The following is a 141,578-nucleotide window of genomic DNA, read 5'->3' as shown; positions in this document are numbered from 1 at the left end:
CATTCTGGTGCCCTCCCCTGCATCTGGCAATCAGAGACAGCCTGCCTCTAAAACCAAGAGCTTCCACATACCTGCTATGACTTGTAACCCTTGGCAGTGGGCATGGTGATCTCCCCATCATCCCTGCCCCCAACTGGCTTTTTGGCTATAACTTTTGATAGAGTAGAGACATTTCAATGCAGTTTGTTTCATTGCATTCTGCATGGAATTGTGCATCGAATGTAAAGAATACCATGTACTCTTTATGTTGTTTGTTGGCAACCTTCAGCCTCGAATGACTATGGTATCGCACTCTGAATGGTGGTTCTGGTACAGTGCATAGTGTGGCGGAAAAGGCTGATTTGGGAGTGACAATCCCTTCCACACTGGGAGCAAGTGCATAAGAACATAAGAATAGCCCCACTGGATCAGGCCATAGGCCCATCTAGTCCAGCTTCCTGTATCTCATTGTGGCCCACCAAATGCCCCAAGGAGCACAACCAGATAACAAGAGACCTGCATCCTGGTGCCCTCTTTGTCTGTTCTAACTCTCCCAACACTCAATTTTAGTGGATGTCCCCTGGTTCTGGTATTATGTGAAAGTGTAAAGAGCAGCTGTCTATCCACTCTGTCCATCCCCTGCATAATTTTGTATGTCTCAATCATGTCCCCACCTTAGGCACCTCTTTTCTAGCTGAAGAGGCCCAAATGCCGTAGCCTTTCCTCATAAGGAAGGTGCCCCAGCCCCGTAATCAGCCTAGTCGCTCTCTTTTGCACCTTTTCCATTTCCACTATGTCTTTTTTGAGATGCGGCAACCAGAACTGGACACAATACTCCAGGTGTGGCCTTACCCATCGATTTGTACAACAGCATTAAAATATTAGCCATTTTGTTCTCAATACCTTTCCTAATGATCCCAAGCATAGAATTGCCTTCTTCACTGATGCCGCACATTGGGTCGACACTTTTATCGACCTGTCCACCACCACCCTAAGATCTCTCTCCTGATCTGTCACACACAGCTCAGAACCCATCAGCCTATATCTAAAGTTTTGATTTTTTGCCCCAATGTGCATGACTTTACACTTACTGACATTGAAGCGCATCTGCCATTTTGTTGACCATTCTGCCAGTCTGGAGAGATCCTTCTGGAGCTCCTCACAATCACTTCTGCTCTTCCCCACTCGGAAAAGTTTGGTGTCGTCTGCAAACTTAGCCACCTCACTGCTCACCCCTGTCTCCAGGTCATTTATGAAGAGGTTGAAAAGCACCGGTCCAGGACAGATCCTTGGGGCACACTGCTTTTCACTTCTCTCCATTATGAAAATTGCCCATTGACACCCACTCTCTCTTTCCTGGCCTTAAACCAGTTCTCAATCATGAGAGGACCTGTCCTCTAATACCCTGACCGTGGAGTTTTTTCAGTAGCCTTTGGTGAGGGACCGTGTCGAACGCCTTCTGAAAGTCCAGATATATAATGTCCATGGGTTCTCCCACATCCACATGCCTGTTGACCTTTTCAAAGAATTCTATAAGGTTTGTGAGGCAAGACTACCCTTACAGAAGCCATGCTGATTCTCCCTCAGCAAGGCCTGTTCATCTATATGTTTTGAGATCCTATCTTTGATGAGGCATTCCACCATCTTACCCGTATATATGTTCTCCTTGGCTATGGGCCTTCCTTCTTTGGCTTTTTGCCTCAGTCTGTTGTGCAAGTGTCACTTCAAACTGGAAAGACCATTCTACACAGCCTGCCTCCAAGCCGGCCGCTCAGAGGCCAGAGTTTCCAACCTGTTGAGGTCAATTCCTAAGGCCTTCAGATCCCTCTTGCAGATTGTCCTTGTATCGCAACTGCAGTCTACCCGTAGGGCGCTTTCCCTGCACAAGTTCTCCATAGAGGAGGTTCTTTGTGATCCGACCATCACCCATTCTCACGACATGACCAAGCCAACACAGTTGTCTATGTTTGAGCATTGCATACATGCTAGGGATTCTAGCTTTTTCCAGGACTGTGTTTATTTGGAACTTTGTCCTGCCAGGTGATGCCGAGGATGCTTCGGAGGCAGTGCATGTGGAAAGCGTTCAGTTTCCTCTCCTGTTGTGAGCAAAGAGTCCATGACTCACTGCAGTACAGAAGTGTACTCAGGACGCAAGCTCTGTAGACCTGGATCTTGGTATGTTCCATCAGCTTCTTGTTGGAACAGACTCTCTTTGTGAGTCTGGACAAAGTGGTAGCTGCTTTACCGATGTGTTTGTTTAGCTTGGTATCGAGAGAAAGTGTGTCGGAGATAGTTGAGCCAAGGTACACAAAGTCATGGACAACCTCCAGTTCATGCGAAGAGATTGCAATGCAGGGAGGTGAGTCCACATCCTGATAGATGCATTCTGTTGCAGTTCCAAAGGCCTGCTTCAGCAGCACAGCGAAGAAAATCCCAAACAAGGTTGGCACAAGTACACAGCCTTGCTTCAGAAAGACCTTCAGTGCAAAGACAAACCACTGTTCACATCAAATCCTACACAGGAGGCAAAAGCCAGACTAATGCCAGGTACACACAAATCATTTCAGTCCGAGCAAGTGCCTCAAACTACATGAAGTGGAGACATGTTTGTGTGAACCATCTGCAAGCTTCACATTGTTGGCCTGGATAGCATTGTACTCTGAAGTCACCTGCAACAGGCAGGTGCCATAGAAAGATGCACATGTGTCACCCTGCTGCAGCTCCTGCAGGGCCGACAGGATGTTTCTGGAGTGGGTGGTGGTGGCACAGCCCACATTGGCAGGGCTGTCAGCCACCTTGTGCCGGAGGTCTGTGGTCTGCTACAGGGTTGGACTGAACCTCAGCGCCACCCCTGAGAGGGCAGGTCTAACTGTGCTGCTGGCCAGCTTCACAGGACACGCTGCTGGGAGCAGCAGCCTACAGGAGGACTGAAGAGGGGTGCGAAGTTGCAGCCTTCTCCTCAATCTGAAAGAGCAGCCGGCCCCATGAGTGGCCACCCTGGACCCCAGCTGGAGCCCGCCCGTAAGAGCCCCAGAGCCTCTGCTCCTCACGCTCCGGGGCAGGGCAAATGGGATCCTACTCTTACCAGCAGACCCCAGGAAACACTGTGGGACAACCTGTAGCAGTGCAGTGGTGCCAACTCGAAGGGCCCCGAGCCCTGGCTCCAGCCCCAGCCCAGGAGAAATCCCTCATCACTTACCTGAGGCCACTGCAGTGGTGGAGACTGCCATACCACCAGACTGTCATCGACCAGCTGAAGGCCAGGATACTGTCACATCTGGAGAGAAAAGCAGCAGGAACTCATGTTAGATGGTTGTAACCATGACCTGTGATGTAATAGCAAGGTAATGTAATGTAAAGGTAATTTACATGTAATTACAGGTAATGTACAGGTAATGTAATGTATTACATATTGTAATGTACATCTGCAAGAGGGATCTGAAGGCCTTAGGGTTGGACCTCAACAAGTAGGAAACCCTGGCCTCTGAGCGGCCCGCTTGGAGGCAGGCTGTGCAGCATGGCCTTTCCCAGTTTGAAGAGACACTTGGCCAACAGACTGAGGCAAAGAGGCAAAGAAGGAAGGCCCATTGCCAGGGAGACAGGCCAGGGACAGACTGCACTTGCTCCCGGTGTGGAAGGGATTGTCACTCCCGGATTGGCCTTTTCAGCCACACTAGACGCTGTGCCAGAACCACCTTTCAGAGCACAATACCATAGTCTTTCGAGACTGAAGGTTGCCAATACAATTACATACCCATATTGTAATTACATACACATTTTACCATGTGATGTAATAGCAATTTAATGAAAGTCAAGTGCTTACGCCAGTGGTTTCCAAACTCTCAGAAATCTTGGGCCTATCTAAGTGTCTGCGGGTGTAAAGCAGGTAGTGGCAACACAATTGCACCGCTGCAGCGGACAAAGGGTCTTTTTTTACTGACCACTGCCTATATCAACCTCTGGGGGGAGGGGTGGTGTGGGGAGCCTGCAGTCCCCTCTTCGGGGCTCCCTGTGCCTCAGAAAAGCTAAAAGTAGTGATTGTAACCCACTTTCCGTTGCACCACTGCCACCCCCCTTAAGGGGGCAGAGACACAGCTTCCCTGTTTGGGGCATCCTAGTGCCCCAGTCTGAGGACCCCTAGCTCACACGATTAAACCACTTTGGCAGAAGTACAAGTGAGTCCGTGCATGTTCCTGGGGCATGGGGGGGGGCAAAGCCAACAGATCCCTTCCATTCCCTTGGAGGCCCTGTTGCCACCCATGGAGATCACCACATGGCACGGGCTTCCTCCGGGCAGGGTAGCCAGACACAAGGGAGGACAGCATGCCTGTTCCTTTAACCACTGTATAGCAGAGGGAGTTTTGATAGCTGCAGCATTTTAAACCCTTTCATGTTGAGCTGCATGTGCCAAGATTCCCTCCTCTATACCATGGCTAAAGGCAGTGGTGGGATTCAGCAGGTTCTCACCTATTCTACAGAACCCCTACCTAATCCAGCTGTTGGTTCTAAGAAACATTTGCTGGCCAGGGAGCTCGCGCCTTGAAATGTCAGGGCTAACCCTCCTGGGGGCATTGGTTGTGTGGGGCCAACCCGTCCCGGGGGAAATGGGGTCGCTCCCAGCGGGTGCCGAGGCTGCTGTGGCTGAAAGGGCGAGCCAGACGCGGCCAACTGGAGTCTCCCGCGACACGGCTGCCGCTCACCAGCCCTTGCGAGCTCGCTTTCACAACTCCTGAGAAAGGGTGCGAATGGCCGGCACGCCCGCAGATGCAGCCTGCTGACGAGGGCGAGAGAAGCAGCCCAGCTGCCCGCCCCGCGCCTCCCCTCCCCGGCCAAGCTGGCCAACTGGCAAGTAGACTGTTCCTGCACCTGGAGGCTCCTTGGGCTCAGCTCTCCCGGTGGGTCGGGGGCGCAGGCGGACTGAAGAGGAGGGCGCCGGAGCAGCTACCACCCAAAGAGCCCCTGCCGCCCCCCGAGGGCGAGCTCCCCCCACACACGTCCATGGACACACAATGGAACTTACCTCTGGGTAGGCACTGAGCACAATTCTAACCAGGTCTACTCAGAAGTAACTCCTATTTTGTTCAATGGGGCTTACTCTCAGGAAAGTGTGGTTAGGATTGCAGCCACTGTCAATCAGGAAGGAAGCATCTCATCTTCGTCTCTGAGTTTGCCACACTTTCCTTGGAGTAAGCCCCATTGAATACAGTGGGACTTACCTCTGAGTAGACACTTTCAATCAGAAGGCAAAGAAGGAAGCATCTCATCCTAGTCACTGAGGCTGTGATCCTATCCACACTTTCCTGGGAGTAAATTCCTTGGCTATAATGACTTACTCCTGAGTAGACATGCATAGGATTGTGCTTAAAGGCTGCAGTCCTAGCTACACTCTCCTGCGAGTAAGCCACTTTGGCTATAATGACTTAGTCCTGAGTAGACATGCATAGGATTGTGCTCAAAGGCTGCAGTCCTAGCCACACTTTCCTGCGAGTAAGCCCCTTTGGCTATAATGAGACTCTGTAATGAGTAGACATGCATAGGCTTGGGCTCTCACGCTGCAGTAAGCTCTGTTGACTATAATGGGACTTACTTCTGAGTAGAGGGGCATAGGGATTGTGTCCTTACTTCCCACAAGCACAGGACTGCACCATGGGGTTGGTTTTCATCCTTGGGGTTTGGGAATGCAGTTTTGTGCCTGGGATCTTTTCATTGCAATACAAAGTGTTGTATAATACACTATCAGACACATAGAGGCAATGCTCCCACAACTGAAATTCCTCAGGTTAAAAAAAGGCAGGAATGTGGCACAAAACATTACTTCATTAAGGGTACAATCCTATGCAGGTCTTCTCAGAAGTAAGTCCTATTGTGTTCAATAGTCTTACTCCCAGGAAAGTGTGGATAGGATTGCAGCCTTTGAGCAGAATCCTATGCATATCTACTCAGAAGTAAATCTCATTATAGCCAATGGGGCTTATTCCCAGGAAAGTGGAAGTAGGATTGCAGCCTTAGGGCACAATCCTATGCATGTCTACTCAGAAGTAAGTCCTATTGTGCTCAGTGAGGCTTTCTTCTAGCACCTGTGCAGTCACAATGCAGCCCTGAGGTAAGGGAACAAATGTTCCCTGCCCCCCACCACAGGATGCAGTGCATGCGCTATTGGTACAGCTGCACTGGAAAATTGGATAGGATTGGGTCCTAAGTCCTCTTAACTGTAACTTTCCAGCACCTAGTCCTGGAGGTCTCCTTGTGACAAGGGAATGTTTGTTCCCTTACCTGGAGACTGCAATGTGGCTGCATTGGCTCTGGAAAGTTGGATAGCACTTAGGCTGCAATCCTACTCACACCTGGGAAGCAAGCCCAATTGACTATATCACTATATAATGTTATAATGTGTAGGCTTGCATAGGCTTGGGCTGCTATTCCCAGGTAAGTGTGCTGAGGATGGTACAGTTAGCATTGCTCCTTCTCTAGCAGAAAAGTTCCTTGAGGTTATTCTCCACCCCCACCCCCACCCCCGTGAAATGGCAGGCTGACTAGAAATTGAAGATTTTTTGAACAAGTTTGCAAATTGGGTTTAGGTCTTATCACCTAATGAAGAAGCACTGGGAAGAACTTGTGATCAGGGTGAACCTCAAAACCTGCAAGGCTTGTTACATGTGCTGTTAATTTTCATTTTTAGGCTGGGTTGTGGGTGCTTGGGCACCTACACAGCTGCAACACTTTCGAAGGACTGTGGTGGGGAGGTTCTGCCTCACCTGCCTCCCCACCCACTGCAGGCCCCTGCTTTGTACTACCTGGTCAGTAGCAGCCCTCAAACTTGTGGGAGAACATAAGAACATAAGAACAGCCCCACTGGATCAGGTCATAGGCCCATCTAGTCCAGCTTCCTGTACCTCACAGCGGCCCACCAAATGCCCCAGGGAGCACACCAGATGAATTGCCACTAGAGTAGACCAAAGTGATGGGTATCTGCTGTTGCCTGTCGGAAAGCAACCTAGAAGAACAGTCCCCTCATAGTACTTTTTTGCTCATTAGTGAAACTGTCCTTCAAGGCTGCCATTCTCTCTCAAACCCTGGAAGTCAGCAACTCCCCTTGAACTTGTTGGGCTTCTGAGTAGACGTGCATTGGATTGCAGAGTTGGAAGTTGGAGGGGGAAGTTTTAGAGTTCACTGGAATTCTTTTTGGGGCTGGGTGGTAAAAGCAATAGAGCAGCATTTCTCAACCAGTAGTACTCATACCACCAGTGGTACTTGAGGTGGTGCCCAGTGGTACTCATAGCAGGACCCCCCCAGACCTCCACTGTCTGGCAGTGAGACCAGCAATACAATGCAACAAACAATGGTAGGAGGCTCAGTTCTGCTTTCCTTGCACTCAAAAAAGCCCTCCCATCTACCCTGGGAGCCCAATCCTATGCATGTCTACTCAGAAGTAAGTTCCATTATAGTCAATGGGACTTACTACCAGGAAAAAGTGGATAGGATTGTAGCCTGAGCCTCTTACTGTGGTTTGTTGCATCATGTCTGGCCTCTTAGTATGGAAATAACTGGTGATAAAAGTCATTCCAGTTACTTCCAGTTGTACTTCCCAGAGGTGGGCCATGCAAAATGGCGAGAGGCAGATGCTGAGGAATGCTGTAATAGAACAAAAAAGAAGGGGAGATGTAAAGATGTTACTATGCTGTTGTTGCTTTAGGTTGATGATGAGGTGTCAGACTATGTGCTCAGTGCTCTTTTGCTGAAATTTCCCTATTACGTAACCTTATATCATGTGATTTGAGACTTAATAAAAAGCTGGGTCAGGAGCTGGGAGACTTCACTTCACTTCTCCCTTGATTTCATTCTTGCTCCTGCTTCCAGCACTTTCAACCTCTCTGAAACCTGTGTCTGTTGTCTAATTCTTGCCATGGCTTCTCTGCCACACCAAGCAGCTAACTCAGGCTGCTCCTCAAGTAGCACCAAAATGCTACAGTGGGGGAAACATCTGGTTTGATACAGTTCTTTGTTAAAGAAACAAAACATCAAGTCATTCAGTTCCATTGTATTATACATCAAAAAGCTCTTTGTGCCAGGGAAAGCAGCAAAAAATTTTATGATGTCCTCAAAGATGTCACAAAAATGGTGAATTACATCATGGCTCATGCTCTGAATTTTCAACAGTTTCAAGCACTTCTTGAGGAGGTTCAGGCACAATATAATTGTTTACTTATGTACAATAATGTCCGGTGGCTGAGCAGAGGACGAGTCCTGGAGAGATTTGTAGCCTGCTTGGTTGAAATTAGGCTGTTTATGAATGAAAAAGGGCAGGAATATCCACAGCTCACTGATATGGCCTGGCTTACCAACCTCATGTTCTTTACAGATTTTACACTACACTTCAATGTGCTGAACAAACAACTACAAGGTGTAGGGAAAACAGCAGAAAGGATGTTTTGTGATATCAAAACATTTGAGAGAAAACTGCAGGTTTTTGAAAGAGACCTTGAAAGTGGGCAGCTGAAATATTTTCCAAATCTAAAAATGCATTTAGAAAATTCTACAACATTTGCAGACAATCCTACAAGCCATCAGGAAATCTACAAGGAATTTTCTAGCATTGTAGCAGCTGCAAAGGTGAATTTTAGTAACAGATTTTTACAGTTCCATAAGTTGGAGACAACCCTGTGTTTTCTTACTTCTCCAGATAAAGCTAAATTTGAAGAACTTGATCTTTCCTGCTTATACTGGTTAGATTTAGGAAATCTGGAAATGGAGTTATTGGAATTTCAAGAAAGCTCTATCTGGAAAAATAAATTCTATGACCTGCGTGAAACACTTGAGAAGATAGAAGGGATGACAAAGGACAGCACCGTTAGTTCTGAAAATGAAATCCTTAAAGTGTGGAATTCTCTGCCAAATAATTTTAAGTCAATGAAAGCACTTGGGATTGCTTTCCTTACTTTGTTTGGATCATCTTATGCTTGTGAGCAGCTGTTTTCAGCTTTGAATTATATCAAATCTGACACCAGAAACAGACTAACAGATGACCTGAGTGCTGCATGTGTTGCTCTCAAACTTACAAAGTATGAGCCAAGGTTAGACAAATTATCAGCATGCATACAACAGCAAAAATCACATTAATGGTTCAAAAACAGGCCAAATGCAAACTGTTACCTTTCAATAAAAAGTTGTTTGTATCATTGAAAGCTCTGTTATTGTGTTTTTCTTTTAAGACAAAAGATGTTAATGTACGAGTTGTTTTTTCTAAACTAAAACCTCAGTATTCAGGTTAAATTGCAGTGTTGGATAAATAAGTGGGTTTTGGGTTGCAGTTTGGGCACTCAGTCTCTAAAAGGTTCGCCATCACTGTTATAGGTACTCTATCTTCCATTGCATTCTGGGCCACATGACGTTTAAGATGACAGAAACTCCTATTACTGGTGAAAAGATCCAGTTCTGCTTCATTTTTCTGAAAGAGCTCCTACTTGTCTCTGGAATTTAATGGATAAAAGTTTCTTCTCTAAGCTTGGGGACAAACTTGCATGGGGGGGAGATAGCATTGATGTGAATCAGTAAATTCTTTGCTAGATAATCTTTCTCCATCTCCACCAATTAGATCTGAGAGATCCAAGCGAGGTTATAGCTATGAATGGGATCATTTTCCTTTAACTTAGAGGAGGCAGCTAATTGGCTTAAGTGAGATAGCTTTCAAGGCAGTCCTAAAAGGGAGATCTCAGTGGGGCTTTTTTTCTGGATAATGCATCTGGGATCCCAACTGGAGAAAAACCTAGCAGGTGTTCGGCTTCCAGGAAAGGGTCGTGTCTCAGCAGTGGACTTTTCCCAATTAGTATTCTTTCCTCTAGGGTGAAAGAGGGTTAGCATCTATGCATTAGGCAAGGACAGGAGCTTTGGTGTATTATTTCCCCCCTCGAGGTAGCTGGCAGCATATCTGATAGAGGCATAGAGGTGTGAATGGCCCCAAGATATCAGTTGGATGAAAGTCAGAAAATTAAGGCCTGTTTGGATGGGGCAACCTAACTGTAAATCAGATGCTAGAGAGCTGGTGTCCACCTACTCTTGGCTGCACTGGCTGTGGGACACTGTGCCTGGTGAAAGAGCAACAACTCTGCACAGACTATGAAATAAATTAGTTTCATTAGTTAGACTTTGTTATTTTTTGCTGCCTTAAAAATGCTTGTATCCAGATGGACCCACCCTCAAGTTAGTGGTCTGCTACTATTCTCTCAATGTTTTGCCCCCAAGACCACCAGGCTATCCTCCCTGAGAAGCAGAAGAGAAAGGCCCCCTGTTGGTGTCTCAGCACAACATACACAAGAGGGCAAAGATGGACTTGGATGAGCACAGGATCTCAGAGCCCCAAGGAAGCGTTATCGGCTCCAGAGAATATTCAAGAGCAGACAAGGGAGACTGAGGCTTCAGTCCCAGTGTTGCGTTGCTCTGTACGAGAGCGGACACAACCTAGATATTTGGAGGACTATGTGTGTTGATTCTAAACAACCCTTGGGGGGGAGGGGTATTATGTATGTGAGTATTATCACCTGTGGGGAAAGCTACAGGTCATATGTGATTGGCTGTCCAATCAAGAGGGATGTAGGCTTGTTGAAGTTGTATATATATATGGGGTAATTGTGTATGTGGGAGTGTGATTTTAACTCATTTGGAGTAGGAATAAACTATGATGGAATTTTTATTCAAGTCTACTGATGCGGGAGACCCACTAAATAATGAGTTCCAAGAGGAAGGGGGTGGGCGGCGGCGACGGAGCTGCAGGGTGCGAGGCTTCGAGGCAGGGCAGGGCAGGGCAGGGCAGGGCAGGGCAGTCCTGCACCTTCTGCTTGGCAGCCTCCCGGCAGGCAGAGGCTTCTTGCCAGGCTGCGCTGCGGGAGAAGCGGGCGGCTGGAGACGGGTCCTTCGTGCACCAGGCCGCGTCCAGTGCCACTTCCCCGATGGCGGGCCAGGCGCGGGCGCCTCCTTCCTCAACAGGGAGTTCTGGAGTGGGCAGGAGTTTGGCGCCTACGAGGCCGTCACCTGGGCGAGCCCTACGCGCGCCAGTGGAACAACCTTCATGCAGCGGGCACGCACCACCCGGGACTGGTTCTGCCGGCACAACTACGGCATCCACGTGCCCTTTGCCGCCGCCAGGTCTGGGGCGGCGGGGGAGACGCGCGCGGGCCCCTCTTTCCCTCCCTGGGCAGCCGGAGGGGCAGGACGCGCCCTGGCTGGGAGGAGCCATGTCCTCCCCCCGCCCCGCACATGGACCCTCCCCCTCAGAACAGCTGCCCTTGCAGAGCAGGCCACGGGGGAGGGGCGAGCCTGGGGGTGCACCCTCCCCCCTTCCCTGAGGGTATCCATAGTGTGACCCGTAACCCCCAGAAGGGGGATTGTCCCCTCTTCTCCAGAATGGAGGCTGGGGTGCCCTCCTGAGGGTGGGGGCCGCCTGCATGTCCCGTGAAGCCTCGCCACAGTCCCTCTGCCCACCTTCTCCAGATCCATAACCTTCAGGGGAGTCCCTGGAGCTACCTGCATGGAAGGCACGCCCCTGACTTGCGCCCCAGAGGCACATAGCCACCTGTGACAGGTGTGTGACACATACTTGTGACATCCTGCACAGAACACTGGACAGCCCCCACCCTGCTGCTGGGGTTCTGCAGGAAGTGATCAGAGTTCCAACTGGGAGGCAGTTTAGTACTCAGGTCCCTTGGAAGGGGATCTTTTCATGGGAGGGGCAAAACACAAGTGCATAAGGGGAGCCCTGCTGGATCAGGCCCAGGGCCCACCTTGTCCAGCTTCCTGTATCTCGCAGTGGCCCACCAGATGCCTCAACAAGAGACCTGCATCCTGGTGCCGTCCCCTGCATCTGGCACACTGAGGCAGCCTACTCTACACCCAGGAGGTTGCACGCACCAGTAGTAGGAAGTACATATCTTATGTCAAACTAACTTTGACAGCTGGTCCTGCCCCTTTTTACCAGAAATCCTGCCCCCTAAGGGGATTCAAGTGACCCCTTAAACAACTCTCCCACTGCCCCCCACCACTGGGGAGGGTTTTTGGGGCACCCCGACATTTGGTTTGGCGGGAAAAGGAGCCCGCCAATAAAGTGTGGGAAAGGGGGTTCATGTGACCCCTCAAACAACTTGCCCCGTTCCCCTCGACCCCTCGACTGGATTCAGTAGTTTATTCGAGACATGCTGCACAGGGTTATGAAGAAACCCCCCCTCCCAAAAAAATAAGAGATTTCAAACAATTTGCACTGGCCACTTGTAAAGTGTAAAGGCACACAGCCCACATTGAATAAGAGAGGCCTCTGCTGACAGCCCACACACACACACACACACAGAGGGACAAGTTTCACAGAGTCATACAGACATGCTGGCTGGCATATTAGAAGAAAACCAGTTCAGGCCAAGAACACTGTGGAGCATGAGCCACTCTGTCCCTGAATAAATGCAGCAAAATTCAAATCTAACAGTCACACAGCACCTGCAGTACTGAAAATGGTACAATCATACAAAATTGTGCAGCCAGTGATATAGGTGTAAGATTTTCTCAGACCAAGAATGCCCCAGAGCACATGCAGAGTGGAAAATACAAACCTTGAATAAAAGCAGTCTATTAAGATTCTGACATACAGATAGAGAGAAGCAATATTTAATTCTATCAGATTCACATACATGCCCCACACATACAAATTCCAAGGCAAAGGAGAGAGAGAGCGCAATATGCTTACCAAAAGAAAGAAGGCTGCGGTTCTTTTGGAAGCTGTACTGACACACAATAAGGTGTCCCCTTTTATAGGAAAAATCTCTGTACCCCTCACACCTGGACACTCCATTTAGTTTTTTCTTCCCAGGCCCATACAATAAACAAAAATGTTGGTAAGTTAGTATGTTTTTATTTTCACACCATAACTCTTAAAAGAAGTCACGGGTGTTGGATGTTATACACGTGAAAAACAGACCCCAAATTCTGATTCCCATGTCAAAGTTTGAAAAATTTCCAAGTTATTGGAATGCAATAGTCCTGGATTAACCCGTTTTTGACCTGTGTCTGGTTTTTGCACATGCAAAATCCAGATACAGATTCTGTTCTCATGTCAAAGATTGATATATTTCCAAACTATCAGAATGTTTTTTTACACGTGAAAAACAGACCCCAAATTCTGATTCCCATGTCAAAGATTGATATATTTCCAAGTTATTGGAATACAATAGTCCTGGATTAACCCCAGCTTTGACCTGTGTCTGGTTTTTGCACGTGTAAAAATCCAGACACAGAATCTGATTCCCTGTCTCATGGAATATAAAATAGCTGAAATTGTTTTCCCATATAGAAATGTGTCTGATCAGCTTCTGATTTTCAGTCCTTTTTTTGGTGTAACCCCTATGTGAGCAGGTTCTATTCTCCCATGCCCCCCAGGCCCATGTCTTCTAAATTCATTTGAATTAATCCCCCTGTAAGCAACAGAACAGTCAAAAGTTCATATAAAGAATATAATTTTTATTCCTAAACATGCACATTTTAATAAGCAAACCCTCTCTCACCCCCATGTCTTCTCTCTACTAAAATTCCATTGAAAGCATCATTTCCCTAGTCATGCAAGATCTGCAATTTATTCCTAAACATACACATTTTTAATAAGCATTCTCTCTCTACTTTTTTTTCCTAGTCATGCAAGATCCATATATTAATATTCCATTCCACTCCATTATTATTCCATTAATATTACATCAGATAAAACCAAAAAGATTTCACTTTGACCACTCTTTCAACAGAAAAAAGAAAAACACGATCTTGCGGTTGAAGCAATTTAGCGGCTATTTTATGGGGTTCAGATTCAAATTTATATACATGATCCAGTAATGACATAACATATTCAGGAAATTCCTGCTTCATCTTGAGACAACCTAATGAAAATGCAATACAGATACACGTGTGCAGCAGACTTCTAATATCCAATTTCTTCATAACCCTGCGCAGCATGTCTCGAATAAACTCCTGAGTCCAGTCCAAGCAAACGTGGGCGTCCTGGTTTGGGGCCTTCGTTCGACATCCCTCACAGGACGCTTCGAGAAATTTTGATACACAATACTTCACAATGGTGAACAAACTTGCCCTCAGCAAACTTTTCGTGATTCTTTGTCGTGTTTGTGATGTCAGATTTTTGTTCTGTCTGTCCAGCAGGAGAACCCCTAAAATGTTCCGTAACGTTTTGAAAGCATCTTGCTTCACATCCTTCTTTGGAATAGCCTACAAAAAAAACAGAAATAAGTATTTTTTTGCTTTTACATTTCAGGCAACACACTCACGTATGCACTCAAGCACAATGATTTACCTCTGCTTCAGTTTCTCTAGGTACAGGTGGTTCTTCCATTGCAAATTGGTAAACCAGGTTCAAAGATGGAAACGGTAACACGTCATCCTCCTCATCCTCCTCATCATCCTCATAGCGCCTACATTTTTGCTTCTTCTTCATAGGTGCCTGCGGTAGGCTTTGAGAATCAGTGGGTCTGTCTGGGGTCTCCGGTTCATCGCAGCTCTCCATCTTGAGCAGTTTGCGAATGTAGTTTTGAGAATCCACGGGTCTGACCGGGGTCTCCCCCCACTCAGAAGGCGGCACGTTCTCCTTCTCTTCTTCAGGGCTCTCCATCTTGACCACCATCATAATGTGATTTTTACTCTCCTCCCTGGCAGGGGATTCGCACTCCAACTGGGGAGCCTCCATCTCAGAAGGCGAAGCAGGTGAGCTTTTCAGAGGGGAGGCCATGGCAGAAACAGCAGCAACAGCAAAGGCTGAATGGGTTTCTCCCTCCCCCCAAAGGCCCTGGGCCTTAAATACAAGGACATGTCCGGACCTGTTCCCACTCCCCCCTTTTTTCCCATTGGCTCCACATGGTGGTCCGAGAGCTATGAAACCTGTGCCTATTGGTCGGCGGCGATGGGGCGAGTTGTTTGAGTGAACCCCTTTCCCACACTTTATTGGCGGGCTCCTTTTCCCGCCAAAGCAAATGTCGGGGTGCTACAAAACCCTTCCCTAGCGGTTGAGGGAAACGGGAAAGTTGTTTGAGGGGTCACATGAACCCCCTTTCCCACACTTTATTGGCGGGCTCCTTTTCCCGCCAAACCAAATGTCAGGGTGCTACAAAAACCCTCTCTAGTGGTCGTGGGGAACGGGAAGAGTTGTTTGAGGGGTCAAAGGAACCCCCTTTCCCACACTTTATTGGCGGGCTCCTTTTCCCGTCAAAACAAATGTCGGGGAGCCCCAAAAACCCTCCCCAGTGGTGGGGGGCAGTGGGAGGGTTGTTTGAGGGGTCACTTGAACCCCCTTAGGGGGTGGGATTTCTGGTAAAAATGTCAAAGTTAGTTTGACATAAAGTATGTACTTCCTACTCGCACCCTTCAGAGGCTTGTAACCTCTGGTGGACTTTCTTCCAGAAATCTGTCCAATCCCCTTTTAAGGGCACCTAATCCAGATGCCATCGCCACATCCTATGGCATTCCACAGTGGGGGGGGGCAGTCACAGAGGCCTCCTCAAGATAAGGGAACATTTGTTCTCTTACTGATTGCAGCTGCCTCAGTTTTGGAAAGCTGGACAGGACTGGGCCCCACTTGATCAAAGAGAAAGGAAACTCCTCAATCCCAGCCTGAAAGCAGGGATATCATATCAGAGAAGCTTTTACACACTCTTACGAGTCTCCTTTCTGTAATCTCTACTCCCCAGTTGAACCCTCCGGGCTCTGACCCCCTCCCACCTTCCCTGTCTTCTGCTCCAGTGAAGCCCCAACTGCAGATCACCCCCATGGACTCAGAGCCCTCCTCCAACCACACTCTGCTGGTCTGCACCGCGGGCAGCTTCTTCCCCACCAAGATTGACATCAGGTGGCTGCAGAACAGGCAGGAGGAGGACGAGAGCAGAGTGGTGTCCACGGAGCTGATCCGGAACAGGGACTGGACCTTCTCCATCCAGGTGATGCTGGAAGCACAGCCGGAACGTGGAGACGTCTACACCTGTCGGGTGGAGCACGCCAGCCTCCTAGACCCCACCAGCATCCAGTGGGGTGAGAAACATGAGCAGTGAAGTTGCACATCACGTGTCCTGGCCATTCTTCCTCAGCCCACAGAGATAGGCCCTGGCCCAAGGGCGCATCCCTGCGACGAGGATGCTCTGAGTGGGGGAGGGGGGTGGAGAGGCTGGTTCCTGGCCTGCCCCCTCTGAGTCGAGGCCCCTTCTCTTTCTGCAGAGCCGCAGTCGGAGGCCACCCGGAGCAAGATGTGGATGGGGGTCATGGGGCACGCTGGGCCTGGGGGTCACTGGGCCTGGTCTTTGTGGTGCCCGGAATGGCTATGTACCTGAAGAAGAAGAAAGGTGATGGTGGCTGGGGGGGGAGAGTATGTGCTACTGGGGCAGGAGGCAGACCTGGTGGGGATTCCCCTCCTCCTCTCTCTAGTTGGAGTCCTCTGTTCCTATCCCTCCCTGTGGCTCAGGCTGGAGTGGTGACCAGAACTGGTCCGGGCTTGGAAGAAAATGTAGCAGGGCTGATAGTCTTTCCTGGCACCAAACGGACCCCCTGCCTGACCTCCCATTTCCTGACTAGCTGCCCCCCCCATTTCCCTGATGTCTCTTCCTGTCCATGAAATGACATTCCTGGTGCACTTGGGAGACTGCTGTGCTCCCTCCCAGAAGTTGAGGCAAGATGAGGGACAGCTTGCTGCTGATTTCCCCCTTGCAACACCAAGCATCTTTCTGTGCTCTTTGCCTGAGATTCTATCCTGGGTAGTGTTTCTCAACATTTGTCCGCCATATCACTTCACATGGTCCACCTATTCAAAGTACCACCTGGCGATGACATTATCTCCAGTTCCTCCTGTATTGGGAGACCAGATGTGACATGACAAACACCTGTAAGAGGCTCAAGGTGGACGGGAAGGCCTTTTTGAGAGCAGAAAAGCAGGCTTTGGAGCTCTGCCCATTGAGCTGAACCACCTACCGCCATTTCTTGTGTCAAGGTCCTAGTCTTGCTGCTGGGTGGCAGGTGTGCAAGGATCCCGTGAGTGCCACCAGACACCACCTCAAGTACCACTTGAGAAACACTAGTCCAGGACCTTCTCCAGTCCCAAGGCTGGTGAGTCTTGAGGTGCAGTGCAGACGCGTGTGGCCTCTGGGAACCAAGTGCCTCGGGAACTAAGTGCCAGGTAAGGCACGAGAGTTTAGCATCTGGGCGAGGAGAAGGCAAGGAGACCTCTGAGTTTTGGAGAAGGAGAGGAGGAGGAGAAGGAGCAGGAGGAGGAGGTAAGTGTACTCATTCTAACGCTTTGTCTTTCTAACTCCCTGTCTTTTAACCTTACCTTTGGTTGGCAACCTTCAGTCTCGAAAGACTATGGTATAAGCCTACAGCACCTGGTATTCCCAGGCGGTCTCCCATCCAAGTACTAACCAGGCCTGACCCTGCTTAGCTTCCAAGATCAGACAAGATCAGACATGTGCAGGGTAACAGTTGAAGGCAACCTTAAATCAAAATTGAAAGTTAGCACCTAAGGGAGGTACATAGGTCTACTCGTGAGTAAGAGCAGAGTCCTACTTGTGAGTAAGAGCAGAGTCCTACTCATGAGTAGGAGCCCAAGGGTCAGGCATTTAAATCAAAGTTGAAAGCTAGCTGCACCTAAGGTAGCACCTAATCGAAGGAAGGGAGGAGGATAAAGTGGAAAGCAGGTTTTTCTACTTGTTAAAATTAACCTATACTTAACCCAGGTTAAATTTAATCTAAGTTAGAACATAACCTAAACAGGTCAGTAAATTGGGACACAGTATCTAGAGAGCAATAAATAATTAAACAAACCCAAATAAAAACTAGCTTGAGGTTACAAAAACAGTCCAGCCTAAGAGAACAGAACTAGGAGGGAAAGAACCTAGGAAGGGCCAATTCCCAACCTATTAAGAGCCCAATTAGGCTAATCCAAGCAGTCCATTCAGGAGCCTGCAGAGTAGGTCACGCCAATTAGCAGCCATTTGCCTTCCTGAGCTTTTGTAAACTCACCTGGGAAGCCCAGCCCCCTTTCAATCAGGAAGGAAGGAGGGGGGAGGAGCCATCCAGGAGTATAAAGCTAGGCGGGCCATCGCATGAGGCTCTCTGCAGATGCGTGTGGCCTCTGGAACTAAGTGCCAGGTAAGGCACGTGAGTTTAGCATCTGGGCGAGTTCAGCAGCAGGGCGAGGAGGCCAGGGCCCCATACACTGCCCTTCCTCTTCCCTTGAGAAAAGGGCTGCTATCCAGTGTATGGTTTTTAAAAGGACCCCTAAATAAAACAACAACAACAACAACAACAACAACAAAGCTATGCAGTCAGACAGCCAGCAGCAGGGTGGGGGCTATCCAGTGTTCTGCATCGAGTGCCACATGTATGATTATATGCCTCTGGGGCATAAGTCATGGGTGTGTCCTCGGTGCAAGGAGCTCCAGGGTCTCAGGGAACGCGTCCGCTCCCTTGAAGCCTTGGTGGCCGACCTGGAGAAGCGCAGGCAGCCAGAGGAGGACCGTGGGGAGACTTCTGGGGACGATCAGGCTTCATCCCAACCTCAGGCGTGCAGCTCCTCGGCTGCCCGGGTGGGAAGTCTCGGGACTGGAGGACGTCATCCTGGAGAGGAGGGAAACAATCCCCTAGGGGGGATCCCTTCTCCAGGGGATGGGCCCATATCTGAGCGCACTCGGGATACTCCTCGGCGGGAGGGGGAGGCTTCTTATAGTGGGGGATTCGATTATTAGAAACATAGAGAGGGGGGTTTGCGACAGATGTGAGGACCGCATGGTGACTTGCCTGCCTGGTGCGAAGGTTGCGGACATCACTTCTCATCTAGACAGGCTAGTAGACAGTGCTGGGGGAGAGGTAGTGGCTGTGGTGCATGTCGGCACCAACGACGTGGGCAAGTGTAGCTGGGAGGTCCTGGAGGCCAAATTTAGGCTTTTAGGCAGGAAGCTGAAAGCCAGGACCTCAAAGGTAGCGTTCTCTGAAGTGCTACCTGTTCCATGCGCAGGGCCAGCTAGGCAGGCGGAGATCAGGGGTCTCAATGCGTGGATGAGACGGTGGTGTAGGAAGGAGGGGATTAGATTCATTAGGCACTGGGGAACATTTTGGGACAAGCGGGGCCTGTACAAGAGGGACAGGCTCCATTTGAACCAGAATGGAACCAGACTGCTGGCGCATAACATTAAAAAGGTGGCAGAGCAGCTTTTAAACTGATCCCTGGGGGAAGGCCGACAGGAGCCGAGGGGCATCCAGTTCGGGACTCCTCATCCCTATGGGATGAGGATGGGGAGGTTAGAGAACAACAAGACAAAGGCAGGGTAGGAGAAGAAATTGGGAAAGGTAGGGTGATGGGATGTGATAGACGGTTTGGCACAATGAGAGGATGCGGGGACAAAGGAGCAAATAAGCAGCCCATCCTGGGGCATTCCGTGTATAAATGCTTTTATGCGAATGCCCGAAGTCTACGAGCAAAGGTGGGAGAACTGGAATGTCTGGTGACAAGGGAAAATATTGACATAGTGGGCATAACGGAAACCTGGTGGAATGCGGAGAATCAGTGGGATACCGCAATCCCAGGCTATAAACTCTACAGGAGGGACAGGCAGGGGCATATTGGAGGTGGGGTGGCCCTTTATGTTAAGGAAGGGATAGAATCCAGCAAAGTAGAGATTGAAGGTGGGTCCGACTCCACCGTAGAATCTCTGTGGGTTAAATTACCAGGCTTGTGCAGCGATGTAATACTGGGGGCGTGCTATCGTCCTCCAGACCAGAAATCTGATGTGGACCTTGAAATGAGGAAACAGATCAGGGAGGTGACAAGGAGGGACAGGGTTGTAATCATGGGGGACTTCAATTATCCTCATATTGACTGGTTCAATTTGTGTTCTGGTCATGATAAGGAAACCGGATTTCTTGACGTGCTAAATGACTGTGGCTTAGATCAGCTAGTCACGGAGCCCACCAGAGGACAGGTGACTCTGGATTTAATATTGTGCGGTACGCAGGACCTGGTTAGAGATGTAAACGTTACTGAGCCATTGGGGAACAGTGATCATGCTGCGATCCGTTTTGACGTGCACGTTGGGGGAAGAATACCAGGCAAATCTCTAACAAAAACCCTTGACTTCCGACGGGCGGACTTCCCTCAAATGAGGAGGCTGGTTAGAAGGAGGCTAAAAGGGAGGGTAAAAAGAGTCCAATCTCTCCATAGTGCATGGAGGCTGCTTAATAATAATAATAATATAATATACAGTATTTATATACCGCCTTTCTTGGTCTTTTATTCAAGACTTTATTCAAGGCGGTTTACACAGGCAGGCTTATTAAATCCACGCAGGGATTTTTACAAATTGAAAGAAGGTTCTCTCTTTCAAGAACCACCACATTCAAGGTGTTACGCTCCGATCTGGTTTGACATTCTGGCCTCCATCCTCCCACGCTCCGAGCAGATGGAACAGCTCAGCTGCAGCTTGCCAGCTGCTTCAAGGTCGCACGGTGCCGGTGGCCTCGAACTGGCGACCTTGTGGATGTTAATCTTCAGGCAAATGGAGGCTCTACCCTCTAGACCAGACCTCCTGCCCCCTTTTTGCTTAAAACAAAAGTAATAGAGGCCCAGCAGAGGTGTATACCGCAAAGAAAGAAGGGTTCCACTAAATCCAGGAGGGTGCCCGCATGGCTAACCAGCCAAGTTAGAGAGGCTGTGAAGGGCAAGGAAGCTTCCTTCCGTAAATGGAAGTCTTGCCCTCATGAGGAGAATAAAAAGGAACATAAACTGTGGCAAAAGAAATGTAAGAAGGTGATATGGGAGGCCAAGAGAGACTATGAGGAACACATGGCCAGCAACATTAAGGGGAATAATAAAAGCTTCTTCAAATATGTTAGAAGCAGGAAACCCGCCAGAGAAGCGGTTGGCCCTCTGGATGGTGAGGGAGGGAAAGGGGAGATAAAAGGAGACTTAGAGATGGCAGAGAAATTAAATGAGTTCTTTGCATCTGTCTTCACGGCAGAAGACCTTGGGCAGATACCGCTGCCCGAACGGCCCCTCCTAACCGAGGAGTTAAGTCAGATAGAGGTTAAAAGAGAAGATGTTTCAGACCTCATTGATAAATTAAAGATCAATAAGTCACCGGGCCCTGATGGCATCCACCCAAGGGTTATTAAGGAATTGAAGAATGAAGTTGCAGATCTCTTGACTAAGGTATGCAACTTGTCCCTCAAAACGGCCACTGTGCCAGAAGATTGGAGGATAGCAAATGTCACGCCTATTTTTAAAAAGGGAAAGAGGGGGGACCTGGGAAACTATTGGACGATCAGCCTAACATCCATACTGGGTAAGATGGTGGAATGCCTCATCAAAGATAGGATCTCAAAACACATAGACGAACAGGCCTTGCTGAGGGAGAGTCAGCATGGCTTCTGTAAGGGTAAGTCTTGCCTCACGAACCTTATAGAATTCTTTGAAAAGGTCAACAGGCATGTGGATGCGGAAGAACCCGTGAACATTATATATCTGGACTTTCAGAAGGCGTTTGACACGGTCCCTCACCAAAGGCTACTGAAAAAACTCCACAATCAGGGAATTAGAGGACAGGTCCTCTCGTGGATTGAGAACTGGTTGGAGGCCAGGAAGCAGAGAGTGGGTGTCAATGGGCAATTTTCACAATGGAGAGAGGTGAAAAGCGGTGTGCCCCAAGGATCTGTCCTGGGACCGGTGCTTTTCAACCTCTTAATAAATGACCTGGAGACAGGGTTGAGCAGTGAAGTGGCTAAGTTTGCAGAAGACACCAAACTTTTCCAAGTGGTAAAGACCAGAAGTGATTGTGAGGAGCTCCAGAAGGATCTCTCCAGACTGGCAGAATGGGCAGCAAAATGGCAGATGCGCTTCAATGTCAGTAAGTGTAAAGTCATGCACATTGGGGCAAAAAATCAAAACTTTAGATATAGGCTGATGGGTTCTGAGCTGTCTGTGACAGATCAGGAGAGAGATCTTGGGGTGGTGGTGGACAGGTCGATGAAAGTGTCAACCCAATGTGCGGCAGCAGTGAAGAAGGCCAATTCTATGCTTGGGATCATTAGGAAGGGTATTGAGAACAAAACGGCTAGTATTATAATGCCGTTGTACAAATCTATGGTAAGGCCACACCTGGAGTATTGCGTCCAGTTCTGGTCGCCGCATCTCAAAAAAGACATAGTGGAAATGGAAAAGGTGCAAAAGAGAGCGACTAAGATGATTACGGGGCTGGGGCACCTTCCTTATGAGGAAAGGCTATGGCATTTGGGCCTCTTCGGCCTAGAAAAGAGACGCTTGAGGGGGGACATGATTGAGACATACAAAATTATGCAGGGAATGGACAGAGTGGATAGGGAGATGCTCTTTACACTCTCACATAATACCAGAACCAGGGGACATCCACTAAAATTGAGTGTTGGGCGGGTTAGGACAGACAAAAGAAAATATTTCTTTACTCAGCGTGTGGTCGGTCTGTGGAACTCCTTGCCACAGGATGTGGTGCTGGCGTCTAGCCTAGACGCCTTTAAAAGGGGATTGGACAAGTTTCTGGAGGAAAAATCCATTATGGGGTACAAGCCATGATGTGTATGCGCAACCTCCTGATTTTAGGAATGGGTTAAGTCAGAATGCCAGATGTAGGGGAGGGCACCAGGATGAGGTCTCTTGTTATCTGGTGTGCTCCCTGGGGCATTTGGTGGGCCGCTTTGAGATACAGGAAGCTGGACTAGATGGGCCTATGGCCTGGTCCAGTGGGGCTGTTCTTATGTTCTTATGTTCTTATATGCAGTCATTGTATCTGCAACATGTGTACTTTTTGTCCAAACTTCATTGACAGCTGAGTTTGAACACCTGGTGTGCAGGTGGTAGAAGGATATCTACAGTATTTTAAAAGGCTCACTGAGATGCCATCAGCACAGGGACAGTATTCGAAACTACCACAAGGTTTCCAAACTGCCTTGAGAATTGGAAGTGATGTTTTCACCTCTGCAGGTCATACTGAAGCCTGCAGAGGCAGCAGGTGGACACGCACTGCCTCTCTGGGCTTCAGAAAGCCATCTTTCTTTCTTTCTTTCTTTCTTTCTTTCTTTCTTTCTTTCTTTCTTTCTTTCTTTCTTTCTTTCTTTCTTTCTTTCTTTCTTTCGCTCAGGTCCCATTTGGAGGGCTCAAGGGGTGAACATAATGGATTAGATTATCCACGATATTCAGCATCAGCTTGGTTCTGAGAACGGACCCCCCTCGGATACCAAGGCCCCCCTGTATTTATTCCTCATATTTACTCCCCTCCCCAGAATGAATGCACTGTGATTTCAGGACTGAAGCTTCCTGTGGAGCAAACAATGTGTGTCTGTTTGATTTTAGACACAACAATCTCAGTTATGGTATTTTGATCTATTAGCTGGGGGGGGGGAGCAGGTCCGGGCTGACCTTGGGGGCTCCTAATTCAGTTGATCCCTTTTCTCTCTTTTTCAGGGACTGCCCCTGCAGGTAACCTTTTTCTCTCCTCCCCCTGCAGGTAACCTTTTTCTCTCCTCTCCCTGTTCCACCCCCTTCCACTTCCCACTTCTGGTCCCTTGTGGAGTTTTCTCTCCCTGGCCGCAGGAGGAGCTGCTGCTTTCCCTACCTCTGCTTTAAGGAAGAGAAGCAGTCCTGGGGGGGCTTCTGGCTGTCCCCACCACTTACCCTCCTGGTGCTCTTTGCACCATCTCCAAGTGTCACCCCTAAGCTGGGACAGCAGGAACCTTTGACCTTCTCTGCTTTCCCTCATCAAGGTTTTTTCTCCCTCTGCAGCTCTCATCAGTTAAACTGACTCGGCTTCATTGGGGTCCCGTCTGGGAATCATTTTTGTCTCGCTAGTGATTCATCTTTGAATATTTGAAGAGAACTATTCTCTTCTCCAGGCTGAACATACCAAGTCCTCTCAGTCTTTCCCTGTGGGGCTTGTCCTCCAGTCCTCTGATCATCCTTGCCGCCCTCCTCTGAACTTGCTCCAGTTTGGCTGCATCTCTCTTAAAGGGAGGTGCTCAGAATTGGACACAGGACTCCAGGTGAGTATACCTGGCTACTCCTCCCAGCTTGGTGTCATCTGCAGATTTGATGAGGCCCCCTTGTATCCCTTCATCCAAGTAATTGATGTTAAAGAGAACTGGGCCCAAGACAAAGCCCACTCAAGACCGTCTTCCAGGTTGCCAAGGAGCCATTGCCGGACTCCCTTTGTGTATGGCCTACACACTCATTGTCAGGGTTGGGAACTTGAGTCAGTGATTCGGACTCGAGTCGCAAAAATGTGTGATTTATCTGACTCAGTAACTCATGAGTCACATGCGTGGAAGACTGAAAAAGGCATGAGTCAGGGCCCCCCTGCCTTGGCACTCATCCATGCAATGGCGTAGCTGGAGGGGGGCAGAGCACTCAGGCTGGCAGCGAGGTGGGCAAGCGGCCCCTACCTTTGGAGCCATTCCCAGTGGGAGGAGCAAAGTGGAGCCTTCCCTTGCTCGCCTCGCTGCCACCGAGTGCCCCACTCCCTCCAGCTACACCACAGCATCCACGCCTGCTGACTCAAGTCTGCCTGTATCTAGGGGTGCTTGCAGACTGTTTTTGAAGTTTGAAAAACCTTATGGGGCCAGCATTCCAATCAGGCGCGCAGCAGGGAGTTCCAGCCATGAGGCAGGGAAGGGTTGATGCTTCCTTTCCCAGCCACGTTGGGGGGGGGAGAGGCAGGAGCAGGCTTTTTGCAGTCTCTGATAGGAAGGAAGAAACCGCTTATCACTGGAAAAAAGATGGGTGATCTCATGTTGTATTTGGCTGAGGGAGGGCAGGAAGAGGAGCCAAGGACATTCTTGCCTTATGATTGGCTGCAGAAGCCCAGGGAGGAGGAGAAAGGCAACAAGGACTGAGGTATGACAAGGGACGCCAAGGGAGGGGGAACAAAGCAACAGCAGTCAAGGCAGAAGATGGGTGGCTACATCACAAATGCAAGTGTCGGTCCAGAGGGAAGGGAAGGGATTGGGTGAAGGTGTGCCACACTCCACAGGAGAAACAACCTGATTTCAAAGAGCTGCATGATCTCGGCTTTGCTCAGCAGTCTCTATCCTTTGAGCCCTGTCTCTTCGCCCCCCCTCCCCACACCCCACCCCTCCCCTGCTGCTTTCCCCACTGTTTTGCCTGCCTGCACCCGCTCCTGTCTCTTGCACCCGGCTCAAGGAAAGGCAATGCACTGGGGGCACTGCAGGGGAAAGCAAAGAGAGGATCTGGCACCCCCAGCACCTCCTCCTTCTTCCCCCACCCACGTGCAGCCTTACAGCTCATTGATGGCAACGTGTGTTCGAAGACGCCCTCAACCAGGGCTTGCCTCGGCCATTGCTCTGTGTTGGGTTTTGGCCAGGAAAAAGCAGAGGAGATGAAACAGAAAGTGAAGGACCTGCAGTTCAGAAACAGAATCCACCTCTATCAGCTGACACTTGAGACGTGCCTGGGAAACAGAACTGATTTTATTTGACCCCAGCAAGGGGAAGGCGCAGAAAAAGCCTCTCCTGGCTGACAAATGAGACAGTGGGATGTTTCGACCTTCCCACCCACTGCCTGCCTCATCCGTTCTTCCACAGCATTCCAGCTTGTAGACTTGGGTGTAGCCACAGCAGGTGGAGATGCACCCCTCGGGCCGCATCAGATGGGGTGGTGGGACAGAGCAGAAGCAGTTTGGTTGCCTGTGTCTAAAAAAAGACACTTTCCTCTCCAGTCTCTGTTGTGTCCCTGCCGTCCTGTTCACTCGCATTGCAGGATCGAGCAGGGCCTCCCCATGGGTCTTCTTTCTTCACGCATTCCCCTGTTTGCTGCCCTCTGCAAAGGGGGGAGGAAGAGCAGAAACGCTTCCTTAAGCATTAAGCAGTCAGACAGAGGTGGCCCAAGACGTGCTGGTGTCTGAAGCTGAATGTTTAACCAGTTTTCCCCTGTGGCCTCCCCCATTTTTTGGAAACCAGAGTTCTGATGATGTGTTGCCCTTTTGTGCTGCTCCAAAATCCATCACCTGGGCTGGAGCAGTTTATCTTGCCCAGTGGCAGGACCAGGTCTTCACTGAGTTTGCCAGGGACACGCGACCCAGAGGAGCACCTGGTACTTGTGGGCAACAATGATGCTGGTCGTGGGGGTTTGAGGCGCAGGTGCATCCAGGTTGGACAGCAAATGGGTGTGTTTTTTTGAAAGATGTTAACCACTGTACTATTTCCTCCAAACCAAAACTGGTGATTTGAGCTCTGTATGGACTCTGAGCACCCTTGGGTGGGGAGTTTGGTCCCCCATCCCCTCTGAGTTTCACAGCTCCTGCTTCTGAAGAAATGAGACCCAGTACTGCAGTACATGCAGCACCCCACCCCACCCCCTCACCCCCCGAGTTCGGTCCCAGGGCCTTGTCACTGTCAGGAGCAACAGACATCACTAACATTTTCACCCAGTCAGGTGAAGCTGCCTTCCCATTTTCCGTGACTGTGGTTCCTCTTATGCCCTCCCATGCAAGTCATGATAGCAACTCAATGTCTGGTGGAAGGTCTTTCAGAGAAGGGATGAACTGGAGCCTGATGGACTCCGTTCTTTTTGCTTTGCAATGTGTGTGTCCTGTGGGATAGGAAGGCTAAGAAATGTGTGTGTGTTTTGCATCCCATGATTTCTCTCTAGGCAGAAAAATGCATTTTTACAAAGCAGATCATTCCACCATTTTTCTAGTCAAGGGGGAGAAAACAGGCTGGAGACAGGCGTGAGTGCTGGGCACAGAAAGAGAGTTGGCGCTCTCTGCTCATACCTTACCTGTACTGCAGGGGGCGCTGTACTCAGCCACTGCACTTTCATCTGGTGGAGAAAGAAGGGAAGGGTAGTCAGGGCAGTGGAGTCTGGTGTCTCCCCCCGCCTGCCCCCCTCACTGCCTGCTGCCCCCGAAATGCTCCGTGGCCTTTCTGCAGGATTTGCTTGAGCACCTTCAGTGCAAAACAGCCCTGCAGTGCTGGAGCCCCTTCTCACCTGTTTCGTAGTAGTCGTAGACTTTCACCAGGGCAGGCTTCAGGCCCTGAACTGGCACGTCCAGCTCCACCGTGAAAGAGAAGCTCTGGGTCACGTTGCTCACCTGTGGGGAAAGCAGGGCTCACGTGAGATCTGTTGAACCGGCCAATGGAGGCAGCCATGTGCCCAGCTGAGAGTTAAGTCCTCTGAAGCAAGAAGCCACTGAGCAGGGCTGGAGGGAGTTTGGTTGCTGGGAGAGATGGACACAGCCTCCCCAGGGGGTGCCCCCACTTTGCAAGGGGAGGATGGGGGCTTGGCTTCTTCCTTCCACAGAAGGTCTCAGTGGTCTCCATGAGCACCAGTAGCTTCCCCACAAAAGCGTATGGGCCTCACACACTCGGTTCCAGTTCCAGAACTTCAGGAGACCCACATCACTGCCACCAAGAAGGAGCCCTTGTCCCCCCTCCCAGCCAGTCCCCACTTCTCACTCACCTGCTCCAAATACAGCAGGACGTGGCTGAAGTTCACTTCTGTCCTCTTGACCTGATTATGCCCTTCCAGCTGGGGGGGGGGAGGCAAAAGGGAGGGAGCTTGGTTATGATGGAGCAGTGATACCCTCAGGCCCCTGTTCTGGTCATTGTTTGAAACAATGACTTTCTACAAAGTCCGGAGAAAGGAGTGGATGATGGGAGGGTCAGCATCTCTCAGCCACGCCAGCCAAGTGGAGCCTCTCTGTGCAGAGGTGGTCTATCTCTACACATGAGGGGGCAGCTGTCCCTTGCAGGTCCTGCTTGTGAAGTTCTCACACAGGCCCCTGACTGGCTGCTTTGGAGGCAGAACTGATGGACCTGAAGGGGCAGTCCTGGAAGCCTCCCTGGAGCAGGCTGTGCACACACAGGGGCTGGTTACCTTCCGCACTGACGTCTTCACTGGGACAAACCCTGAAAGCATCTTGATGTCCACGATGGCCATGTTGGAGACCGGGTGCTGGCCAGTGTAGCTGAGAGACCCCAAGAGAAAGGAATCCACGTCACCTCCCTGAACTCTGCACCAATGGCCACCCCACAACACACCAGGCTGTGAACCTGCTTTTAAGTCCTATGTGGGGCAATTTGGGAGACCCTGTTCCATAGGGAGGGGTTGTAGAGCAAGGGCAGCACCCCTGCAAAAGGTCTAAGGACACCCATCTTTCCTTCCAAGGCTCACTCTGGCTTGTGCATCAAAACCCCAGTTCAAAGCACTGCATGGATTTCCATGGGACCTGCACAAGTCCCAACCCTGGTGGGGGTGGGCCAGCTCTCCTGGCAGGAAGGCCCCCCCTTGCAGCCCCCACATTCAGGAGGTCACACAGTTCCCCACCCCACTTTGGCCTGTGATAGGATTACCTGACATTTATGGCGACGTCAAAGGTTGTGTGGGCCTTGGCTCCAGTGCAGGTCTCAGGAACCGTACGCACATCCAGCGCAAAATGAGTGTCGTCTTCGTGAGGCTGGATGTTGTATCTCAGGGTGGTCTGGAAAGGAAATGGCGTGCTGAGCTGGGCACCTCTCTCTGGGAATGGGACTGCACTAGTGGAGACCCGCCTGTGCTGCCCACAGGGTGCCATGGGGGCCGAGCAACTGGCTTGCCCACTGCAGGGCAGCTGGAATCCAGACCCTGTGGATACTGGTGGCAGGATAACCAGACGGACTCAGACAATGGCGCCACTGGGTTGTGCGAGAGGCCAGCGTGTCATCCCTATGATGGATCTCCTCCTGTGCAGTGGTTGGGCAATTCCCTGGGCAGTGGGCGTGGTGATGTGCCATTGCCCTGCCCCCACTGAACTGTTTTCGCTATAACTTTTGATAGGATAGAGATATTTCAACGTGGTTTGTGTCATTGTATTCTGCATGAACTCACACGTCGAATGACGTATAACACGATAGTATTATTCAAAAATACCAAGATTTTAAAAGTGTGGGCCAGTAGTGGTGTCACAGCCCACCCACGCATATCACCCAGAGTGCACTGCACCCCCCCATCCCCTAGTGATGCCACTGGACCCAGACAGACTCACAGTCGACTGACAGGAGCTCATTGCCTGTCCCCACTCCCACTTTCTTCCTCTGCTCCTGCTCCTCTGGGCAGGAGGTCTGGTCTAGAGGGTAGAGCCTCCATTTGCCTGAAGATTAACATCCACAAGGTCGCCAGTTCGAGGCCACCGGCACCGTGCGACCTTGAAGCAGCTGACAAGCTGCAGCTGAGCTGTTCCATCTGCTCGGAGCGTGGGAGGATGGAGGCCAGAATGTTAAACCAGATCGGAGTGTAACAGCTCGAATGTGGTGGTTCTTGAAAGAGAGAACCTTCTTTCAATTTGTAAAAATCCCTGCGTGGATTTAATAAGCCTGCCTATGTAAACCGCCTTGAATAAAGTCTTGAATAAAGACCAAGAAAGGCGGTATATAAATACTGTATATTATTATTATTATTATTATTATTATGCTGACAGACCTCTCCTGTCCTTCCTTGGCACTTGGTTCCAGAGGCACTGATGACCAAGAAGCCATGCATGCTTCGTGCAGAGGGCAAAGAGCCACCTCACAGTTCCACCAGTGATGAGTTCAAAAGTGAGACTAAAAGATGCCTCTGTGTTTGAGGAGCTGCACCCTAGAGAGAGGCTTCCTCCTCCCCCCTTTTCTAAATGCCAAGGGTCATGCCCTGTCACAGCCCTCCTTTTACCCCCCAAGATCTCCACTGGGAAGCAGGCAGAGCCCACCTCTCTGGCATCTTTCCTTTCCCAGGTGCCCTGGCCAGACTCACCTGCAGGTAGACACAGCCGGCACCTGTCACCTCTGGGCTGTAGTCACCTGGCACAGCGGGAAGAGCCTGGCACTGAAGCAGCAAGCGGTTGGTGCTGTCCACCTGGAACTGCCGCAGGACGTTGCCTCCAGACCAGAGGGACACTGTGGCCTCTGCCGTGCTCGGGCGGTAGGTGAGGCTGCTGTACAAGGCGAGGCCCTGGAGCGCCACCACGGTGTCCTGCGGCAGAGACCAGGGTGAGGAGGGGTCTTTCCCAGCACCTGCTTCTCCTCTGCTGACAGGCCTCTCCTGGTGGTGGGGAGGGAGCCAGGCGTGTTCCCTCCTAGAAGCCACATCAACACATGGCACCCTCCCCACAACCCAAGCGACCTGACGCCCATCAATGTGGTCCATGACTGACACCTGCCCTGGTTTGCAGAGAGGACTGGGCCCAGCCAGCAGCCTCTTGTGGGACAGGCCCGGGCCCTGCTGCCTTATCCTCACCAGCAGGTGTGATGACAGACACAGGAGAGCCACAGAAAAACATGTCTGCTGCCTTACATGGGGTGAGGGTGAGGGAATCTTTCAGAGGGTTCTCGCTGACCCTGAACCCCCCTTTCCACTTCTGCCCCAAGAATACATACCCCAATGGTACCCCTGGCAGTGTGATGGGATCAAATCTCTTGCCTGCCCCAACTGCTCCTGGGCACTCCACCCCAGAGGTTGTCCACCCCAGAGGTTGCCCTCCACAACCTGCTTGCTTTGCAGGTGCTACACCCCCTCCGGGGTGAGGGTGGTCTCCAGTGCAGGATAGGGGCCAAAAGCAGCTCAGCCAGAGGGAAGGGGAAAACTTTCCCCCTTACCTCTGGGAAAGGTGCCCTTTCCCCTATGGGTCTCCTCAAACTTGATCTGCACAAGTTTGAGGAGAGCATAGCGGCTTGAAGCTGCTCTGTTCTCCCTGGGAACGGGGGTTGGGATCTGGCATAACTGCCGGATTTCAGCCCCACCTCCTGCTCCCCGCCTGCCCCTGGAGCCGCCCACCCTCCCCCTACCCAGGAATGCCTCCCTCCCGCCTCCTCCCCGCTCCCCCTGCCTACCTCAGAGCCTTGCTTCGGCCCAGCTGGGCCAACACAAGGCTCGGTGCCTCTGTCAGCGTGGAGGCTTGTTCCAGCTTCTGCAGGCCGGCGTGTCTCTGTGCCGGCCTAGCCGACTCCCAAGGAGGTGCAAACGTGCCTAATTGTACATTTGCGACCCTCCTGGGCCGGTGCAAGTGACTTGCGCTGGCCCAGGCCCGAGTTGGGATTGCACCCTGAGTGCTTTGTACTTGAGCAGTGCCACCTGCCGGGAGTCACCAGACGCTGCCCCAAATTTGGCCAAGCCATGCTTTGTGTCTGTCCAGGCTTTTCCACGCAGCCTGCTTGTACTTTTCGGTAAAAAGAAAGTGGGGAGCAAGAAGGGATGCCCAGGCAACAGCCACAAGGAGCCACTCCCTGCCTTCTCCTTCCAAAACCACAACATTCCTCCTGCTGGTTCCTGAAGGACCTTACCTGAGTGGAGGCAAATCCACCTGTGGGGTTTTGCTGCTGGCTAAGCCACATGACGATGCCAGATGCAACATTCAGCTCCTCCTGGGATGGTGCTGGCTGTCTGGAGAGGAGAGCAAGGAGCATGTAGGCGGTCAACTCCACCTCTGCAGAAGGGGCCCGAGGCCGGTAGAGGGGCCGGTGGGTCGCCTCCTCTTGCTTCTTGGACCGCAGCCAGTGGATGGAGCCGTCCTCTGCGGAGACAGAAGACGGGGTCAGCGTTTGGACCCAGGGACCAGGCTTCAAGAGGCTCTTTCTCAAGCTCACATCGCGACAACAACAGAGACCACTTTCTGCCTTCACTATGTTTGTCTGCATTCTTCCCCGCGATCAACCATCCACTTTAACATACATAGTGCAAGAGAGGCTCAAGGCCATATTATTACTAACAAATAGAATAATTGAATGTTCGAGTTGGAATGGGCCCTACAGACCATTTAGTCCAACCCCCTGCTCAGTGCAGGCAGGCATGGAATGGGACTGGGCTCTCATCCTCCCATGACCATTTTGAAGCTCTCCGCACTATTCACAAGCACCATTTTGAAGGTCTCCGCTGCATTCCGAGGGTCTCTGGGGCTGGCAGTTTCGCTATCCCTCCCCCAACCCCACTGCTCCCATAGGATCAATGACTCCCCATCTGCAGATTCGGAATCCGCTGGGCTTTCCAGGAACCCAACCCCTACTTGAAAGGAGAACTGACTGTACCTGGGCAGGTACAGCACCAAGAGCCAAAGGGGTGGAAGCGGCTGAATCTCCGCCCACCTCACCTTGTTTCACAGCTTCTGCCAACAGGGTGCGCAGGAGCTCTTCTCGCTTGTCCTCCTTCCCTGCCAGGGAAAAGGCATATGCCAGCAAGGCCCGGCTGTAAACATCGGTGTCTTTGGCCTGTGCCGCCGTTTCCAAGCAGAACAAACCATTGCGGACCACTGAGTTCTGGGGAGAGAAGAAAGCAGAGGCTCAGGAAAGGTCCGGGTGGCAGTTCTGGAAAAGCTGGCCAGGCCATGGTGGCCGGCATGGATGGTGTCTTCATGCACCCCTGACATGAGGCCAGGTGGACACCTCCAGCCCTTCCATGAGGTCACCTGGTGCAGGCTGCATCAGAGGCAGGTGGAAAGGGGCTCGAGGTTTGAGGGGGCAATGGACTTGGGGTGCCTTTCGCCCCATGTCTGCCACTGCTGCGGATGCCAGCCACAATGACCTGCTTCTTGCTTGCTCAACTGAGAAGCAGATCAACTCATTTCATTCAAATTGCAAAAGAGCAGAGGATCGTAGGAGAATTTCTGATGGCTTCTCTCTCTGACAAACCGACACAGGCTGGCCCCCATCCTGCAGATCTGGCATTCACGGGTCCAGTTATCTGCCGTTCTCTTGGGGATCCTGTGCCCATTACCTTCGTTGAGCTTTACTGACCCTGCCGCCAAGCAAGCATGTCTTCCTTTTACTGAACGCTAAAACAGGAGCGTGAAAGGCAGGCAGGCAGCCTGCACTCCAGGGAGACACGCAGCAAGCAGAACACTTCCTGCTTCCGGTTAACGTCTCTCTGTTCTGCACGCAGGCTGCCTGCCTGCCTGCCTTTCACCTTCCCCACCAGGGCAGAAATCCACTTGCCAACGGATGCACCACGGATTCTGGCACAAGGCCGTGCCGATATATAGTTGCTTTAGCTCCAGAGCAGCCAAAATCACCCAGTAGCGGAACACGATTGACAACTTTGTGAGACAAGGAAACCAGAAGGACATTCCGCTTTGCTTCCTTAGGGAAGACGCACCCTAATTAATTTGCAAAATGTTTTAGCTGATGGGAACTGAATCTGGGCTGGCAGCTGCTCTGCTGATGTCCCCCCACCGCACCCCAGGTGGTCTGTTTTTTGTCCAGCTCCTTGAGCAATATTCCCAGGCCTGCCCCCCAGCTCCCCCTGAATGCTGCCATGGTGGACAGGGAGGGCAGAGAAGGGAACTTACAGAGAGGGGCAGATTGTCCTCCAGCAAAGCAATGGTGATGTAGGCGGAGAGAGTGAGCTCGTCATCAATTCCACCCTGCGGGAGAAACAAAATCAGAGGCAATGAGTGCATCACAGGCCAGGGAGGTTTTTTGCTGTTCCCTGGAGCTCCAGGAAAGGTTCTGCGTTTTCCATCAACCTCATCTTTTCAGGGCTTGCTTTTTCCTGGGTAACAGGAGCTCCCACCCACATTGGTCTACTTCAGCGATCAGCATGTAGATGGACCTCCCTGCCTGACCTTTGGGCAAATGGCTCTTGGAGCACCATGGAAATGCAGATGCCTCCCCACTGCTGGGGCCCACCATGTGTGGGGAGCAGCCAAAATGCCTTGGGCTGCGCTCATGGCACTGAGCGAAGCAGAGACCTCAAGGACCTTCTGCTGGGGAAGGGATTGTGACGACAGACGGATGGGAATCTCTTTCTTCACCAGAGCATGAATTGACCAGGTCAATATGAGGATAGTTGAAGCCCCCCATGATTACAACCCTGTCTGTCCTCATCACCTCCCTGATCTGCTTCATTTCAAGGTCTCCTTCAGGTTTCTGGTCTGGAGGACGATAGCACGCCCCCACTATTGCATCGCTCCTCAAGCCTGTTCATTTAACCCACAGAGATTCTACGGTGGAGTCGGACCCTCCTTGAGTCTCTACTTTGCTGGATTCTATCCCTTCCTTAATGTAAACGGCCACCCCACCTCCAACACGCCCTTGCCTGTCCCTCCTGTAGAGTTTATAGCCCGGGATTGCGGTATCCCACTGATTCTCCGCATTCCACCAGGTTTCCATTATGCCCACTATGTCAATGTTTTCCCTAGTCACCAGACATTCCAGTTCTCCCATCTTTGCTCAGAGACTTCGGGCATTTGCATAAAAGTTGCGAAATTGCATATTCGCTCCTTTGTCCCTGCATCCTCTCACTGTGCAAAACTGTCTATCACATCCTATCACGCTACCATTCCCAATTTCCTCTCCTACTCTGCCTTTGTCTTGTTGTTCTCTAACCTCCCCATCCTCGTCCCATAGGGATGAGGAGTCCCAAACCAGATGCCCCTCGGCTCCTGTCAGCCTTCCCCCAGGGATCAGTTTAAAAGCTGCTCTGCCACCTTTTTAATGTTATGCGCCAGCAGTCTGCTTCCATTCTGGTTCAAGTGAAGCCCGTCTCTCTTATACAGCCCCCACTTGTCCCAAAACCTTCCCCAGTGCCTAATGAATCTAAACCCCTCCACTCTACACCACTGTCTCATCCATGCATTGAGACCCCTGATCTCCGCCTGCCTAGCTGGCCCTGCGCGTGGAACAGGTAGCACTTCTGAGAACGCTACCTTTGGGGTCCTCCATAAGAAGGACACCACTGAGCAATACTGCTGTGGCTGATTGAGACGCTTGTCTGTGGAGACAATTTCTTTCTCTTTTTCTTCCTTTCTTCCTTTTCATGCATAGCTCACCCCATCCTGAAGTCTCAGAGCAGACAGGAAAAGCAACAGTCCACAAAACAGGGTCTGATCATTATGCCCTGACATTTCCAAGCTACACCAGAGCCCCAACCAACACTTCCAGAAAGCTCTCCATGCTCATTCTTCTCTTTCTGGTGATTTGGCTGCGGTGATCTTTGGCCTCCCTCCCTCTGCCCTGCCTTTCTTCCCTCCCTACCTTCATGGCATTGTGCAGGAGAGTTCCAGTGCCTTGGAAACAGCCATTCTCCTTCTGCCTGCTGGCCAGCGCAGTCCGGGCCTCTGTGATGTGGTTCTCGGACACAAAGATGTAGCGTGCTATCCCTTGAAAGGTCTTGAGCACAAAAGCCGTCAGCCTGCAAGACCCACATTAGAACATCACCCCTGTCTCACCAGCTCTTCTGCTTCCTAAGCCAGAGCCCCTTAAATCAAGACAGGGAGTGGTCACTGCCATAGAAGGAGAAGCTCTCTGCATCTGAAAGAAACATGCACTGCACGACTGGGTCCCTCAGGGGGTGGTGGGCAAAATTTGCACCCCCCAACCTAGAGCTTTTCTTCTCCCACAGGAATAAAAGACTTTCACTTCCATGGAAGGTCATCCCTGGGTCTACTTGGGGATGGGGGCCAATCTGGCCTCTTATTACTAGTGATGACCCCAGGCAGCCTCTGCAAGGAATGCAAGCCCAGATCTCAGCCCCAGAACACTGGCTAGCCTTGGCCATCTCACCAGCTATTCCCTGGCTCACTCCTCCCCAGTCGGTCTTCTCCAAAGGCGCTGTAGGAGCCGTCAGCATGCTTGTAGTTCAGTTGCCGCTGGTACCCTGAAAAGAGAGGGGGCTGCATGGCTGTGTCATTTTTGACACGTCACTCCCTCCCCATCCCTTAGATGTCATCCTAGCATGTCTAGGTAGGGTGAAAAAGAAGCTGTGGTATGATGTGTCCTCAGTCCATCAGTAAATGCAGAATCACCTGCACGAACTCCTTCTGCATTTGGAAAGGGTCGCCAGCCAACTCCAAGTAAAGCCCATTAACTTCAATGGGACTAGCAGTAGAGAGGTATGTATAATAAAGTGTGTGTTTAATAAGGCGGCCCAAGTGAAACCCAAGCCGCAGGCTGGTGTCTTCATTGGGGGAGGGTGAGAGGGGAAATAAAATGCCAGATGCAAGATGCAGATGCCTTGTGGTCTTCTGTGCTCCCTGGAGCATCTGGCGGGCCGCTGTGAGATACAGGAAGCTGGACTAGATGGGTCCTGGGTTTGATCCAGCAGGGCTCTTCTTCTGTGCTTCTTCTGGCCCAGGTCTTTGCATTGTCATGAGAGATGCAGAACTGCTTCTTATGTTCCCCTTTCTTGTAGCATTTAATCGGGGACTCCCCACACACGATCCTGGCATCTCCACTGCTCGCCAGCTGCTGACGTGAGCAGGCAGGTGTCCCATGTGTTGTGTTGCTTTAGATGTTGCGGAGAAGGGAGCACCAAGGGACACAGAGTGATGGCAGGCACGTCTAGCACGGAAATAGCCCTCTGCCCCACAAGGAGACAAGCAGCCACACCTGTTCACCTGGGCTGCCCCTCTTTTGTTGTGTTCCCACAGATATCACTCAATTAACAAATGACTTCAGGTGATCAGTCATTCGGCTTTTTGTTAGCGATTCCTTTTCTCATCTTGCCCTTTGTCCAAGGTGCTCAGGATGGAAGGTATACTGGTCACCTCCCTGTATCCTCACAAGAGCCCTATGAGGTAGGATCAGGTGGAGGAAGGACATCTCACTGAGACTGCCTGGCAAACTTCCTGGCTGAGTGGAGGTTCAAAGCTGGGTCTCTCCAGCTGCGGTCAGCCCCCCCCCTCATTTCAATCCGCCTCAAAAGCCACACCTTTTCTTGAGGAAAATAAACAACCAGCTCTTCAATTGGCAGGCGCTCCCTGCTGGAAGGTAAGGTGTGTTCCCTGCGTTCATTTTCCACACCAACACAGGCTCCAGAAATGAGAAAGTGTGCCCTGATTGGGCAGCCCCAGTGATTATGATGTCGTTCCCCCCCCCAACCAGCCCAGGAATTTGTGGCCTCATCTGCTGATGGTGCCAACCCAAGCATGCAGCCCCCTCACCAGGTGGGGGGGGGCGCTGGGGGGCTCTGTCCTTCCACCCCAAAGCAAACCAAGCATGGTTTCTCAAGCCTACTCACCTGTCGTTAAGTACCCAATGGCCCTGGACCGGACCTCCTCGCTCAGCTGCCCGGTCTTATTCAGGTAGTTGAGGATGTAGATGTTGGGGGCAAGGAGGGCCATGTTCTGCTCCCCACAGCCATAGGGCAGCTGGAGGAGCTGGTGCAAGTTCTTTATGGCTGAGCCCAGGAGGTCACCTAGGAAGGGGGAGGAAGAAGAGGGCAGGGCAGAAAAATGCGGGTATCAGCATTGTTACCCTGCACATGCCTGATCTCATCTGATCTTGGAAGCTAAGCAGGGTCAGGCCTGGTTAGTACTTGGATGGGAGACTGCCTGGGAATACTGGGTGCTGTAGGCTTATACCATAGTCTTTCGAGACTGAAGGTTGCCAACCATTTGGGGTGCATGGCTGCGACATGAGTTGACACCCAGGAAAAGAGCAGGGCGTCATCAGAATATTGGTGACTGCTGGCTCCACATCTCCAGCCGATCCCCTCCAGAGGTTTCCGGTAGATGTTTGATAACACGGGGACAAGATAGAGCCCTGGGATAGGCCACAAACCCCACAAAATCCAGGGGGCTGCCCCCATGCCACCATCTGGCCAGAAAGGAGCAGGGCCACTGCAACAGGGGGCCCCTCAAGCCTTGCCCAGTTAACCACCCAGAAGGGCACCCTGGGTCAAAAATCACTGGGGGCATGTGGGGGGGAGGGGGGAGGCTCATTCTTTGCCTATTTTCTTACTGAAAATCATCCTGCTCAAGTGGGGATTTGCTCCTGATCAGCGATTTCCTGAACTTGACACTTCACAAGCAAGTTGCCACTGGGTGGGGGGGAGTGTTTAAAGATGAAAATACCTCATGAGTCTCTCGCTCCCAGTTCAGCTGGGATTCCCCTGCATGGAGCTATTTTTGAGAAGAAAGAGCCAAGACCGTTGGAAGCACAGACCTGCTCAGGTGGTTGGACTCTTCCTTCCCTCAAATTCTTTCTTAAGCCCCCCTTGTCTGTGAGACGTTTTGCAGCATCTCTGAGTGTTCGTGCCCCCATCACAAAGCTGAAATGCATGCGGCTGACACAGTTGCTCATTCCTCCCCCCCCATTTGTCCCTCTCATTCACTCTTCCACTGAGGTTTCCCCAGTGAATAGCTAGCCTGCAAGTCCCTTGGGCAGGGATTTGTCCTCGAATGCTTTGCAAAACACCACGTACGTGGATGGTGTCACCATCATCAAGACATGCTTGAGAAGCAGCAGCCACAGAGGCAGGCCGCATTCCTTACCCAGGACACAGAAGGAAGCCCTGGCGGACCCCTCTACGACGTTTCCTGGCAGCTTTAAAGACACCGGTGCCGACTGTGCTTGTTCTGCAAACACAACAGAAAGAGTTGGATGGGGTCCCTTTCTTCCCCACCTCCTGTGTGCTCCCTTCTCTCCACAGCAGGTGCATCTGTGTGCCTCACACTCCTTCCACCTTTTCTGCCTTTCTCAGTGCCCTGCAGGAACGGCTGGTCCAAAGCAGTTGTGTAGCTGGGGGGGGGGGGGGGGTCCACTGGGATGCTGTGACCCCAGGCGGCACTCTGTGGATGGCATCGATGCCACCCCTGCCGCAGCAATCCAGTCACCACGCTCCTGCCCTCACTCATGGCTGAGCCACTGGAGTGAGGCTGCCCGCCTTTTCCACTTTGGAAGAAGCGGCCAGCCTCGCTCCGAGCGGGGCACAACTGTGCTGGGAATGACTGCAGGAAACCTGCCCCCTCCCCGCCATTCTTGGCATGGCTGCTTGCAAGGAGGCAGGATGGTCTCACCCTGAGCATTCTGGAAGCAATTGGGGCGGTGTTATCATGTCACCGCAATTGCTTCCAGGTCGGAGGTGGTGGTGCAGAGGAGGTGGCAGAACTACTGCAATGCAGCATGCCAGTCTGCTAAGCCGCTGGTCCAAAGTTGGCATTCTGCTTCCCTGGCAGACATTGCTGCCCCCCCCCCAATAAGTCCCTGCAGGGATCCAGGCAAATGCTACGACAGGGAGGGCCATTTGCAGCCTCATAGGAAGCCCACCGAGATCTCACGAAGACTCCAGGCAGTTCTGAAACACTGTAATGATCTTTTAAATGCACAAAAGGATAAGGCGGAGAGGAACCAGCTGGCTCTGTTTGCCTTCCATGGGAGCAGAATGCTGGAGCTGCAGAACTCAGGGCCAAATGGCAGAAGCCAGGAGGGGTCCCACACGCCCTACTCCAGGCAGGAGCTGAGTCCAGGCCGGCTCCTGTACGCATGCCCAGCTTGGGTCAGGGGAGGTGGAGAGCTCCAGCACGGCCCAGGCATGACCCTGGACCCCCTCATTTGTTTCATTTTTATTTAGAAGATTTTCAGACTGCTTTTTCAGGAGCTCAAATATAACAATAAATATGGCTAAATACATAAAACATAAATGCAGTAAAGTTACAATAATTAAAAATGATACAGAAGCAGATAAAACCATCTTAAAGACAGCGATAAAACCATAAAAATAGCATAGACACCCTCTACAAGGCTGCTGAGTTCTGCAACTGTTCCCAGGGCAACTGTGTGTAGGAATGAGCTGTTGTCCTCTTCTCTCTTTCTCTGGAGCCAGCAGGGAAAGTTGGACAGCCAATTCATTACCACAGACAGTCGCCCTCGAAACAGAACTTGGACAAGTCTCCCGGAAGCTGGAAGTGACACCACAAGAGAAGACCGCAGAGGTCAGCGTGAACAGCTTCAGCACTGAAACTCTCTGCCCAAGAGGGAAAGCGAATGGAGCGAAAGGACGAAGGGCGCCAACAGGCACTTACCTTTTGCGCAGAGCAGGGAATTGAAGACGGCCTCCTTCTCCACCCCTTCAGGCTTCACAAAGAGAGACGGCAGAGGTGAGAACCGGTGCCAGAAACACAGTGTTCTACACTCACATGCAGCAGCATCTCCTGCTGGAGTCTGACTTCCTTAATCCGCCCAGCTCACAGCTGCCTGCACGGACTGGCAGCAGCTCCTCTCCAGGGTCTCAGGCCCGCGGGACGTCCCAGCCTCACCTGGAGAAGCTGCCAGGGACTGAACTGGCTGGGCCCTTCTGCCTGCAAGAGGGGGCTCTTCCCGGACCCCCGATTCCCCCCTTGATATGGTGAGATAGGCGGTGACAGAAATGACAAGGCCTGATCCTGTCAGGGGAACTCCAGCATTCCCTCCTTTTCCTGCTCTCCTTCTCTGCATCCACCCCATATCATGATCTCTGGGTCATTTTTCCATATAATAGTTTTATCTAAGGTTTGTTCTAGTCAATTTTGGAAGCCTCTCCTCCAAATATCAAATGTAGACAGCCCCCCCCCACCTTTAAGGCTACCTTTAAGTGCCCCCCTTTTAAGGCTATGAGTGAGTAACCTACAGTTTGAAAACCAGCTGTTGAATGATGTACTGTTCCTTCTTGGCAGGTCCTAATCAATGCATTCCCTTAATTGGTTCTAATTGCTAATTCACCTGGAAGAGGTCCTCCTGGCCAAGAGGAGCCCCATGAAGTTGCAACTGATCAGACTTAAAGGAGGCATTGATCAGTGGGCCGAAAGCACTGCCCAGATGCAAATGAGGTTTACTTTCATCAGAGGCTGAGGAGAGAAACTGGGAGGGCACCAGGATGCAGGTCTCTTGTTATCTGGTGTGCTCCCTGGGCATTTGGTGGGCTGCTATGAGATATGGGAAGCTGGACTAGACGGGCCTATGGCCTGAGGCAGCTGGGCTGTTCTCATGTTCTTATGAGACCAACAGCTAAAAGCAACATCTATATCACCGAAGCACAAAAAGAAGTCAACCATGAAAGAGTGGGTAGCTCTGTCACCTGGGCAGATTTCCAGGCATGCACTGCCATAAAGCCCCACAGAACACTAGAAATCCCCCCCCAGTCCAGTTCTAGGGACCTAGCAGGCCCTACTGCCTCCAGGTTTGAAGGGGCCCTCCCTTGGGCAGACTCTTTTCTCTGTGAGGGTTCGAATTCCTCCCTGTGCCCCCTTCCCGTTGCCCTGCTCTGTTCCAGTCCTCTGCTCTTGGCTGCTCACCCTTTGTGGGCCAGAAGGGAGAGCAAGCAAGGGCAGGAGTCCCCCTGCCACGGCCTGGTTTCAGCAGACGCACAGCCAGGCTGACCTCTGGTGCGCAACACAGGCCTTTGTGGCTATTGGTGGTCCTGTTCTCCGGCCCAAAGGTGTGTGTGCCACTCCTCTCTCCCCTCCCCAAAGAGCGGGCACCTCACTCACCTCCACCAGGAGAGATTTGATCACCGTGTCCTTCTGCCCCTGTTGGGGGGTCTCCACGATTTCGTTCCCACAGAGCGCAGGCGACTGCAGAGCCTCAGCACTGGCCGTGAAGTTCACTTCCCCTGGAGAGGAAACAGCCCCCTTTTCACACGCAGAGAAGACGTGTCCTGCTGAGTCCGCCCCCTTCTCTGCAGGCTCACCTGGAACTTTTCTGTCCTTTTGGACTGGACACTTTTGCCTCTGTTCTCACCAGCAACTGGATTTGCTGAAGGGCCACAGCGAGTGGGAGCAGCACCGAGGGGCAGCTGAATATTCTTGCACCCGCGCATCCCAATCCTACAAGCCTAACTAAATGCCCCTGGGCAGCAGCAGCAGCGAAGGCCGCATCCCGTGCTTGCTGGAGGTCTCCTTGGATGCCAGGACGCAGGTTGCGCCTGTTGTCTTGTGTGTTCCCTGAAGCCTCTGGTGGGCCACTGTGAGATACAGGAGGCTGGACTAGATGGGCCTTTGGCCTGATCCAGCAGGGCTCTGCTTATGTTCTTACCTGAGTGTGGCTGCTTACCCAGAGATTTGGGGGTCACTCGCCAGGACACCGTCTGCCTCCCATTTTCACACAGACAGTAGGACTCCTCTACTTCCCCCACGGGGGAGGCCTCGAAGTCAGGAGAGGGAGCCAGGGACAGGTGGACCTGTCCACGAAGACAAGGCTGTCACTGGAGGGGCCTTGTAGAGCAGGGCTGCTCTGGTGGGGAGGGGGACTCAGGCAAGCACAGGAAGGAGCGGTCAAGGGAGGCAGTGGGCACCCTGGGAAGAGGCAAGGGGCCCACAGAAGGAGAGGGGCCTGCGAACGGAAGGGATCCCATTGTGCTTTCCAGCAAGACACGTCAAGGTCCCTTAAGCAGCATAAACTTTTCTCTTGTTTTGTGCAACTGATGCTGGGTTTGCTTGTTGTGACGTGAGACAAGAAGCTGTCAAGGGCACCAACCGACCCCCTCCCCATTCCCTCTGACCCTGGACCTCTTATTCAGGTTTTCCTCAGTAGGGCAGTACGATGTCTGCTGACACTGAGATACAGGAAGCTGGACTAGATGGGCCTATGGCCTGATCCAGTGGGGCTGTTCTTATGTTCTCCTTCCTGAAGCTTGGGGAGGAGAGTTTGCCACAGTAGCCCTTTTGAGTGTCTGATTAACTGCACTGAAGGATGAGGGCCCTCTGGCACCCTGACCCCTAGCCATCGTGGCATGAGTGCCCCACACACCAGGAGACACTCCCCCACTGTTGCTGCCTCATCCCAACTTCTGGGACTTCATAAGGACTTTTACAAGATGATCAAGGAGATCCTCGGGAAGCTGATCTTTGCTCCTACGCAACCCTGACCATACACAAAAAGGACAGGCCCCTACCCTGGTGAGCTGTCAGTCTAAACTCAGTGGGGGACAGTGGGGGAGGCAAGAAAGGGCATGAGAGATCAGGGAGGGGAGCAAGGGAACAGTGGCAGAAGAGGCACATACGTGACAGCACAGAATGAAGCTTCTGTGGGGAGCTGGGAGTGGGGACCTGGCTTTAAGAGAAGGGTTTTGAGGTGGATCTGGAGAGGATGTGACAGGAGCTTTTCCATGTGTGACAGTCGGGGGGGGGGAGTTCCAGGAGCAGGTACAGCAAGGAAGCATCAATGTTGCTGTGTTAAACTGCAGACAGGGAGGTCACTGGCGACACTGAATAAAGGGAGGCAAACTGGGAAATGGAAGTGTGTGACTTTGGGGTTGTGGAGCGCCGAAGTCACTGGACCCACACCCAGCCCCCATGTGTATATCTGCATGTTCAGAGATTCCGGTGGAGATGCTCCCTGATAGGATCTCCAGGGAGGCCTGGGAAACACCCTCCCCAGTAGAGCCCTGGGGAAGCCGCTGCTGGCTCAGACAAGGCTGGCTTGGGGGGGGGGGGTCAAGGGCCTGACTCCAGAGCAGGGAGCCTCCTCTGTTCACGTGTATTCAGACGAAGGTGCAGAGGTCTCTGCCATCAGCCGTGCCTCGCTGTGCAGAGGAATGTGCCAACTGCCCTTTGGAGGTGCACAGGAAGGGGAGACGGGGCGGGGAAGGGAAGGGCGGCGGGGGAGCTGCAGGGTCAGAGGCCACAGTGGGACATGAGGGTCAGGGAAGAATCTGCCAATAGGGTGGGGTCTGGGCACGGGTGAGGGAGGCTTGCGGAGCGAGGTTGGAAGGGCCCAGCCCCCTCCCAGCACCCAGCATTCCTCACCCGGATGCAGCTCTGCAGGTAGCTGAAGAGGGTGGCTCTCAGGATAAAGGCCTCGCCGCGCACCACTGAGTAGGGCAGGGTGAGGCCCAGGAAGAAGGGCTGGAAGGCCGTGAGAGGGACGCTCTCAGAGATGCCAAAGCCTGCTTCTCCCGACAGGCAGAAGGCTCCCGTCCTCCACTCTGTGATGGTGTCCGGGATGGTCACAGGCACCTCCACCTCCGGAGCCCTGTCAGGGTTGGTGTGGGACAGGAGAGCAGAGGATGAGAAGGAGCACTGCAGCCCCCAGAGCAAACCCCTTCCCCCCCCCGCCACTACAGGGTGGCCCAAAGTGCTGCGAGGTGTGTGTGGTGGTTCCTGAAGTCAGGGCGCCTGGCCGTCTCTGTGTTCGACCACCTTAACCCTTCAAAGAAGACTGGTGGAGAACCGAACCCCTTGCTGCCTGGTGGGGAGAGAAGTTGTGCACCGGAGGCATGATCCTCCGCAGCCGCCCCCATTCCAGACCCCTGGCTTCTTCTGCAGCTGCTGCAGGGATCGTTCTGGGCAGTCCACAAAGGCTGAAGCTGCGTCCCTTCCCAAACACCTGGAGTACACTGGGCAGGATGGAAGTGCATAAAGAGCATGCGGTGGAGGCCAGCGTGAGTGTGCCAGCAAGCCCTGCCCTTGCTGTGCATCCAAAATGCCCTCACCACAACAGTTGTTGCAAATTGGCCTGAGGGCTCGAGGAAACCTGATGGGTTAAACCCCACCCCCCAAATGAGCATGACTCAGGGGTTAAAGAAGGGGAGTGAACGGATTCCCCCAGCAGCCAGGGCTGCCCCATGTCCCCAGGCTCTGCTGCTACTTTCTGAGGACCCCGGGATTGAATTTACGCCCCCTCCCCAAGCAGCGGCACCACTACTTACTCAACTCGCTCGAGTTTCCACAGCCACGTCTCTGGGAAGAACGTCCTGATAGTCTCTTGGATTGCATCGCTGTGGCCTCCATCACCCGCCAGTGAATCAGCTACGGCTGGGGTTGTCGAAAGATCGCAAGCGATCGGTGGTGATACTTGACGTGTAGCTAAAAGATCTCCAGGGAGAAAAAACACTCATTGTTCTATGCTGTGGCCTGACTAATGCACTGGGTGTGGCTGTTCCACTCATGCCAGTCATCCCCGAATGTTTCTCTCAGGCAAGCACACCTGCATGTGTGACGCAGCCCTTTTCCAAGAAGGGGATCTGAACACTCGCACCCCTTATGCAGCTGTTGTGGGGGCTGCCTCTCCTTTCTCTCTGCAAGCCCCCCCCCCCCGGTACTGGCTGGTTCCCCAGAGCCTTCCTGGGGAACTTCATGGTTCTCACTGAAGCTCTTCTATGGTTCCTTCACAACTCCTCTGAACATGTGCCTTAGGAGAGACCCTCCAGATCCCTCAGTTTCCCGTCAGGCAAAAGACTGCTGGGTGTTCTGGGCAAAGGGTGCGACGGAAGGCAGGGAGGTGACTGAGACACGACCTTGGAAAGCCCCCCCATCCAAAGACCTGCTTTGACCCTCTTAACAACACCACTGGGGGTGTGTGTGTGTTGCTGACTGGGTGCTGTCCTAGGGAGGAAGGGGATATTGGGTGAATCTGACACTGGGTTTCCAGGGTCACTGTACTGCCCTAGTGTCCTGGTTCAAACCACAGAATGAGACAAAGCTCATGTCCAGGGTGGGAGACGACAGGCTCATTTCCTCTCTTACCATAACCCCTTCTTCCTTTGTATACTTGAGGGATGTCGTACCGGCAAATTTCAGGCGTCTTGATCTTGGCGCTGGTAAAAACTTTCAAGCCTAAATCCTGTGGAATGAGCAAGCGAGCCACAATCAGCCACAGAAAACAAGCTCTTCTTGCATCCCAAAATGAGCAACTCACCACCCCTTGATTGAAGCGCTTTCTTATTTTATTTATTTATTTTCATTTTGAGACGCTTTCCTGCACTCTTCTGTTTCAGGAGCCACCAGAGTGGCTCACAAGAAATTAAAAACAATTTGTTCAAATAGGAATCAAACCAATAAAAGCATCATAAAAATACAAATATAGAAATAAAAGACTAAAACCCGTGCCAAGCAGAGTAAAATCAATACACTGTGGCCAGGAAGGAAACACAATAAACACTGGAAAAGGCAGCCAGGAAAAGTGGGTTTCTATCTGGCATTTAAAAGAACTCGACTTCTGGGCTAGTCGGACTTCCTGAGGGAAGGAGTTTCACAGTCTGGGTGTCACTTCTCAGAATGTCCTGCCTTGTATCCCCCTCAGCCTGGCCTCACCCCCCGCACAAAGTAAGGCCTCTCACGATGTGTGAACAGACGTGTGAGCAGATGCAAGTAGGAGAAGGTGGTCCTTGGCCTGTCTGGGCCTTGCAGGTGACAACCAGCACCTGAAAGGGGGCCCAGGAGCAACCGTTCAGGGCAGTAACTACTGCAGATGGTGAAGCCCCCAAATTAATGTGATGAGGTCAAAGGGCCCTTGAGCACTGCCACGCTCTGGATCAGCGCCTCCAGAGGTTCCAAGGGCAGTCTCATGCGCAGCCTGTTGCAATAATCAAAGCATAGTGTGATTATGGCGCACAAATCTGCTTTCTTCAGAGAATAGCCCAGCAGGTGCCCCAGCCAGCGTTCCTGGACACCCCAGCGTATGATTTTCCAAGGTCAAAGAAATCCAGCCGTGCTCCCAAACTCGTGGTCCTTCCACGAGAGAGCAATTCTGTCTGGATCAGGCTCTCCCAGCTCCGAATCAGCAATTCCACTGGTCAAGAGCACCTGCTCTTGCCTGGGTCAGTAGACCAGGGTTAGGGTTAGTCTACTAACCCACATCTCGTCCTGCACCACGGCCAGGCTTTGCTTCAGGACGTCCACAGCCTCCCAGCCCAGCAGAAACCCCCCAGTGAGATGAGGGTTAGGGCTGGGATAAGAGGCTTAGGGTAGATAACATGGGGTTTGTTGCCCAGTTATAGTTTATTGGTTGCCCGATTATCGTGGGAAACAAATGACCAGGATGTTTTTGACTTTGACACAGTACCCTAGGACTGTGTTGCATGTTGCAGTTTTGTGGGTGAGGGTGCTTGCTTGGAGAATGAAGAATATTGCAAGTATTAGGATGCCGAGCCTGCACTGACACAGAGTTCCTGCAATTCATTTATTTAATCTTATCCTGCATCATGACTTCTTTACACACACACACACACACACAGTCAGACACACATCCCTCTGATGTCAGGATGATGGAGGTCACTCATCCCACACACGGTGGTGTTTTGCTGCTCACCATCAGAATAGAATAGGCGTCACCTTCTCCGAAAGGAATCTGAACGGAACTCTGGACGCCATCCACAACCATCTTCTTCATCATTGCACAGTAATGGATGTTTGGTTCATCCAAATTGTGGCCTTCGTAGTGATAGCCTCTGAGGTTCTTCACAGGGAGCAAGTCATAAACCTGAGAACAAAAGAGACGCTGTTTCATGCATGCTCGTGTTACTGGCTCAGTGCCCACTCCTGGGTGCACAACCCTCATCCGCTCCAGGGATGGGGCTGGAGTTCTGGATCAGCTTGTTGGGGTAGCCACACTCCTAGATATCCTAGGACCAGCCAGTGGAGGAGAGACTGCAGTCAAGCAGGAGAGCATGTGATCTGTAGTGCAGAAGGGCCCAGGCTCAATCCCTGGGATCTGCAAGTGTAATGGGGAAGACCCCCCCTCTGTCTGAACCCCCACAGAGCTCTGCTAGTCAATGCAGACAAAACTAGTCAAAGATGGGCCAGCACACATGGCCCAAACAGCATCACCTTTCTCACCCACTGATGTTCTGATATTAAGAACATCAGAAGAGCCCTGCTGGATCAGGCTAAAGGCACAGTTAGTCCACCTCAGGGAGCACACCAGACCACAAGATCCCTGCATCCTGGGGTAATGAAAATCCCACACTGGGTAAAGGACTAGTTTATTTTATCTGTCCTGACTCTCCCAACACTCACTCTGAGTGGATGTTCCATGTTCTGGTATGGTGTGAGAGGGAAAAGAACATCCCTCAATCCACTCTGTCCATCATCTGCATAATATTGAATGTCTCAATCATGTTCTCCCTCCAGCACCTTCTTTTCTAGACTGAAGAGCCCAAACGCTGTAGCCTTTCCTCATACTTGAGCATTGAGTTGTGATCATATGTCGCCTTTTCAGAAGCACGCATGAGATCACAGCCGGCCCATCCATGAGGTCACCTGATACGGGTTGCATCGGTGGCAGGTTCCAAGGGGTGGAGGATTTACGATATCTTTCACTCCCAGTCTGCTGCTGCCGCCTCCCTCTTACCTTCCACTGATGCAGGCCACAACCATCTGTCTCCCCCTTGCTGAGGTGAGCAGCAGATCATTCCTCACCTTCCCAGGCTCCTTGCACATTGCTGTGAAACCTGGAAGTGCAGGACTTGTGGTTTCATTTGCAGGGGCAGTGCAAATAGTTGTCCTTGTAATGAAACCACAAGTCCTGCACTTCCGGGTTTGACAGCAGTGTGCAAGCAGCATGGGAAGGGTTTGCCTTTTTTCTAGAGCAGAGGTGGTGGACCTGAGATGGCGCCAGGCAGCATTCCGGGTCACTTCAGCCCTGCACGAGATTGTTCAAAGCGCTGCAGACAAACCCTCTCAGACACCCCTGTTTGTCCATCCAGAATATTTGTGTGCTGTGTCAGCCACAGGCTTGCAACACAGTCTACAATAAGAGTGGGCCATGTGTTCTCCTTCTACTGATGGGGCTTGGAATTAGAGCCATTGAAGCATTAAGGGAGCTCTGAGAAGCAGAGTGCCCGCAGTGGAGCCCAGACTCACGGTCTGAGGCGAGAGTTCAGCTTCTGGCTTCAGGAGGAAGACGCTCTTGTCGACTGCGTGGATGGCACACAGGGAGCCTTCTACCGCAGAGAGGTGGAGGCGAGTCTCACTGCCAGGCAGGCCTTCGGACCCTGAGAACCACACTTTCACCTGCAAAAACAAAACTCACTCCTAGGCACAACTGGCATCCAAGTCTCCACTCCCTCTCCCTGCCTCCTGACCACAGTTCAGAAGCTCCCACCGTTAGGCCTGCTGCCTTGGGCCACAGAGAGGCCAGGCAGCCTTACCTTGTTCCGGAAGCAGTTCTCTACTTTGAAATCAGCTGAGTGAGCCACAAGTTCTCCACTGGGCAAAACGGTGTACAGGAGCAGGCGGGCAAGAGGAGCACTGTTGGAGTCCACAGAGAGGTCCAGGGAAAACACGCCTTTGGTTGAGAAATGCAGAGATTGGGGGAGGGAGGGGTCAGAGGGGTTCATGGCATAGCTTCAGCAGCCCATGACAGTGGAAGGACACTGTTTATGCACAATAAACATGCACACAGGGAAAGTGGGAGGGAGGTGTTTGCAGGCTGGGGCAACACATTCAAAGCTACCAGGGGCCTTTCTGCAGCCAACATGGAATTTTTTCAGACCCCTGGGGGGGGGATGCTGAATGGCCAGGCCCAGCAGCATCTACAGAGGTGGTCCCTGTCAGCTCCCAGCAGGCAAACACCCCAGGAAGGGGGGGGGACTGAAAAGCGGTGGGAAAACCCCCTCACCTTCTCCATCCTCCTCCAAGGCCAGGACGTGGGTCCCTGTTTGCACGATGCCCCCTTTGGCCAGCACCTGCACAGAAGGAGGAAGGGCACATGGCGGATGGTATGGAGGTCAGTGTTTGGCGACACTGATGTGCCAGGGATAGTTATCCTTTGGGCACCCAGTAGCTTCCAGAGGCTCCTCACCAGACCCTACAAGGCAGACTGCAGAACTCCAAAACTCCACTTTTGGATCTGAAGCCCAGCGTAGTTTCGTAGCTGCCAGTGGCTTTGAAACAGATATGATATATCCTCTGCAGGTAGAGGAGGAGGGACAGACAATGCATCCCTACAGGTAGTTGCCATAGAAACAGAGTCCCAGAACCTAGAAGAGTTTTCTAGTGATTTTCAACACCTGCGCGCCAAGCTCCAGTGGCACACCTGCAGACCTTCTGTGGCTCTCTGGGTGAAAATTGCTGATCTGACCCCAGTTGCAATCCTGGCAAACACCACCTGAGGCCAGGACTGCGGAAGGCTGACTCCCCAGGGGACCGTGTTCCCCCACTTACCAGAGCCTCCTGAGACATCCCCTGATCCTTCAAAAGCCTTCCAAGGTCTCCAGAGGGCCTCTGAACATGACTTCATTGGAAAACCTGAATGGCTTTCCATTTAATGGCCCTCCAGAGGCTTCAGAAGGCTTTTAGAGGGTCAGGGGACACTGTGCAAAGCTGCCCTCACCTTCAGAAGGGATCCAGAGGGCAAGTGGTGGCAGCCACTTTGAAAATGTGGCGTCCCAGGACTTTTTCCTTCCTTGATCCCTCCAGGAATGCCGCTGCTCTTTATGCCAGCTGGGAGCCACTCTCCAAGGTCTCAGGTGGATCAAGGCCTTCCGCAGCCCCTGCTACCTGAGGGCTAGGACCTTTCCTACCTACAGACCTACAGACCCAACCCAGAGGTTTCCTTGCCACCAGACCCTGCAGCTGAAGTGCAGACTTACCAGGTAGGAGAAGGTGACCTTTTCCTCTTTCACGATGCTTGGCTTCAGGATGTAATGCACCTGAACTGGCTGGGTCTGCCCACACCGCAGGGTCTCTGGCACAGGCTGGATGTGGATATAGCTTTGACTTGGTGAATAGAAGCGTGCGGCGGACCGAAAGCCTTGCTGGTAAAATGGCTGGATCTGGTTTATTTCATGGCGTGTGTCTTCCAACCTATAATTTGCCTGGCGACAAGGAGGAAAAGCCCTGATGCCCGGTAATTGGGAACATGAATCCTGTTGGCTAATTAGTAGCCAGTCATGATCATCCCTAATGGAAGGGTGTACACAGCGGTGTAGCTAATGAATGTGTAGCCTGGTGCAGAGCTCAAAATGATGCCCCGGAAGTGATGTCACAGCCAGAAGTGACTTCACGCCAGGACTCACCACCCACTTGATCTGCCACCTTCCCCAGCCAGTGGCATAGCTAAGGCATCTATCTGCTACCTGGGATCAAAGAAGATTTTGTAGCCCCCTCTCTGTGAAAAAAATCAAATTTAATTAAGTAAATAAAAGGTTTGCCCCTGATTGGTTAGAGACGCTGTGCTGGAGTGAAAAGGAATGGTTATTCTCTCCCTTCTAACTATAAGAGGAGCACCACTTGAAGAAGTGCCTCTTTACTAGTTAGCAGAAGCAGCTGTATTATGGTACATGGAAATGAGAGCTGACTTCCATGCAGTAAAGTAATAACATATCATTGGTTCTCAGAACAATCAGTCTCATAGGTCAGTTTTGAGTTGAAGAAAGTCACTTTTTGTTCCTTAAGGCAGTTGTGTTTTCATTTTCTGGTTAATTGGCCATAACTTTTGATAGAATACAGATATTCCAATGTGGTTTGTTTCATTGCATTCTGCATTAAATTACCTTTCCAATGATATATAACATGATGGTATTATTTGTACATACCAAAATTTTCACATTTTGGCCACTAGGGTCAAGCTCAGCTTGTTGTCCCCCTAAAGCGTGTTGCCTGGTACAACTGCTACCCCTGCACCCCCTTAGCTACAGCACTGGGTGAACATTTGCGCACTCTGCCCTCTGCAGCCACCTAGTCAGTCTGGCAGGAAGAGCTGCAAACCCTCCAGTATCTGCAAGGTAATTAGAACTGCAACTGTATCAACAGACGTTACACAACCACAATCTCATCTCTGACTACAGCTGGAGCCAGTGAGTTGGGGGGCGTTGGGAGGCATTGCTGGGCTCAAAGTGGGGAGGAACTGGGGATAGGAGGCGGCGGCAATGCAGCACACTGGATCCTATTCCCTCTTTTAACACCCCTACCCCTTTTCCCTCCTTGGACATATGCCACCAAAATAGATGGTGTATGTTCAAGGAGACCCATGGGGGCCCCAGGGCTTACACAGAGGTAAGTAAACATTATTTTACTTATCTCAGCTTTACCATGGTGTCACCCCTCCCCCACAGGATGCAGCACATGTCTTTTTGAAGTGGCTGCATTTGCGCTGCTGGCAGGGGATAGGATTGGACTGTGTGTGATGCCCTTGGGCCAGTGTTTCTCAAACTGTGGGTCAGGCAGGAGGTCTGGTCTAAAGGGTTGAGCCTCCATTTGCCTGAAGATAACATCCGAAGATCACCAGTTCGAGGCCACCGGCACCGTGCGACCTTGAAGCAGCTGAAAAGCTGAGCCGAGTTATTCCATCTGCTCTGAGCGTGGGAGGATGAAGGCCATAATATGAAACCAGATCAGAAAACAGATCTGGACTGTTGTGGTTCTTGAAAGATAGAACCTTCTTTCAATTGTAAAAATCCCTACGGGGATTTAATCAGCCTGCCTATATAAACCGCCTTGAATAAAGTCTGAGGAGAAATCTGAGGACCTAGAAAGGCCTGCATTATTACAGGTACTAAATACCTGTATTATTATTATTATTATTATTATTATTATTATTATTATTATTATTATTAGGTGGGTCGCGAGCCAATTTCGGGTGGTTCCCTATTCATTCCAATATTTTATTTTTAATACATTAGACTTGATGCTACCATGGTATGTGACTGCATCTGGGGAAATGTGACAGATCTGTACTTTGAATAGGCTACTATGTTTATGCTTTTTACTCCTGGGTAAGTGCGGGTAGGATTACAGCCTAGGATTTTTAAAAATTTCCCTGCTTGATGATGTCACTTCTGGTCATGACATCACTTCCGGTGGGTCCCGACAGATTCTCGTTCTAAAAAGTGGGTCCCGGTGCTAAAAGTGTGAGAACCACTGCCTTGGGCTATCCAGGAATGAAGATGGCAGGAACAGCAGCCTGGGGCCACCAGCTGTGAGCCCTCCCAACTTGCCTGAAGCTGGCCAGCATTTCTGCTGACTTGGGAGAATGTTCCCCAAACTGGAAATGGTCTCTCCGAGGAGACAAACAGGCTGGTTGAAAGACGTTGGTGCGACTCCCTCCCGGACCTGCCTGCATGAAGGGCCACCAACACACTTCCTGTTAAGGACAGGAGCAAACCCTAACCCATGAAGGAGAGGATGAAGCAGAGAGCAGTGGCTGAACTTGCCCCGAGTGCACCCAGGCCCCACCCCAATCTGATGACCATCGCTCCAGGTCAGACACCTTTCCGGAGGCAGGTTTGTGGCTTGCGAAAGAGAAAGAGCAGGAGTGAGAACAGAGCAGAGGAAATGACCGGTCCAGAAAAACTGAAAAGAAGAAGAAAAGAAGAGCAGCAGCAGGAAAACAGAACTTCTGAGTGTCTCCCATGACCCACAGAGATTGTCACTCCCGTCACACACACACACACACACACACACACACACACACACACACACATGTCTTTTTTCCAGCCTGCTGGCTAACATCCAACCCCACCCTCTCTAGTGCCCGCTCTTCAAGAGGCTCACCTGGACGTTGATGGAGTAAGCCGTGATGTTGGTCGTGTCAATGGAGAAGTTCACCAGGCCCTGTTCGTCAGTGGTGTAGTTGGTTTTCTGACTGAATGGCTCTTCCTGGATCTGGATCTGGATCGTTTCATTGGCGATTGGTGCCTTGGTGCCATCCACGAGCTTCACCTGAACATGCGACCCGCCAAGCATGGTTTATGTTAAAAGGGGAAGGGGGGAAGGAGGCTGGGACTCAAGGCGAGGCTGCGGACAGTGGGTCGTAGGGAGGGCACATACACAGTAGCAGAGTTTCTGGGCTACATGGGCTCAATTTCCTGGTTTTCCTCCACAGTGGAACTCCATGCAGCACACCCAGGGCCCCTAGACAGCCCCCCCTCCAGGTTCTGAGCAGGACCAAGCCATCTGAGCTGCAGCAGGGCAACTGCCAACTCCATCCTAGGTATGCTGATTTGGAAGTAAGAGACTACCATGTCACCCCAAAGGGAGCAAGCACTTTGCTTTGGAGCTCGCTTCCAGGGTGCACAGGACTACAGCCTATGTCACAGGCTGCCCTGGGGCCAGGCCAGGTTGGGGAAGAGGCACCTCAGAAAGTTGGAGCCAGGCTTGGGGGTACTGCAAGATGTGCCCAGCTATGGAGCCCAGCATGACTGGGTGACATTGGCTTGCCTTACCTGCCCAGACAAGGGGATCCCTGGCTTGTAGTAGTAGTCCAGCCTTTCAAAGGTCACCTTGCTGAGAGTTGCCGTGAGTTCCACAGAGCCACTGCCTGCCAGCTCCACTCCTGGCAAAACAGAGAGCACCAGGGGAGTCAGGGAAGAATTGCTCCCCTGCAGGACCTCCCAAGCTTCATGTTCCCATTTTCAGGGGTGGCCTGAAAACTGCCCTCTATGGAGCCCCTGCCTGAGTGTACCCCAGATCCGTAGTGATACCGGATGGGAAGAAGGAGGTGACCTGGGGGCAACCTGGGTATGGGCACAGAAGACACCTCAGGGACTGGCAATGGGCAGCCTTGAGCCCTCTGCAGCTGACCCTGTGGGCATCGCTGTCCCAGGACCTCAGTCTCTTTCTGTCCCCCCAGCCATTCCGATCCCTGCCCCCCCCCAAACCAGGAGAAAGCACAGACCTGTGCCTTCCTCAGAGACGGTGCCTGTCACTTGGAGGTTCATGGCGTATCCAGCCCTCTTCAGCTGAAATATCTTGGTCTTCACCACCTGACTGAGGCAGCCGTGCACATCCGCCTGCGCGGGAAGGAGACCCAAGAAGAGCAGATGGTAGGAAACGGGGATGGGGACAAGGGTCGAGTAGTCCAGTCTGGTTGACCTGGGCTGAGGTCTTCATGTAGGGCATGACTAAATCCATCCGGATACTTTCTGTTCTCCCTTACTCTCACCCTGTGAGCAAGCTCACCCAGTGGCATTCCCGGGGGGGGGGGGGAAGGCATGTTTTGCAGGGTGGCTCAATGTGCTGCGTAAGCGTCCCCTCCCCCTTGCCTTCAGAGTCATGAGCGATGAGAGCAAAGTGGAAGCACCTCCTCTGTGTTGCTCTCGCCACTGGGAATGGCTCCAATGGTGAGGGGGAGGGGCCATTTCCAAGCCACGCTGAGGTGCCCTGCAAAACATACTGTTTTGCCCCCCCTGCAAATGCCACTGAGCTCAACACAGAACTTCAAGGATACAGGCATGAAGATCAGACATGCAGTCTAATTGCATGAGGTTGGGGGGAATGCGAAGACTCAAGACAAAGACACTGTTTGCAACAGTCAAAACAGGGTCACCCCTCCATGGGACAGGAAGGCTCGAGACACTCACCTGCCCACTGAAATCTTCACAGATGGGCTCCGGGGTTCTCGCATGGCAGTGACCTCTGTGTGTACTGACATCGGAATATGCCCGGCAAACATGAATATTCACCTGGCCAGGGACTGGCTTCCCATAGGTGTACCTGTGGCCAGAAACAGACATCACATTAACGTGGAAAAGGGACCCAGGAAAGGTTTCTCTGCCCCTGGGAACGGAGGTTCAGTGTTCAGAGCCTGGGAGAGAAGCTTCCGGACCCAGGCCTGCTCAGGGCCATCTTGCCTGCTGCATCCTGCGCTCCGGCTAGCAACCAGACTGGCCAGGAGAGGGAAGTTCAGGCAGCTCTGACTTACCTCCTCCACCACTGCCTGTGCCTCTATGGGCCTACTCAGATCTATGACAGCTACTTCGCTGGCAAGGACAGGGCAGAGCCAGGGACTTTCTGCTGTAGGAAGGTTAATCGAGGACATACCTATAGTTCATTAGTTGCAGTTTGTTCCATAGGTCTCGTCCCTGTTACGACATGAGTCGAAGACTCTTCCAGCCCTGAGATCAAAATCTGCCCGTGGCCGACTTTGGTGAGTGTAGGGCCCCATCAAGTGGGGAGGGGCATGGCAGCAGATAGACCCACCAGTCCCTCTCCCCGTTCAGTTGCTGACCCAGTAAAAAGGGAAAGTGGACGGCAGGAACTGCTATCTCTTGGCTCCCTGGCTACCTCCCCCAAGCCCTGCCCTCCATGAATCGGTTCAATCCCCCTCTGAAGCCATCCAAACTAGAGGCCATCACCCTCTTGCTGCAGTGAACCCCACTGACTAATTATGGGCTGTGAGAAGAAGTATCTCCTTCTGCTTGCCCTGAATCTCCCACCCAAAAGGTTCATTCACCAACAGCCTAATCCTAGGCATGTCTACTGAGTACTGCTCAGTTCAGGTGGTGAAGTGAGTACCACTGAACTTAATGGGATGTACTCCCAGGTGTTTGCAGAACTGTAGCCTTAGAGCAGAAGCTCTCAGGCATCTACTCAGAAGTTTGCCCCAATTGAGTTCAGTGGGGCTTACTCCCAGGTAAGTGTATACAGGATTGCAGCCTTTGTCACCCAGTAAGAGCAGCAAAGAAAATGAAGGAGCAGGGGCACTGATCCTGCCGTCAGCTCTGGGGACAGTCACATCCCTGGGACTGTGCTGAGAGCCATTTCTTCCTCACTGGTTCACCTGGAATGGCCTCAAGTGGGCCAAGCAGAGACACTTGGGTGGGCCTCACTTACACTGCGCAGACAGTCACTTTCAGCTCCTGGTGCTCAATGGTGATGATCTTTGGCGCCTTCACGGAGACCTCAAATTTGGGCAGAACTGTGATTAAAGAGATACCAGCATAAACATCACCATGGGGTCACCTCCAGACACACCAGGAGCTCCACCTCACCCCTCACACATCTCAGTACAGCAACTGTCTTAAAACAAGAGTCAAGTCCTTGCTGAAACCAGCCACCCCCTTCCAAGAGTTGAGCGACACAGATAACAGAACCATGTGCTCCAGCCAGCTTGGACTCTGTATTGTGGTTTTATGAGGGTGGGGGGCTGTTTACATAAAGAAGAGCATTCAAGCAACCGACCCCCAACTTTCAGTCTGAAGTGGCCCGGACCAGAACCACGTGGCCCTGAGAACTGTCTGGCTACAACCCAGATCAGCTGAGCACAACACAGGCAGGGACTGAGTCACAAGGGAGGGGAGCCCTGATCACGGCCCTGTTTCTTCCGCGTCCTGCCATTGTCACCTCTATTTTGAGCATATCTCCTAATCACGTGTTCTGAATGCTTCAGATTTTGGATTTAACTTTTCAGCCCCTTCCTTTCCAGAAAAGGTGCCATCCAGACAAAGTTAGGAAGAGACCTTCCTGGCCTGCCTGAACTCTTGTTTACCCAGCTATGGCGCACAAGCTACACCTGGGCTCTTTCTCCGGGAGAGAAATTACAATTGTGCACCCAGGACCCCTTTTCGAGAGCTCCCCCCATGTGCTTCTGGGAAATTGTGGCATCCACACAGCCCTGCAGCTCATTCCATCACTGTTCCTCTGCACTTTCAAGTGCTCTGTGAACTGCTGGGCTCTGTCTCTAGGTAGAAACAAAACATTAAAATCCCATTATCCCCTTAGAGAGAACATCAGCTTACCATATTCCTCCACGTTGAAGGTGCGTTCAATGTTTCTTGCAGAGGTTGTCTGCACCACCACCTTGTAGGTGCCTTGGGCAGGCTCTGAACTCAGAGGAAAGGAGAGCTGGATGAGGCCCCCCTGGAGTGCCACGTCTCGCCACTGGCCCAAGCGGTTCCTCTTGGGGTCCTGCAAATGACAGGAGAACACGGTTGCCCTCCATTCATCTCTAGGGCAGGGCTGGGGCAGCCACTGCATGAGCCACTAACCACACATGGAGGGAGCCACACAATGGCTGGGAGGTGACATGCCCGATCTCGTCTGATCTCAGAAGCTAAGCAGGGTCAGGCCTGGTTAGTACTTGGATGGGAGACCGCCTGGGAATACCGGGTGCTGTAGGCGTATACCATGATCTCGGAAGCTAAGCAGGGTCAGGCCTGGTTAGTACTTGGATGGGAGACTACTTGGGGGAAGAATACCAGGCAAATCTCTCACAAAAACCCTTGACTTCCGACGGGCGGACTTCACTCAAATGAGGAGGCTGGTTAGAAGGAGGTTGAAAGGGAGAGTAAAAAGAGTCCAGTCTCTCCAGAGTGCATGGAGGCTGCTTAAAACAACAGTAATAGAGGCCCAGCAGAGGTGTATACTGCAAAGAAAGAAGGGTTCCACTAAATCCAGGAGGGTGCCCACATGGCTAACCAGCCAAGTTAGAGAGGCTGTGAAGGGCAAGGAAGCTTCCTTCCGTCAATGGAAGTCTTGCCCTAATGAGGAGAATAAAAAGGAACATAAACTGTGGCAAAAGAAATGTAAGAAGGTGATATGGGAGGCCAAGAGAGACTATGAGGAACGCATGGCCGGCAACATTAAGGGGAATAATAAAAGCTTCTTCAAATATGTTAGAAGCAGGAAACCCGCCAGAGAAGCGGTTGGCCCTCTGGATGGTGAGGGAGGGGAAGGGGAGATAAAAGGAGACTTAGAGATGGCAGAGAAATTAAATGAGTTCTTTGCATCTGTCTTCACGGCAGAAGACCTTGGGCAGATACCGCTGCCCGAACGGCCCCTCCTAACCAAGGAGTTAAGTCAGATAGAGGTTAAAAGAGAAGATGTTTCAGACCTCATTGATAAATTAAAGATCAATAAGTCACCGGGTCCTGATGGCATCCACCCAAGGGTTATTAAGGAATTGAAGAATTGCAGTTGCAGTTTGAGGGACAAGTATGCAACTTGTCCCTCAAAACAGCCACGGTGCCAGAAGATTGGAGGATAGCAAATGTCACGCCTATCTTTAAAAAGGGAAAGAGGGGGGACCCGGGAAACTATAGGCCAGTCAGCCTAATATCTATACCGGGTAAGATGGTGGAATGCCTCATCAAAGATAGGATCTCAAAACACATAGACGAACAGGCCTTGCTGAGGGAGAGTCAGCATGGCTTCTGTAAGGGTAAGTCTTGCCTCACGAACCTTATAGAATTCTTTGAAAAGGTCAACAGGCATGTGGATGCGGGAGAACCCGTGGACATTATATATCTGGACTTTCAGAAGGCGTTTGACACGGTCCCTCACCAAAGGCTACTGAAAAAACTCCACAGTCAGGGAATTAGAGGACAGGTCCTCTCGTGGATTGAGAACTGGTTGGAGGCCAGGAAGCAGAGAGTGGGTGTCAATGGGCAATTTTCACAATGGAGAGAGGTGAAAAGCGGTGTGCCCCAAGGATCTGTCCTGGGACCGGTGCTTTTCAACCTCTTCATAAATGACCTGGAGACAGGGTTGAGCAGTGAAGTGGCTAAGTTTGCAGACGACACCAAACTTTTCCGTGTGGTAAAGACCAGAAGTGATTGTGAGGAGCTCCAGAAGGATCTCTCCAGACTGGCAGAATGGGCAGCAAAATGGCAGATAAGCTTCAATGTCAGTAAGTGTAAAGTCATGCACATTGGGGCAAAAAATCAAAACTTCACATATAGGCTAATGGGTTCTGAGCTGTCTGTGACAGATCAGGAGAGAGATCTTGGGGTGGTGGTGGACAGGTCGATGAAAGTGTCGACCCAATGTGCGGCGGCAGTGAAGAAGGCCAATTCTATGCTTGGGATCATTAGGAAAGGTATTGAGAACAAAACGGCTAGTATTATAATGCCGTTGTACAAATCGATGGTAAGGCCACACCTGGAGTACTGTGTCCAGTTCTGGTCGCCGCATCTCAAAAAAGACATAGTGGAAATGGAAAAGGTGTAAAAGAGAGCGACTAAGATGATTACGGGGCTGGGGCACCTTCCTTATGAGGAAAGGCTACGGCGTTTGGGCCTCTTCAGCCTAGAAAAGAGACGCTTGAGGGGGGACATGATTGAGACATACAAAATTATGCAGGGAATGGACAGAGTGGATAGGGAGATGCTCTTTACACTCTCACATAATACCAGAACCAGGGGACATCCACTAAAATTGAGTGTTGGGCGGGTTAGGACAGACAAAAGAAAATATTTCTTTACTCAGCGTGTGGTTGGTCTGTGGAACTCCTTGCCACAGGATGTGGTGCTGGCGTCTAGCCTAGACACCTTTAAAAGGGGATTGGACGAGTTTCTGGAGGAAAAATCCATTATGGGGTACAAGCCATGATGTGTATGCGCAACCTCCTGATTTTAGAAATGGGTTAAGTCAGAATGCCAGATGTAGGGGAGGGCACCAGGATGAGGTCTCTTGTTATCTGGTGTGCTCCCTGGGGCATTTGGTGGGCCGCTGTGAGATACAGGAAGCTGGACTAGATGGGCCTGTGGCCTGATCCAGTGGGGCTGTTCTTATGTTCTTAATACTGGGTGCTGTAGGCTTATACCATGATTTGGGAAGCTAAGCAGGGTCAGGCCTGGTTAGTACTTGGATGGGAGACTGCCTGGGAATACCAGATGCTGTAGGCTTATACCATGGTCTTTCCAGAGTGAAGGTTGCCAACTGATGCCTGATCTGAGTTTCACCTGGCCCTGCTCGCAATAGCACACTCAGTTTCAATGCAGACAGTACAGAGTCCTGCCATCAGGTGACAAACAGCCAGAGTCAGGTTTGCAGTTCTGTGCGCTTGATAGAGATCAGTAAGCATGAATGGTGTAGAGCACTGGTTCCCAAACGTTTTTGTCTGGTGGCTCCCTTGACCCACTGGGCTACTGGCTCCCCATTAGGGCTACAACCCTACACATTGTACAGGGTGGTGGTTTTTTTGCGAGGATTCAGCGGCTCCCTGTGGAGCCATGGCTCACAGTCTGAGAACCACTGGGGTGGAGAGCATGAAAGAGAAATGTTTCTTTGTTCCTTAAAGCTTAGAGCTCAGGCCCCATAACAAAGGACCACTTCACCTGCAGGGACAGATGTCCAGGAGGAGGCAGTGGCCACTGCAGTTCTCCAAGGAGAGCCAACAGAGGAAGACTGCACAGCTTCACCTGCCCACTGCTCTTCTCAACTATCAGGCAGGGCAGATACTGAGTGTGAACTCTTCCTGCCTGGCTGGTGGAGGAGCAGTGATCTCTGGGGCGTGTGAGCTGTGCTGTGCATGTCTCCATGAAAATGGGGCAGAATCTGAGCTCCAGAGGGGCTGGGTCCCCCCACAAGGGTCACTTGCTCCCTTTGGAACTCCGTCTGAAGAATCAACAGACTGGCAAGACTGTGTGGAGTGGGTCTCTGTCTGGGACTTGAACCCTTTATTTCCAAAATCAGCCCAGTCAAATTTGAGTAAAACAGAAAAGTGTCTCCAAATTTTCCCTTCAAGCATACACAGAGATAGTTAATGTTTAAGCCCTGCTAGGTTTTTGTCCTTTCATTTCATACCGAAAACCTGTTTGCTCTAGTCTAGATAATCTGTCCAATGCTGTTGGACCACCACAGAGCCAGATAGAGCTGTGTGTGAACGACACAGCAGTCACTGCTTGTGGTGACAGGTGATGTAAGAAGAGCCCCGCTGGATCAGGCCAAAGGTCCAGCTTCCTGCATCTCACAGTGGCCCACCAGATGACTCAGGGAGGACACAAGACACCAAGAGAGCTGCATCCTGGTGCCCTCCCTTGCATCTGGTGTTCAGAGACAGCCTCCTTCTACAACATACCCATCATGGCCTGTCAATCCCCTTTTAAAGGCTTCGAGGCCTTCAAGTGCCATCACCACATCCTGTGGCAAGGAGTTCCACAGTTTAATCACATGCTGAGTCAAGAAAGATTTTCATTTGTTCTAACTCTCCCAACACTGAATTTTAGTGGCTGCCCCCTGGTTCTGATGTTGTATGAGGGGGGAAAGAACATCCCTCTCTCCACTTTACTAATCCCCTGCATAACTTTGTATGTCTCAATCATGATCCCCCTCACACGCCTCTTTTCAAGACTGAAGAGCCCCAAATGTTGTCGCCTTTCCTCCTGCTGCTCCTCAGTTGTGGGCACCCCTATGTACTGGATGGTGTCAGACCTGGTCTCACCAGGCTACTTCCAAAGACTGAGAGGCCTCTGATGGGGGGGGAGGGTCTGACAGTCTAGATCTGAGAGGGCAGTGAACCGGAGACAGAGCCGAGAATCAGGATTTCCTTCCTTGGAATCTCTGACATGAATGTTCATCAGGTGGACCTGGGCAAGTCCCCCACCCCGCTGGCCTTACTCTTCCCTATCAGCAACACAGGGGTGATAATCCTTTCCTACGGGGTTGTGAGGGCATCAAGACAAGGCATGTGAAGTCATCTGCCCAGTCAGAGAACATGATCCATATGTTGAGAATTACTGGATATTGGCAGAAGGGAGGCAAGAGAAGGACGGAAATTGGGGGGAACAGTTCTGTTCACCAATGACAACAGGGCTGGTTGCTGCTTTCTTTACCCAAAGGTTTTGAAAGTTGGGGGGCCCATATCCGTGGATCCAGAATCCGCGGATTCACTTATCCGGGGGGGGGGGATAAGCGGGGCCCCCATGGCCGCCCTCTCCAGAGGCTTCTAAGCCCAGGCCGAAGATGTCAGCAGTTCAAATAACATGACTTCCAGTTTCACGGAGAAACCGGGCATGATGTTTTTAATGCCTTATAAGGCATTGGGAGGCTCCGTGGGTCGCCGGACTGAGAGGAAAGTGGCATTTTGAGCCATGGACACAAGAGTCTGGGCAATTCTGCTGTAGTCCATATAAAACCCACTTCTCCAAGACAACCTGGCAGCCTGACCAACTTGTGGGAGGGGAAGTGGGGAGGGAATCATCTGCTTACCTGGATGTAAACCAGAGGAAGCTGCGGAGACAAAAAGGAAACAAGGGAAAAATCAGAGACAGCCACAATGAAGCAGGTCAGCAGCATGAAGGCAAATTGTCTGTGTGGGTCCCCTGAACATGCCCACAGGTGTGGGAGCTGCTTCCATAGGGTATGGTCCACACCACAGAAAAGCAGGTGCCCATAGTCCAGTCACATGGGCAAGGCCTCTCTCTCTCTCTCTCTCTCTCTCACACACACACACACACACACACACACACACACACACAGACACACACACACACACACACACACATGCACTGAGAGAGAGAGTGAGCACATTTTTGTGGATGTCCTGACGATGCCTGGTGTAAGGGCTGGATTGAGTGGGGTCACCAAGGTGCAGTGTCACACAGGGGACAAGACAGGGGTACAGTGAGTCTGAAGACCTGCAGCCCAGCATGCCCTAAGCGGAGCTGCCGTGGAAGATCTCCCAGAAACTTCAGCTAGCACGGAAGGCGGCACCAGCCAACACTTCCCCCAATCAGCACCACTGGCTGGGTGCTGGTGACAGGCTTTAAAGCCTGAAATGGCTTAGGACAGGGCAGCTGAAGAACAACCCCCCCCCCCCCCCGCCCCATGCGTTGGCTGCCCCCAAATTCAGCAGGGGGACCCCTTGCAGGTGCTGCCCCACCAGATGCCTGACTGGCAGTGACAACAAGGAAAGCTTCTCTGTGCGGGACTCCAGGGAAGTGTCTCTCTCTGCAGGGATTGTGGAGACGGCTGCATTTGGAAGAGGGACCGCTGCTCTATCTGCTCTACATCGGTCTGCAGTGAAGCACTTTATAGGCTGGTTTGGGGTGGTCAAGTGTGTTATGAGCTGCCTGGCAGGTCTCCTAATGGAGGGGAAGGGCTGAACGTACACATTGTAAGAAAGAAAGATATACATATATTGAAGGAAGGAAGGAGCAAAATTGGCAAGTTCAGATCTCAAACCTCACGTAAAAGTACAGTAATTGCTGTTCACAAGACAAAGTCTTGTGGAGGTTGCTTCTTAACAGCTGCTCAGAGGGCAAAGTTTGATTCCTCCACAGGATTTTGATACAAGCCATGACCAGCCCAGGAGGGGGCAGTGGGGAGGGCCCCCCCCCCCCAGAGGCTGCCCTGGCAAGAGGCCAAACTCACCTGCTCATTCAAGGGATGGAAATCTTCACTCAGAGAAACAATTCGAAACTGAACTGGGGACGGAAAAGGGAAGGAGTTAGGGTGGAGTCATGTCCCTGCTTGGCAGGAAGGACAGCTTCAGCCCTCAACCTTTGAGGAACTGCCAGGCAAAGGATATAAGAAGAGCCCTGCTGGATCAGGCCCAAGACCCATCCCCTGCATCTCACAGTGGCCCACCAGATGCCTCGAGAAGCACCCAAGACAACAGAGCATTTTGCCACCCCCTTGCACCTGGCACGACAGCCTACTTTTAAAACTCATAGGCAGTCATCATGACTTATAACCTGTGGTGGACTTTTCCCCCATCAACATCTCCAATTCCCTTTGAAAGACATCTAGGCCTTCAGGTGCCATCACCACATCCTGTGGCAAGGAGTTCCACAGATTAACTACACAAGAAGTTATTTATAAACCCCTAATGATATTTCTTTTTTTACTCATTAAGAATAATTACGTATAAATTGATTAAGAAACTCAAGGCAAACAGGACCAGGTCTTCAGCCTTGGGGAGAAGCAAGCTCTTCATAACATCACGGGTATCAAAGGTCTACACTGCATGAAAAGTAGCTATTCCGCCCCCCCCCCCACCACCACCAGAGTCACCTGCCCGACTGACCTTTCTGCCCAGGTTTGTAGATGGGCTTGTCGGTCTGGACAAAGACCAGGCTGCGGAGGTTTTTGACCAGCACACTCTTCCGTTTCCAGAACTGCAGTGTCGGCCCCTTCACCAAAACAGTGAGGAGTGCCTCTGGGGGGCCACTCTGCTTGGGGATCTGGTGGAGGAGAAAAGAGGGGGGCAATGACCCTGGCACCTGGCCTGTCATGTGCAGCTGCCAGCTGGGGGTGGCTAAGACCTGCGATTCTGCTTTTATTTTAAAAACAACATGTGTCCCCACTGCCAAAAAACACAGTGGCAGAAGACCACACCCAGCAGCTCTGCCCCCCCACCCCCTCTCCACTTGAGGGAAGATTTTCCAAGACCACTCTCAGAGCCCAATTCTATCCATTCCACAGACCCCCCCCCACCTATTCAACAGCACCAAAAAGGCACTACAGGGCAGTAGTCATGGAGGTCTCCTCTAGGTAAGGGAACAAATGTCCCCTTATCTAGGGGTGAACCAGGCATCATTAATATCTGGCTTTTATAGTCTTGTCCTTTTTAGGTGTTGCTGTTGCTCTGCAGACATAAATTATGTTTTATGGTTATTTTTAATGTTTGTTTTAAGGCGCAATCCTAACCAACTTTCCAGCCCTGACATAGCTGTGCCCATGTGGGGTGCACTGCATCCTGCGGTGGGGAGGTAGTCAAGGGGGCCCCCTCAAGCTAAGGACATGTTTACTGCCTTACCTTGGGGGCTGTATTGCAGCTAAGTCGGCGCTGGAAAGTCGGTTAGGACTGCGCCGTAAATGTCTTAAAGTTTTATGGATTTTCGGGCAGAGTATGATTGTTTTAACTGTGTTTTTACTTTTTTGTACAGCACCTGCCCTTTTGTAAGCCGCCTTGAGTCCCCTTGGGGAGAAAGGTAGGGTAAAATGCAGTAAATAAATAAAAAATAAAAAAATAAAATAAAGGAAGCCTCCATGGTGTGGTGGGACTTAAGCCTGCCCCAGCAAAATTATTGGCACAAGTTCATGTTGACCTGGAAAGGTGGATCAAACCATGGGATTAGGATTCAGCTATTGCTACCAAACTCACTCACTTTGTGGACCCAATCCACCCTTTTCCTTCCCCATCACCACCCCGTTTCACCCTCCCCCACCCCACTCCACCTTCCCTGCCACCTGCTAAGAGCCCATCAGATTGGGCTGTTAATCGTGTCTCCATCTTGGGATAAAAATCCCCCTTTAGCAATTGTGACAGTATGGCAGGGTCCTGGGGGGGGGGCTCAAGGGGGGAAAAGATGGTTTATTGAAAGGACTGTATTCATTATAAAGCTGGCAAACGTTTCTGAACATAAAAATAATATATTAAATCTTATTTGATTTAAACATTCAGTGACTAACAATCATAGATATGAAAACATGCACAGAAAAGATGGAAATGCAGCGTTGTAAGGACACAAAATGATAAGTGTCACCACTGAGCACATGTTAAGGAAGAGGGCAGCTTGATGAACGGGCAGTGATGTCATCTTCTGGCCCCTGACCCAGCTCTACTGCCCAAATGTTTTGTTTGCTTTTTCCTTAAGTATCTCAGGCTGCAATCCTATCCACACTTACAAGGGAGCAAGCCCCACTGACTATAATGGGACTTACTGCTGAGTAGACATGCCTAGGATTGGGTTCTAACTCAGCAGTTTTCAACGCTTTCCTTCTCACGACACACTGACCTCTATGGCCTTCCGCATGGTCTTTGCCTCTGGTGATGTCACTTCCAGCTCCTGGGAGACTCATCCGGGTTCTGTGGCTCTGCTTCTAAGGCAACTGCCTGTAGTAATGAATTGTCTGTCCATCTTCCTCTGCCAGTTGGGGAAGATGGACAGACAATTTGTTACTGCAGACATTTGCCCCGGAAACAAAGCCACAGAACCGGGAAGAGTTTTTAAGCTATTTTCAACTGCTGTGTTCCAAACATTGGACCTTGCGTGAGCCACAGCACACCAGTTGAAAATCACAGATCAAACTTTTGGAGGAATTCTTGCACAAGCAAAGCTTGCACAGTGCACTCCGAACCTAAGGACAGCCATAAGAATGTGTGCTTTTCATTTCTGCTTCAACCAAAATGCTGCAAACTGCACTGGGGGCCCTTTGGGTAGAAAAGCAGAGGGGAAATGAAACAGTCACAAACAACACAGCTGAGTTCCTTCTCTCGCAATCCCAAGTTGCCCCAACAAAGATCTAGCTGGCAACTCTGGCTGGGGTTCAAAAGGGAAGAGGCGTGCGAGGCACTCACCTGGAAGGAGACACACTTGAAGGCCTCCTTCTCGCTCACCACCTCTCTGGCCAGACTCTCGTTTTGTGCTCCGTGTTCCAGGGTGATGCTCAGAGTGACAGACTCATTCAGGTGGCTCAGCTGGACACAGACCTTCTCGGGAGTCTCTGTATGAATCAGGAAGGGCACCAGCACCAGGTACTGTCTGGGTAGGGGGGAAAGGGGCGCCAGTCAGAGGACGAGGGAGGGAGGGATGCTACTGTGTGAGCAATTTGGTGCCTGATTCAGTAGAGGGGGCTCTGTTGGTGTGAAACCCATTATGGAAAGCACACATTAAAACCAAAGAAGACCGGGTTTACTTTAGATCAAACACAGGTGTGTGCCCATCTCAGCCACATGCCCACCAATGGACAGCAGCTAGCTAGAAGTCATTCTGGAGTGGTCTTCCTGGCAGTGATGGATGTCTTTATGCACTTGCAAATCCCTGTTCCTAAGAAGGGGAATAATCCCAGAAAGCAAAAATATTTAGGTGAGAAAAAGCATTTTCACACAGGAGACTTCTGTCTGTTGGGGATGTCTGGAACCAGCCCTGTGTGTCAGGTGGTGCTCCTGAATTCTCTCCCGCATTCACAGCATTTATAGGTGACATAAAAAGTGAGAGAGAATGTAGAACGAGCTTCTCAGTTTCATTCTTAGAAAACAGCCAGAGACAAGCCTTTGACTTTGTACTGGGTCTAAGGAAAAGGAAGCTATGGACCCGAGTTACAAAGTCCAGCAAAAGAAACCACTATGAGGCTCAACTAGAGGAGGCCAAAATCTCTGTTTTGAGCTGGGAGAGCAGCTCCTAGACTCTGCAGTGGAAAGAACCACTGTCTGAGCCCCAGTTACAGACTGCAGGGTAATTCCAGAGCTGGATGGGGAAATGAGGGCAGCTCAGCAGGAAGCTTTTTACAAAGCTACCTGGATTGAGTTTTTGTTTCATGGTCAGGGGAATAGCTGTGAATGGACTGAGGCTCCCTATCTAAAGCCACCTGAGGGCCAAATCATACAGAGTCCTGGACATACAGAGTCCATACATACAGAGGAACGTGTGAAGGCTGTTCCCTCCCCCCAGTACTGTGGCATGGGGGGGACTGGCACAAAACTACTGCAGGGTGTAGGGGCATTTAGCTCTCAGCCACTGCTGTGGCGCCCACCGCAACCACACACACCAGTTCCTATCTCCTTTTTCAAAGCCTCCCTGCCCCCTATCTCTCCTTGGACTTGTACCAGCTGAAGTGCTGGCACAGGTCCAAGGAGACCCATTGTGGAGTGGGAGGCTTATGAAGGGGTTAAATCCCCTTTCTCCTCTGAAGCCTCCTGACTCCCCCCCCCCCCCGCTGGAGACACTGTGCCTGTTTTTGGTGGGGCTGCACCAGTGGGGGGGGGGGATGAAAACTTGCCCCTGCCAAAAGTGCACCTGGTGGCTCAGGCAATTCCCTCCCTCTCAGCCTCAGTTCTCCCATCTGTGATATGGGGATAAGAATATTGACTTGCCTTACAGGGCTGTCGAAAGATTCAGCAGTACCTGTGGAGCACTTTGCACACTCACAAAGCACGAAATAAGGCCTGACTCTTGATCACATGTAGTGTGGCCTAGGCAACATCCTGTGGCACTGAATTCCATCCACTACATGCGTGTGGTGTCATTAACGCACCCTCTGCATGGAGAGACAAGTGACCAAGAACTGCATTCCAGGGGAAAGGACAGAACTGAATGCTGTGGGAGAAAGGAAAAGCCGGCCAGCCCTCCCTCCCAGTAAGCGGCTTACGGCTCCGGTGTGGTTGTTGCCAAGGTGTCCCCAGGGAGGAGGAAGAGGAGCAGGAGGAAGAGGCTGCACCCCCCAAGGAGTCGGTCCTTCCCCATGGCGTCCAGAGGGCAGCTGGCAGGCAGGCAGGCAGGCGAGGCAGAGGGGGTGCGGGCCGGATCTGTTCGCCTCTTGCTGCCCCGAATGCACCAGCCTGCCAGCCCCTTTATACCAGCTCTCTGCAAACAGCCCCTGGGCACAGGAGTGGGCACCCGGCTGGGGGCTGGGAAGGCACGGAGAGAGCCATGGTGTGCTCTGAGTCACAAAGAGCCCCCAGCGGGTCCCCTGGCAAACAGAGGAGGACGAGTTTGCCGAAGCTGCTTGCGCAAGGCTGTGACCTGCATTTGAACTACTCAGGCTGCAGTCAGCTGTCCCCATCGGCCAGCCAGGATCTGGCAGAGCTGCTGCATTGAGCGCTTCCGCCAGGCAAGGAGTCTTCCTTCCCCTCTTTCTGCAGCGACGTCCCTTCACTTGGCCTCCCACCAGATGATCAGGCACAGACCTTGTGCCAAGGGCTCCCCTGGGCCCAAGCAGTGCCCCCTTTTCTGTTCCACTGCCCGAACAGCCCCTCCTGACTGAGGAATTAAGTCAGACAGAGGTTAAAAGAGAAGATGTTTCAGACCTCATTGATAAATTAAAGATCAATAAGTCACCGGGCCCTGATGGCATACACCCAAGAGTTATTAAGGAATTGAAGAATGAAGTTGCAGATCTCTTGACTAAGGTATGCAACTTGTCCCTCAAAACAGCCACGGTACCAGAGAATTGGAGGATAGCAAATGTCACGCCTATCTTTAAAAAGGGAAAGAGGGGGGACCCGGGAAACTATAGGCCGGTCAGCCTAACATCTATACCGGGTAAGATATTGGGATGCCTCATCAAAGATTGGATCTCAAAACACATAGACGAACAGGCCTTGCTGAGGGAGAATCAGCATGGCTTCTGTAAGGGTAAGTCTTGCCTCATGAACCTTATAGAATTCTTTGAAAAGGTCAACAGGCATGTGAATGCGGGATAACCCGTGGACATTATATATCTGGACTTTCAGAAGGCGTTTGACACGGTCCCTGACCAAAGGCTACTGAAAAAACTTTACAGTCAGGGAATTAGAGGACAGGTCCTCTCATGGATTGAGAACTGGTTTAAGGCCAGGAAGCAGAGAGTGGGTGTCAATGGGCAATTTTCACAATGGAGAAAAGTGAAAAGCGGTGTGCCCCAAGGATCTGTCCTGGGACCGGTGCTTTTCAACCTCTTCTTAAATGACCTGGAGACAGGGGTGAGCAGTGAGGTGGCTAAGTTTGCAGACGACACCAAACTTTTCCGAGTGGTGAAGACCAGAAGTGATTGTGAGGAGCTCCAGAAGGATCTCTCCAGACTGGCAGAATGGGCAGCAAAATGGCAGATAAGCTTCAATGTCAGTAAGTGTAAAGTCATGCACATTGGGGCAAAAAATCAAAACTTCACATATAGGCTAATGGGTTCTGAGCTGTCTGTGACAGATCAGGAGAGAGATCTTGGTGTGGTGGTGGACAGGTTGATGAAAGTGTCAACCCAATGTGCGGCGGCAGTGAAGAAGGCCAATTCTATGCTTGGGATCATTAGGAAAGGTATTGAGAACAAAACAGCTAATATTATAATGCCGTTGTACAAATCTATGGTAAGGCCACACCTGGAGTATTGTGTCCAGTTCTGGTCGCCGTGTCTCAATAAAGACATAGTGGAAATGGGAAAGGTGCAAAAGAGAGCGACTAAGATTATTTCTGGGCTGGGGCACCTTCCTTATGAGGAAAGGCTATGGCGTTTGGGCCTCTTCAGCCTAGAAAAGAGGCGCCTGAGGGGGGACATGATTGAGACATACAAATTTATGCAGGGGATGGACAGAGTGGGTAGGGAGATGCTCTTTACACTCTCACATAACTCCAGAACCAGGGGACATCCACTGAAACTGAATGTTGGGAGAGTTAGAACAGACAGAAGAAAATATTTCTTTAGTCAGCATGTGGTCGGTCTGTGGAACTCCTTGCCACAGGATGTGGTGATGGCCTCTGGCCTGGATGCCTTTAAAAGGGGATTGGACAAGTTTCTGGAGGAAAAATCCATTACAGGTTACAAGCCATGATGTGTACGTGCAACCTCCTCATTTTAGAAATGGGCTATGTCAGATGCAAGGGAGGGCAGCAGGATGAGGTCTCTTGTTATCTGGTGTGCTCCCTGAGGCATTTGGTGGGCCGCTGTGAGATACAGGAAGCTGGACTAGCTGGGCCTATGGCCTGATCCAGCACGGCTCTTATGTTCTTATATTCTTAGCCAGTGGGGCTCTTCTTATGTTCAGCTGACGAGGGAGGGCACCAGGATGCAGGTCTCTTTTTATCTGGTGTGCTCCCTGGGGCATTTGGTGGGCCGCTGTGAGATACAGGAAGCTGGACTAGATGGGCCTATGGCCTGATCCAGCAGGGCTTCTATTCTTATCAATCACCACGCTCCTTGTGTCCTGCCATGAAACCCAGAAATGCAAGAGCCAGGGTGGTGTAGAGCTTTTGGGACTTAGACCTGGAAGATTCAGGTTTGAATCCCCCCTCAGCCATGGAGCTTCCTGGGTGACCTTGGGCTAGTCACTTCCTCTCAGCCTCACCTACCTCACAGGGTTATTGTGAGGGTTATTGTGAGGGGAGCAGCTGTGTACACCACCCTGAGCTCTGTGGCGGAAGGGTGGTATAGAAATGTGAAAAAATCAATAAAATAAAGTGTGGGACTTGGACTTGGAGTTTCATATAGCACGAGTGGAACATGGGAAGCATTCTGGTTATGGTTTTTTAGATGGCGGTAGTTCCAAGATGGCATCAGTCAGCATTCTGGGTCCCTTTAGGGAGAAGGGCGGGATATAAATCAGGGCTTTTTTTCTAATGGAACGTGGGGGGAAGGAGTTCCGGCACCTTTTTGCAGGGGCCCCTCCCCTTTGGAGGCATTCCGGAGGGGAGCAAAACAGAGACATTCGCTGGGTGGGTGCTGGGGTGTGCAGGGTAGGCGGGCACCTAGCCCCTGCCTGACCGCACAGTGACCCCCTCCTGCCCCATCCTCAAGTTCTCGCCTGAGCCCAGCCCGCCTCCCCTCCCCCCATGCTCTGCTTCCCCGCGCAGCTTCCAAGCCGGTGGAGGGTGCGGGGGACACACACCGATGCCGAGGAGGAGGACGGACAGCCAGCCAGCCAGCCAGCCAGCCAGGGAGTCGGGCTGCGGCACCCACGGAATGCCCAGGTACTGGCTTGGCGGAGGAGGAGGGGAAGGAAGCTGGCTGGTGCAGCCCCCGTGCCAATCTGCAGCACGAGCCTAGGCGTGTCTACTCAGAAATAAGTCTCATTGTGCTCAATGGGGCTTGCTCCTAGGAAAGGGTGCATAGCCTTGCAGCCTGAGAGCCCAAGCCTATGCATGTCTATTCAGAACTAAGTTCATCTTTAGGTGGGAAGCACATAAAAAATATTTTATTTCTCCAATAAAAAAATGATTTAAAAACAAACAAACAAACAAACAAACAAACAAACAAACAAACAAACAAACAAACAAACAAACAAACAAAAGATTAACAAGTTGTGAGTTCCTGCACCTTTTTTTGTACAAAAAAAGCACTGATATAAATAAATAAATAAAGTTTATTATTCTGGGTAGCATTACCTCTGGAGGGCTCCAGAAGTTCAGACCAGTGTTTTTGTCCAGTGTTTCAGACCAGTGTCATTGGTTAGTGCAACACAGTTAGAGCAGACTATGCAGTTTGCAACTAGTGCAGCTGTTTCCAAACTTACTGTGGTCATAGCATCCTTTTTCATGGCTGACTCTTCTTCCCTGCTAAGAACATAAGAACAGCCCCACTGGATCAGGCCAGAGGCCCACCTAGTCCAGCTTCCTGTATCTCACAGTGGCCCACCAAATGCCCCAGGGAGCACACCAGATAACAAGAGACCTCATCCTGGTGCCTTCCCTTGCATCTGGCCTTCTGACATAGCCCATTTCTAAAATCAGGAGGTGGGACATAAGATCTCAGGCACCAAAGTACATAGTTTGGGAACTACAGAACTGGCGTTACAGTCTCAGTGCTAAAGTCCTGGAGAATAATGCATTTTAGAGTTAACTGATTTATGAAGCAAACAATGAAAACAAATAAGCTTGCAATCGCTGCTGCTTCTAAGCTTGGGAGGGGGGAGAAAGGGAGAACTGGCAGCCCTCTAGCCAAGCCGAAGTGGTTGAACATGGAACGTGCTGCTCATTTCCAATAAGGGCAGCAGGTACAGCAAATATAGCTGGGTTTGGGCAATTTCCTCTGGGAGACGGACCAACCTTCACCTGGTCCCTGGAAATGGGCCAAGAAGTAGAAGGCCATGAAAATGCAAGCAGTTACGATTTAGATTCAGGGACCTGTCAGTAAGGCATGTAATCATTCACCCACCCTGCTGTTCTGAGGAACTCTGGCAAAAATCTCATCTAGTAGCACCCAACTTTTTTTTTTTTTTTTTTAAGATTGTGAGCACTTTGGGGACAGGGAACAAAAGTTGCTTCACCCTTCTTCTCCACCTGTCTCTCGGCTCCTTCCCTGGGCTTGCCCATTGCCAGAGCAGCCCTCAGGTAGCCTTCCAGAGACATCTCATCATCGGTCTCTCATCATCGCCAGGGTTGTGAAGCTTCAGTTGGAGTCCCCAATATGGTGGGGCAAGTCTGGAAACAGACACAAATGGGTCTGATGATTCTCCTTGGGCCAATCCCAATGCCTGTTCAATACATAAAACTGACACAACAACAACAACAACAACAGTATTTATATACCGCTTTTCAACAAAAAGTTCACAAAGCGGTTTACAGAGAAAATCAAATATCTAATGGCTCCCTGTCCCAGCAGTTTACCGGTTATAAGTCTTTGCTCGATTGGCGTAGAACATGATGCCAGGGGATGCTTCCGAATGTGGGAGAGATCACTGCATCTCATTGGGCAGCTACCGCCCGCCTTAAGCTGGGCAGTCCCCAGCCAGTATGGTCGTCGCCCTTCAAGAGACGAGGCTTCCAGATTCTGGATCTGTCAAGGAGAGGAATTTCTCATTTTTCTGGCAGGGAAAACCACCAAACGAAACCAGGGAACATGGCGTTGGCTTTGCGGTCAGAAATACCTGGCTGAAATCCATCATCCCACCTACTGTGGGAAGTGAAAGAATTTTGTCCCTGCAGCTACAGTCATCAGCAGGACCTGTCACTCTCATCAGAGCTTATGCACCGGCTGTGTCGTCTCCAGCAGAAGCCAAAGACCAATTCTATGATGACCTGGCCACCACTATCAAGAAGATCCCTGTATAAGAGCCATTGTTCATCCTCTGCGATTTCAATGCTAGAGTTGGTGCTGATAACAGTTCATGGTCCACTTGCTTAGGTCAGTTTGGCACTGGGAGGATGAACGAAAATGGCCAATGCCTGCTAGAGTTTTGCTGTCATCAAGGTCTCTGTATCAGCAACACGTTCTTCAACACAAAGCCCCAACATAGAGTCTCTTGGAGACATCCAAGATCAAAGCACTAGCACCAGCTTGACCTGATCCTCACCAGAAGCTCCAGCCTTCCCAGCATCAAGATCACATGCAGTTATCAGGGTGCTGCCTGCGACACTGACCACTCCCTGGTGTGCAGCAGAGTGAAACTGCAAACAAAGTGACTGTATCACGCGAAAAAGGAAGGAAGACCTCGCATTGATACCAGCAAGACCCGGGATCAGAGAAAAGTGGAGGAATTTGCACAAGCGCTTGAGCAGGGGTGCTCAAACTTTTTTGGCTCGAGAGCTACTTTGAAACCCAGCAAGGCCCGGAGATCTACCAGAGTTTTTTTACAATGTTCACGCCATCATAACATATAACATTTATGTGCACAATGTATGTTGGTGTACCTTGCATAACCGCATGAGCCAATATTGTACAACACAACATAATTAACTATAAACATTTTTGTAATTACTTGAGTTTACTTTGATGACTTGCACTGAAGTGAATCAGCCAAGGACGCATAGTCCGGACAGTAGCTGCTGACAGTCAGCCTCAAGGACACTTCCAAATGTTCATCAGTCATGGTGGAACTTAACGATCTTCATGTAGGAAAAGGCTGACTCACATAAATAAGTGGAGCCCTTCCTGCCTCAGGTGCTCTTATATCCCTGAGGGCCCTATTGTCTTCAAGTGGCTGCAGCTGTGCAGCACACTCTGCTGGATGCCCAGGCCTTACCCTTAAAGGGGCCACTGCTGACACCACATCTACCTCCTCACCAGATCTTCCTCAATTCCAATACAAGTTTGGGGGGGGGGGGCAGATCTCCATACATACCAGTGCAAAAAAAGGGAAAGGTGTGTGGGAGGGAAGATCTCTATATAGACATCACAGCAAGACCAGTGCAAAACCCTTTGCACACAGAACCAACAGATGGAAGTTGGGGGGGCAGATCTCCATACATACCAGTGCAAAAACAGGGGAAAGGTAAGTCAGCCCCAGTAGAGTCAACGGGGCTCACTCCCAGGGATGTGTGGATGGGAGAGAAGCCTGCCAGAAGCTCCTCTCCAGGTCTACTCTCGAGTCAGCCCCAGTAGAGTCAACGGGGCTCACTCCCAGGGATGCATGGACAGGAGAGAAGCCTGCCAGCGGCTCCTCTCCCAGGGAGGAGCCTGCCAGGGGCTCACTCCCTGGGCTCACTCCCTGGGCTCCATGCACTCACTCCCTGGGCTCACTCCCTGGACTTACTCCCTGGGCTCCCTGGACTCACTCCCTGGGCTCACTCGCCTGCCAGGGGCTCACTCCCAGGGATGCATGGATGGGAGAGAAGCCTGCCAGCGGCTCCTCTCCAGGTCTACTCATGAGTCAGCCCCAGTAGAGTCAACGGGGCTCACTCCCAGAAATGCATGGATGGGAGAGAAGCATGCGATCGACTCATTTTGCCTCGCGAACGACCGGTAGATCGCGATCGACGTATTGAGCACCCCTGCGCTTGAGGAATCTCTACCAGGCCCGGCAGACGCAAATGCATCCAACAGATGGGAACATTTCAAGAATACCGTTTACAACACCGTCTTGTCCATATTCGGCAAGAAGACCAACAAGGCGGCAGACTGGTTTGAAGCCCACTCTGAGGAGTTGACACCAGTCATTGAGGAAAAGAGGAGAGCTCAAGCAGCATACAAGGCCTGTCCCAGTGAGCGCAACCTGCAGTTCCTCCGAGCTGCTTGCAGCAAAGTCCAGCAGGCTGCCAGAAGATGTGGTAAGGACTACTGGCTCCAGCTCTGTTCCGAGATACAGATAGCAGCTGACACGGGCAACATCAGGGGGATGTATGACAGTATCAAGCAGGCCCTAGGTCCAACACAGAAGAAAATTGCCCCTCTGAAGTCTGCCACAGGCAAGGTCATCGAGGATCAGGCGCAGCAGATGGAACACTGGGTGCAGCACTACTCTGAGCTATATTCCAGAGAAAATGTAGTCACTGAAGAAGCACTGAACAACATTGAGTGCCTGCCTGTGCTGGAAGAGCTTGACAGTGAACCAACCCTAGAAGAACTTCACGTGGCCCTGGACTCCCTTGCCTTTGGCAAGGCACCTGGAAAAGACAGCATCCCTGCTGAAGTCCTAAAATGCTGCAAAGAGATTATCGTCACTTAGCTGCATGAAATCCTCTGCTGGAGAGAAGGTGGAGTACCTCAAGACATGAGGGATGGAAACATCATCACACTGTACAAGAACATAGGTGACAGGGGTGACTGCAACAACTACCGTGGCATCTCTCTCCTTAGCGTTGTAGGAAAGCTGTTTGCCCGAGTTGCACTAAAGAGGCTCCAGGTACTTGCAGAGAGCGTCTATCCAGAATCACAATGTGGATTCCGAGCCAACAGGTCCACCACTGATATAGTATTCTCCCTTAGAAACTGCAGGAGAAATGCAGGGAACAACGACAGCCACTCTTTATAGCCTTCATAGATCTCACGAAGGCTTTTGACCTGGTCAGCAGAGATGGCCTCTTCAAGATTCTCCCCAAGATCGGATGTCCACCCAGGCTCCTCAGCATCATCAGATCCTTCCACAAGGACATGAAGGGCACTGTTGTCTTCGATGGCTCCACATCAGACCCTTTTGACATCTGAAGCTGAGTGAAGCAGGGCTGTGTTCTTTCGCCAACCTTGTTTGGGATTTTCTTTGCTGTCCTGCTGAAGCAGGCCTTTGCAACTGCAACAGAAGGCATCTATCTCCGGACCAGATCAGACGGAAAGCTCTTCAACCTCTCCAGACTGAGAGCAAAGTCCAAAGTCCAGCTGAAATGTCTGCATGACTTCTTCTTTGTCGATGATGCAGCTGTCACTACCCACTCTGCCAAAGATCTCCAGCAGCTCATGGATCGTTTTGGCAAGGCCTGCCAAGATTTTGGACTGACAATCAGCCTGAAGAAAACACAGGTCATGGTTCAGGATGTGGACTCATCTCCCTGCATTGCAATCTCTGCGCATTAACTGGAGGTTGTCCATGACTTTGTGTACCTTGGCTCAACGATCTCCGACACTCTTTCTCTCGATACCAAGCTAAACAAGCGCATCAGTAAAGCAGCTACCATGTTTTCCAGACTCACAAAGAGAGTCTGGTCCAACAAGAAGCTGAAGGAGCATACCAAGATCCAGGTCTACAGAGCTTGCGTCCTGAGTACGCTTCTGTACTGCAGCGAGTCATGGAATCTTCGCTCACAACAGGAGAGGAAACTGAGCGCTTTCCACATGCGTTGCCTCCGACGCATCCTCGGCATCACCTGGCAGGGCAAAGTTCCAAACAACACAGTCCTGGAACGAGCTGGAATCCCCAGCATGTCTGCACTGCTGAAACAGAGACGCCTGCGTTGGCTCAGTCATGTCAGGGACATGATCATGGTCAGGGACAGGCTGCACTCGCTCCCACTGTAGAACGGATTGTCACTCCCGAATCAGCCATTTCAGCCACTGTCAAGGGATCATCCCCGGGCCTGCAGGTAATTTGCAGGCTGGATAGTATCAGGCCCTGAAGCCTTGGCCTGACTGCGCACAGCATCATGGGAAGAGATGATGCAACATCTGGTGATGCATACCAGGTGACTGTCACCAGGTATGTCACCCCATGTGCCATCAGAGTGACTAAGCACTTTCTAGTTCACTCTGATTGGCCGTGGCAAGTATATACTCCAGCCAGGGCAAGCTGGGGTGTGGGAGATGCAGAGTGGAGTTTGTGCCGAAGGCTACATCAGTGTGATCCGTGAATTGTGTGCTATCTGGACTGCTGCTGTATATATTGTACATAGTAAAGAGATGTTAGGTGGAGGACTTCTGCCGTGTGTCGTCTTTGTTCCCAGGAGTGCCAGCGCTCAGACCTTGAGAGATAGGTGGAGAGTGCAGCCGGAAAGCTGCTTGCTGCGGAAAATATACCTGCACCGTAACAGGTTATGGGCCCAGCTGCTCTCTGGCTGTTCCTCTGTCTGGTTGCTTGAGTCTGCTGTACCGAGCACATCTGTGAGTGCCCCGATGAGTCTGCAGGAAAAGTTTATCTGCCGGGACTATGTACATTCCTGAATGATGGTTGCAGCAACAGCTTATCCACTGACCCGGCTCAATGAAAGCAATTACATGGGCTGGTCTGTGAAGATGCGCATGTATCTCATCAAACAATCGCTGTGGGAGGTTGTTCAAACCACGCAGCTGGATGAGAGCCCGGAGATGGACATTGCTAATGAGCAAGACTTGGCGACAATTATTTTGGGATTGGAAGACAGCCAGCTAATCCACATTTGCAGCATAGAGTCAGCCCACGAGTGCTGGAATGCACTGCGACAAGTTTATGTTAGTGACTCTGCCATATCAAAGATCAGCCTGACTCGTAGGCTGTATCGTAAAAGGTTGGAACCCAGCACCGGTGTTGCCAAGCATCTCCGTGCCATGCGGCAGATGTTTACCAAGCTGGATGAGAGAGGAGTGGCGTTTCCTGAATTGCACAAAGTTTTTATTGTGCTATCTTCACTGGACGAATCCTACGACACGCGCGTGACAACGTTTGAAGCTCTCCCGGAGCGTCAGCTAATCCTCGCTTATCTGACCAACCGGCTTGTGGAGGAGGAGCAGAAACGAGCTGACAACCGGCATGAGCGGGGGAAAGGTGCCAAGGAATCCCGAGCAAGGGAGGCTGCAGCAAACACGGCTGCTGTCCAGGAAGATGTTGACATTCCTGGTGTGCACATCGTTAAAAGATGTTTTGCGTGTGGCTCCGCATCGCATTTGCGACGTTCCTGTCCCTCCCTAAAGAGCAAAGGTGTGGGGAGGAAGGATACGAGGCACAGGAGGTGCTACAGAAGCACCAACGTCTCGGTGGTCCAAGTGGTGGCACAGAGCAGCGAGCACCAGTGGCTGGTCGACAGTGGGGCGAGTCAGCATGTCGCCCGTGACCGAGAACTGTTCACGACCTTGAAGCCGGCTGTGAGAGCCACCGTAAATCTGGCGAACGGACTCAGCTCCCCGGTTGAGGGGGAGGGCACGGTTTCAGTGCCAGGGTTTGGTGAGTCCTTAACAAATGTACTGTATGTCCCTCAATTGCAACACAATCTGTTGAGTGTTGCTGCCTTGGACAGAGCTGGATTCTGTGTAAAGTTTGCAAACGGGCAGTGCACACTCCAAAGAGGTAACAGGGTGTATGCACAGGGCACTGAAAGGGGTGGGCTGTATGTTTTAGAAGGAGCCACCTCTGTAAACACTACCAAATTGTTCAAGAGCGAAGGGGCCCATGCTAGATGTGCCCGTCTCTGGCACAGGAAGCTTGGCCACCCTTCGTACAATGTGTTGGAGAAAACAGTGCAAAGTACCTGTGGGGTAACGTTGGAGGACTGTCCAAATTACCTTGACTGTGCAACCTGTAAAAGAGTAAAGTCAAAGGCATGCCCAGTGAACCGAAAGAGTGACAGGCAAACTTCCCGACCATTTGAACTGGTCTTCGCAGATTTAATTGGCCCTTTTGAGGAATCATATGGGGGCACAAAATATGTTCTGGTCTTGATCGACCATTACAGCAGATTCAGTTTCTGTTGTCTGCTACAGGCAAAATCTCAGACCTGCCAACGCATCTGTGAGTGGGTGAGATTTGTGGAGCGCAAGTATGTGCATAAGGTCAGTCAAATACAAACAGACCGAGGGACGGAGTTCACATGTACTGAGTTGAAAAATTGGCTGAGAGAACAAGGTATACATCAAAGGTTAATTAACAGAGGCATGCCAGCTGAGAACGGTTTGGTTGAAAAAAGGAATGATTTACTCCAAACTAAAATGCATGCTCTGCTGGCTGACTCAGGCCTGGGAAGGCGATATTGGGCAGAGGCGATGTTGACGGCCAATTACATTATAAATCATCTGTGGATGTCTGCCTTGAGCAAAACGCCGTACGAGGCTTTGTACGGATGACCCCCATCCTTGAAACACATGCATATCTTTGGGGTGTCCGCCTGGGTTAACGTGCCGAAAAAGTTTAGACGAAAATGCCAAGATAAGTCTATGAAACTGACGTTTCTAGGGTACGAACCAGGGGCAAAATCATACCGGTTCTGTGATAAAAACCACAAGCTGACCCTATCGCGCTCAGCAGTGTTCAATGAAAAAGAAGGGTGGAACAGAACTGGGGAGGAAAGTGCAGTACTCCTGCCAGAATTAATTGCTGAAGGTCTCTCGCAGCACAGAGATAAGCCTGTGAAGGAGGAGGTGGAGAGCCGAGGAAATGATGCAACATCTGGTGATGCATACCAGGTGACTGTCACCAGGTATGTCACCCCATGTGCCATCAGAGTGACTAAGCACCTTCTGGTTCACTCTGATTGGCCATGGCGAGTATATACTCCAGCCAGGGCAAGCTGGGGTGTGGGAGATGCAGAGTGGAGTTTGTGCCGAAGGCTACGTCAGTGTGATCCATGAATTGTGTGCTATCTGGACTGTTGCTGTATATATTGTACATAGTAAAGAGACATTAGGTGGAGGACTTCTGTCGTGTGTCATCTTTGTTCCCGGGAGTGCCAGTGCTCTGACCTTGAGAGATAGGTGGAGAGTGCAGCCAGACAGCTGCTTGCTGCAGAAAATATACCCGCACCGTACCAGCCACACTAGGCGCTGTGCCAGAACCACCATTCAGAGCGCGATACCAGAGTCTTTTGAGGCTGAAGTTTGCCAACAAACAACATAAAGAGTACATGGTATTCTTTACCATTCGATGCACAATTCCATGCAGAATGCAATGAAACAAACTTCATTGAAATGTCTCTATTCTATCAAAAGTTATAGCCAAAAAGCCAGTGGGGGCGGGATGATGGGAGATCACCATGCCCACTGCCAAGGGTTACAAGTCATAGTAGGTATGTCGAAGTAAGTTAAGGTCTGGGCTTTCAGCAGTATGTGGAAGCTCTTGGTTTTAGAGGCATGTTGTCCCTGATTGCCAGATGCAGGGGAGGGCACCAGCACAAAGGTTGTGTCTGTTGTCTAGTGTGCTCACTGGGGCATTGTGAGATACAGGAAGCTGGACTACATGGGCCTTTGGACTGATCCAGCACAGCTCTTATGTTCTTATGTTCTTAGCCACATCACAGGAGCCAGCATTGGGTCCTGAGCACCGGGCTGGTCTTTCTAGGCCAGCCTGGTCTTCATCCTTTCTCATGCCATGACCCCAAAAAATAAAGTATGAGACCCACTGCCCATTGAGTATTAGACCCACTGACAGTCAGTAGCTGTGTTACAGTAGACCATTGGGAGGTGACTAATAGACCAATCCTATCCAATATTCTGGTTCCGGTGCAGCCATGCCAATGGGGTGTGTGTTGCATTCTGTGGTGGGGAGGCAGTCACAGAGGCTTCCTCAAGATAAGGGAACGTCTGTTCCCTTCCCTCGGGGCTGCATTGCGACTGCACCGGTGCTGGAAAGTTGGACAGGATTGGGCCCTCACATGAGAATAACCACAGCTGGAGGTGAATAAAAGGCTTGTATGTTTTCACAGATTTTGGTGTTTTACGAAGGCAGAAGTGTAGAAAGCAGAGTTACCTGTTTTTATTCCAAACTGTAACTTATAATCACTTTAAAAGCGTAGTAGGTAGCTGATACAGGTAGTATAGTGTCAGCAGATGGAGCCACAGTTATTACCCATCCACCTCCCTCTTAAATAACCAAAGCCAAATAAAACTCTTTTTATGGCAGATTATTTGTGGTTAGCTCAGAAATCTCCACGAAAGGCTGAAGCTAACAAGTGAGCTAAACTGAGGCTACCTGAGGCTGCCATGAGGCCACGTGGACCTCCAAGAGAAGCTGTGGATCAAGGTGAATCCCCAAACTGCAAACCGATCCTGTTGAATTTGACTCTGATCCATGTAAAACGCAGAGTCCAGCTCAACGGGTCTTTCTTTCCTCTGCCTGGCCTGGCGGTTTGCCCAACAGTGAGTCAGACACTATCATCACTTTTCATCATTAGCTGCTTCTTTCTATTCAGATCTGGCCTCAGAAAAATAATGTAGCATTTGGGGAAAAAGAGGCAGCCCAGCAGCCCGGCGCTGGAGGCCAGGATGGAGAAGACCTGCACGGCCACCGTGTGCTTCCCCTTCGTGCTCAGGTAGGCGGGCACAAAGGCCACCCAGACGCTGCAGAAGACCAGCATGCTGAAGGTGAGCAGCTTGGCCTCATTGAAGGCCCCAGGCAGCCGCCTGGCCAAGAAGGCCCCTGTGAAGCAGACGGCGGCCAGGAAACCCAGGTAGCCCAAAGCGCCGTAGAACAGGGTGATGGACCCCACGTTGCACTGCAGGACGATTTGGCCGGGCTGGGAGTGCCTGTCGGAGTCTGGGAAGGGTGGAGAGATTCCCAGCCAGGCGGTGCAGAGGCTGAGCTGGACAGCGGAGCACAAGAGGATGATGGCGTTGGCCAAGCCCTTCCCCAGCCACCTCTGCATCCTGCTTCCTGGTTTGGTGGACATGAAGGCCACCACCACGATAACAGTTTTGGCCAAGACAGAGGAGAGGGCCAGGGAGAAGATGATGCTGAAGGCCGTTTGGCGGAGGAGGCAGGTCACCCTCCTTGGCCGGCCGATGAACAGAAAGGAGGACAAAAAGGAAAACAGGAGGGAGGCGAGGAGGACGTAGGAGAGGTCCCGGTTGTTGGCCTTGACTACTGGAGTCTCCCGGTGTTTGATGAAAGCTCCTAACACTAAACCCGTGGTTAGGGAGAAGACCAGGGCAGAAGACGCCAGAAGGGCCCCCAGATAGTCTTCGTAGGACAGGAAAGTTATGACTTTGGGGTCACACTGAGTCTGGGCCTTGTTTGGATGCTGGTCTTCTGGACACTTGTCGCAATGATCTGCATCTGAAATGAAAAACAACAACAGTGTCTACAATATCATTTAATCTGCCTTACATCCCATAATAGTCTGTCAGCCCAATCAACTCCCCCTCCCCACAGGTACAGTCATGTCAGAAACACCCCCAATGTATCTAGCTTGAGCGGGGGGGGGGGTGTACGATAAGTCTGCCCTCTCTTTGCTCTGTCCTCCGGCCCCATTCCTCCCTACCCTTAGCCCGCTCCCCCTCCCACTGGCTGACCTGCTCCAGCAGGTGTCAGCAACACACACAGGAAGGCTCCATCCTTCCCACAGGTGCTCTGGCCATGCGCTACTCAGCACACCAGCAGTCACCAGTGGAACACACATTCTGCTGGGCCCAGGACTGAGCCTCGTGTCTGACTTCATTCCATGAACACTGTTGTAGGTGAGCACTTCTGCAAGAGACCTCAACTGATCCAGGCTGGGGGAGTCCTTGGCTTCTGACAACGTGCAGTGGAAAGAAGGGAGGGCAACATTCCATGGAAGGAGACAGGACTGGAGTGAGACAGGCAGGTTCAATTGTCACCAGTACCTGAAAGCGATCCTCAGGACTCGGATCAGGGCTGGTATGTGCATGTCAACCGAGGCAGTCACTCTAGACACTGCCTCCCCCTCCTTCCACTCCCGGGATTGAGAAGCAGGAAGGAAATGGAAGAGGAATGCAGAGGAGCGAACAACAGAGAAGGCACTGAAGCTCCCCACTCTCCTCTCCTCCCGCTGCAGGGCCTGGAAAAGGCAGGGGCAAGTGGGGCTGCTGGGGACCACACAGAGGGTGGGGCATTAGGTGGGAGGGCAGCACTAGGCAGGCTGCCTCAGAGGCTGGGGGTCCGGGCTGGCCCTGGTCTGGAGCACAAAGCACTGGGGATGGACGGACAGGCCGAGGCAGGTTGACGTACTGGCCAAAGAGAACCCAACCAACCTCCTACTGCCGTGTCACTTATTTAGGAAGGTTTTGCAAACAGGCAGTAATGCAGTTTGAACCACAGGGAGAGCCTGCAGCTGGCTGTGTCCAGTCCTGCCCCCACTTCTCCCCCCCCACCTGCTGACAAGAGTTTACTGTCCAGAGTAATTTCTCGCTACCCATTTTGAGAAATAAATGATGGCTATTAAAGGCAGACAAAGCAAGAAAGGCTCTGACTTAAGGACTGTCTGGACACCTCCACAGAATGGGTCTGAGTCAACTTTTGCCCCACTCCCCACGAACAGCCCATCGCTCTGGAGCCCCCCACCTTCCTGGGAGGAGACGGTCCCTTCCGCGCACCGAGCACACGCGTAGCAGCACAGCGGCCTTCCTTCCTGAATCAGCTTGCTGTATCCTGGGTGGCAGCTGCTGGTGCACCTCGACTGAGGCAGGGTCTAAGCAGGAAGACAAGGCGCATCAAGGAGAATCTGTGTGGTGGGGGAGCAGTTTGTCTGTAGCATTGAGACACACAGTTGGGGGGACCCAACAGGACCTTGAGTCTGAGGTTAGCAGGCACCCAAGACGGTTCTTGAGGGCAGAGCTTGGGGGCAGAACTGGGAAAAGACCCCTCCCTGATCCTCATGGTGATGCTGCACTCCAAATCCCGGCTCTCCCAGAAGTTCCACAAAGACATTCAGCAGCATGGGCTCCTGACAAGGTAGGATCCTGTGGGACTCAGGAGGTCAAAGGACAGAGCCCCGGTGTGGCCACATGCAGACTACTCTCCAGCAAGTCTGGAACCAGCACCACACACTCCCCCCAACCCCAGAGTGGCCAGGTGGTCCTGTAAAGCGTCATAGCTGATGGTGCCAAATTGCACTGCAGAACACACTTGCCCACCCAGATTCTGCTGTGGGTTGTCCTCCAAGGCCACCCAGGCAGTTTCACTCCACAACGCAAACTGCAACAGGACTGATATGGATCTAAGACTTTGCTAAAAACCTTCTGCCCTGTCAACAGAGGAGGCTCTTCCACTTGCTGCAGATCAGCTTCTCCAGCTGCCAGTTTAAGTCACTGACTGCAACCTTAGGACCCCCCACCTTGTTTTGCATTGGGGTTTAGGTGTGGCTGCCCCAGCCATGTTTAGCCCTGTTTGGTGCCACCAGAACCCACATTTGTTGCCTGCCCATCACACACTGCTCCTGCCTTTGCTCTACTCCTGCTGTCAGGAGTTTTGTCTTGCAAAATATGTGGGCAGGAAAAGGACTCTCAGCTTTGAATCTTGAGATGATGCATCTAATATTTTATTAAATGTTAGAAATCATGGATTTCCCCACCTGGTTGAACCATTCAGGCCACACAATGGCGCCCTGGTCTATGGTGACGTGGAGGCCTGGTGGGCTGTGTCGTCTTGCCAGGCTCCCAATTGTCACTCTGACAACAGACGTGTTGGGAAAAATCACCCAGTTCACAATGTCAAAGTCGGCTGCCAGATCCCCGTCCCCATCCAGATACACACCCTCCAGGGAAGTGTTGTAGACCCCAAAGTTCCTCAGGAAAGGATGGAGCTGACACAAAAGAGAAACATCAGAGATCAGGGAACCGTGTTGGGTGCTTCACAGAGACTGAATCTCCTATGAGTCAGGGACGATGCCAATGAAATCGGCTGATTGGTTGGTTTGTCTAAACCCCGTTTTCTATTCTGCTGCCCAGAGGCAGATCTACCCCACTTGCCCCCTCCAGGTGCGCCTCTGCCTTTAATCCTGAGTCAGTCCAGGAGAGACACAGGCAACTCGATCACCACAACTCCCCATGTGGTAACAGAGCAGCCCCAACGTGGCATTTGCTGAATCCCGTGAGGGGAGGGAGTTTGGGCATGCTGAGGCCTCCTTGGCGGAAGGGAACATTTTCCCCCTCCTTCAGGGTAAGCCCCCACTGTCACCATGGGTCAACTCGGACCTGTGTTAGCAATATCACTGGTGCAATACTGCCTTGACAGGTGAAGTGAAATTTGGTCTAGAAAGTGCTTCCTGTTCTGCCATCTACTTGTTCCACCCTCTTCTCACCCCCCTCTCAGCCCCTGTGTGACCTTACCTGCACCAGCAAGCATCCAGGGTTGAGTGTTGGGAGAGTTAGGACAGACAAAGAAAATATTTCTTTACCCAGTGTGTAATTAGTCTGTGGAACTCTTTGCCACAAGAAGTAGTGATGGCATCTGATGTGATGGATGCCTTTAAGAGGGGACTGAACCAATCTCTGGAGGAGAAGCTCATTACGGATCACAAGTCATAGTAGGTGTGCGCAAGCTCCTGGTTTTAGAGGCAGGCTGCCATCCAGATGCAGGGGAGGGCAACAGGACGCAGGTTGTGCCTGTCATCTTGTGTGCTCCCTGGGGCATTTGGTGGGCCACTGTGAGATTCAGGAAGCTGGACTAGATGGGCCTTTGGCCTGATCCAGCAGGGCTCTTCTTATGTTCTTATGAAGCGGTCTTTTTCAAGGTGTTCTCTTTCTGTCTGGCTTTGATCGTGGCATGGACTCATCTACCAGTTTCCCTAGTAAACAGAGGGTAGCGGAAAACAGGGGCAGTAAACTATTAGCTCTCCACAAAGCACAGCTTTGCCCAGGCCAGCACCCCCCCCCATTTTTCCTTCACAGGGGCATGTGAATGTTCTGCTCCAGGTGTGAAATCTGTATGAAGCCGGCCTGACTCAGGTCTACCTGCCTACCCGGCATTGGCCACTAGATACAGTAATACGGAAAACCAAATCCACTCCTAAGTCTCTCTCAAATCTTTCCAATACAGAAAACCATTGCAGGAGACGAGCGTTCAGACTCACCCCGGAATAAAAAGCATCCTGTTTGCACCAGAACAGACGTCTGCAGTCCCACAGCCGTGTCCCTGAGCTCCTCTACACTACTTCATGATAAATGTATCCACTGTAGCAGGCCAGCTTCCTCGCAGATGTGACACTGTTCAGGAATGTTCCTGGGCCTGGTGTGTATGGCTTGTGGCAACAGTTCCAGCCACGTGCCCACGGCAATGCCCCCAGCATCCTATGTGGGCAGTGAGTCTGGCTGAGATTGGAAAATGTTAGATCCCAGGAAATTTCTGGGCCCCCTTCTTTGGCTCCCTTTTTAACCTGGCCCCGGGTACAAATTACCCCCTTTATCCCCTTTCCTAGGCCCTGCCCGGGGGCTGCTGCTGGATAGTCTGTGTCACCTGGAGCCACTTGGAGGGGGCAGAGAGAAGGACCTGTACAGGGAGGTTCACTACTGGAGTTCCCTGAAAGATGCACGCCATTTCACTTCCTTCTGACCTTGTTCCAAGGCCCATCAGTAGCCCTGACTGTCTGGGTGGGGAGAGGAGTACCTGCCATGGCTGCACCCTCGGAACCTCCAGGCTGCCTCCAGCCTCCACCACCCTCTGCCGGAGTCGAGACGAAGACGCGGCGTGTAAGGCTTGCGCCACAGCCTGGACAGCGCTGTGGATGGCATAGCTGTCCTGGGCCAGGGCTCCTTCAATCACATCCCAAGGCAGGGGCTGCGGTCTTTCTCTGCACCTTGTCCAGCCTTTCACGGACAGAACAGGCTTCGGAAACACACAGTGAAATCCCCCCTCCACTAACCGCTGCCAGGTGAAGAAAAGCATTGCCAAATCATTGTAATTTATCCTTTTCATTGACTGGATGGAGAAGGAAAAAAGACTCTGAATGTGCTGGAAAGACTTATGATTCCGCCTCAGGACCAAGCTGATGTCCCAAAAGGCTGTTGTGATCCAGATTTTCCCCACTATGGGTTTTATTAAGATTTCAACTACCCGTTGTATAATTAATATTCCTTCTATAAAGGAATTGGTCTCTGCATGGTAAAGGAACACGTTGACTTGTCTCTCCTTGAGGAATGATTTGTAATCAATCTCCACATTACCTGTAGTTATCCCCGAAATGCTCTTGGAGTAAGCAACACAAATGCCACTCTGAGTTAACAGGGGCCTCAAGGTCCTGATGAACCGCTCTCCATTGTCAGTGTCTGGAGCAACCAGAGCAACCCAGGACCACTGGAAGTGCAGGAGCAGCCCGACCACCCCCACGTACTGGGGCTCTTTGGGGAATATCCGATAGAAAAAGAGGGACCGAGTTCTATCATTCAGACCACGAGCCGTGAAAGCATAACTGACCTGGGAAGGGAAAGGAGAGATGGATGTTTGGATTTATCTTCAGGTCACATATTTGGTGGCCTGAGCTTGTTAACAGTGAGCAAAACCCTTTTTCATTTTGATGCAAGGAAGCCCCCACCCACTGCAAGGACACGTCCACGGAACTAGGCAGTGTTTCTCTGTTCTGTCTATTCACACACTGCATGCCCCACCTCATTTTTGGATGGGAGGCAGCCACGTGGGACGAGACGCAGCCTGTGCCCTCCACCCACTCTCACCTGGGGAATTTTGTAGGCAGTCAACATGGCTGAAATATGGCTGGAGAGGTCAGCTTCAGCCCCTTCAAGAACTGCCAGCAGCTGTTTCTGCCTTCCACAGCTATAGTTTGGAACATGTGTCTGTCCAGTGGAGAGCAGGTCTACAAGGGCATCAGAAGTCACTCGGGCATCAGAATAGGTGTCGTAGATGTTGTAGCCCAGAGTGACATTGGGCAAGAGCCTGGGGTCCCGGTTGATCTTCTGAGTGGCAAACAGGAAGGACAGGATGAGCCAGTACCGTGTGATTCCTTTCCTGAAACAAAAGGACTGTGCTGGGTTGTGGATGCAAAGGTCTGGATTTTGCTGGGGGTCAGAACTGTGGCTACCCCTGGTCTAGTTCCGAAACATGAGGGGATTCCCATATGAGGGTTTGGGCATGTCAGGCTGGACATCCATGCTGTGAGGTGACCAAGCTTATTCACTCTAAAAGGAAGCCAGGGCAGGGCCCCTCCCCAACCCCATCCTCTGCACAGGTGAGCATCTAAGGCTGCCTGGCATGAGTTAGTCACTTGGCCCCTGAACTCAGCATTGCCTGCCTACTGGCAGCAGCTCCTCAGGGTGTCAGGTGGGGATCTTTCAAAGGCTGGACTGCCAGGGATTGAACCTGGCATGCAAAGCAGGCACTCTCTCTGTTAGGGGCTGGGTGGGGGGATTTTTGCCATCACCTTTGGGGGGGAAGATTCATGCAGCACATCTCCCTCCCAGCAGCAATGGCCAGAGGATTTGCATCCACCAGAGAAGCCCTGCAGGGCTCGGTGACTGCTCATGGTTTGAAGTGACACCTTGAGGACTGCAGGGGAATTAATTAAGTCAACATTGATCATTCTGCCTGGCCAGGCTAATAACTTGTGAGGTTGGGGGGATGGGGGAGAAATTGGGAGTCAGTTGGTGATGTGGTTTCCCTAAGCAGCCTCTTAGGGGAGGGCAGAGGAGGGTTCAGGACTGCAGAGAACTGCAACTGCCTGACCCACTGCCCAGGGCTGCAGGGTGAAGGTGGTGGGGATGTGGGCCTGCTAAAAGGAGCCAAGATCTAGGCAGTTTCAAACCACCACCAGTGAGCGGGGGGGGACGGAAGGGGATGACTCCCCCCAAGTGTGGGGACTACAACTGTGAAGTTACAGACTGCACTCCAAATGGTGCCTTAGTGTGTGGATGCATTCCCAGATTTTCCCCCATATGCAGAAAGATTACCAATTTACCCAAGACAAGGACACAGCAGGAAAAGGCCCCCCCCCATTTGGGGTGGCTGGAAGCCATGACATCAGAAGGGGCTGTAGCAGCCACTAAGCCCTCATCACCAGCCCCTCTAGACTTACCAGGAAATGCTGGTTGAGGGAGGCTCAGTCAAGGGCCGTGGCTGAAAGTAGACACGGTTTGTGGAAAGGGCCCCACCGAGGAGGTAGTCTCCTGGCCTGTAATAATTGAGCAGCTCCTTCTGCTCCCTGATCACAAACTGGGGGCATCTTGCCTTTAGGCCCCCGCAGGCCACAGGGACAAGGAGCAGCAGCAGTCTGGGCACCCCTGCTGCAGTCATCTCCCAGCATCTGCTCTCCAACACCAGCCACTGATTGGAAGCCAAGACCTTCTTGCCAGGCGGAGGCTGCAGTCCACGCGGAGGCTGCAGGTCCCTTCAATGGCTTGCATCTGAAGGGGATGATAATAAGTTTCACAGCAGAGGCCCTGCCTGGCTGAATTCCCATTCCGAGCTCTCCGTGGACCAGAAGCTATTTCTGCAGCTGCTTCTTCAGACACAGTCTGTGTTGATGAAGTTAAAGGTGATCTTTAAGAAAAAAGAATTCCTTGACCTTTGGAGAATAGAACACCATTATTTGGGTAATAACTGTGAGGGCAGTCATCAGTGCAACACCTGGACTCCCTGTGTGTCTCCATGCGCAGGTGTGAGCTGAAGAAAACATGTTTTGGAGAATGCAGTTCCAGACTCTGCCAGGGTTCAGCAGTGGGATCACTTGAGCTTAGCAAAGCTTCCTGAAGAAGCACTGGATCTGTTCAGGGTATTGTTTTGCAATTGGAAGGGGCAACTTCTGGGGCATTTGGTGGGCCACCATGAGATACAGGAAGCTGGACTAGGTGGGCCTATGGCCTGATCCAGTGGGGCTGTTCTTAAGTTCTGTCTTCAGGTCTGAACCAGCGTTGGTTGGAAGTTAGATCCATGTAGTGCTGGACTTGCATGAGCTTGTCCAGTGGATGTGTTTGTTGGAGTTAGCCACACTGACCCTGCTTTGGAGCTCACTGCAGATGATTATGCTGAAGCATTCATGATTTCTGAGTATAAAGCAGAAAAGAAAACTTAACAAAGCAAAACACATACTCAAGGAGTCAAAGTGGTAAATAGTATTTTAACTCTATTTACATGATCTTCATGCAAATTATTTTCTTCTTGAACGGTGCATTTCAGGGTACACCTTCTGTGTGTTGGAACACAATTGAGACATCTCAAAAGGATATATTGGAAATGGAAAAGGTACAAAAGAGAGCAACTAAGATTTTTGCTGGGCTGGGGCACCTCCCCCATGTGGAAAGGCCACAGTGCCTGGGCTCCTTCGGCCCAGAAAAGAGACACCTCATTGGGAACATGATTGAGATCTACAAAATAATGCATGGGGAGGACAAAGTGACAGAGAGATGCTCTTTACACTCTCACATAACACCAGAACCAGGGGACATCTACTAAAATTGAGTGTTGGAAGAGTTAGGACAGACAAAAGAAAATATTTCTTTACTCAGCATGTGGTTGGTCTGTGGAACACCTTGCCACAGGACGTGATGGCGGCATCTGGTCTGGATGCCTTTAAAAGGGGATTGGACATGTCTCTATATGGGTCCCTTTGGGGAGAAGGGCGGCATATAAATAAAGTTTAATAACATAGTAGTATAGTAGTATTGGCAACCTTCAGTCTCGAAAGACTATGGTATCGCGCTCTGAAAGGTGGTTCTGGCACAGCGTCTAGTGTGGCTGAAAAGGCCAATCCGGGAGTGACAATCCCTTCCACACCGGGAGCAAGTGCAGTCTGTCCCTGGTCTGTCTCCCTGGCTATGGGCCTTCCTTCTTTGCCTCTTAGCCTCAGACTGTTGGCAAAGTGTCTCTTCAAACTGGGAAAGGCCATGCTGCACAGCCTGCCTCCAAGCGGGCCGCTCAGAGGCCAGGGTTTCCCACTTGTTGAGGTCCATCCCTAAGGCCTTCAGATCCCTCTTGCAGATGTCCTTGTATCGCAGCTGTGGTCTACCTGTAGGGCGCTTTCCTTGCACGAGTTCTCCATAGAGGAGATCCTTTGGGATCCGGCCATCATCCATTCTCACGACATGACCAAGCCAACGCAGGCGTCTCTGTTTCAGCAGTGAATACATGCTAGGGATTCCAGCACGTTCCAGGACTGTGTTGTTTGGAACTTTGTCCTGCCAGGTGATGCCGAGGATGCGTCGGAGGCAGCGCATGTGGAAAGCGCTCAGTTTCCTCTCCTGTTGTGAGCGAAGAGTCCATGACTCGCTGCAGTACAGAAGTGTACTCAGGACGCAAGCTCTGTAGACCTGGATCTTGGTATGTTCCGTCAGCTTCTTGTTGGACCAGACTCTCTTTGTGAGTCTGGAAAACGTGGTAGCTGCTTTACCGATGCGCTTGTTTAGCTCGGTATCGAGAGAATGTGTGTCGGAGATCGTTGAGCCAAGGTACACAAAGTCATGGACAACCTCCAGTTCATGTTCAGAGATTGTAATGCAGGGAGGTGAGGCCACATCCTGAACCATGACCTGTGTTTTCTTCAGGCTGATTGTCAGTCCAAAATCTTGGCAGGCCTTGCTAAAACGATCCATGAGCTGCTGGAGATCTTTGGCAGAGTGGGTAGTGACAGCTGCATCGTCGGCAAAGAGGAAGTCACGCAGACATTTCAGCTGGACTTTGGATTTTGCTCTCAGTCTGGAGAGGTTGAAGAGCTTTCCGTCTGATCATAATAATAATAATATAGGAAAAATCCATTGCAGGTTACAAGCCATGATGTGTACGTGAAACCTCCTGATTTTAGAAATTGGCTATGTCAGATGCAAGGGAGGGCACCAGGGTGCAGGTCTTATGTTATTAGGTGTGCTCCCTGGGGCATTTGGTGGAGCCACTGTGAGATACAGGAAGCTGGACTAGATGGGCTTATGGCCTGATCCAGGGGGGCTGTTTCTCATGTGGTCACAGACACAATGCTGGACATTTTGTTGGAACATAATACAGATTAGTGACAGAGGCTTATTTAGTTGTGTTTCTTAGATTGTGCCCCTACATTCAAACAGTTAAACACTACCAGCATAGCCATTAGAACTTGGAATAAATAAAGTTTAAAGTTATTTTTAATACTTGTTACCAAAACTTTTCAGTTAACTTGATCTTAGATGTTCAGGTCCTTTCCTTGTTTTCTCACCCTCCTTTGTGACACTCCTGTTGATATTAAATGTTCAGATACTGCATATACTTCAGACTCTTTTAGCTGCTTTGATCTTGAACAAAGATAAGATGTAACAATTTACTAAACATAGGAAACTTAAAACATTGTAAGAATCGCAGTTCAGGGAGTGCAATATTGGAATACAGGCAATTTGCTAGCTTTAAACCTGCACGCAGACATTGATTTACAACAGACAATAAACAACAATAATACATTTTTCAGGGGGCGAAGGGGGCTTCCTGTATTCTTATCTAACCTCCTCGAAATAAAATTGCGTGATTTGGTCCCTCCCACTATCCCTCAAGACCATGCTGTTCCCACCTTCTCTAACTGTTCTAAAGGTTCTAACTCTACCTAAAGATGTAGGAGTAAAATTGATTGCAAAACACCATGAAGGCACTCTGTACATGTATGGTTCTTCTTGAGAAGGTAACAGGTCAAGCTTTGTCTCATAGTATATTACTCTAGGAGTCCTCTTTAGATTTTAGAAAATACAATCAATTGTTTTGAGAGAGATATGCCAGTAGCTTGGCTATGTCTGGTACTTTTCCTTTGGTCAGGCCATGTGGCTCTTAATTCCATTTTTTCTCTCTCTCTCTTTCTTGGACTGTTCAACCTTAAAGGGCTGGTGTTGTTACACAACTCTGTACATGGCTTGCTTGTTGGTTGGTTTGCTTGCTATACGAATTAGAGAAGAGGTAATAACAGTACAGAAATACAAATACAGTACAAATACAGTAGCAGAAAGACACTGTGCTGACTTTGCTTACATTCTTGTTGAGCACAAAAGGTTAGGTGTTTTAAAACATTCTCCACAGAGAAAGTAAACAGGTTGTCCAGAGCTACCTCTTATTGAGTGCAATTTCTTACCATAAAGGCAGAGGAAAACTGGAACACATCATGAACTTTACACACTACAGTCAGCCAAATCTGATTTTTTTCTTCAACTTTTGCTTTTGTTTCTTTTCTTATTCACAACTCTTTTGATTCCCTGGGAGCTGGAGAGAACCTGGGTTTTTCCTTCAAGGACACAAATTGGTCCTGCAAATACTTGCACAGCTCCTTCCTCTTCTCTCTCTCTCTCTCTCTCTCTCTCTCTCTAACATATAAGTAGAATTAAGAGAATGCAAAATATTAATTGCACCACAATAGTTTTTACAATGGGGTGAAATCTTAACATTAAGAGATTATTTGCTGAGGAACTGTAACCCTTGAAAATATTCATCATTGATGGAACAAAACATTTTGTCCAATTACCTTAGGGTTATTCTTCATGTTCCCTCCCTCTTGGATGAGGGGTGTGTGTGTGTGAAAAGAAAACACATTTGATAAGAGTACTCTTATATGTTTAAAAACAGGAAAAAAAGAACCATGGTACCAAAAATGATAATGAGCTCAATATACAAAAATAATAAAAAACATTGCAATATCAGGCCTATCACAGAAAGGAAGTCTACAGCCATGTGGGCTTCAGATAGACTTCTATAAGTCCAAAACAAACAAGAACAAAGACAGACAAAGCGCTTCTTTCATACTACACACACATACAACAAACATATAGAGCATTTTAGTATTTATATGTATACAGGCAGAGGACATAAGTTGAATTAAGAGAATTTGTCATGACAATCCTTCCATTAGAAAAAGAAATACTTCATTAGTATTAAACCAAACTAAAATATATACAGATATAGGGGTCAGGGCTTAGATCCTGTAAAGGAAATGAGATTAAGTAAATTTGTCCTCTGGAGGGTAAATGCTTTTTTCTTTGTCTTTACTTGTTGCTGAAACCAAAAGGGTTAAAACAAAAGATAGCCATTGCAAAGTTAGGCATTAGAGGCTTTTCTTGGTTGGCTACTATTTGCACTCTGTGTATGCCTTGAGGCACAAACATTAGGAGGGTTTCTCCAGCTTTCCTTTCTTTTTTGGGGGGGAACAGAACACACAGACTTCCTGCATTGCATACCTGTGAAATCCAAAAGTTATTAAGAATGATTAAAGGATGTATTTAAAGAGAAACACACTTTTGACAACTGTCTAGGTTGGTTGCAGCTGCAATTAGTCTTTTTTAGTTACCTAAATAGGTAGGAGGCAAATCATGGTTATTATTGTAGCTGGAGACTCTATACTTTAGGGTCTCCCTAAATCACCCTGAGCATTTTTAGTTTGTATTCCTAGGGTCTCATTGACTCAGTTTTGCTGATCTATGTAATGGGCACATATATTGTCTTGCAGGCAGTGTTTCTAAGCAAACACACAGTGTAGTTTGCTCTTACGTAAGTGCATTAAAAAAACTACACTAAGTTCAAATGAGCCTGATCCTGAGCACCCATGAATAAGAGAGCAAATTGTATCTTGTCTCCCAGACAAGGGAAGGCAGAACACATCATATAAAATTGCCAAGCAGATCGAAGAGAGGGATGGCAGGATCACTGAGGGGAAGGGGTGGGCAAGCGGAACACTGAGTACTTTGGAGGAGGGAAGGGAGGGGGTCTTGTTGGAAGGAAGGGGGGTGCAGGATAGGTAGGAGGGGGTGCAGTTGGGGCCTCATCCACTAAAGTCTGCACAGGGCTTACAGCTTCTACATCTTAAACATTCAATCCTACATTTTTTTAAGAGCTCAGGTCTGTTTCTTAGGGGAATAAACAATTGCAAAGATTCATTGTCCAATGCCTTCCCCACTTCCTGAGACTACTGAGACAGGGTAAACAACATATGGAAATTAAGAGAACCTTCTGCTGGCCATTGAAATTCTGAGCTGGCCAGTAATGCGCCCATTCAGAAGGGTGGGGTTTACCCTTCCCAGGGACTCAAAGTTATCCAAAATACATTTCAAAGGGTTTCTTTCTTCAGGCTCAGGCTCTGATTGCCCCATCTTAATTGTCACACAGGCTCGCCTCCTGCCTGGAGTCGGTCTCAGCTGGACCGGCTGCCCAAAACAGTGACTCACTCATGGCCAATCCTTCAAAACCTCAAGGTTTACTGCCTTGACACACACACACACACACACACACACACACACACACACACACACACACACTCATATTCTCATTCGTATCTCAGTCACACTACACTCTGTCAGGCAGAGACCCACATGGCCTTGCTCTGAAACCACAGAGATGGGCGCACACACAACACAGCAAAATGTACAGTAATATACAAACAATATGTACAGTAATCCAGACACAATCAGCAATATGTACATACAGTAATACAAACACAATCACCCTCCCCACTGAGGTCTCACACTATAACCTCCCTTCAAAACCCAGGGTTCCCACACTGGGTTCCCACAGAGAATCCTCACCTAAGCATGCTGTACTTTCCCGCGGGGGAAGTCCTGTCCTGCTGGGCTCTTTCTTGCACAGAAGGAGATGGTCAGATCCAGAGACAACTCAGCGCCAGGACACACACAAAGGGTGTGGGAGGTGACTCTCTTTACCTTCTGGCAGTGCGCTGTCCCCTGCCCCACCCATTTCGATTCCCGCAGAGCCTTGCCTTCCAATCCGAGTCATGGCACCAGAAACTGACCCCGAATGGATACACGGTTCTTTGGATTTTGGAGCGGCAAACAACAGATGACAGGAGAATTCAAAGGACTTCTAACATTTACTAGTTTGCAAATGGGACCCCCACACACATGTGGAGAACCTTGAGGAATTACAATGATGCAGGTTTTATAGGGTCTGTTAGATAGGGGAGGGGGACAAGAGGACACAAAGAGAGAAAAATATCCAGGGGAAAAATAACATACAGGCAGACACACAAACAATATTTGTCATGTTATCAGTACAGGATGTTGATCTGAGGATGGCAATTTGTTTACAGAGATATCCCTTAGAGGGGGTCTGGTACTCTGACTCATCCCTTTTACCCTAACCCTTTTATCTATGACTTTTCTGTTCACCCTTGGAGGCCCATACCACAGCTAGCTGGTTCTCTGAGAGGGATAGCTTTTGGTCAGAGAAGAGCCTTATGGGTGAACTAGGCATCTTGGGATATTTCCATATAGTGAGCTGGGCATATTGATATCAACAGGTCCTATGTCTCAATGACATTCAATCCTACATTTTTTAAGAGCTCAGGAAAGATCCAATGTCCAATGCCTTCCCGACTTCCTGAAACTACTGAGACCGGGTTAACAACATATAATAATAATAATAACTTTATTTCTACCCCGCCGTCCACATATGGAAATTAAGAGTATCTTCTGCCGGCCATTGAAATTCTGAGCTGGCCAGTAATGCACCCATTCAGAAGGGTGGGGTTTCCCCTTCCCAGAGACTCAAAGTTATCCAAAATACATTTCAAAGGGTTTCTTTCTTCAGGCTCAGGCTCTGATTACCTCATCTTAATTGTCACACGGGCTCACCTCCTGCCTGGGAGTCTGGTCTCAGGGAGTCTTTGGGCTGCCCAAAACAGTGACTCACTGAGGGCCAGTCCTTCAAAACCCGGGGGTTTGCTGCCTTGACACACACACACACACACACACACACACACACACACACACACACACACACACACACACGTTCTCATTCGTATCTCAGTCACACAACACTCAGTCAGGCAGAGACCCACGTGGCCTTGCTCTGAAACCACGGAGATGGGCACACTCACACACAACACAGCAATATGTACAGTAATACAAACACAATCACCCGCCCCACTGAGTCCCCACACTAGAACCTCCCTTCAATCCAGGATTCCCACACTAGGTTCCCACAGAGAATTCTCACCTAAGCATGCTGTACTTTCCCGCGGGGGAAGTCCTGTCCTGCTGGGCTCTTTCTTGCACAGAAGGAGATGGTCAGATCCAGACAACCCAGTGCCAGGACACACAACAAGGGGTGTGGGAGCCAAATCACTTTACCTTCTGTCGGTGTGCTCTCCCCTGCCATAACTGTCTTGATTCTCGCAGAGCCTTGCCTTCCAGTCCGAGACACGAGGCACCAGAAACCGATCCCGAATGGGCACACTGCTAGTTTGGTTTTGGAGCGGCAAACAACAGATGACAGGAGAATTCAGAGGACTTCTGACAAAAGTAAACGTTTACTCATTTGCAAATGGGACCTCAACACACAAGTGGGGGACCCGAAGAATTACCATGATGAAGGTTTTATAGGGTATTTTAGATAGGGGAGGGGGTACAAGAGCACACAAAGAGAGGAAAACATCCATGGGAAAAATAACAGACCAACAGGCAAGAAACAACATTTGGCATTTGTTATCAGTTCAGGATGTTGATTTGAGAAGGGCAATTCTATGCACATCGACCATTTGTTTACAGACATATCCATTACAGAGGATCTGGTAGTCTATCTCATCCCCTTACCCTAACACTTTCATCCTTATTAGTTTACTGCCATTATTTATGGCTTTCTGTTCACCTTTGGGGCCTATACTAGATTTCTTACAGCCATCTTGTTTTCTGAGAAGCATGGTAGATGCTGGCTGGTGGACAAGGGTCAGAGAGGGGCACACAAAGGATTTGGGCCTTGTGGGTTTTTCATATGGTGAGCTGGGCATCTTGGGATATTTCTATATTGTGAGATGGGCATTTTGGGGACAAGAGTGACACTTTTCTGTGTCACACGGATTTTCTAAGATACGGATTGCAGGGATGGGAAAACCCAATGTGGCTTGACTCAAGTCGAGTCGATGTGTCACCGCCTCCCTGCAAAAAAGTCTCATAAAGGGGCACATTCCAAGCCTCCGAGTCACCCTTTAGCGACTCTCATGGACTCAAGGTGAGTTGTCCCCTTTAAAAAGCTTGCTGCGGAAAAAATGGGGCTGCTGCTGAGGGGTGTGCATGTTTTGGAGTTCTCTTTACACACTCCCCTCCTGCCCTGTCCATCTGTAACAGGGCGGAAGGGGGTAGGAGGCAGTGGCATCACTAGGGTTTGCGTCACCCGGTACGGGAGGCCAGCACGTCACCCCCCATAATGGACATCCTCCCATGCAGTGGGTGGGGCAGTGATCCTGAGGAGTGGGTGTGGTGATGTATCACTGCTCCATCCCACATCAGTGCCCCCCACGTCATTAAAATTGCACCTTTAAATTACAGTATCGTACACACTGCCTAAATGTACACATTTCTGGAACTGAACTTGATTCAGCTTCAAAAGGTTTAGTCTACTGGCAATAGAGAACATGCTTGTTCAACACACACATATTCTGGTTTTCAAGGCTTTCTGTGTGAAATCATACCAGAAGCAAAGTTCCACATCATGTGAAGAGTCATCACAGGATGTCACATGGAGAATCATGGAAATCAGAGCTGGGACCTTCCAGATCATCAAATCCAACCCTCTTCCAGTGCAGAGTGACCACAGCTACAGCATTCAGTTGAATGCATTGAGGCTAACTCCTGAGTAAGCATGGATTGAATGGCACTGTAACCCTTGTAGGACTGCCCTGATGCTGATCCTGCTGGGATGCAATATTACAGAGAGGCAGTATTTCCAGGCTTCCCCCCTTCTCCAGCTTCTCTTGCAACTCTATCTACACATATCCTTCCCCCCCTTTTCGTTCTGTTTTATCTATCTTGGGTGGGAAGGAACAGTGGGGGGGGGGGAGGGAAAGAAAGTTTTAAATTGTAGAAAATGTTGGAGAAGGCAATAATCTTGAAAACATACAGGCTGAGGGAGTGAGGGAGGAAGGGAAGGGGAGAAGACCAAGGATGAGGCAAATTTGCTGCGGGTTTTGCAAATGTCTCCCCTCCCAGACACAGCATTGGGGTTACCACCTTGCTCTTTGCTCCCACCTTCCTGCAGTTGGTGAGCAACAGGGATCTCCACCTCCCCTTCTGCTTTTGCAGAGCATTATTTCAGATTTCCAGTGCCTGCCTTTTTTGGACAACAAACTTTTTTGCCCCTCTCCATTATCATGGGGGGGGGAGGAAATCCTCACCTGCCCATCATCACTCCTCATCCTCTCTCTGGGCTTCTGAGTGCAGCCTGCAGTGGGGCACATCCAGCCACCCAGAATAGTTCTAAACCCCCCCCCCCCCAAAAAAAAAAAAAAAAAACAGGGGGCAAAGGAAGGACTGAACACTCCCTTCCAAACAGGCAACTCACTGGGCATGCAGGAAGCAGGCTTTGGTTTCAAAGGGAGAGCAGGGAGGTTTCAAAGGGAGAGCAGCAGGCTTTGGTTTCAAAGGGAGGAGGGCAGGCTTCGGTGCTCCCAGGCTGCTCCAGTGAGGGCACAAGAGCACGACATCCCAGCAACCTCCAGCCCTTCGTTTGCAGGGGCAAGCCGGAGGTTGCCATGCATTGCACTGCGTGCATGTGTGAGGCTCGCACATGCATGCAGGTCCTCAAAAGCCTCCAGACTCAGGCTGGAGGCTCCTGCAACATCACACAGGTGCGAGGCTAGCCTCAGAAGCCTCCTGCAGCAGTTTAAGGCAGGAGTTTCCTTGGAAGGGTGGGGTTGGGGGCAGGGTAGTTGACGCGTCACCCCCCCAGTACATCACCTGGTGTGGCCCGCACCCCCCTATTGATGCCACTGTTAGGAGGGACTGAGTGAGAGGTCAGGAGGAAAGGAGGAGGAAAGGAGGTCAGGAGGAAAGGAGGAGGGTCACATCAGTAGTTGCAAGACTTACCAGATGACCCGATCCTTGGCAGCCCTACTCAGAAGTAGTCCTGATTGTAGCCAATCATTCAATAGCGAATCATTCAATGAGAGTTTCCCCTCCCCTTTTGTCCTCCTGCCCTCCCTCAGCCAATGGAAACATGAGAATGGTGGCCCTTTGTCCAATGATAATCCGTTCCTTCCTTCTTATCAGAGAGGGGGAAAGATAGCTCAGTCCTGCTTTCCCCTCCCGCTCACATTAACCCTTTCCTGGCTCCAGGCTGGAACTTTCCTGCTGCTCACCCTGTTGGAATGCTGGCCTCAAGAGGTTCTTCACATCATGAAAACAGTAAGCACCTCTGGTCATCTACTCTTGTCTTGACAAATACACACAACATGTTGCGACAGACACCAAACACCGCATTGCAGGTTGTATAGAGAACAGCAATGATTTTCACTGTCTTCTGAATTGTCTTTTCATTGTCATTGTCTTTTCCCTCTCACATAACACCAGAACCTTTAAGAGAGGATGCCTTTAAGAGAGGATTGGAAAAATTTCTGGTGGAAAAGTTCATTACTGATTACAAGTCATAGTAGATATGTGCAAGCTCTTGGTTTTGGAAGCAGGCTGCCTATGCTTGCCAGATGCAGGGGAGGGCACCAAGACGCAGGTTGTGCCTGTTGTCTTGTGTGCTCCCTGGGCATTTGATGGGCCACTGTGAGATGCTAGAGAAAACATGTTTGTGAGAATGCAGTTCCAGACTCTGCCAGGGGTCAGCAGTGGGATCACTTGAGCTTAGCAAAGCTGCCTGAAGAGGCACTGGATCTGTTCAGGGTATTGTTGTGCCATTGGAAGGGGCATCTTCTGGGGCATTTGGTGGGCCGCTGTGAGATACAGGAAGCTGAACTAGGTGACCTATGGCCTGATCCAGTGGGGCTGTACTTAAGTTCTTCTGCGTGCCTGGAGAGTTCCCCAGAGTGGAAAAATACTGGCCTTGTGTGGGGCAGCCCGATCCTCTGTCCTTCTGGTCAACCACACCTCCCGCCAGAAGGAATGATGATAGACCAGGACTGTCCAGCAGTGTAGCTGGAAGATGTACCACCCCAGGGGACACATTACAGGGCCGTCCCTTCAAACAGGACCAGAACTGCACTCCAGTCACCACTGGAGGGGTTTTAAGGGCCAGGGAGGCTGCGAGAGGGCCAGGGAGGCTCACAGAGTGCCTCCAGGATACAGTGTGCTTCTGCATAAATCCTACATTTCCATTTATTTATTTATTTATTTATTTATTTATTTATTTATTTAATGATATAGCATTCATGAAGCAAGTGTATGAGGCAAAGTGTTTATGAAACAAGTGTAGGTTTTGTCAGTTAAATAAGAGGACTTTAGGTTGGCATTGTGGGATTATAACACACAAAGTTTGACACAATGAAAAAAGGTTATTGAATAAGACAAAAGGACTATAAAAATGATTAAAAAGAACACATTTAGCCTGGCTGAATGGATACATGCTAAAATTACATTTGGGAGACAAGGCAACACCTTTTTCTCTAAAAATGATTTGCTGTGAGCAGAATTATTATAAATCAACTAAAACAACAGGTGGTGGTTAGGTAAACAAGAATATTACTAAAGATACAGCTTTTACATATAAAAAAATTATCCAGGGGGTAACAACACATTTGCATAATTAAAAGAAACATTTTTATACTTAGAACAGTTCATGGAGTCCATTCCTACGGGCATATATTTTTGCACATGTTATATTGCTGTCACTGGCCACATAAAGAGTGTGTAGTGAAAGACATTGGGATTTCACCATAAATTACATTTACATTGTAAGACATTGCACCAAGAATTATGCAGATATTGGGGAAAAAAACATGGTTACATTGACTTTTTTGGTTGATTATACACTAGAATCAAACAGGTTCTTAAAAGGTTTTTGTAACAAGCTTATTAAATAACAATACAGAATATCAACAAATTGGAAAAGATGCTTTTATAAGTTATATGCTATGCACTCCCATAAGGGGGGGGTGCTGAGTGACTATCTTTTAACAAGATTATAAAAAGCAAAAACAAACACAATAATAACAACATTGAATTTTTGTTAGGGGTTCTTGGTTCACTGGATGTCATAAGGAAGCTGGGAATTGGACCTCTCATGCCTCAGTGTCATGACATCTCCTCACACAGTGCTGACACTTAAAACGTTTCTGTGAAAATAAACACAACAGCATAGCCTTGCTCCTAGGTTATTAACGAAGCTGGGCTTTTTCATTTTGGATCTGACAATAAAATAATAAACTATGGGTTATTTGCTCTTACATGCCTTTCATGGGGGGGTGAACTTTTCTATATTCAATATTAAGAAATTCAAAATACATAATAACACATATATTATTGTATGCTGTGTCTAAACAAATAAACAAATGATAATCTCATATCCCTCGTTTTTAATTATTTAAATAAAAAATTATAAGATGTACTGTGTGTGTGTTGTAAGGTACTTCAAGATGTTGCAAGAGATAAGCTTAGGTTCTAAATTAGGGGTGCTCAATACATCGATCGTGATCCACTGGTCGATCGCGAGGCAAAATGAGTCGATCGCAGGCTTCTCTCCCATCCATGCATCCCTGGGAGTGAGCCCCGTCCTGGGAGTGAGCTCCCTGGGAGTGATGCATCCCTGGGAGTGAGCTCCTGTCCCCGCATCCATGGGAGTGAGCCCCGTCCTGGGAGTGAGCTCCCTGGGAGTGACGCATCCCTGGGAGTGAGCTCCTGTCCACGCATCCCTGGGAGTGAGCCCCGTTGACTCTACTGGGGCTGACTAGTGAGTAGACCTGGAGAGGAGCTGCTGGCAGGCTTCTCTCCAGTCCACGCATCCCTAGGAGTGAGCCCTGTTGACTCTACTGGGACTGACTTACCTTTCCCCTGTTTTTGCACTGGTATGTATGGAGATCTGCCCCCCCCCCAACTTCCATCTGTTGGTTCTGTGTGCAAGGGGTTTTGCACTGGTCTTGCTGTGATGTCTATATAGAGATCTTCCCTCCCACACACCTTTCCCCTGATTTTGCACTGGTCTGTATAGAGATCTGCTCCCCCCCCCCCCACTTGTATTGGAATCGAGGAAGATCTGGTGAGGAGGTAGATGTGGTGTCAGCAGTGGCCCCTTTAAGGGTAAGGCCTGGGCATCCAGCAGAGTGTGCTGCATAGCTGCAGCCACTTGAAGGCAATAGGGCCCTCAGGGATATAAGAGCACCTGAGGCAGGAAGTGCTCTACTTATTTATGTGAGTCAGCCTTTTCCTACATGAAGATCATTAAGTCCAAGTACCGTTCCACCATGACTGATGAACATTTGGAAGTGTCCTTGAGGCTGGCTGTCAGCAGCTACTGTCTGGACTATGCATCCTTGGCTGATTCACTTCAGTGCAAGTCATCAAAGTAAACTCAAGTAATTACAAAAAATGTTTATAGTTAATTATGTTGTGTTGTGCAATATTGGCTCATGTGGTTATGCAAGGTACACCAACATACATTGTACACATAAATGTTAAATGTTATGATGGCGTGAACATTGTAAAAAAACTCTGGTAGATCTCCGGGCCTTGCTGGGTTTTAAAGTAGCTCTCGAGCCAAAAAAGTGTGAGCACCCCTGATCTAAAGCAAACTGAGCAGGCAAAAGTGGTGATTATTCCTAGGCCTTTAGTTGTAAAATCCAAACATCTCAAGGGATTATTTCCAAGCATTGAGAATGAATGTGAAAGTCAGAATTCAGCAAAAGGTTGTATTCCAAAACACAGCATCTCAAGGGAACATAAGAACATAAGAACATAAGAACAGCCCCACTGGATCAGGCCATAGGCCCATCTTCCTGTATCTCACAGCGGCCCACCAAATGCCCCAGGGAGCACACCAGATAACAAGAGACCTCGTCCTGGTGCTCTCCCCTACATCTGGCATTCTGACTTAACCCATTCCTAAAATCAGGAGGTTGCGCATACACATCATGGCTTGTACCCCATAATGGATTTTTCCTCCAGAAACTCGTCCAATCCCCTTTTAAAGGCGTCTAGGCTAGACGCCAGCACCACATCCTGTGGCAAGGAGTTCCACAGACTGACCACGCGCTGAGTAAAGAAATATTTTCTTTTGTCTGTCCTAACCCGCCCAACACTCAATTTTAGTGGATGTCCCCTGGTTCTGGTATTATGTGAGAGTGTAAAGAGCATCTCCCTATCCACTCTGTCCATCCCCTGCATAATTTTGTATGTCTCAATCATGTCCCCCCTCAAGCGTCTCTTTTCTAGGCTGAAGAGGCCCAAACGCCGTAGCCTTTCCTCATAAGGAAGGTGCCCCAGCCCCGTAATCAGCTTAGTCGCTCTCTTTTACACCTTTTCCATTTCCACTATGTCTTTTTTGAGATGCGGCGACCAGAACTGGACACAATACTCCAGGTGTGGCCTTACCATCGATTTGTACAACGGCATTATAATATTAGCCGTTTTGTTCTCAATACCCTTCCTAATGATCCCAAGCATAGAATTGGCCTTCTTCACTGCCGCCGCACATTGGGTCGACACTTTCATCGACCTGTCCACCACCACCCCAAGATCTCTCTCCTGATCTGTCACAGACAGCTCAGAACCCATCAGCCTATATCTAAAGTTTTGATTTTTTGCCCCAATGTGCATGACTTTACACTTACTGACATTGAAGCGCATCTGCCATTTTGCTGCCCATTCTGCCAGTCTGGAGAGATCCTTCTGGAGCTCCTCACAATCACTTCTGGTCTTTACCACTCGGAAAAGTTTGGTGTCGTCTGCAAACTTAGCCACTTCACTGCTCAACCCTGTCTCCAGGTCATTTATGAAGAGGTTGAAAAGCACCGGTCCCAGGACAGATCCTTGGGGCACACCGCTTTTCACCTCTCTCCATTGTGAAAATTGCCCATTGACACCCACTCTCTGCTTCCTGGCCTCCAACCAGTTCTCAATCCACGAGAGGACCTGTCCTCTAATTCCCTGACTGTGGAGTTTTTTCAGTAGCCTTTGGTGAGGGACCGTGTCAAATGCCTTCTGAAAGTCCAGATATATAATGTCCACGGGTTCTCCCGCATCCACATGCCTGTTGACCTTTTCAAAGAATTCTATAAGGTTCGTGAGGCAAGACTTACCCTTACAGAAGCCATGCTGACTCTCCCTCAGCAAGGCCTGTTCGTCTATGTGTTTTGAGATCCTATCTTTGATGAGGCATTCCACCATCTTACCCGGTATGGATGTTAGGCTGACCGGCCTATAGTTTCCCGGGTCCCCCCTCTTTCCCTTTTTAAAAATAGGCGTGACATTTGCTATCCTCCAATCTTCTGGTACCGTGGCTGTTTTGAGGGACAAGTTGCATACCTTAGTCAAGAGATCTGCAACTTCATTCTTCAATTCCTTAATAACCCTTGGGTGTATGCCATCAGGGCCTGGTGACTTATTGATCTTTAATTTATCAATGAGGTCTGAAACATCTTCTCTTTTAACCTCTATCTGACTTAACTCCTCGGTTAGGAGGGGCCGTTCGGGCAGCGGTATCTGCCCGAGGTCTTCTGCCGTGAAGACAGATGCAAAGAACTCATTTAATTTCTCTGCCATCTCTAAGTCTCCTTTTATCTCCCCTTTCCCTCCCTCACCATCCAGAGGGCCAACCACTTCTCTGGTGGGTTTCCTGCTTCTAACATATTTGAAGAAGCTTTTATTATTCCCCTTAATGTTGCTGGCCATGCGTTCCTCATAGTCTCGCTTGGCCTCCCCTATCACCTTCTTACATTTCTTTTGCCACAGTTTATGTTCCTTTTTATTCTCTTCATTAGGGCAAGACTTCCATTTACGGAAGGAAGCTTCCTTGCCCTTCACAGCCTCTCTAACTTGGCTGGTTAGCCATGCGGGCACTCTCCTGGATTTAGTGGAACCCTTCTTTCTTTGCGGTATACACCTCTGCTGGGCCTCTATTACTGTTGTTTTAAGCAGCCTCCATGCATTCTGGAGAGACTGGACTCTTTTTACCCTCCCTTTCAAGGGAACATTTCCAAGCATTGAGAGAGTGTCAGAGTCAGAAGTGGGAGTGAGTGAAGTCACATCAACGTCTCAAGGGATTCATGTCCAAGCATTGAGAATGTGTGTGAGATTCAGAAGTGAGAAGAAGAGAGAAGCCTGTGTATCAGCATCAGAAGTGAGAGAAGTGTGTGTGTGTGTGAGTCAGAAGTGGGAAGCAGAGAAGCCCAGGAAGTGCAAAGAAGAGAAGTGTCAACTTCAGCTGACTTTTATTACAATGTGGGGTTCTCTCCTTGAAACACATATATGTCTCATTGGAGACAATTCATTGGTGGGTTCAAATCATCTGTCATTCCATCTTACATCATATACAATTCATATACCCCCAGCAGTCAGCAAATGGCACTGCACTTTCAATTTCGCTCACAATGATCTCATTTCTCACAACCATCGTATGACTTGCTTCTGGCTTTCAAAATGTTGCTAATTGTTGCTAAAAACAAAAACTGCTATCTTCTGCATTTTCTGTGAAAACCTGAACTTTGAACTTGGAAATAACCTTGTGTGAACCGGAACTGGCTGTGTTGCCTTTTTTGAACCTTTCTGATATAGTTAACCTGCTACAACTAACTTAAAATATTACTATTTGCTAGTCACTTATATATACACCAAACTGGTTTTAAAATAAAAAAAACAAAAAATATAAGGGAGCTAAGCTGACTAGTGTCTTTCTATATGAGATTTGGTGTATATATTATTTTTTAGCATTTGTGTGTGCAAGTGGTACTCTGAAGAAGCCTTCAAACTGAAAAGTTCAGACTCTTGGATTTTCTTTTTCCTGTGGTTTGAAAACAAAGGAACATTCATTCACATTCATTGAAAACAAAGGAAAAACATTAAAGCTGTTTTTCCTGGTTTAATTATGTCTTTTGTTTCCAAAATGCTCTTTTTGTCCAGCTTGACTTTCAAGCTTTGGGGGTGTATTTTCTGTTCAGCCTGGCTCCATTTATCAATTCAATTAACTTTTGACTACTGGATATTCTTAATTCAAGAAGAACATCATTCTGGCAGACTGCCAAGAGCAACACCTTTCAGCGACTGCCTGACCAGCTTTCACTCTCTGGCCTATCTGAAGCTTTCTGAACCTCTCCTTAAACTTTATTTTGTTTTGAACTGTTTGGTTATAATATTTAGCTAAAAAGGGAAATCACATTCCAACATTCAACTTAGCTTTTCCTATTGCATCCTTTTTAAAAAGAAAAGCCTATTAAAACTGTTCAAAATACAATTTCCTTTATATTTTGCTAATTAGCTAATCACGTTGACATATCAGCTCCTTTGGCAGTTTGCCAGGACATTCCTTAAAACTGACTCAGTGCCTGCTTGAAGCTGGGACCTAGCATTTGATTTTTTGATCATTCAGGTTCTATCATATTACCAATAACTAATCCATTGGTGTATCTTGGTCCCAGAGAAGCCTAACTGAATTTTATTTAAAACCTTTTCTTCTCCATGGGTCACTTATTTAAAAAGGGAATTTTTCTGTATTTTAGCTGGGGTCCTGTTTGACTCTCTAATTCCTTCAAAAGAACATCTGCTGGCTGTCAAGGTAACACTTTAATTGGACTGATTTACGGCTGGCTGTACCTTTGGCCTACATCAGACTGTTTCAAACTGAGAGAGGGCAGAAATGAATCCTTGCAAGTTTGTCTATGGGAACATATATAAACCTGACTAATTTACCCATAACATTGCATGAACAAGCATTTGCATAAACGATTAGTTTTAGCATAAGTAAACATGAGTAAACATTTAGCATAAGTGGCTTACATGACATTATGACATGTGGCTTTCACTAGCTTCTATCAACTAGACTTGAAATAAAGGGTGAGTAGTAATATATTTCTTCTTCAGACTGGGAAGTCTATAGTCCCTGGCTAATTTCATAAAACAATTGCTTAACTAACATTTTATAAACTGATAAATAAATAAAAACATGGTTAATTATGAAATTAAAAACCATTTTATAATAAAACAGAAAGGCCTTAAGGGCTTGATTAAAGCTATTGGATCAAAAAAGTTTTCTGATGAAACAGAAGCTTGAGTTAGCTTGGTTACTGCTTTTAAACAAACATCTTAGAAAAAAGAGGTGTGACAACAACTATGAACAACAAAATAAGATTTGGTTTGACTTTAAAAGAAATCTTATGAGATAAAGAAAAACTTAACAACTTCATTGTTGGCAACCTTCAGTCTCGAAAGACTATGGTATCGCGCTCTGAATGGTGGTTCTGGAACAGCGTCTAGCGTGGCTGAAAGGCCGATCAGGAGTGACAATCCCTTCCATACCGGGAGCAAGTGCAGTCTGTCCCTGGTCTGTCTCCCTGTCTGTGGGCCTTCCTTCTTTGCCTATTTGCCCCAGTCTGTTGGCAAAGTGTCTCTTCAAATGGGAAAGGCCATGCTGCACAGCCTTAGGATCAGGACATCAAACAAAAGAATTAATGGCTATGGCAAGCCCAGCGCCATTGTACATTTGTTATTGCCGATCCTATCTATTTCATGACATCAGGAAAGAGAGGTTTGTTCTAAAAGTATCTAAGCTGCTACAATCCTAAGACAAATTCCCAAGACAGTGTTCAGTGTGCCGATCATTGATGGTCAGAACTGAAATAAAATGCTCAGGCACTATCTTTTGCTTTCATTATTAGCTGCTCCTTCGTGTTCAGATCTGGCCTCAGCACAATGATGTAGCATTTGGGGAAAAAGATGCAGCCCAGCAGGCCAGCACTGGAGGCCAGGATGGAGAAGACCTGAACGGCCACCGTGTGCTTCCCCTTCGTGCTCAGGTAGGTGGGCACAAAGGCCACCCAGACGCTGCAGAAGACCAGCATGCTGAAGGTGAGCAGCTTGGCCTCGTTGAAGGCCCCAGGCAGCCGCCTGGCCAGGAAGGCCCCTGTGAAGCAGACGGCGGCCAGGAAGCCCAGGTAGCCCAGAGCACCATAGAACAGGGCGACGGACCCCGCGTTGCACTGCAGGACGATTTGGCCGGGCTGGGAGTGCCTGTCGGAGTCTGGGAAGGGTGGAGAGATTCCCAGCCAGGCAGTGCAGAGGCCGAGCTGGACAGCGGAGCACGAAAGGATGATGGCGTTGGCCAAGCCCTTCCCCAGCCACCGCCGCATCCTGCTTCCTGGTTTGGTGGCCATGAAGGCCACCACCACGGTGATGGTTTTGGCCAAGACGGTGGAGACAGCCACGGCGAAGATGGTGCTGAAGACTGTTTGGCGGAGGAGGCAGGTCACCCTCCTCGGCTTGCCTATGAAGAGAAAGGAGGACAAAAAGGAGAGCAGGAGGGAGGTGAGGAGGACGTAGGAGAGATCCCGGTTATTGGCCTTGACTACTGGCGTCTCACGGTATTTGATAAAAATACCTAGAACCAAACCTGCGATGACGGTCAAGAACAGGGCAACTGAAGTGAGGCTGATCCCCAGAACGTCTTCGTAGGACAAGCACATCACAGTCTTCGGAATGCACTGATCTCGGCCTGTGTTTGGATACTGATCTTCTGGACACTTGTCGCAGTGGTCAGCATCTGAAAAGATGCAAAATGACTTCAGCATCACTGGTATCTCCCTTCTAACCCATAATAGTCTTGAGTTCCATTATGGTTTATCAGCGATGTGTTAGAATAACAACTTATTGCCAAAAGCCAGTGAAGGCTGGATGCTGGTGAGGTCAGGTAGGGTTAATGTGTAGTTGGGATAGAGATGGATGTTATTGTCCAACCCAGTAGCATAGCCAGAGGGGGGCAGTGTGTGTAAGTATAGCAGGCACCAGAAAGTGCAGTGTAAGTGGGCCCTCCCACTTGTCATTGGATCAATTTAGGGCAGCAACAGCAACGCTGCTGACACGGCACATTGTGGCACCTGCTGGACTTACCACACTGGCCCCCTCTGCTTACGCTACTGGTCTAACCTCTCAGTTGGAAGAGGGGTCCAAAAGTAGGTGGGACTGGTTTCTTTAACTATAGCAGGAAGCAGCCCTTACAATAATTGTTCTTGTAGAAAATCCTGCATGGCTGCATTCATGTATTGGCAACCTTCAGTCTCGAAAGACTATGGTATCGCGCTCTGAAAGGTGGTTCTGACACAGCGTCTAGTGTGGCTGAAAAGGCCAATCCGGGAGTGACAATCCCTTCCACACCGGGAGCAAGTGCAGTCTGTCCCTGGTCTGTCTCCCTGGCTATGGGCCTTCCTTCTTTGCCTCTTTGCCTCAGACTGTTGGCAAAGTGTCTCTTCAAACTGGGAAAGGCCATGCTGCACAGCCTGCCTCCAAGTGGGCCACTAAGAGGCCAGGGTTTCCCACCTGTTGAGGTCCATCCCTAAGGCCTTCAGATCCCTCTTGCAGATGTCCTTGTATCGCAGCTGTGGTCTACCTGTAGGGCGCTTTCCTTGCACGAGTTCTCCATAGAGGAGATCCTTTGGGATCCGGCTATCATCCATTCTCACGACATGACCAAGCCAACGCAGGCGTCTCTGTTTCAGCAGTGAATACATGCTAGGGATTCCAGCACGTTCCAGGACTGTGTTGTTTGGAACTTTGTCCTGCCAGGTGATGCCGAGGATGCGTCGGAGGCAGCGCATGTGGAAAGCGCTCAGTTTCCTCTCCTGTTGTGAGCGAAGAGTCCATGACTCGCTGCAGTACAGAAGTGTACTCAGGACGCAAGCTCTGTAGACCTGGATCTTGGTATGTTCCGTCAGCTTCTTGTTGGACCAGACTCTCTTTGTGAGTCTGGAAAATGTGGTAGCTGCTTTACCGATGCGCTTGTTTAGCTCGGTATCGAGAGAAAGAGTGTCGGAGATCGTTGAGCCAAGGTACACAAAGTCATGGACAACCTCCAGTTCATGCTCAGAGATTGTAATGCAGGGAGGTGAGTCCACATCCTGAACCATGACCTGTGTTTTCTTCAGGCTGATTGTCAGTCCAAAATCTTGGCAGGCTTTGCTAAAACGATCCATGAGCTGCTGGAGATCTTTGGCAGAGTGGGTAGTGACAGCTGCATCGTCGGCAAAGAGGAAGTCACGCAGACATTTCAGCTGGACTTTGGACTTTGCTCTCAACCTGGAGAGGTTGAAGAGCTTTCCGTCTGATCTGGTCCGGAGATAGATGCCTTCTGTTGCAGTTCCAAAGGCCTGCTTCAGCAGGACAGCGAAGAAAATCCCAAACAAGGTTGGTGCAAGAACACAGCCCTGCTTCACTCCGCTTCGGATGTCAAAAGGGTCTGATGTGGAGCCATCGAAGACAACAGTGCCCTTCATGTCCTTGTGGAAAGATCTGATGATGCTGAGGAGCCTGGGTGGACATCCAATCTTGGGGAGAATCTTGAAGAGGCCGTCTCTGCTGACCAGGTCAAAAGCCTTCATGAGATCTATGAAGGCTATAAAGAGTGGCTGTCGTTGTTCCCTGCATTTCTCCTGCAGTTGTCTAAGGGAGAATACCATATCAGTGGTGGACCTGTTGGCTCGGAATCCACATTGCGATTCTGGATAGACGCTCTCTGCAAGTACCTGGAGCCTCTTTAGTACAACTCGGGCAAACAGCTTTCCTACAACGCTAAGGAGAGAGATGCCGCGGTAGTTGTTGCAGTCACCCCTGTCACCTTTGTTCTTGTACAGTGTGATGATGTTTGCATCCCTCATGTCTTGAGGTACTCCACCTTCTCTCCAGCAGAGACAGAGGATTTCATGCAGCTCAGTGACAATGATCTCTTTGCAGCATTTTAGGACTTCAGCAGGGATGCTGTCTTTTCCAGGTGCCTTGCCAAAGGCAAGGGAGTCCAGGGCCACGTGAAGTTCTTCTAGGGTTGGTTCACTGTCAAGCTCTTCCAGCACAGGCAGGCACTCAATGTTGTTCAGTGCTTCTTCGGTGACTACATTTTCTCTGGAATATAGCTCAGAGTAGTGCTGCACCCAGCGTTCCATCTGCTGCGCCCGATCCTGGATGACCTCGCCTGTGGCAGACTTCAGAGGGGCAATTTTCTTCTGTGTTGGACCTAGGGCCTGCTTGATACCATCATACATCCCCTTGATGTTGCCCGTGTCAGCTGCTATCTGTATCTCGGAACAGAGCTGGAGCCAGTAGTCGTTAGCACATCTCCTGGCAGTCTGTTGGACTTTGCTGCGAGCAGTTCGGAGGACCTGCAGGTTGCGCTCACTGGGACAGGCCTTGTATGCTGCTTGAGCTCTCCTCTTTTCCTCAATGACTGGTGTCAACTCCTCAGAGTGGGCTTCAAACCAGTCTGCCGCCTTGTTGGTCTTCTTGCCGAATATGGACAAGGCGGTGTTGTAAACGGTATTCTTGAAATGCTCCCATCTGTTGGATGCGTTTGCGTCGGCCGGGCCTGGAAGAGATTCCTCAAGCGCTTGTGCAAATTCCTCCACTTTTCTCTGATCCCGGGTCTTGCTGGTATCAATGTGAGGTCTTCCTTCCTTTTTCGTGTGATACAGTCGCTTTGTTTGCAGTTTCACTCTGCTGCACACCAGGGAGTGGTCAGTGTCGCAGGCAGCACCATGATAACTGCGTGTGATCTTGATGCTGGGAAGGCTGGAGCGTCTGGTGAGGATCAGGTCGAGCTGGTGCCAGTGCTTTGATCTTGGATGTCTCCAAGAAACTCTATGTTGGGGCTTTGTGTTGAAGAACGTGTTGCTGACACAGAGACCGTGATGACAGCAAAACTCTAGCAGGCGTTGGCCATTTTCGTTCATCCTCCCAGTGCCAAACTGACCTAAGCAAGTGGGCCATGAACTGTTATCAGCACCAACTCTAGCATTGAAATTGCCGAGGATGAACAATGGCTCTTTTACAGGGATTTTCTTGACAGTGGTGGCCAGGTCATCATAGAATTTGTCTTTGGCTTCTGCTGGAGACGACAGAGTCGGTGCATAAGCACTGATGAGAGTGACAGGTCCTGCTGATGACTGGAGCTGCAGGGACAAAATTCTTTCACTTCCCACAGTAGGTGGGATGATGGATTTCAGCAGGGTATTTCTGACCGCAAAGCCAACGCCATGTTCCCTGGTTTCGTTTGGTGGTTTTCCCTGCCAGAAAAATGAGAAATTTCTCTCCTTGACAGATCCGGAATCTGGCAGCCTAGTCTCTTGAAGGGCGACGATGTCCATTTGCAGTCTGCTCAGCTCCATGTCGATGACAGCTGTTTTGCGTGCGTCGTCTATTTCTTGCAGGTCATCAGAGAAGCCAGGTGTCATTGTCCTAACGTTCCAGGTGCCCAGCTTTAGGGCAGTAGTTTTCTGTTTTCTGTTGCATGGTGCAGAGTTGTCGATCCGTTTGTCGGTTTTCACCCTAAACCCCACGCACCCCATGAGGTTAACGGACCGTGGCGAGGCAACACCTTACTGGCTGGGGACTGCCCAGCTTAAGGCGGGCGGTAGCTGCCCAATGAGATGCAATGATCTCTCCCACCGTTGGAAGCAGCCCCTGGTGTCATGCTCTACGCCAATCGAGCAAAGACTTATAACCGGTAAACTGCTGCTTCCCGTGTTGTGCCGACGCCGTATGGCGAAGTTGGAGTGTCCTCTCCAGTGCGCGAAGCCTGGGTAAAGAAGGTATGGAGGATAGGCTGTTACCCATGCAGCAAATCCCCCCTCTCCACGTCGCTGGAATGGTCCAATGGAAAGGCAGAAGCCAATACGGTTGGTTCCAGCGGCGTCACAGGAGTTGCCAGAACGTGACTGTGTTCAGCCATGAACTGCCTAAGGGACTCTGGCTCCTGATTTTGCCTCGAGGTTGACTCCTGAAGCCTTTTCCACAACTGGATGTAGCCACAAGGCAGTGGAGGTTTGAGGTCAGAGTTTCCTTCTCTTAGATGAGCTGCCTTCCTAGGCTGACGAGTCCCATCTACCCGGTCTACCCGGTGGCTGTTCAGTCGCCTCTTACGACAAGTACAGCCAAACTGAGGGCCTATTCTTATCCCCAGCCCCCAGGGCTGCATTCATCTGTTAGAAAAACCCACAGATCCAACCAGAATAATGCTTCATTAGGATCAGCCTAAAGGGACAAAGATTAAAACAACCACAGGGACCCTGCACATGCCTGATCTCATCTGATCTTGGAAGCTAAGCAGGTTCAGGCCTGGTTAGTACTTGGATGGGAGACCACCTGGGAATACCAGATGCTGTAGGCTTATACCATAGTCTTTCGAGACTGAAGGTTGCCAACCAGGGACATTTGGAGTCCTGCAGGATTCTGCATCAGGCAGATGCTACACCAAAAAAATGTTTGGGAGAGGGTTGTAATGGAAGATCACCAAGCAGAAGGTGCGGTGCTGACAGTTATTCCTGTATTTTGACAGCTCTGGGAAGAGCAGGGCTGGCTCCACAGCTGTAATCAATCAAGGCCAATCTCTGATGGACACCTGAGCTTCATTTGACTTTGATGGGACTTTGCATGGACGTGGACTGAAGAAGGCAGCTCATAGCTGAGCTGCATTTTGGTTAACAAGGGGCTTCAAGAATAAAAGCAGCCCTAGAGAAAACACACACACACACACACACACAAGGGACTCTGCCAGGATCTGCGTTATTCCCATCCAAGGAAGAGGACATTGGACACTGCTGGATTGGACTGAGAAGACTGGACTGTGCTCTGAAGCTGCTGTGGACTTGGACTGGATGCTTTACCACTAAGTTGTGGAGTTTGGGGGAAGGGAAAGCCTCTGGACAAGAGGAATTGCAGGGTGTGTTTGTGTAGCAATAAATTCTGTCAATTGCTCCAACTGACAAGGGTGTTCAGCAATTCCTTTGCACACTGCAGCTGCTGTTCTTGGAGAAGGGACTTAATTAGCCAAAAAGTGGGCATTGGGAGATGGAATAAATTGGACTGGACAAATTGCCATAGTCAGCAGGATAGGACAAACTGGAAGGCAGGGGGATTTTGTAAGACTAGGGGCAGCTCACACCTTCCTATCAGCCAAATCCCCCCTGTCATGGAAGAAGGAGGGGGCTCTTGGAGACTGCAGGCTGCCACAGGGCAATAGTGTCTAATGGTTAGCATACTCACTCCTTCCTGGCTCCATTCTTTCCCTGTTTGGATAGGGGAAAACCTTTCTAGAATGGATCCACTGCCAACAGCCCAGGCTGTCAGGTCAGACAGAGGGGGGCTGTCTGGGCCCAAAACAAACACAAACCCTCCCAAGAAAATTCTGGACCTCAGGGGCTCCTTTCCCAATCACTCTTATAGCAGCTTCTGTAAAGAGATATGACAATTATCTCTACTTCCCATGCCGGAGACCAGGCAGATCCAGGGTTAAAGTACAACCAGATTAAACCAAAAGGATTAAATACAAAAAGAACAAGGCGGGTTGAGAAAATTTGGGATGCACAGAGTTAATGGAGAAGCTGCCATGGGGTGAAATTACTGCGAATGACCAGCAGATGGCACCCCAGCTACCACTGTTGCATTTGTACAGGTGAAAGGAATCTTATGGATGTTCCCTGAGTCACACATCTGATTATCCACATGGCAGCCTTCTCAGCCCCTTTCACTTCTGGCCTAGGAGTGGGTGCTTCTCTTCAAGGCTCTGACTGTGGGCTCTCAGGCAGAGAAATGAAGCCAAACCCTCTTCTGTTGGGCTTGGGATTTTTAAGATTTGGCGATGATTGTATCACTGATTTACCTGTTTGGAGGAGTGGCCTAAATGAACCCGTCTCCTCCCTCCTGGAGAAGAACCTGCAGGAGCAGAACCCCAGTTAGAACGGGTTTCCTGTCTCTGGTGAGAATCCTGACTCCAGCGGAAGAGAAAGACTCCCCTCTCCCCCATGACTTATAGTGTTTTGCAGAAACAAAAGGGGCTATTGCTGCCTGTGGAGCACAGCCGCAGAATGGGGCAGTGCGGAGGGAGGTGGCCATGCACTAAGAGCAGCTTTGCAGAAGTGAAGGGTAGAGGGGCAGACCCCAGGTCACCTCTCCTTGCCCACTTGTTCTTTTTTGGGGAGCACCAGGAGGGTGGCAAGAGTCTAGCAACTTCTTTTTTTCTCTCCCCTTCCTTGCTCTGGTGAGCCAGAAGAGAACTGGAGCACTGACCAGGGAGTGGCAGATGGAAGAGGCAGCAGGTTGGGGAATCACCCGTTTGCTGCCCCTCCAACTTTGCCTCTCAGTGAGATGGTCTCACAGCTGGGATAAGCCAGCCTTGTGCAGGAGCTTGTCAAAGCAAACATGACCTTGAGAGTGGGGTGTTCTTGTTTTTACAGACCTGGAACAACCTCTGAGAGATGTAAGATAGGTTAAATACCCCCCCCCCCCACACACACACACACTGGGCTGCTTAGATCAAAGAAGTCCACACTAGTTGTCCCCCTCCTCTGAGGGGCAGAGCAGAAGAGGAACTCCAGCTGCCCTGGTGCAGACCCCTCCCTGCTAGAGTGCAACTTGGCAAGAGCTGCCCTCTCCTCCGGAGTTCCCCACCTTCCTGTGTGGAGATGGTCCCTTCCACGCATGGAGCGCATGTGTAGCAGCAAAAGGGCTGTCCTTCCTTGATCACCTTGAAGTCCCCGGGGTGACAGCTCTCCACACACCTGGAATGCGGCAGCACCTGGCCACAGAGGAGATAGCTGTCAAATAGAGTGCTGGCTGGGGATTGTTTTGTCTGTGCAGACATCTAGGCCAGTCAGTCAGTCATTCTGAACCAGAAACCTCTGGTTCAACTCACCTCTGACTCTAATCTGGAGATGTTTTTTCCAACAGAATGTAATGTTGGAAATTCCTGGAGACCCTGTTGAGAGGAACCCTGCTGATTCCTGGAGCCCCAAGGCCACCCCTGCAGGTCAAACTACTTCTGCTCAACACAGAATTTGACCTTCATCAATGGTGCCCACAGAGGGCTGATCAGGTCTGGGCCTGTGTCACCCCAGGGCCAGGAGGAATCTGTAGCCCTGGCCACAATGCTGCCATTGCCTTATATATAGTACCTAAAAAGGCACTAGAATTGAGAGGTGTGAAATAGCTGAAAGAAAAAGTTTCCCCTTCCCTACCTTGTTAAACCACTTGGGCCACACAATGGCCCTCTCGTCAATGGTGAACCTTTGGGGGCCTGGAAGTCCCTGCTCCCTGGCTAGACTTGCCACTTCCACTCTGTCAATAGACTTGTTGGGAAAGACCACCCAGTTCACAATGTCAAAGTCAGCAGCCAGCGCCCCCTCCTCGTCCAGATACACGCTGTCCAAAGAACTGTTATCGAACTGGAAGTTTTCCAGGAAAGGATGAAGCTGGAAAGAAACAGAAAACAGCAGCCTTCAGCCAACAGGAAGCCGCGCTGACCTCTCAGCCCTGAGTCCAGGGACTTGCGGTGCGGGTGTGGCAGGCGAGTCAGAATCACCCCTTTGTAGTCCATGGAAAAGCACCGCAGCTGCTTACACCCGAGGAGGCTCTCCTTACACCAGCTTTCTCAGGTATAAGAAGAGCCTCCTCAGGTGTAAGCAGGCAGAGCAACTGTGGTGCTTTTGCATGGACAGTGATGGGGTACTTCTGCCTCACCTGCCACACCCCCACCGCACATCCCTGGCAGAGCCAGAGGGTGGCAGAAGCGAAGCAGACCACAGGTGAGGGTCACACGTTCCAGGGGTCGCTGGACATCAAAGTCTCAAGTTTTACAAAGTTTGCTGAAAAGTCACAGAGACTAAGAAAAAGCCTCCCTAAATGGGGAGTTTTATTTTGACCAAACCAGAATATGCCTGAATTGCATCAAAGCTGAATCAAACCACATTTTGAATTCTGGCACTAGGATGGCGATGCAGAGACCATTTCCTGTGCTGTCCTCCAGAAAATGAACGCTTGTGGTCACATGCTGGGACAGGGGTCTCCTCAGCTAGACATCACTGCAGCCCCCAGCATGGCTCAGTCTGGCCCTGCGGCCCTGAGCAGCTGAGCAAAGCCCTTTTCCACACTCACAACTGCATCTGAACGGTCTCTTGCACACAAAACATGTTTCCTGCTTGCGCGAAAGGAGGTGGCAGTGTTGGTGCTGGCTTCTGGGGGGGCCCTTGGGCAAAAGCACTGTCAGAGCAGCCGCCTCCCAAACAGTACATGCTTTCATGGACTTGGACAGTATCCAAGCGCCAGCCCCCCTTCACTGCTGCGGCAGTTGCAGACAGCCCTGCAAAGAAGGCCTGGCAGGTGCTTCTACCAGTGGCTCCCCACATCCTCCTGATAAGCCTTCCCATTGGACCCTGTCCTGTGGGGCAGTAGGACTTGTTAACCAGCACCAGGGAAAGAAAGCAGAGGTTCCCAGCTCCCCACTGCCTCCCAGGAAGCCAGGCAGGGGCTGCAGCCTCCCGGGGGGGGGGCTCTCAGTGAGGCTGTGGGGAGCGGGCTGCAGCAACGGCCCACCCTCTATCTTTCCCTGGTGATCTTTAGCCCAGAGGCCCAGTCTGGGGAAGAGAAGCCAGGGAGTGCTGCTAATGTCATCCCCCAATCACATTAAAAGTGTCCCGGGCGCCACAGCATGTGGGCCTCAGGGTTGGCTGGGCCCAGCCGTGGGACCTTGAGTGGAAGGAAGCCTTGGCACACGTCCCACCAGCCCCCCTCCCCGTGGAGCCATTCCTGGAAGAGAGGCACCACTTCCAGACATTCCTTGCTCCCCATCCAGGCCTTGCAGCCTCAGAAGAATTTGCTCCTGATGACTGGGCAATGTGGCAGAGGGGACTGGAGGGGGCAGGAGGAAACCCTGAAGAGGATGCCCTTCCCCACCTGTGCCAGTGAGAGACCGTGTTTGCACACAGGAGAGTTTGGGTACAGCCCCAAGAAAATTGTGGAGTTTTTTTTATTCGAGTCTTTTGAGGTGTTCCAGTAGCTCAATAAGACCAGTGGCAGCTCCCAGTATGTCCGTGGGACAGAGCGCCGTAAGTGCTGTGGCCACCAGAGGGAGCGCCTGGCTCAGCTTTACGGGGTCTGACCCTGCTGGACGTGGAGAACAGTGGGGTGGTGGGGTAGCAGCCCCCGACGGTAATGGGCTGTGTACCCTGCTAAAGAGGCGCAGTTTGAGCAAGGGAGGGAGGAGGTCACAGAGACCAGGAGGTGGCAGCAGGTGTTGGAGAAATCCCTCCTTCATGGACTGTGTGAGGAGCCACTTCTCTGGGAGTTACGAGACTGCAAACAGCAGCACTTGTTGCGATAGCGTTATTTGCAAAGAGGTGGAAGAGCCCTAGATGGTGGCCGCAGACTCCGAACTCGTGGTTCTGAAAGTAGAGGCAGTGGCAGGTCAGAGAATCAGGAAAACTGAAACCGCACAGCCCTCTTTGCCAGGCCAGTGGTTGCGTCAGGCGAACACCCCCATCCCAGTAGCATGTGGGAAGCAGCGTGGATGTGCATGTCTCCTCATTTCGTTGCACCACTGCACCTAGTCGCATGTGGGTGCTGGCTCCTTGGGACCCCCCCTCAACAGAGCAGGGGGTGCCAATGATTGTCCAGGGAGGGAATTTGTGGGAGGGGCTGCAGCGCAGAAGATTTGCAGCCAGTGCTGGGGAGAGCATCCTCTCCTCCAAAGCGGCCCCTTCCAGGCCAGCCCCAAGGTGGGAGAAAGACAGGGAGGAACCTCCCAAATGGGGCTTGCCTGAGATTCCACATCCACGTGACATCTGAACGCTTCTCAGTCGGATACCAAATTCAATTTGTGATGAGGGGAGAAGGATACCTGCCAGGGCTGCAGCCTCTGAACATCCCCGTTCAGCAACACCTTCCGCCTGGGCCTGGCAGAGCGTGCAGCATCCAGGGCGTGCGCCAGGGCCTGAACAGTGTGGTAAATGATGTAGCTGTCCAGAGACAGGCTTTTCTCCAGCACGTCCCTGGGAGGGGGCTCACGTCTCTCTGAGCATCTGGTCCGGGTTTTCACAGACTGTGCAGGCTTGACGTCCACACAGTTAAATGCCTCCTCCCCAGACTGCCGGACAGCAGAAGAAAATGGTGGGAAATGGTCGTCTTTTTGCCTTTTCTTGTTCTGGATTAAGAAGGAGAAGAAAACATGAATGTGCTGTTTATCAAAAATGTTGTAGAACAAGCTGATGTTGGCGTCCTGCAGAGCTGTCGCGATCCACACTTTCCCCCCAGTGGGCTTCTGGCTCTTCCCCACAGCATTCATCACTCTTGCTAAGCCAAGCAGGGATTGAGAGTCCCCAGAGTAGACAGCCACATTGGCTTGGCTCTGCTGGAGGAAGGAAATCATGTTGGACAAGTCATTGTACAGGGACAGGTTTGGGATCATCTCAGAGAAGGCGACGCAGATGCCGCTCCTGGCAAACACGGTGGTCAGAGCCCTCCTGAACTCCTCTCCGTCTTCTGTGTCTGAGGCAATGAGGCCGACCCAAGTCCACTGGAAGTGCAGGAGCAGCTTGGCAACCCCCCAGTACCTGGAGTCTTCCTCTGGGACCATCCGGTAGAAAAAGGGGAACCGGGTTTTGTCATTCAGCACATGAGAAGCAAAACCGTAACTCACCTGGCGAGGAAAGAAAGAGGAACGTGATCTGCTTTATTCTTAGGACAAAGTTCAGATATTTGCTAACCTACTGTTACCCTGCACATGCCCGATCTTGTCTGATCTTGGAAGCTAAGCAGGGTCAGGCCTGGTTAGTACTTGGATGGGAGACCGCCCGGGAATATCGGGTGCTGTAGGCTTATACCATGGTCTTTTGAGACTGAAGGTTGCCAACCAACCAAATGATCAATAGCCTCTCATTCTGATTGATGGGTGAAGGGTATATGGTAGGAGGGACAATATACAATCATAGAATGCTGCAGCTGATCCTCTGAAAGAACCATGCTGGTGAGTGCAAGATCATGCAAAAGCTGGATCATCTGGCTACAGTACTTATCACAGATGGAACGCTGGGTGCAGCACTACTCTGAGCTATATTCCAGAGAAAATGTAGTCACCGAAGAAGCACTGAACAACATTGAGTGCCTGCCTGTGCTGGAAGAGCTTGACAGTGAACCAACCCTAGAAGAACTTCACGTGGCCCTGGACTCCCTTGCCTTTGGCAAGGCACCTGGAAAAGACAGCATCCCTGCTGAAGTCCTAAAATGCTGCAAAGAGATCATCGTCACTGAGCTGCATGAAATCCTCTGTCTCTGCTGGAGAGAAGGTGGAGTACCTTAAAACAACAGTAATAGAGGCCCAGCAGAGGTGTATACCGCAAAGAAAGAAGGGTTCCACTAAATCCAGGAGAGTGCCCGCATGGCTAACCAGCCAAGTTAGAGAGGCTGTGAAGGGCAAGGAAGCTTCCTTCCGTAAATGGAAGTCTTGCCCTGATGAAGAGAATAAAAAGGAACATAAACTGTGGCAAAAGAAATGTAAGAAGGTGATAGGGGAGGCCAAGCGAGACTATGAGGAACGCATGGCCAGCAACATTAAGGGGAATAATAAAAGCTTCTTCAAATATGTTAGAAGCAGGAAACCCGCCAGAGAAGCGGTTGGCCCTCTGGATGGTGAGGGAGGGAAAGGGGAGATAAAAGGAGACTTAGAGATGGCAGAGAAATTAAATGAGTTCTTTGCATCTGTCTTCACGGCAGAAGACCTCGGGCAGATACCGCTGCCCGAACGGCCCCTCCTAACCGAGGAGTTAAGTCAGATAGAGGTTAAAAGAGAAGATGTTTCAGACCTCATTGATAAATTAAAGATCAATAAGTCACCGGGCCCTGATGGCATACACCCAAGGGTTATTAAGGAATTGAAGAATGAAGTTGCAGATCTCTTGACTAAGGTATGCAACTTGTCCCTCAAAACGGCCACGGTACCAGAAGATTGGAGGATAGCAAATGTCACGCCTATTTTTAAAAAGGGAAAGAGGGGGGACCCGGGAAACTATAGGCCGGTCAGCCTAACATCCATACCGGGTAAGATGGTGGAATGCCTCATCAAAGATAGGATCTCAAAACACATAGATGAACAGGCCTTGCTGAGGGAGAGTCAGCATGGCTTCTGTAAGGGTAAGTCTTGCCTCACAAACCTTATAGAATTCTTTGAAAAGGTCAACAGGCATGTGGATGCGGGAGAACCCGTGGACATTATATATCTGGACTTTCAGAAGGCATTTGACACGGTCCCTCACCAAAGGCTACTGAAAAAACTCCACAGTCAGGGAATTAGAGGAGAGGTCCTCTCGTGGATTGAGAACTGGTTGGAGGCAAGGAAGCAGAGAGTGGGTGTCAATGGGCAATTTTCACAATGGAGAGAGGTGAAAAGCGGTGTGCCCCAAGGATCTGTCCTGGGACCGGTGCTTTTCAACCTCTTCATAAATGACCTGGAGACAGGGCTGAGCAGTGAAGTGGCTAAGTTTGCAGACGACACCAAACTTTTCCGAGTGGTGAAGACCAGAAGTGATTGTGAGGAGCTCCAGAAGGATCTCTCCAGACTGGCAGAATGGGCAGCAAAATGGCAGATGCACTTCAATGTCAGTAAGTGTAAAGTCATGCACATTGGGGCAAAAAATCAAAACTTTAGATATAGGCTGATGGGTTCTGAGCTGTCTGTGACAGATCAGGAGAGAGATCTTGGGGTGGTGGTGGACAGGTCGATGAAAGTGTCGACCCAATGTGCGGCGGCAGTGAAGAAGGCCAATTCTATGCTTGGGATCATTAGGAAGGGTATTGAGAACAAAACGGCTAATATTATAATGCCGTTGTACAAATCTATGGTAAGGCCACACCTGGAGTATTGTGTCCAGTTCTGGTCGCCGCATCTCAAAAAAGACATAGTGGAAATGGAAAAGGTGCAAAAGAGAGCGACTAAGCTGATTACGGGGCTGGGGCACCTTCCTTATGAGGAAAGGCTACGGCGTTTGGGCCTCTTCAGCCTAGAAAAGAGACGCTTGAGGGGGGACATGATTGAGACATACAAAATTATGCAGGGGATGGACAGAGTGGATAGGGAGATGCTCTTTACACTCTCACATAATACCAGAACCAGGGGACATCCACTAAAATTGAGTGTTGGGCGGGTTAGGACAGACAAAAGAAAATATTTCTTTACTCAGCGCGTGGTCAGTCTGTGGAACTCCTTGCCACAGGATGTGGTGCTGGCGTCTAGCCTAGACGCCTTTAAAAGGGGATTGGACGAGTTTCTGGAGGAAAAATCCATTATGGGGTACAAGCCATGATGTGTATGTGCAACCTCCTGATTTTAGGAATGGGTTAAGTCAGAATGCCAGATGTAGGGGAGAGCACCAGGACGAGGTCTCTTGTTATCTGGTGTGCTCCCTGGGGCATTTGGTGGGCCGCTGTGAGATACAGGAAGCTGGACTAGATGGGCCTATGGCCTGATCCAGTGGGGCTGTTCTTATGTTCTTATGTTCTTACCTCAAGACATGAGGGATGCAAACATCATCACGCTGTACAAGAACAAAGGTGACAGGGGTGACTGCAACAACTACCGCGGCATCTCTCTCCTTAGCGTTGTAGGAAAGCTGTTTGCCCGAGTTGTACTAAAGAGGCTCCAGGTACTTGCAGAGAGCGTCTATCCAGAATCGCAGTGTGGATTCCGAGCCAACAGGTCCACCACTGATATGGTATTCTCCCTTAGACAACTGCAGGAGAAATGCAGGGAACAACGACAGCCACTCTTTATAGCCTTCATAGATCTCACAAAGGCTTTCGACCTGGTCAGCAGAGACGGCCTCTTCAAGATTCTCCCCAAGATTGGATGTCCACCCAGGCTCCTCAGCATCATCAGATCTTTCCACAAGGACATGAAGGGCGCTGTTGTCTTCGATGGCTCCACATCAGACCCTTTTGACATCCGAAGCGGAGTGAAGCAGGGCTGTGTTCTTGCACCAACCTTGTTTGGGATTTTCTTCGCTGTCCTGCTGAAGCAGGCCTTTGGAACTGAAACAGAAGGCATCTATCTCCGGACCAGATCAGACGGAAAGCTCTTCAACCTCTCCAGACTAAGAGCAAAATCCAAAGTCCAGCTGAAATGTCTGTGTGACTTCCTCTTTGCCGACGATGCAGCTGTCACTACCCACTCTGCCAAAGATCTCCAGCAGCTCATGGATCGTTTTAGCAAGGCCTGCCAAGATTTTGGACTGACAATCAGCCTGAAGAAAACACAGGTCATGGTTCAGGATGTGGACTCACCTCCCTGCATTACAATCTCTGAGCATGAACTGGAGGTTGTCCATGACTTTGTGTACCTTGGCTCAACGATCTCCGACACTCATTCTCTCGATACCGAGCTAAACAAGCGTATCGGTAAAGCAGCTACCACGTTTTCCAGACTCACAAAGAGAGTCTGGTCCAACAAGAAGCTGACGGAACATACCAAGATCCAGGTCTACAGAGCTTGCGTCCTGAGTACACTTCTGTACTGCAGCGAGTCATGGACTCTTCGCTCACAACAGGAGAGGAAACTGAGCGCTTTCCACATGCGCTGCCTCCGACGCATCCTCGGCATCACCTGGCAGGACAAAGTTCCAAACAACACAGTCCTGGAACGTGCTGGAATCCCTAGCATGTATTCACTGCTGAAACAGAGACGCCTGCGTTGGCTTGGTCATGTCGTGAGAATGGATGATGGCCGGATCCCAAAGGATCTCCTCTATGGAGAACTCGTGCAAGGAAAGCGCCCTACAGGTAGACCACAGCTGCGATACAAGGACATCTGCAAGAGGGATCTGAAGGCCTTAGGGATGGACCTCAACAAGTGGGAGACCCTGGCCTCTGAGCGGCCCGCTTGGAGGCAGGCTGTGCAGCATGGCCTTTCCCAGTTTGAAGAGACACTTTGCCAACAGTCTGAGGCTAAGAGGCAAAGAAGGAAGGCCCATAGCCAGGGAGACAGACCAGGGACAGACTGCACTTGCTCCCGGTGTGGAAGGGATTGTCACTCCCGGATTGGCCTTTTCAGCCACACTAGACGCTGTGCCAGAACCACCTTTCAGAGCGCGATACCATAGTCTTTCAAGACTGAAGGTTGCCAATACTTATCACAGTCCTCTTTCCTTTCCAATCTGAGGCAACACAAACCTCATTTCTGTTTTTGAATAGGTTTCGGTTAGGATTGTTATCATTTCTTTTGCTGTATTAGCCTTAAGGCGACTGAAGCTCAGTTAGTGATCTGAGAATGAGACACTTAGTCTTCCCATCTGCCTGATCCCATTTTTCAATTGCAGCCTCTCTGCTAGTTGGGTGCTCTTTGTTTAGAGCAGTTAAGGCTCCATACATTTCTATTTCTGCCTTTATCCTAGAGCACCAGTTGTGGAAAGTTTTGGGGTTCAGCCTGACCATTGGTTGTACATCAGATCTTTCTGCTATCTCTTACTTAGCAAGCAAGTTCAGCCTTACACAAGTGAGTGGGGAAAGATCCCAAAAATCAAAAAATAAAAATTCTTCCAAGTGATCTGGGCTTCTTAGTACACAGTCCTCTGGGTTTCTTAGTGCACTGTCCCTGGGCCCATAACCTGTTGGAGGAAATTAAAAGTGGTTTCCTCTTTGGGGGGAAGCAGAGTAGCTTAAGCAGCGGACCCCCCTTTTGGGTATCATCCCAGGGAACCTCCCTCACCCGGCTGACTGCTATTCAATGAAAAAGACAAAGAGGCAATGGCTTTTTAAAGTTGCAAAAAAGAAGTTGTTTACTTAAAGTTCCATTGAGTGTATATTTACAGCATCTGATTAGGATCAGAGGTTCAGCTATTACTTAGATAGCAAGGCCCTGGAGCTGCCTCACCCTGCATGCCATGTGCTCAAGATGGCCTGGGCATCAGAGCCCTGCTTTGTGCCATCTTAACAGGTCAGTGGTCAGAGGACAAGAGAGGAAGTGCTCAGAGGAGCAGGGAAGGATAAAGGGTTAGGGCCACACCCCACAAGGATCACAGGTAGGAAGGTCAGAGTCACTGGGCCATAGCTTGACCCCTTCTGGACAGCATCCTGCCCCCTCTGGACAGCAAGCGGAGTTGCATCAACTCTAACACTCACTGCCCAACACAAACGCTCTTGATTCACTGCTGACCTTTTCGTTGGCAGTGAATTGAGTAACCCCATTGTGGGGCTACTCGGTTTACCCGGGTGAAGGACACAAAGGTTTCCTTCTCTCGAGGAACTGGCGGCGGCTGTCCGGAGTGCACAGGATGTGGCGGCAGCCATTTTCAGCACTGACAGGACTGGGCTGTCAGTTCTGTGACCCAGCCTTCACCTGCCCCCATGACCTGTCACTGAGGAACTTGGGGGAAAAAAACACCAGAAAAAGACACTCATTTCCCTACATTCATCTCCCTATATTTATACAAGCTTGCAAACTGCAGGAGCTCAGCTCTTTGCAGGGCAGTGAACAGCTATGCGACGTTTGAATAGCCTGAAGGCTTAAGGCAATTAGTTATCTGATCTTTCCATCACTTGTGTTTTCATTGGAGGCTCTGCAGGGCCCACCAGAAATTGGGTCCTAGCCCACCAAGTGGGTCCTGACCTACAGTTTGAGAAACACTGATTTACACAAAAATCACCCATCTCAGATTTGGGACTTTTGGGATATACGGTCTAAGGAGATGTGCTAATTTAGCACCGCACATTTGCTCACTGGTGCATAGCACAGCTTTTGCAGCCTGCAAATGTCCCAAAACTGCCTTCTTGACTTCTCTGGAGAGATGACAGTGAGGACTGAGACTCACTATTAGTGCAATGCAATACTTATTTGCTCAGAAACAGGTATCCAGTGGGGCTTATACTTAGGCATGTGTTTATAGGGTTGCAGTCTTAGGGCCCAATCCTATCCAACTTTCCAGTGCCGGTGCAGCTGCAATGCAGCCCCAAGGCAAGGGAACAAATGTTCCCTTACCTTGTGGAGGCCTCCATAACTATCCTCCCACCACAGGATGCAGCGCACACCCCTTTGGCACAGCTACACCAGGGTTGGGTAGGATTTGGCCCTTACAGCGCTATCCCATGCATGTCTACTCAGAAGTAAGTCCTATGGAATTAAAGGAAATTACTCCCAAATACATAAGAACATAAGAAGAGCCCCACTGGATCAGGTCATAGGCCCATCTCGTCCAGCTTCCTATATCTCACAGTGGCCCACCAAATGTGTCACAGAGCACACAAGACAACAAGAAACCTGCATCCTTGTGCCCTCCCTTGCATCTGGCAATCCTATACCTGTGCATAGGATTGCAGTTGTGGCCTCCCCCTGTCTCTATCCCACATTGATACCTGTGGGATTTTATAAATACTTGACATGGTTGAAATATGACTGGAGATGTCAGATTCGGTTCCTTCCAGAAGAGCCAGCAGGTTATTTTGTCTCCTCCCACAGTAGTAGTTGGGCACATTCGCCTGCCCGGTGGAGAGCAGGTCTAGCAGTGCATCAGCTGTCGTCCCTGCACTGAAATAATTCTCATAGATGTTGTAGCCCAGGGTGATGTTGGGCAAGAGCCGGGGGTTCCGATTGACCTCATGGACGGCAAATAAGAAGGGCAGGATGTACCAATGCTTCATTTCTGTCAACCTGCAACACATCAGACCTGCCACAGTCTCATCCTGCGCTCAATGAAAGTGGCACCTCAAATTCTTGCAACTTTAACTTGACAGCTTCCCTGGCCTTGAATCCCTGAGTTTTACTCTTAGGAATATACCTCCAGATCCAGAAATGTCAATCCACACAAACTGGCTTGGGCATCTGTGGGGGTGGGGGTGAAATGGGGTGAGGCAGCCTTGCTGCAAAGGGAATAGCCATTTCCTGCAAAAAGGCAAGAAGCACAGGGAGGGGAGCAGGTGCTCAGGACCTCCAGGTGGGGCTGGGAAAGGCAAGTGACTCAGGTCCTGGAGAGGGAATCAGGCCACGTCTACATCTATACACAGTCAATGTATAGAGACAATGATGAGCTGGATGTATACGAAGCCTCTTGACTTGACCGCTTCTGGTGGTCATCCATATGTGAGAAAATGAGGGTAGGGGTTGTACTCCAGTCCTGGCAGGAAGGAGCCGTGTCCCTGTAAAGATGACAACTTTAAGAGATTCATGGAAAGATTGTCTGTTCCTCCAGGAAAGGGGTAGCCGGGAGGAGGGGGTGCTTATGTTTATAGACAAGAGGAGAATCATTTGGTTTGGTGCTGTGCTCAGAGTCTAAGGGCACAATCCTAACCCGGCCTGCTCAGAAGTAAGTACTATTTTGTTCAATGGGGCTCACTCTCAGGAAAGTGTGGTTAGGGCTGCAGCCTGTAGGAGTCATAAATCGAGGGAACTTTTCAGCCCATTTATCCACCTGGGAAGATCCTGGTGGCCAGACTAGCCGTCCAGTCCTAAGTATATTTCCAGCACTGATGGGTGCAGCCTGCGCTGCATCCAGCAGTGGGGGGGGGGCAGTCAAAGAGGCCCCCTCGGGGTAAGGGAATGTTTGTTCCTTATCTCAGGGCTGCACTGCGGCTGCGTTGGTGCTGGAAAATGTATTAGGATTGGGCTGTGAGTCTCTTGGCTAGCCCAGTTTTCTGTCACACTTGAATGGAGCAGAGTCATCTACGTTTATGCTTGAGAGAAAAAGTTCTCTCAACCCTTCACTCCCCCCCCCCCCAAAAAAGGGAGGGTGGGGAATTGCTGAGAGAGAATGATCAAATCCTTTGTTTTTCCCCCACTGAGAACTGACTCCCCTCTCTCTCCCCCTCCACAGCCATGCTGCAAAGCCTCTGTCAGGTTTGGAAGTGCTTTAGGACTCCTTGCAGGAGCGAAAGTCAAATGCTTCTAAGCCCCTGGAGATCCTGGTCCCAAGTACCTTCGCCTGCCTCCACACCCTCCTGTTGCATGTGGGTGGAAATTCTTCTCTCCCTGACCTTTGCTGTGTCTGTTTACCCTGCAAGAATCTGTCTGTCCTGTGCTGTTTGCCAAAGCAGATCCACCAGGAAGCTGCCTGTACAAGTTTAAAACCCGAGATGGTTAGATTGAATGTTCCCTCTCACAGAGGATCTCATTGTCCCTGGTACAGCTCAATTGCTGGCCGGTCCCAGGGGCTGCGGCAAGTGGCTGCTTGCAGCTTGCTTACAGTTGGAGCAGGAAAGCTCAGCTGGCCAGTATGACTCCAGTACGACAATACTGCCCTAATGGCCAGCTCAGAAATGGAAAGACCTCAGCGGATGGGAAAAGGAGATGCACACAAGTGGCCCTGGTCTTGATGAAGCCCACAGACTTTCCTCCAGAGGCAGAGGAGGGGAAAAATGGGGGCAGTGCCAACAAAGGGCAGGTAGCAGGAATCAGGAGTTGCCCCTGGAACACTGGGGGGGGGGAATCTCTGGAATCCGAACACCACCATCCCCATCCCCACATGATTACTTACGTGCCAAGTCTAGTTGAGGGAGGTTGCAGGAACTGGTTGGGAAGAAAGATGGCGTTGGTGGCAGAAATGACCCCAGCAATGATGTGGTCTCCGGGCCTGTAGTAATTGAATGGGTCTGCTCGGTCACTCTGCAGATTCAGGGGACATGTTGCCTCCAGCCTCCCGCAGGGTGCCCGGGGCAGGATCAGAAGCACCAGCACAAGTGACAGCATCGGTCTCGACATGCCCCCTGCAGCCCTTGCCTCCCCGGTGCTCCTTCACAGTCTAGTTAGAAGCCAAAACCCTCTTGCAAGGGGGAGGCTGTCTTTCTGCAACCAGCTGGAGCCCAGTTGCGGTTTTAGAGGCAAAGGGTGTGAGCCGATCCCTCATTCCGGCAGGGTCCCTGCCTGCCCAGGTGCCTAATGGCGCCACAGGTATATGACAGGTGCTGCTTCGGGGCCTCCAGGCACAGTCTCAAGGCAGGACCTCAGCCTGCTCTCCAGTTCAAGGCCTTTGTTTTTAGAGATGATTGCAGGAAAAATCCCTCGAGTACTGGCAAGAAGACACAACACTCCACAATTTGGATAATTGTAAAGAGGCACCCTATGTCTGCAACCCCCAGAGCCTTCCGTGCTACTCCAGGAGCAGGTGTGGAGCCAGAGAAAACATGTTTGTGATACGCAGCAATGGGACTCAGTAGACTGTTAATTCTGGCCTGACCTATAGTGATTCCCCACCCTGAAATCCAGGACCAGCCTCACCCATTAGGCCTTACTGCTATGTATGAATCCATTAGTAGACAAGCCTGATTCCATTAGTAGACATGCGGTGGGCGGGGAGGCAGGTGAGGCAGAGCCTCCCCACCAGAGTCCTTTGAAAAATGCTGCCTTCATGGGAGGCACAACAGGAGAGGAAATTGAATGCTTTCCACATGCGCTGCCTCCGACGTATTCTCAGCATCACCTGGCAGGACAAAGTTCCAAACAACACAGTCCTGGAACGTGCTGGAATCCCTAGCATGTATGCACTACTGAAACAGAGACGCCTGCGTTGGCTCGGTCATGTCGTGAGAATGGATGATGGCCGGATCCCAAAGGATCTCCTCTATGGAGAACTCGTGCAAGGAAAGCGCCCTACAGGTAGACCACAGCTGCGATACAAGGACATCTGCAAGAGGGATCTGAAGGCCTTAGGAGTGGACCTCAACAAGTGGGAAACCCTGGCCTCTGAGCGGCCCGCTTGGAGGCAGGCTGTGCAGCATGGCCTTTCCCAGTTTGAAGAGACACTTGGCCAACAGTCTGAGGCTAAGAGGCAAAGAAGGAAGGCCCATAGCCAGGGAGACAGGCCAGGGACAGACTGCACTTGCTCCCAGTGTGGAAGGGATTGTCACTCCCAAATCGGCCTTTTCAGCCACACTAGACGCTGTTCCAGAACCACCTTTCAGAGCGCGATACCATAGTCTTTCGAGACTGAAGGTTGCCAACTAAAACATGGGAGGCACCAAAGCACCCACAATCCACATGCAGAGTTCCCCATTGGACTTCCCACTGGAGTCCTTCAAAAAGTATTGTATCCACTTCTGGGCACCCCACTTCAAGAAAGAGGCAGCCAAACTGGAGCAGGTTCAGAGGAGAGCAAAGGATGATCAGGGGGCTGGAGGACAAGCCCTACAAGGAAAGGTGGAGGGAACTGGGCATGTCCAGCCTGGAGAAGAGAAGGCTGAGGGGATCTGAGAGCTCTCTTCAGATACCTGCTATCTGATATCAGATGGAAAAAGGGAATCATTTACTCTCACCTGTCTCTGAAAGCAGAACTAGGACCAAGGGGTGCAAACTGCAAGAGAGGAGATTTCGATTAGACATCAGGAAAACATTCCTGGTTCAGCAGTGGAACAGAGAGGTGGTGTCCTCTCCCTCACTAGAGATATTTAAGCAGAGGCTGGACAAGCACCTGTTGGAGATGCTCTAAGAGGATTTCCTGCCTAAGGCAGGAGGTTGTACTAGATGACCTGCTAGGCCCCTTCCAACTCTATGATTCTATGAAAAGCGAGGACTGCTAAGACCGTGAGGTCCTAGAGCAGCAGGGTTGTGCAGTGGGTGGGGAGGCAGGTGAGGCAGAGCCAGGCACCCACAACCCACACGTAGAGCTGCCTAGTGCTGGGAGGTCTTAAGCCACCCCTGATGGTCCTGCTGCATGTTCCACTGCCAGCTGAACACTCAGTGGCAGAGACATCTGATAGAGCCTTGTTGGTAGTGGCTCCTAGATTGTGGAACTCCCCCCTTCCAGAAGGTTGCAGTGCCCCCTACTACATGTCCGAAACATTCTGCAGCCATTACATTAAAAAAAATTGACTTCCATTCTGGAATCTTCATGCTGGATGCTATCTGTCTATTTCTGTCCTTCGACAATCCCCTCCCTTTTGAAGCTGTCCAGGAACTAGACCAGGAAAGCTGGCTTTCTGTTGCTCACTTATTTACTGTACTTGTTTTGTTCCTAATATTTTTAATACCACCTTTCTAAAAAAAAAAACAAAAAAAAACCAGAATGACCTGTACTGCTTATTTTATTCCACATTGGTCCACTTGTCCCTGAGTAAATATTTAGGATGTCTTCTCAAGGATCACTTTGTTTTGCCAAATTGCAAGCTCTGCCTGGAGAATTATGCCCACTTTAAGCTAATTAGCTCCCCTTCTTTCCTCAAAAATGACCCTGGTTCTGCCCTGCAGTGCTGCTGGACCCCACCACCAGGGTAGTTCACCTGTTTCACCTACAGAGGTCCTCCTTCCTGCCAGCAGCCTCCCATCACTACAGCAGCCACTTTGGTCCTCAGCTGGTCTTGAGCATGGAAACCAAACACCAGTCTTAGTGTCTCCAGCAGTTTCTGCTCCAGCAGCTTCCAAAGTCCATTCACACATCGGTCCATCAGCAGTTCTAGCAGTCCATTAGCCAGCAGTTCCTCAGTCCATTAATCCAGTCTCTCCTTCCTCAAGCTTTCCTCCTCCTGCTGCCCACACCAAACTCTCCCGTCATCAGGTGCTTTTATGCCTGAGGACCCTGTTGCCTTCAAGTGGCTGCAGCTGTATAGCACATGCCCTGCTCAATGCCCAGGCCTTACCCTTACAGGGGCCACTGCTGACACCACATCCTACCTCCTCACCTTTGTATTGGCAACCTTCAGTCTTGGAAGACTCTGGTATCACGCTCTGGATGGTGGTTCTGGAGCAGCGCCTAGTGTGGCTGAAAAGGCCAATCCGGGAGTGACAATCCCTTCCACACCGGGAGCAAGTGCAGTCTGTCCCTGGTCTGTCTCCCTGGCTATGGGCCTTCCTTCTTTGCCTCTTAGCCTCAGAACTTCCGCAATTCCAATACACACTTGATTTTCATATTAAACTTCTGTCTAGCCCCATCCATCCAGGGGGCAGATTCCGGCCTGATATGTTCTTAACATTTTGACTTGTTTTGGGCTTTGTTTCCTCTGATCTTGTTCTTCTCCTTTTTCCAGAATTTGCTGTACAGTAAGAACGTAAGAACAGCCCCGCTGGATCAGGCCATAGGCCCCTCTAGTCCAGCTTCCTGTATCTCACAGCGGCCCACCAAATGCCCCAGGGAGCATACCAGACAACAAGAGACCTGCATCCTGGTGCCCTCCCTTGTCAGCTGCACATAAGAAGGGCCCCACTGGATCAGGCCAGAGGCCCACCTAGTCCAGCTTCCTGTATCTCACAGCGGCCCACCAAATGCCCCAGGGAGCACACAAGACAACAAGAGACCTGCATCCTGGTGCCCTCCCCTGCATCTGACATAGTCCACAGTGTTCCAAGGCAGACAATCCCTGTGCAATTGCAAGGCACAGAAGTGCTGGAGAGATTGCAAACGGTTTCAGGTGAGTTTCTGATTCCTCATTGGCAGTTCTGTGGCTGTGGGATTTGCAGGTGTGTTGCATCACTTCAGTCACACCTTGGGGGGGGGGAATGTAGGGCCCAATGCCATCCAATTTTCCAGCACCGATGCAGCAGTGCCAATGTGGTATGTGCGGCAACCTGCAGCAGAGGGGCCGTCACAGAAGCTTCCTTAGTGTAAGAGAATGTTTATGCCCTTATAGCTGCATCAGTGCTGGGAAGTTGAATAGGACTGGGCCCTTAATCCCCCTTTCTGGCGCATGATTCAGTGTGGAGGATTTTGATTATGAATCTCTCTAATTAGTCGCCCTCCAACACCCTGGAACGCCAGTGGACCTATTGCTTCTCTAGCAAGCTTCCTGACCTACAGTCAGTTCTCGTTATCTGCTAGGTTCAGGTTCCTGGGAAACCTACCGAATTAGCAGATACTGAATCATTCAGCCTATGGTATAAATGAGGTTGGATTCCAGGGGCCTCTCTCTACCATAAGCTCTATGAACTTTATGAACCTGAATCTTCACTTGAAGTCTTTGGGGCAGGGGATAGTGAGGGGTCATAACAACTCCAACACCTGGTGCTTCCTCTTCCATGCTGGATATCCCTTGATTTGTTGAAGGATGTGGCAATGGTGATGGCAAGTTTTCTGTGCTGGCTAGCCCTCAACTCCCTGAAGGTTGCTGGCCAGCATAGGCCATAGAGTTCAGCAGTGGGGGCAGGTTGCTTCACCCCCCCTCCACCTGTCTGTGGAGCCAAACAAAATATCTGTTTGATGTGGAAAAGTTGACCCAATCCATACAACTTTTTTATTTTTTTTAAAGGGTGGAGTTTAATTGCTGGATGCAATTACCGCAATCCCTCCCATGTCAGCCGTATACTGTACAGGCATCTCTTTCTTTCTCTCTCTCTCTCCTGCATGGCACCAGCATTGCCTTCTGCACATGAGGAAGCCACTGTCTCTTCCTCTCCTTCTCCCGCAACTTCTCTCCCATTCACCTGCCTGCTCATAGCTGTGCTGAGCTCCCCCCATCCCAAGTGCACTGGCAAAGAATTAGCTGATAACAAGAACAAAGTCACAGATAATGAGAGGTAGGTGGGAATTCTTCCCCTCCCAGATCCAGGCAGTTCTCTTCATATTTTATTCCTTGCTTATCTGTGAGGGGCCAAATTGCCACCTTCTGCTCATTGGCCCCTTTGGGGAGGAAGGCAGCACAGGAACACAGTAAATAAATAAATAATCTGCAACTCTTGTTATCTGCTGGGATGGGAGGGGGGAGTCAGTGAACCTAAGAGCAAGCAGGTACGGTACGCAGGTGGGGATGGGAAAGGTTGCAGGAGGAGGAGGAGGAGAAAGTGGTCTCCTTGTGAGCAGAAGGCAGTTGTACAGGGTGAAGAGGAAGAGACAGTGTACAGTATAGGGCCAATGAGGGAGGGGGTTGGTGTAGTTGCGTCCAGTCAATTATACTTGTTCTTTAGAAAGTTGTCTGGATTGTTGTCTGAACCCCTGCTAACTGGTTAAGAGGCACTTTTCAAGTGGGTGCTCCTCTTTTATTTAGCAGGGGGAGAGTAACTGGCCCACCTCACCCCAGCAGTGTCTTTTCTAGTGGCTGCCTGCTGGTGTTGCATCTTTTTAGATTGTGAGCCCTTTTGGGACAGGGAGCCATTAGATATTTAATTTTCTCTGTAAACTGCTTTGTGAACTTTTTGATGAAAAGCGGTATATAAATACTGTTGTTGTTGTTGTGTCAGTTTTATGTACTGAACAGGCATTGGGATTGGCCCAAGGAGAATCATCAGACCCATTTATGTCTGTTTCTAGACTTGCCCCACCATCTTGGGGACTCCAACTGAAGCTTCACAACCCTGGCGATAATGAGAGACCGATGATGAGAGGTCTCTGGAAGGCTACCTGAGGGCTGCTCTGGGGATGGGCAAGCCCAGGGAAGGAGCCGAGAGACAGGTGGAGAAGAAGGGTGAAGCAACTTTTGTTCCCTGTCCCCAAAGTGCTCACAATCTTAAAAAAAAAAAAGTTGGATGCTACTAGATGAGATTTTTGCCAGAGTTCCTCAGAACAGCGGGGTGGGTGAATGATTACTTGCCTTGTTGACAGGTCCCTGGATCCAAATCCTAACTGCTTGCATTTTCATGGCCTTGTACTTCTTGGCCCACTTCCAGGGACCAGGTGAAGGTTGGCCCGTCTCCCAGAGGAAATTGCCCAAACCCAGCTGTATTTGCTGTACCTGCTGCCCCCTTATTGGAAATGAGCAGCAGGTTCCATGTTCAACCACTTCGGCTTGGCTAGAGGGCTGCCAGCTCTCCCTTTCTCCCCCCTCCCACGCTTGGAAGCAGCAGCGATAGCAGTCTTATTTGCTTTCATTGTTTGCTTCATAAATCAGCTAACTCTAAAATGCATTATTCTCCAGGACTTTAGCACTGAGACTGTAACGCCAGTTCTGTAGTTCCCAAACTATGTACTTTGGTGCCTGAGATCTTATGTGCAACCTCCTGATTTTAGAAATGGGCTATGTCAGAATGCCAGATGCAAGGGAGGGCACCAGGATGAGGTCTTTTGTTATCTGGTGTGCTCCCTGGGGCATTTGTTGGGCTGCTGTGAGATACAGGAAGCTGGACTAGATGGGCCTCTGGCCTGATCCAGTGGGGCTGTTCTTATGTTCTTAGCAGGGAAGAAGAGTCAGCCATGAAAAAGGATGCTGTGACCACAGTAAGTTTGGAAACCACTGCACTAGTTGCAAACTGCATAGTCTGCTCTAACTGTGTTGCACTAACCAATGACACTGGTCTGAAACACTGGACAAAAACACTGGTCTGAACTTCTGGAGCCCTCCAGAGGTAATGCTACCCAGAATAATAAACTTTATTTATTTATTTATATCCCGCCCTTCTCCCTAAAGGGACCCAGAATGCTGACTGATGCCATCTTGGAACTACCGCCATCTAAAAAACCATAACCAGAATGCTTCCCATGTTCCACTCGTGCTACATGAAACTCCAAGTCCAAGTCCCACAATTTATTTTAATTATTTTTTCACATTTTTATACTGCCCTTCCTCCACAGAGCTCAGGGTGGTGTACACAGTGCTCCCTTCCTTTTGTCCTCACAACAACGCTGTGAGGTAGGTGCGACTGAAAGAAATGACTAGCCCAAGGTCACCCAGGAAGCTCCATGGCTGAGGGGGGATTTGAACCTGGATCTTCCAGGTCTAAGTCCCAAGCCTGCCAAACTACTACACCACGCTGGCTCTTGCACTTCTGGGTTTCATGGCAGGACACAAGGAGCGTGATGATTGATAAGAACAGAAGCCCTGCTGGATCAGGCCAAGGGCCCATCTAGTCCAGCTTCCTGCCTCTCACAGCGGCCCACCAAATGCCCCAGGGAGCACACCTGATAACAAGAGACCTCATCCTGGTGCCCTCCCTGGCATTCTGGCATAGCCCACTTCCAAAATCAGGAGGTTGCACATACACATCATGGCTTGTAACCCATAATGGATTTTTCCTCCAGTAACTTGTCCACTCCCCTCTTAAAGGCATCCAGGCCAGATGCCATCACCACATGCTGTGGCAAGGAGTTCCACAGACCAACCACACGCTGAGTGAAGAAATATTTTCTTTTGTCTGCCCTAACTCTCCCAACACTCAATTTTAGCGGATGTCCCTGGTTCCGGTATTGTGTGAGAGGGAAAAGAGCATCCCTCTTTCCACTCTGTCCATCCCCTGCATAATTTGTACGTCTCAATCACGTCACCCCTCAGGCACCTTTTTTTAAGACTGCAGAGCCCCAAACACCATAGCCTTTCCTCTTAAGGGAGGTGCCCCACACCAATATTGATTTTTTGGGAGGAGGGGGGAACAAATGATCTTTTCTGTTAGTTGTTAGTTGGCAACCTTCAGTCTCGGAAGACTCTGGTATCACGCTCCGAATGGCAGTGGGCATGGTGATCTCCCATCATCCCGACCCCACTGAGTTTTTGGCTATAACTTTTGTTAGAATAGAGACATTTCAATGCAGTTTGTTTCATTGCATTCTGCATGGAATTGTGCATTGAATGGTAAAGAATACCATGATACACTTTATGTTGTTTGTTGGCAACCTTCAGTCTCAAAAGACTCTGGTATCGCGCTCTGATTGGTGGTTCTGGAACAGCGTCTAGTGCGGCTGAAAAGGCCGATTCGGGAGTGACAATCCCTTCCACACCGGGAGCAAGTGCAGTCTGTCCCTGGTCTGTCTCCCTGGCTATGGGCCTTCCTTCTTTTCCTCAGTCTGTTGGCCAAGTGTCTCTTCAAACTGGGAAAGGCCATGCTGCACAGCCTGCCTCCAAGCGGGCCGCTCAGAGGCCAGGGTTTCCCACTTGTTGAGGTCCACTCCTAAGGCCTTCAGATCCCTCTTGCAGATGTCCTTGTATTGCAGCTGTGGTCTACCTGTAAGGCGCTTTCCTGCACAAGTTCTCCATAGAGGAGATCCTTTGGGATCCGGCCATCGCCCATTCTCACGACATGACCAAGCCAACGCAGGCGTCTCTGTTTCAGCAGTGAATACATGCTAGGGATTCCAGCACGTTCCAGGACTGTGTTGTTTGGAACTTTGTCCTGCCAGGTGATGCCGAGGATGTGTTGGAGGCAGCGCATGTGGAAAGCATTCAGTTTCCTCTCTTGTTGTGAGCGAAGAGTTCATGACTCGCTGCAGTACAGAAGTACTCATCAAAGATAGGATCTCAAAACAGATAGATGAACAGGCCTTGCTGAGGGAGAGTCAGCATGGCTTCTGTAAGGGTAAGTCTTGCCTCACGAACATTTTAGAATTCTTTGAAGTGGATGCGGGCAAGTGGATGTGGGAGAACCCGTGGACATTATATATCTGGACTTTCAGAAGGCATTTGACATGGTCCCTCACCAAAGGCTACTGAAAAAACTCCACAGTCAGGGAATTAGAGGACAGGTCCTCTCATGGATTGAGAACTGGTTGGAGGCCAGGAAACAGAGAGTGGGTGTCAATGGGCAATTTTCACAATGGAGAGAAGTGAAAAGCAGTATGCCCCAAGGACCTGTCCTGGGACCGGTGCTTTTCAACCTCTTCATAAATGACCTGGAAACAGGGTTGAGCAGTGAGGTTACAAAGTTTGCAGCCAACACCAAACTTTTCCGAGTGCTGAAGACCAGAAGTGATTGTGAGGAGCTCCAGAAGGATCTCTCCAAACTGACAGAATGGGCAACAAAATGGCAGATGCGCTTCAATGTCAGTAAGTGTAAGGTCATGTACACTGGGGCAAAAAATCAAAACTTTAGATATAGGCTGATGGGTTCTGAGCTGTCTGTGACAGATCAGGAGAGAGTTCTTGGGGTGGTGGTGGACAGGTCAATGAAAGTGTCGACCCAATGTGCGGCGTCAGTGAAGAAGGCCAGTTCTATGCTTGGGATCATTAGGAAGGGTATTGAGAACAAAACGGCTAGTATTATAATGCCGTTGTACAAATCAATGGTAAGGCCACACCTGGAGTATTGTGTCCAGTTCTGGTCGCCGCATCTCAAAAAAGACATAGTGGAAATGGAAAAGGTGCAAAAGAGATCAACTAAGATGATTACGGGGCTGGGGCACCTTCCTTATGAGGAAAGGCTGCGGTGTTTGGGCCTCTTCAGCCTAGAAAAGAGACGCTTGAGGGGGGACATGATTGAGACATACAAAATTATGCAGGGGAAGGATGAAGTGGATAGAGAGATCCTAACATAACAGCAGAACCAGGGGACATCCACTCAAATTGAGTGTTGGGAGAGTTAGAACAGACAAGAGAAAATATTTCTTTACTCAGTGTGTGGTTGATCTGTGGAACTCCTTGCCACAGGATGTGGTGACGGCATCTGGCCTGGACGCCTTTAAAAGGGGATTGGACAAGTTTCTGGAGGAAAAATCCATTACGGGGTACAAGCCATGTTGTGTATGCGCAACCTCCTGATTTTGGAAATGGGCTATGTCAGAATGCCAAATGCAAGGGAGGGCACCAGGATGAGGTCTCTTGTTATCTGGTGTGCTCCCTGGGGCATTTGGTGGGCCGCTGTGAGATACAGGAAGCTGGACTAGATGGGGCTATGGCCTGATCCAGTGGGGCTGTTCTTATGTTCGTGTACTCAGGACGCAAGCTCTGTAGACCTGGATCTTGGTATGTTCCGTCAGCTTCTTGTTGGACCAGACTCTCTTTGTGAGTCTGGAAAAAGTGGTAGCTGCTTTACCGGTGCGTTTGTTTAGCTCGGTATCGAGAGAAAGAGTGTCGGAGATTGTTGAGCCAAGGTACACAAAGTCATGGACAACCTCCAGTTCATGTTCAGAGATTGTAATGCAGGAAGGTAAGTCCACATCCCGAATCATGACCTGTGTTTTCTTAAGGCTGACTGTCAGTCCAAAAATCTCAGCAGGCCTTGCTAAAATGAATCATGAGCTGCTGGAAATTGTTTTCTGTAAAACCTGCTGTTCCAGGTACCAACTGTGGCTTGGAGGTTCTTTGGGATTCAGAGGAAGAAAATATGTTTAGCCCAGAGTCATGTTGAAAAAGACGCTTTATTGCTAAAAGCATACAGAGCAAAAACTTGCCAAGTGGGCTGGCAGATGGACACAGCATGATGGTGACCAAGGCCAAGTGTGGGCCTCGAGCTATTGCATGATTGTAGAGGCTGTTGACTTCTTCAATAGTTCAGATAAAATTAACAAGAACAAGCTAATTGACAATAAGTTGATAACTGTGGCTGAAAATATAAACTATGTACGACTACTCTCTAGGTCAGCCATTTTCAACCAATGTGCCGTGGCACGCTGGTGTGCCGCGGGTGCTCCTCGGGTGTGCCACAGCAGTTTGGGGAGGGTCATTCATAAGTATGGCCATTGGGGAATTTGAGCCCCATACCAGCAGAAGGTTGTGCCTTGTTGATGGTCAAAATACTGATGGTGTGCCTTGGCAATTTTTGCACCTTGTCAGTGTGCCATGAGATGGAAAAAGGTTGAAAATCACTGCTGTGGGTTCTCATAGCTTGGAAGCAGCATTGGGAACTTGAGTCAGTGACTCGAACACAACTTGCGAAAATGCATGATTTGGGGCGACTGCGACTCATGAGTCACGCGCATGGAAGACTTTGTAACAATTAGTCCAATTGGCTTAAAGCCGACCCTGCCTCTTCCGCTTTTGAAAATGGGGAGACTGTGCCCCACGTAGGGGCCTGATCCCAGCTGGATAATTTGGGGACAGTCCTGGGGAGAAAGCCTTGGCAAGGAACCAGCCACATGGGTTGGAGGTCTGAGAGCAAATGGACCCTGACCTGTAATGTGCCACTTTATGTTGGCAACCTTCAGCCTCGGAAGACTATGGTATTGCGCTCTGGATGGTGGTTCTGGAACAGCGTCTAGTGTGGCTGAAAAGGCCGATTTGGGAGTGACAATCCCTTCCACACTGGGAGCAAGTGTGGTCTGTCCCTGGTCTGTCTCCCTGGCTATGGGCCTTCCTTCTTTTCCTCAGTCTGTTGGCCAAGTGTCTCTTCAAACTGGGAAAGGCCATGCTGCACAGCCTGCTTCCAAGCGGGCCGCTCAGAGGCCAGGGTTTCCCACCTGTTGAGGTCCACTCCTAAGGCCTTCAGATCCCTCTTGCAGATGTCCTTGTATCGCAGCTGTGGTCTACCTGTAGGGCGCTTTCCTTGCACGAGTTCTCCATAGAGGAGATCCTTTGGGATCCGGCCATCATCCATTCTCACGACATGACCGAGCCAACGCAGGCGTCTCTGTTTCAGCAGTGCATACATGCTAGGGATTCCAGCTCGTTCCAGGACTGTGTTGTTTGGAACTTTGTCCTGCCAGGTGATGCCGAGGATGCGTCGGATGCGTTCAGTTTCCTCTCCTGTTGTGACCGAAGAGTCCATGACTCGCTGCAGTACAGAAGTGTACTCAGCACGCAAGCGCCACAGGGCTTTGCAAACCCTGTGCTGTTGCACAGCGCCACTTCCCTAGATTCAGGGAGGAAGAAGAAGCTATCAAGGTTGTGGTTCGTTCCTTGGGGGCAGGGCAAGGTGAGGAGGCTTCTGTTTCCAGGAGAAGCATCTAGGGATGTGTTCTCCATGTCCCGGAAGGCAGGTTCCCTCGTTGCAAAGCTGGCCTGTACAATCCCTTGGAGTGGCCCTCAAAATGCCTTCGCATTTCAAACAGATGGGCTGGAAAACCCCCAAGTGGGGGTCAGGATGAAGGCAGGCCCACCTGAGGGTGAAAGAACTTCATTCTTCAATTCCTTAATAACTCTTGGGTGTATGCCATCAGGGCCCGGTGACTTATTGATCTTTAATTTATCAATGAGGTCTGAAACATCTTCTCTTTTAACCTCTGTCTGACTTAATTCCTCAGTCAGGAGGGGCTGTTCGGGCAGTGGAACAGAAAAGGGGGCACTGCTTGGGCCCAGGGGAGCCCTTGGCACAAGGTCTGTGCCTGATCATCTGGTGGGAGGCCAAGTGAAGGGACGTCGCTGCAGAAAGAGGGGAAGGAAGACTCCTTGCCTGGCGGAAGC

At 50.4% G+C, this 141,578-nt stretch overlaps 3 protein-coding genes and 3 pseudogenes across 3 annotated transcripts; 2 read left to right on the top strand and 4 right to left on the bottom strand.

The window, feature by feature from the left end:
• Positions 1-17,360: 17,360 nt before the first annotated feature.
• On the bottom strand, positions 17,361-17,477 carry LOC136642497 (5S ribosomal RNA; annotated as a pseudogene).
• Positions 17,478-25,817: 8,340 nt separating this feature from the next.
• Positions 25,818-68,074, bottom strand: LOC136639195 (alpha-2-macroglobulin-like). The gene is made up of 37 exons (XM_066613200.1): positions 67,980-68,074; positions 66,190-66,373; positions 63,913-64,069; positions 63,258-63,310; positions 62,094-62,114; positions 56,903-57,071; positions 55,998-56,082; positions 54,746-54,878; positions 54,061-54,175; positions 53,609-53,718; positions 52,938-53,105; positions 50,036-50,260; positions 49,092-49,129; positions 48,593-48,764; positions 48,306-48,455; positions 46,753-46,923; positions 45,782-45,865; positions 45,189-45,285; positions 44,372-44,528; positions 43,470-43,695; positions 41,776-41,902; positions 41,214-41,335; positions 39,771-39,822; positions 38,241-38,324; positions 36,986-37,162; positions 35,530-35,623; positions 35,002-35,158; positions 33,315-33,389; positions 32,121-32,286; positions 31,318-31,547; positions 29,792-30,010; positions 28,378-28,505; positions 27,902-27,992; positions 27,485-27,553; positions 27,014-27,116; positions 26,804-26,845; positions 25,818-25,843 (listed from the first exon to the last, which is right to left on the bottom strand). Exons 1-37 carry the CDS (start codon positions 68,072-68,074, stop codon positions 25,818-25,820), a joined length of 4,572 nt encoding a protein of 1,523 aa, XP_066469297.1.
• Positions 37,205-37,323, top strand: LOC136642360 (5S ribosomal RNA; annotated as a pseudogene).
• An 11,957-nt stretch (positions 68,075-80,031) lies between the features above and the next one.
• On the bottom strand, positions 80,032-89,322 carry LOC136639194 (vomeronasal type-2 receptor 26-like). Its single transcript, XM_066613199.1, has 9 exons — positions 89,105-89,322; positions 87,750-88,041; positions 87,243-87,492; positions 86,686-86,885; positions 84,653-84,883; positions 83,644-83,770; positions 82,175-82,398; positions 81,677-81,925; positions 80,032-80,130 (listed from the first exon to the last, which is right to left on the bottom strand). The coding sequence occupies exons 1-9, from the start codon at positions 89,320-89,322 to the stop codon at positions 80,032-80,034; spliced, it is 1,890 nt and encodes a 629-aa protein (XP_066469296.1).
• A 19,201-nt stretch (positions 89,323-108,523) lies between these two features.
• On the bottom strand, positions 108,524-129,378 carry LOC136639193 (vomeronasal type-2 receptor 26-like). Its single transcript, XM_066613198.1, has 6 exons — positions 129,155-129,378; positions 127,041-127,335; positions 119,545-120,342; positions 116,888-117,121; positions 116,322-116,448; positions 108,524-109,434 (listed from the first exon to the last, which is right to left on the bottom strand). The coding sequence occupies exons 1-6, from the start codon at positions 129,376-129,378 to the stop codon at positions 108,524-108,526; spliced, it is 2,589 nt and encodes an 862-aa protein (XP_066469295.1).
• On the top strand, positions 120,408-120,521 carry LOC136642964 (5S ribosomal RNA; annotated as a pseudogene).
• Positions 129,379-141,578: the final 12,200 nt, after the last annotated feature.

The sequence above is a fragment of the Tiliqua scincoides genome, chromosome 2, assembly GCF_035046505.1.
Source record: "Tiliqua scincoides isolate rTilSci1 chromosome 2, rTilSci1.hap2, whole genome shotgun sequence".
Classification (NCBI taxonomy): Eukaryota; Metazoa; Chordata; class Lepidosauria; order Squamata; family Scincidae; genus Tiliqua; species Tiliqua scincoides.
The sequence above is the reverse complement of the archived record's forward strand: the minus strand, read 5'-3'. Positions and strand labels throughout refer to the sequence as shown.

Coding starts and splice junctions, on each gene's coding strand:
- LOC136639195 (XM_066613200.1), bottom strand. CDS start 68,074: ATGGGGAAGGACCGACTCCTTGGGGGGTGCAGCCTCTTCCTCCTGCTC. Junction 62,115..63,257: donor TCCATCCCTTGAATGAGCAG/GTGAGTTTGGCC, acceptor TTGTCTCCGCAG/CTTCCTCTGGTTTACATCCA. Junction 56,083..56,902: donor CTTCAACGTGGAGGAATATG/GTAAGCTGATGT, acceptor CTTTAATCACAG/TTCTGCCCAAATTTGAGGTC.
- LOC136639193 (XM_066613198.1), bottom strand. CDS start 129,378: ATGTCGAGACCGATGCTGTCACTTGTGCTGGTGCTTCTGATCCTGCCC. Junction 127,336..129,154: donor CCCTCAACTAGACTTGGCAC/GTAAGTAATCAT, acceptor GATGTGTTGCAG/GTTGACAGAAATGAAGCATT. Junction 117,122..119,544: donor AGAGGCTGCAGCCCTGGCAG/GTATCCTTCTCC, acceptor GTTTCTTTCCAG/CTTCATCCTTTCCTGGAAAA.
- LOC136639194 (XM_066613199.1), bottom strand. CDS start 89,322: ATGACTGCAGCAGGGGTGCCCAGACTGCTGCTGCTCCTTGTCCCTGTG. Junction 83,771..84,652: donor GGCCTGAATGGTTCAACCAG/GTGGGGAAATCC, acceptor CTTCCTGCTTAG/ACCCTGCCTCAGTCGAGGTG. Junction 80,131..81,676: donor TGGTCTTCTGCAGCGTCTGG/GTGGCCTTTGTG, acceptor TATTTTCTGCAG/CAAGCAGCTGTCTGGCTGCA.